This window comes from Cryptomeria japonica, chromosome 6 (assembly GCF_030272615.1).
Source record: "Cryptomeria japonica chromosome 6, Sugi_1.0, whole genome shotgun sequence".
NCBI classification, from domain to species: domain Eukaryota; kingdom Viridiplantae; phylum Streptophyta; class Pinopsida; order Cupressales; family Cupressaceae; genus Cryptomeria; species Cryptomeria japonica.
The window spans coordinates 10,663,861-10,808,039 of NC_081410.1; the positions used below are offsets into that span (position 1 = coordinate 10,663,861).

The following is a 144,179-nucleotide window of genomic DNA, read 5'->3' on the forward strand; positions in this document are numbered from 1 at the left end:
TGCACTATTTAAATGCCCTTCTATCACTATCTGGAGCTTGCTTCACACACCTCAACCTTAGAAAATCCAAAACATTACCCACCCTTGCAATTAAATGGCTCCTCCTTACCCCTTATCATCGACAGTAATGATCATCAATACATCCTCTTATTGATGGTGGACGATATGACCAACTCAACAATTTGTATTGAGAACACTTATGTCACCTCTATTTCAAATTTTATCAATCCACCACATAGTTTATTGGAGAGAAAACCGGTAGCGTACTAACTTAAAGCGCATTAATAACGTTACATGGATCGATACACAACAATATACCCAAATGATGAAGGAGATCGTGGGCGATTCATCCCCCTGCCAACTCCTCAATAATGTCATTCTCCATCATACTGTTAATAACTCGTGCTTGCTAGGGCCATCCCACCACCTCATATTTTGATCATTAAAATCACACCCTTGATTTGATAAGTGATATACTTTAGTATTTCCTTCCATTCTGACATGTGAGATTCTAAAATCTTAATTTTTTTTTTAACTTTTTGCCCAATAATAGAAATGAGTTTATTAATTTTCCAACATTGTGAGACTCTTTTAACAATTGCCTCCGTTACTATTTTTGAATCTGCTTCCAAATGTACCTTAGTAACTGAGAGTATGTCTACTAGAGAGATGACAAGCAAAACAACTTGCGCCTTTGCTTCATTATAGGTTCCATTCATCAGTCGTTATGCTCCCCTTTATCATTTCTCGCAATGCATCTCGCACCCGAGACACATGGATTCCCTTTTGATGCACCATCAAAATTAATCTTGGTCCATCCCATCTCTATTTTTTCCCATGTTGCATTACGTTTTGAACATTGAGTAGGATTAATTCTACCAGGCCCACTAACGAGCCAATAATCCACCATTTGATAATTACAACATTCTTTTGATAATTACAACATTCTTTTAAAAAACTATATTTTATAAATTTTTATTTAAAATGAGTTTTGGGAACAATGATAAGAAGTTTAAAATTTAAATATAAAAAAACTAAATAATATAGATACAATATAATTTAATCTTTTATTTATTTAGTAAATATAATTTAAAATAAAATAAAATAATTTTAAGGCAAAGAGAATAGTTCCAATTAATATCTCTCAACATTTCTTTAAATAGATGTATTCAATATATCTATACTAGTTTTAAATGAAATATATAATAACTTTCTATTAAATGAAAAATGTTAAATTATATAATATAAAATATAAAATATAATTGAGAAGAACCATTATTATACTATATTACTATTATCATATAAAAATAAAAAAGATTAGTGAAATAGAATTCTAAAACATAAAACTAAAGATTTTAAAAAAACTAACTAAATTAACACCTTCGTGAAGATCACAAAATAGAAAATGATTTATGTTAAATTTCATATCTTGACTATAATGATAAAAAAGTGGCACACAATTAAAAAAAAAAATTTAGATAGTAGTATCATTTAAAAATAATAATATCAACTACAAACATTTATTAAAGAAGAAAAAGGATTTGGAGAACAATATTTTTTAATCAAATTTTTAGAGATTCAAATTTATATTTCAATAATTACAATAGACTACAAATAATTAGTATTAATTATTTTTTAAACATCATTATAGAAAATAGAAAAAAACAATATAGTTAATATTTATAAAATCATAATTTTCAAATGGTTTACTACAATTAAAAAAATCATGATATGATTAATATATATTATTTTTTATTTATAAATAAATAAATATTTTTAACAATATGAATTAAGTCAAACAATTTACGAAATTAGAAAATTTGTGATAAATGTATATAAATTCATCTCAATAATGAAATATAAGTCAATTTTTTTTTAAAAATAATATATAAATATCAACAAATATTTTTTTTAGCCATTTTTAAAAGAAAATAATATTTATTCTCAATAATGAAATATAAGTCATTTTTAAAAAAATAATATATAAATATCAACAAATATTTTTTTTAATCATTTTTTAAAGAAAAAAATATTTATCAAATAATTAAAATATTTTTTTTATTTTAATTATTTTACAACTATATTTTTTTAATATAAATAAAATACACAAAAACTAATTACATATATAATTATAATTTTTACATTAAAACTATTTTTTTTTAATATAAATAAAATACACAAAAACTGATTAAAGAACTCCAAGATACGAGAGCTCCGCCCTTCAACAGGGTTGACATGTGCATACAAATCATGGAAAGGAAGAAGGTGGTCTGGATGGAAGGACCACAGGGGTGGACCACATGGCAACAAGTAGTCTAGTTCTTTTTGGTCCTGAATTCATCTGTATAAACATCTTTTTGGGTCTCTCGATTTATAATATAAAAAAAATATATATATATAATAATAAATTTCATAATAACATTTTTTCACACGAACTTCATTTTCTCTTATCCATTTTAATGTTTTTTAAAATATAACTTTTATTTACTATTTAGAAACTATTTAAAAACTTATAAATTTTAATTAATAAAAATTAAACTTGCCATAATTGTGGTCAGCAATGCTATATAGATAAATTTTAATATTTAAATTGAATTAAATATGATTCAAAGAAGTCAATGTTAGGTGTGAATTTTACTCTTAAAAATCTTCACATTAAAAAAGAAGGTGAGGGTAATTTCATGGAGTGATGAATGCGTTAGATCTGTAATTCTTGGCGAACAGATTAATTTTGGCATTGATTGCCTTTATGGTTGTCATTATTGTACATTAATGAGGAGACTTAATACTATCTGATTTAGTTGCAATCATTTCATTAATGTGCTTTCCAACACACATTCTAATATCTTTGAAAAATAATAATTAGATTATTTTCAATATGAATCAATAAAAATAAGAAAAATAAATTTTTATAATTTATAAAATATAAATTAAATATGAATTATAATTTTATTTCAAATTTTTTTTTGAAATATTGATTGATTCAATTAATTAATAAAAATAAAATTAGATTAGATAAATGCAATAATATCTTACAAGAAAGACTAATAATAACCATATCCAACAAAGTTTTGTTAAAACAGAGAAGACAAAAATTACACCTTCAAGTCAAACACCGACAGGTGCAATTCAGTTCTTAAATTAACAGATGCTTTTAGCTTTTATACTATAACAAATATATTTGCTGCTATTCATCTAGCGTATAAATTGCTTCTGTTTCGCGTCCTAAATTTGGCTGGAAACACATTTCCTCTGTTTCTTTTCCAATTGCGATGAGATTTCCTCCAAACATGCTAACTAAAGTTGAAAATTCCATAAAATTCTCTTAAGCACCAAAATATTTTGTGCAGAATAATCATGAAAGGGCTTTCAGAAAATCATCTGGTAGAAGACGGACTTGAAAATTTGGTGGCAGACGGTCCTCCTCCTCAGTCGAGCTTGCGCTCACGCTTCATATTGGAGGGCGAAGGCGAAGTCGAAGCGCTTCTTACCGACAGATGTTTGTCATGTCATCATTGCGCCGAAGACACGGTACAATTCTAAGTTCCGGCCTTGTAATTCCGAGAGGAAATAATATTATATACTTATTTTCTTGAAACCCTATATGCTCTTTAATTCTGCGAATAATTAATTTTTTTTTTAATTGATACATTGAATTAATGTCTGTTTTGAGTTTGCAATGGAGCAAATGTTTTAGTCAAGTATGCAGTTCATATCTACGGGTTAGGTTTGGTTTTGCTCCCAAGCCTCGTCACGAGGTATTGGTTTAGGAGTGCCAAATTTGAATGACAAATATGGTCACGACGTTGAAACACAGGAGTAACAAATTTGAACGATACATATGCTCACTAGGTAAATCACTGATACATGCTCGAGGAGCTCGTATCAAATCTAGGCATCATTGGCTGCAGGTTGGCGGCGAGTCTCTAAAGAATATTTTCAAGCCTTGAGGGCATAGGATGCAGTTCAAAAGATCAAGGCCATTTGTAAATTGGATAATCATGTCTCAGAGCTTCCTAATGTCTTCAAAGCCCAAGAGGCTTTTCAAGCTTGGAAGAAGCTCATAAGCAGTGCTTGGATGCTAGTTAAATGGTGACTTGTGACATGCTTCTTTCCTTGGGAGATCTGCATGAAGTTATAGCGAGCATGGCCAAATATGGCTTGCCATTTAATTCAAAACTCAATGAGCCTTCCAAACCGACAACCTTGAAAAAATAATCAACAAAGGCAATGTCAAATTCATACTTATGGTTGGTGATCTAGAGTTGATTTGCCAAAGCCTTGGGTTTGTGCATTTCTACTTTGCCCTTTGAGGTGGTTTACCTCGAATAGATTGGCTTCATCAAAAGAAGATGTGTTTGAAACAACATTAGGGGAGAGGAGCTAATACATGCTCACCCTAACTTCACACTTCTCAAAATCATATGTGGACATTTCAAAATTTTCTTAATTTTACACAGCAGCTTACTTGTCAAGTCCCCTACTTAAAAACAAAATTTCAAGTCCATATGGTCAAATATGATGCCACATTAGCACGCATCTTTGTGAAGGTGTTCCAAATGGTTATAAGACGCATAGATGTGCACTAAGTCATGTTTACTTGTGCGCTGATGTGGCATCCATCATTGGTTATTTTTTGAATTTTAGAGGTACTTTCTTTGGGGATAAGCATTGACATGACATTTTTAGGGCACCACCACTATTGGTCTCATTTTGTCCATGTACTATAACATATATTTGTACCCCTATCACCTATTGGTCCCTCTCCCCTATTGGTGTATGGGAAGGTATGGAGTGGGCTATAAGAAGTTCAAACCAGTCGACCATCTTTTTCAAAATTGACTTTAAAAATCTTATGACAAGAGTGAATGGCCTTTTATTCTTTCCATACTTTGGGCTCTTGGCTCTAGAAATAACTTTCTTCAACTCGTAAGAATTTAGTTTGCATACGCCTCTACTTGTCTTAATATTAACGACATCCAATTTGAGCAATTTGGAATTTGTAGGTCAATTAGACAAGGATGTCTTTTAGCACCATATTACTTTGTGTTCCATGTCCCCTTTTTGAGCTAAGTAAATAATTAATAATTTAACTTGAATTGTCCAAATAACTTTATTTTATAACATTGCTAAATGGGCAACTCATGTTTTATTATTAAAAGAGGGTTATTAAAGTGCTGCTAAGGCTAAAGTAATGTTTTATTAAAAGGACATTTTAGACTTTAAAAAAATAATGTTTTAGAGGGAAAAGGGGAAAATAATATAATATTTAATTACAATTCTTTGAAGTGTCTATATAAGGAGTTGAGTATAGGGGGAGTGTACCAGCAGCCGTTATAGCTAACTTTGTGCACTAACATATTCTAAACGGTACATCGGATTTTGACAATTTTTTTTTTGGTTGTCTTTACATGCTACTTAGGTGCTTATAGCTATTGTTTTGGCTTCCGGGTAGTAACGATGCATGCTGTGGGATTCGTTATGCGCGCAAGGGTCAAAAAGTAAACTTTTCAAAGTGTTGCTCGATACTTGTTTAAAGATGCCCCAATAACTGTGCACTTAAAATTGCCAATACTTATGCACAAATGCCCTAGTAGTTGTGTGCTATGGGTGCCAATAAAAAGTGCACAAATGGGCCAAATATAGTCCAAAAAGCTAAAAAATGAGCAGTTATTGGTACATGTGTAATTTATTAATGAGCTTTTAGTTATTTGCTTTTTGATTTTTTTAAAGTTAGTAATTGGGGGGTTGGATGTGCAAGGAGCGAATGGTTATTGGAACATGAACGGTAACTGGTGCTCTTCCCCTAGAAGAAGATTATTGATTTACAAAATGAAACCCCTTTCTTTCGAGATTTAATGTATGTTCATCTTTTTGCCCAAGGACGAATACTCTTTTGATAAATGGATTCAAGGATGAAAACCTTTCTATTCATTTGAGCAATTCCATCGAGGGGTTACCAATGTTTAGAAAGTTGCAGTTTTTTCACTAGTTTTAGTTATGGTTTTAGCTTTATGCTTTTATAGGCATTCATTGTGATCATTGTAATTGTCTAGTTGTATCCAAGTTTAACTAGGTAATTCAATTCATTATAGGTTAATCTCAATATCAGGTTCCTCTTTGGATCAATTCATCTGTCAAGGTTGAATAGCATAATCATGACTTTTTCTCTTCAGACGTGATAGGCGTTTTGGATGTAGGCGATTTCTAGGAGTTGGGGGGGGGGTGTTCACTATCAATTCCAACATGGTATTATAACATCAAATTTGTGACTTCCTGTCTGTTTTTTGAGAGATTTGGCTTTAAGGGAAAAATTGGCTCATCTTGAAACAAAACAAACATCACTATTGGATCCAGTGCCAAAAATGTAAGGATCAACTGTTCAAATGCTCAAATCCAAGAAGTTGAAAAAAAAGCAAATATTTTTTAGTAGTAGGACTCTCGCTGTCATAAATTCTCCTTGATTTGTGTTATAAGGTACATTCCTGTTTCTTAATTATTTTTGGTTTTTCCAAAATTTTTAGGAAAATCTCAAAAAAATTTCTCTAGTTTTTTCTTAATTTTCTCCAAAAATTTAAAATATAAAAAAACAAAAGAAAAATTCAATTTCAAAATAAAATAAAAAAGTGTTGGCATTTATTGGACGTAGGGTATAGTACCTTGCTGTACCCCTACGCCAATAGGTTACGCCAGGTCAATGCCAGCCCATCACCGCAGGTGGACTTCACCAGTCGGCGGTGTTCAATTTGTTGGTGGCCAATGGAATATTTTGTTGGCATATTTTGGCCAACACTACACCTCGTCGGCCCTTCACTTACCTACCCAAGCAATGACTGTAGTTACCTCAGTAGTGGAATCCTAGAGATTTCAATAGTATATTCTAGCAAACAATCTCCTGATAATCGATGTCAACGAATCCAGAATATTTTGCCTTGGCGAAGAATATTTTGATGCAAGTACAAAATCTTTGGCGATCATAGCGAATAATTTAGATGACTTGGAATTTTTTTGGCACATGCCTTTTTTTCCATCAGTAGAGAATGTTTTTGGAATATTCATTGATGCCAACGCGTTAACACTATTGAGACATGGACCAGCTAGGACTCAAACCTAGGACCTTCCATATGCTGCTGGAGTGCTCTACCATCGAGCTACTAGCCCCTCTTGGACCAGTCCATCGTCGGTCCGGGTGTGGCTTATTTCCAACACCAACACCCCCCCTTAAGCCACACCTCTCGTGTGCTTGGGGCTTCTAGTTTGGACCTGGCTCTGATACCATGTTGAGACATGGACCAGCTAGGACTCGAACCTAGGACCTTCCATATGCTGCTGGAGTGCTCTACCACTGAGCTACTGGCCCCTCTTGGACCAGTCCATCGTCGGTCCGGGTGTGGCTTATTTCCAACACCAACACTCATGTTGATTTTCCCAGGTTTTATTGGATGTATTTTAATGTATATATCTAATTCAATCTGATACTTGCATTCTTGGAATTCTATGTGTTCTCAAATTGAATAACATTATACTATATATATTCCTTTGGAGAGGCATGTCCTTAAACGGACATGTCTCTCCTTTAATTATAATAATTTAATCAATATTATAATATTTCATCAATCAATTATTAATTTAGAATAATATAATAGATTAATATTGAATATTAAATTTTATATGATTAATAACATAATAATATATTATTATTAATCAACATATATTATATGTATTCTAAATGATCATTCGACTCAAGCTACAAACATTAACACTCCCTCTTAGCTAGGGAGGATGATCAGACAAAATGTGTAGTGATCTCCCATGTCAACACTTATGGCCCTCACCATAGATACACAAAACATAATTAACACTCCTTCTTAGCTAGGTAAGATGAATGTAGACAATATATTCAAACATCATAATTTAATAGATAGTGATCATTTTAGTCATTCATGAGAATCATACCATCTAATCATTTGGTATGTAGTATCACCTAAACACGTGATCTTGAAGTTCATCACATCAATCTTGCGATTGATAGGATATCACCTAAGCATGTGATATCAATATTGCCTACACGCAATACTTAAGGATAATCATATGAGAAAGCTTAATTTCTCACCTTATCCTAGTTGTGATAAGTGCACTAACATTTTATACAAATGTTATATCACCTAAATACATGATATGAAGTATCACCTAGACACATGATACACATGTCCATTACGTCAATCTTGTGATGACAGGATATCACCTAAGCACGTGATATCAGTATTGCCTAAACACGCAATACTTAAGGATAATCATATGAGAAAGATTTAAATTCTCATCTTATCCAAGTTGTGGTATGTGCATTAACATTTCATATGAATGTTTTACCACAACACAATCATGGCTTCATCCATGATTCACCAGAGATCCACCATGATAACTGGTTTGGACATTATAAGATCGTCACCTTATAATGTCTCCATACAAGTGTTCATTATCTTGAGAGATCGTCACCTCTTAGATATGAACCCAGGGGATAAAATCCAAAAATGTCCTGTCATGACAAAGAAGTTTACACATTAAACATGCAAATACAAATTGCAAAGCAAATTACTTTTCTATCATACCTAAACCTTTTCTGAAGTGATCAACCTTCACTCTGAAAGAGGTTTTTGGTCAGAATATCTGCAGTTTGATCTCCAAGGGAAAACCCCCCTACTCGAGGGAGAAGCACCCAGCATAAAATGTCTTTATATATCAAATATGTCTAGCAATAATGCAAGATACGGGCCCAATATATGTTGCTTCACTCCTTGAAGCAAATTTCACAAGAGCAAATCTAATTGGTTTTCTTCAGAGGATCGATCTGCTCTAACTAATATATAAACTGCTCTTCACATAAATTGAATGGATCAGAGAATGAGTTTGCATCTTCTATATATATGAGGGAGGCACCCTTTCACAAGGGGTCGGTCCTCAATGACACCATTTGTCTCTTCACAAGGGTGACCACTACAACATCAACACTCCCTCTTAGCTAGGGAGGAATCCTTGTTAATAATATAGTCATGAAATAACATCCACCATGGCTACTCCTAGAGAGTGGAACACGATTCATCATGGTACTCAACATGATGATATCCATCATGGCTACTCCCATGTATGAGAATGCATTTGAAGTATGAACACAAGTGCCCATCACAGAGTTGCTCAACGAGATGTTTTCATCTCATCATGACGTTCACCATGACTACTCCCAAAGGGTGGAACAGGGGCCTTCACCTCAAACTTCTCCCTCACAGAGAAGAGTGTATTAACAAGGGCTTGCTCCTCAAACTTATCTCTCACAGAGAAGAATGCATTAAGCATATTTTCATGATGGTGTGGCTCCCTCTGATATCAACCTTCTGACCTCCTTGTCTAAGGTTGCTTGTGATGAAATGTTAGACTCCCTTTGAATCTGATATCAACCATCTGACCTCCTTGTCTAAGGTTACTTCTGATGAAATATTAGACTCCCTCTGAATCTGATATCAACCATCTGACCTCCTTGTCTTGTCTAAGGTTACTTCTGATGAAATATTAGACTCCCTCTGAATCTGATATCAACCATTTGACCTCCTTGTCTAAGGTTGCTTTTGATGAAATGTTGGACTCCCTCTGAATCTGATATCAGCCATCTGACCTCCTTGTCTAAGGTTACTTCTGATGAAATATTAGACTCCCTCTGAATCTGATATCAGCCATCTGACCTCCTTGTCTAAGGTTACTTCTGATGAAATATTAGACTCCCTCTGAATCTGATATCAACCATCTGACCTCCTTGTCTAAGGTTACTTCTGATGAAATATTAGACTCCCTCTGAATCTGATATCAACCATAATTTCGTTTATAAGCATCAATTTATTTCTCCCTTTAATTCAATTTTATTGTGCTTTCGTCCTGAAGGTATGTTAGAGAGAGATTACAAATAGCTCATAAACCAAATTATCTCGAACAAAAATACCAATGATAGAAGCATTCAAGATTTTACTAGCCAATATTTCTAGCATAAATTACAAACTCAATAATTCATGTGCCTTAATAAAACATGGAATACTTATCTTAAGTTTAAAACATTTCCTTTCATAAGGTGAGCCCATATAAGAAATATCACGCATGAATCATCTCTCATCATAATTCCCTTTGAATGATGTAGAACATTTTCATAATTTTGATCAACACTTTCATTATAATCTGCCACACACAGTCGTTAATAACTTTTGCAATTTACCAAATTTTTTCAATCTCTTCGGTGAGATGTTACAAAATCTAATTACAAACATTTCCTCCAAGTTATAGCCAGATCCAACGGTTAAAACAGAAGTTATGACATTTTTCCCAAAACTGCTAACCCTAGGTAGGGTTTCAAGTGACCTGCACCAAAGTTGTCATATCTTGCACAAAACTGAATCAAATTTAATGAGATAAACATATTTGAAAACTAGAAACACAGATCTTTCCATCCATAATTCTAAAAAAAACTGAATTCTCCAACCCTCTCCAACCTCCAAATTAAACTTCACAGGCCTGAGCTCTGATACCATGTTGATTTTCCCAGGTTTTATTGGATGTATTTTAATGTATATATCTGATTCAATTTGATACTTGCATTCTTGGAATTCTATGTGTTCTCAAATTGAATAACATTATATTATATATATTCCTTTGGAGAGGCATGTCCTTGAACGGACATGTCTCTCCTTTAATTATAATAATTTAATCAATATTATAATGTTTCATCAATCAATTATTAAATTAGAATAATATAATAGATTAATATTGAATATATTTTATATGATTAATAATAATATAATAATATAACATAATAATATATTATTATTAATCAACATATGTTATATGTATTCTAAATGATCATTCGACTCAAGCTACAAACATTAACAAACACTGTAAGGTTGGCTTTATGTCTGCCTCCTAGTCTCCTTTGGCCTTAAAGCAACTATTTTTTTCTTTTGGCCATAACTTAGGCATACATAGTCAAAATTGGGCAAATGTGATATCATTGGAAAGTCGATTCCAAGCACTTTTCAATGGTGTAGGTCTCATAATCAGATTTTGCTATTGGTTCATGTTATCCTCAATCAAAGTTAGATCATCATTTTCTACTTCTGAGCGCACTTTTTTGCTAGCATCTTTGATTTTTGCCATTCTTGTGGAATTGGCAAGGTATTTCAGAGATCTTTAGATCCATTCATGCCCTTTTTTTAGAATCTAGCCTAGGTACATTTTATTTATATTTCTATGTTTTTACATATTGGTCAATTACTTGGATGTTTTGGCACTTGGAAACGTTATGTTTGCATTAGATGATTTTAGTTGATTTGCTTTATATTCACTTAGGTTATTGGTGTCTCTGATTTTTTCATTTGAGGAGGTGTCATGGGTTTTTCAGCTCATCCTTTTGTTGTCATGTCAGCAAATTGGTAGCATGACATATATCAGGTGGCTTGATCTTTTGCCTTATTTGTATGGACTCATACTTGAATCAGCCACACCAGGGGGTAAATCAACTTGGGGTAACATCATGGACTATGTTGTAGGGTTGATTTGTACTAGTGTTGATCCAAATTACGTGTGCTATATCAGACATTGAATGTCCCCACACATTTTGGAATTGAATTTGGGAGATCTATGGAGATCTTCATGTCTCTCCATTTCCAAAGGATCTTGTTGCAGATTGTCACATTCCCCTTGTAGTTGTAGATTGTCACATTCCCCTTGTAGATGTAGATTGTATACCTTTGATGATGGTACTTTAGAGGAGCTTGAGTATATCATAGGTCTTGCATGTTCTGATGGATCAAAGGCTTGTCTCCTAGTTCCTAATCTTTACATTGAGACCAGATCTCCATCTTCAGTTGTTCTTGATCAGCTTGGTACCACATCTTTGCCCCCCATTGTTTCAATACAGCAGGACATTCATCATCTTTTAGACATAGCTACATAGGATTTGTATATTGTAGACATATCATCCTTGTTTGTGGAGTCTCAGATTGTAGATTTGGAGGATTATTTTAAGAACATTCATCTCTTCTTTGTTGACAGCCACATCATTGTTGTTAGCACACCATTTTCATCATCTTTGCAGCTTGTTCTACATCAATATTCGCAGGTTTTTGGATTGATATCATCTCCTTATGACATGAGGTCTGAATTCGGATTTGGATTTTTGATTCATCCATCTTATGGGAATGTCTTCTCCAATCACTAGGGGATTTGTTTCTTCCTAAGAGGAGAACTATTGTTTGCAGGCAGTGGATTATGTTCTGTCATTAGGTGTTTATCATTGACAAAGAGCTACTTGTTTATGGAGGGGATTCATATCCTCATTTTCTTTCTCCTATGGGGGAACATCTATTGTACTTGTGTGATAGCAGCAAACCTTGGGGGTTCACATCGAGTCCTTGTTGATATTTTAGTTTGCATTGGAAAAAGGACATTTCTGTTGAGTATGTTGTCATTGATGTCAAAGGGTGCTGATCAAGGTTGTTTAAATTTCAGACACTTGGATTTAGCTACTTAAGTTGCTAGCTTGTTTACTTACTTGCCATGCCACTTGCTTGCTGGTTTGTTTGGCCAAAACAGTTTGACACATCTTTCTTTGTCTTTAGCTCGAGTGTATGGCGTACTTAATAAGTTTAGATGCTATGTTGGAAGGACATTTCATGGACGTGTCTTTTGGTGACGATTGTATTGTTTTGAAAATGTGACCTATTGTTTGATAGAAGTTCGAAGGAACATAAACTGTTTTGTAGTCTTTTCAGATATGTTTTCTTTTCGGATTCTTTTCTAAAGATTGACAAGTGTTGTAAGTTAAAACATGTAAGAACCCTGCTGGTTCTAACTTCTCTGACAAACTATTGCTGGTTCGTTTTGGTGTTTTTCAAGGGTTTTAGAAAATTAAAACAAAAAAAAAACACTTTTGCCAAGCAAGAAATGCACATAAAACTGAACTGGAAAAGAATTGAGAGCAACTGCAACTATATTATGAATAAGATAATTGCTACAATAATTCCTACTGCTAATAGCATACCCGTAGGTCCTTAGCTTATTTTAAATGAAGAAATTTGGTGTTTGCCAGCCAAAACTGAGAAATTGACCAAAATGGACATACAAGACTTGAATGCAATTTCTCTGATTAGAAAGTAGTCACATCAACCTGTCAGGGCTAGGCGTTGGGAAATGTATCTTCAAATTGCAGGAAAGGGAGGCGTTTCAGCCTCCAGCCAAAAATGCCTTGTCTGGAACCCCACGTGCCAGGCTGAAATAGTACGACCAGCAAAGAACTTGTACGGCTGGTTATTGGAATTGTAAAATAAAGCTGATGAGGCTTCTAACCTGTAATGCCTCCTTCATTATTCAAAATCTGCAAATAACTTAATCAATTATCCTCTGATAAAGCACATGAAGACTCCTGAATGAAGCCCTTCCAATTTGCAATAATTCAGTTGATCTTTCACAGCCTCAGAATCAAAGATCCATGAAGAATGAACGTTCTTCAATAGCAAACCCTTTGAAACCCTTGTCTCAGAAAATGCAATAATGAGTTTGAATTGCTAATTCTCCTTATAACTCCAAAAAGCACGACTTCCCAAAAGCCACACCCAAATCATAATTAAATACATTTAAATGTATTTAATTCATCTCCATAGTTATATTCACCTTGGGCGCACAATTCATTTAAGTGGCTTTTTTTAAAAGTTACTTTATAAAATTTAAGTGACTTGTAATTTAATAAAGTCACTTTATAATATTTAAGTGGCCTTAATTTTAATAAAGTCACTTTATGACTTTATAATATCCATATAAGTTAATTAAATAACTTAACCACTAAAATATTAATATCTCCCTCAATATTCAGTCTTTTGACGTGCCGTCAAAAGCTGGGGTCAACATTGAATAACCCCCATGTGTCCAGGTGCCCTGACTAAACATATCACAATTGCCAGATTGACTTACTATAAATAGTGAGCCCCTCAACTAAGCCCACACATTGATTGCAAAGGCCCTGGAACTGAAACCAAGATTGAACTGAAGAAGTGGAACTACCACCGAGACTCTCTATCCCAAATGTTAGCCTACGAGAGTCCAAATAATAGGCTAATCCCTCGAACTCTGATGCTCACGAAAACATGGACATTACAGTCCGCCCTCCCTGAAATTGCTTGTCCTCAAGCAATCTCTACTGCGAAGCAACTTCACTCCACCAGAGGTCTGAAAGATGAACTATAAAATGTCCCACACATCTCCAACCGAACTCCTGTAGCACCAACATAAACACAACTGCGCAGGGACAAACATCATTCCAACTATCCAACCCCTGTGCACAAGCATAGTGCATAAAAAAAAAACATGTTCAAGAAGGCCAAGGATGAACCGGTATACTCTTAGCACACTGAACATGCTGCAATGCTCAACTGTAAACCTTGTCCGGAATCTCGATGTACCCAAAGAATCCCAAACTCTATACTCAATGCTCGGCTGAATGCCAGGATCCCAAATCACTCTGTAGAGTATTCCCTCCAAACCATGTGGCATCAACATGATACCATTGTATAGTGCAACTAAGTCAACCTCAACAAAAGGAAGAAGCAATCCACCATCTAGAACAATCCCTGGATCCCATAGCAAGTATTGAAGTCTGCCATGAGAAACACTTCCAGACCTCTGCTGCTCAAATCTGATCTCAACTTCACCATGCCAGAAGTGGTGAAGCCAACCAATGGGACCCATCCAAACCGTAGTGCCAACCTTGTCAACACCCAAGTCCCAATGCAAACAATACACACATCCATCTGCTTTGTGGAGATAGGAATAACTGAGAGTACCCACAACACAACAACAATCTCCACCCTTTGCTGAATTGTCCTGGATGTGCTGAATCCCCCCCATTGGTGCTGAATAACAAGTAATCTCCCCTCTTATGTTGCTGATATGAAACCAAACAACACCCTCAAAACTGCAAGACTGACTTGAGGGGATGCTAAGGATACCAACAGGTACATAGGATGATAGAGTATCATCCCCATGCTGCTCTCGCATGACGAGGAAATGATCTAACTCTTTCCCAACCTCATGTGTAGCAATGACATTAGTGGCTGATCCACTAAGTGTGTATTCAACGTGGTCACACATCTCTAAGGCTTGAGCATTTAATGGCCTTTCAACCAAAGATAACTCATGGGTCTCAGGATGCAAGTTATGTGTACCAATAATTTTTTTTTCTGAATCATACCTCTTCTCTTGTTCACACATAATTGCATATTCTTCATGCTTGCTTATCTCAAGAAGCTCCTCCTTTGTATGCCCAACTTTAATATGTTCTTCCCTTGGAAGAATTAGAGATCTAAGGTGTGACTCCCCTTGCTTCTTTGCTTGATCTAGCTGGTTGCAACGTTCTTCGATTTCTTGCAAATGCTGTTTCGCTTGGGTAGCCAATAACCTTGCCTTTTTAGCTCTTTGCAACCATCCATCACACATGACCTGTGTCTTGTTCACCTCTTCCAAGGTCTGATATACAAAATCAGACTTGCTGTGACTTGAATTTTTAACGCATAAATCATTTTTAACACCGAACTCTTGAGTGTCATTGCTAGGAATCTTCATACAACCCTCTTCCACACGTGGAATGGCTGTTACCTCATGATAGTGCAAAGAATTGTGACTGCTGCTACAAAACTCAGAACTGTTAGAGCTTGTATCCTTTGTACATTCCTCATCTTTGACACTTCCAACTTGCGTGCCAACTTTGGTAGATCCTTTCGCAACATTTTCGTCATTTACTAACACATCTACATCATGATTATGCTCAATAGTTTGGCTACAGTTGCAAAAATCAGAATTATTGTCATACCTTTGTGTCATGCTTTCAACATCTCCAAGGACTTCCTCCTTCCCTAAAGCATCTTTTAATATACATTTGTTAGCTCAAGGGAACAATTAGCATACATCGCACAAGGGAAAAATTAGCATGTTTTAATATGCATTTGTTAGCTCTAGGGAACAATTAGCATACATTGCACAAGGGATAATCACAATAGCCAGGTCTAATCCCTAATCAATCCTAATGATCAATCTTAGATTGGGAAGTATTTTTGTTAGGGTGCCAAAAAACCATCCTCCACAAGTAGTGCCTTTGTATGATGTAACCTATGCCCATTCCACCGTAGGCCTTATCCATTGCCTTTGTATGATGTAACACATGCCCATTCCACCGCAGGCCTTATCCATTGCCTTTGTATGATGTAGCACATGTCCATTCCACTGCAGGTCTTATCTACCTTGCGAGGTATTAATACTGCCTTCCCTAACAACTCCACATCCAATCCTCCATGTGGGGCAATAGGTAAGATTAAAGATTAGGCTATGAGTATACTAACTTTTTGTGATTTATGAATATATATGAAATTAAGTACGACTGTCATACATATTGCAGTCTATATTAATATTACTACTAAATTCTGCATAAGAACATTATCAGGCTTCATATACAAAGCACATCCCTATGCATACCACCAAGAACAAAGATGTTACTGCCTATTTCTTAATAATAATTCAGCTATGATCTGATCGATGGTGATCCCACTAGATGCTTTTGATTCCTTTCCTTTATATCTCTCAATATGAGGGAGAGGTTACACCTCTTCATCCTTTATGCCCTTTGGCAAGAGACACACCCTTTCACCATTAGTACCCTTTGAAAATGTGCAACTCTTTATTATTTCTGCTCTTTGAAAAGGACACAACCTTTTACAATTAGATTTGCACTTCTGATTCCCAAATTATCCCCCTCTCAAATGAGGTTCTCTTCTCCCTTTTATATCTCATGTTTGAGGGAGTCGCAACTTTTCATGTCATATCTTTTGACCATTCATTAACTTAATTAAATTCTAATTATATTTAATTATATTATTTTATATTCTAATTTAAATTTAATTTTTATTCTTTTGTATTGTAATTTTATTATTATTATTTATTATTATACTCTATTTCAAAGTGGCTACATTACAATTGTTTGGGGTTTCCCTTGGATGCACCATCGAAATTGAGTTTGTGTTAGTTGTTAGTTGGGGGGAATCCATCTAGTGTTCGCTCTTAGATTTGAAGCCGAATAATCTCATGCAGCCCCATGAATGGGGGATTATATGATATCTTATTATAAATAGTATTATAATTATAACATATGATAAATAATTTATAAATATAATATATTAGAAATTATATATATGCCAGTATGGGCAAAGTTCAATGGTTGTGGCATTGTGTTGTTTCAACATCCACCTAGGTTCAAATCTGGTTGGGCTGTTGTGCTCGTTGGCTATGTGCTCATAGGTTTGAATCTTGTCTCTATTGGGGATGGGCTCCTCCATTTGCAATCCCATCATTAGTGGGCTCAATTATTGCTTAGATTGAGGCCAAGGGTTCTTTGACACCCTCAACTACTATATAAAAAAAATAAAAAATAAAATATATAGTTAATATCAATAATATAACATATAATTATTATATATTATAACTATGTAGTTTTTCAAATTATTTAATTAATTATAGTATTTAATTTATTATATTAATGTCTATAACTTAAATTAACATATATAAGATATTTTATTAATCATATAATATTATATATAATGTTGTTATTATTAATATAATTATTACTATAATAGATAATATAGCTATGCATTCATATAAATTTTGATAGTTTTGAATCTTGTTAGTCATCCACTATATATTGTGCGGAAATATAACATGCTTTGAATTACATAAAAGATAGATCGTATGACAAATTAAAACCCTATGCAAGTTAATTTCTTATATTCCTAAATTGCATGGGAGTGCAAGGATAGATGATACTCTTAACTTGCCTTAAGACTCTAGACTCTAGAGTATTTACTATGCTTGATTCACTCAAGTCTTGATGCCTCAAATGAGCTCACAAGACCTCTATTTATAGCATTTGGAGGTTAAGGGGTAGATGGATTACTGGTAGATGTGAGTGGTAAATGGTAGTACCTGTAGATGTAAATGGTAGATGGAATTTTTGGAAGATAGTGAAAGTGGATTGGTAGATGATGGTATGTACTTTTGGAATATTGTCATAGTGGAGTACATACTTTAGGATGAAGTAAGCTCATCATGGCAAATTACAATCTAATTAGATATTAATACCATCTCATAATATTAATACTAGAGAACGAATATTTGTCCAATAAATATTAATATTTATAAGTGTGAATATTAATATTTATTTAAACCTAATGACCCATTATTTATTTTATTATCACTTTTAATATACCTAAAAAGTGAGAATGGTCCACTTAACACTCGTAAGTGGCTACAGGGATCTTGCTTTTTACATAGGTGTGCATCCTATTGTCAGTGTTTAACATGGCTGACATCATGGCTTTTTGGACAGGTTTGCATCTTGTTGTCAAATCATAATGTGGTTGACAACACTGACAAACCCATGTGCTCGTTAGTGAGATCTAGGTGGCAAAAAATCATCTAGAAAAGGTTCAAAAATATCATCTTAATCGTTTGGTCTTATATTGAAAGCATGGACAATTTTGATTTGTTCTTCACCCCTTACAAAGTCCCATTCTGTGTGGATAGCTAATTTGGTAGGAAATAGACTTGGAATAGTATCTTTAATCATTACCTTTGGAAACCATGGGTATGCTAGAGGATAAAATTCAACCCTTGGGAGACAATAATCTCTTGGTCCAACTAGATAATCAACCATCTCGTTGAAAATGACATGAAACGAATTTCCATTTATGAGATTATAGAACTGTCTCATATTAGGTGGAAAGTTTGGAGTAAATATATCTGCATTGTCTTCAAACTCACTTTGCAAGAAAGTAACATTATTAATTAATCCAAACTTACAATATTTAAGGAAATTCATTTTGGTTGGATTGGTACTACATAAAGATTAAAATCTTGTAATCTGTATATCCATAGAGCAATGGTTCTTGCAAGTGAAAGCAATTGGAGCATAGGATAACCCAAAAGTTTCTAAAAACTTTTTTCTTCAGTTGGAGAATGAATTCTTTGATCATGGTATTCCAGGATGAGTCTTTTGAGATCTCGCAATCATTTGTCCAAAATCCATACTTAAACAAAAATTGTAATGACTTGTATTGGAAGCTGCGAAAGCTCTATGATACTTCCATCTAGTAGTTCCCATTGAGGCACTAAATCACCAACTTGGATTTGAATGGCTGCAGCTAGTTCCTTGGTTAATGAATCAACAAGTGGGTTGGTTTCCCCTTTAATCCATTCTATGTAAAAATCATAACCAAAAGAGTCAAAATACCATCGAGCAATTCTCTCCTATGCGATATCTTTATTAGGTTTTTTCTTCATAAGCCTCCTCATAGTTTGACTGTTTGTTCTGCAAACAAAATGCTTTGGTTTTAGAAATATTTTGAATTTCTCAATTCCCTTTTTTACTGCAAGAGTCTCTTTCTCATAAATGTGATACCGAGATTTTGTATCTATGAATGTTCCTGATCTCTAACCACAAATTTTTGTCTTTTTGTTTGGGAATTCCTGAATCAAAACAACAGATCATGTTGTGTCAGATGTATTAGTATAGAAAACTAATGGATTACCTAATGTTGGTATTTGGAGACTAGGTAATTTTTTTTTACACTAGAGGTATCCCTGCGACCTAGCCCAGCGTCCAACTTGCCTTACCTTGGGCTTACAAACTGCCAAGTTGGGGCCAAGAAAGGGCGAGATGAGGCAAGATGAGTCCTCTAGGGATGTACGTAGCTGCTCGCAAGCCACGTGCATCGGGTGAATTCGAGCCTTGGAGTCGAACTCGAGACCAATGGGGAGCAAATTCATGACCCAAGCTAACTTCGCTACTTGTGCTGGCTAATAGATTGGGTAATTTTTGACATTGGTTTTGATTTGTTGTACAACTTTTGTGGTTTTGAAAATTCCATCTGGAGGATGACTCCTTAAGTTGATCTTGAATCTTGTTTTTTGTCTTTGGCCAGCTCTTTATAAAATGGTGCCACATAATTCAAACATCCAAGAAACCTTTGAATTTGTTTCTTATTTGTCAACATATCTGGGAATTCTTGGATCCTTTTCACAACATGCGATCGTAATTTGATCTTTCCTTTATGACGATGTAATCCAAGAAAATTAATTTTTGTTTGTCCAATCACCATCTTCTTAGCTGATAGACAGATCCCTTTTTTTCTTTATAGCTGTATACAATTTCTTCAGATGCTTAATATGATTTGTAACATTATCAGAGAAAACAATTATATCATCAATGTAGACAGCACAAAAGTCTTTCAAGTGTTTGATAGCTTTATCCATTCTTCTCTAAAAGTATGCAGGCGTAGTGCACAAACCAAATGGCGTGACATTCCATTCAAATAAACCTTACTAAATTGAAAATGTTGTTTTATACCTGTCTTCTTCTTTGACGTTGATCTGCCAAAATCTTAATTTACAGTCAAACTTTGAATTTTTTTGTTTATTAGCTGCTCTTTTGATTAAGTCTGAGGTGGATAGTATGGGATAATGGAATGGCAAAACAATATTATGAAGAGGTGAAGAGTTTTATAATTTATGGAAAATCTCTTTTTACCTCTTTCTCTTTCGACACTTTTATTTACCAAAATTGCAAGGCATGCAAATGGAATTTTACTTTCCCTTATAAAATTGCCTTCTAGCAGCGCATTCAAATGTTCATCCATTTCCTAAACTTCACTAGGGCTTTGCAAATATGTAGGCTCATGGGGTATAACAAACATGCATTGTGGTCTTATCTTAATTTCACATTCGTCTTGTTTTGCAGACCAAAATTCTAGAGGATTCATACTTGAACAATCTTTTTCGAATCTTTCTTTAATTAGAGTTAATACATTTTTTGCATTTTTATCTTTTGAAACCTCTTTTGCCCATTCTTTTGTAGAATTCTTATCTAATCCATCCAATCTATAAGTAACTAATTTTAAGATTGGAATCTTGATTTCTTCATCTTTATGGTGTAAAGACATTTGTCTTCTTTTAAGAATGAAGAGTTCGTATTTGACCAAAAATAAGTAGCCCAACAGAATGTCATTATCCATATCATTAAATTCTACAAAATCTTCTACCTGATCTATTTCAATATACCAAAATTGATTGATATTCTTCAATTAGTTATTAACAAGTTCTTATTTATTTTCCTCATTAGATGATTAATTTCATTATTCATAGTTCTTCATATAGTTATCAGACCCTGCTACTACTTCAGTTTTAAGGGAGAAGGGTCTATGTATGTTACCAAAGCGCTTAGAGACCAAATACAATAGGTTCCCTCAAAGTTTACAGATCCAAGCCCGTACCTATCTTGGGTCTATACCCTCAAGGCTTATGGGTCGCTGATCCCCACCCTATCTTGGGACTTAACCTATTGCTTGGATTTAGACTGCCCCTCTTTGGAACATCTCATCCCCATCTTCTTAAATACTGACATTAATAACATGATTTAGACTATAAGTATGCTAACTTCTCATGTTTTATGAATATATATAAAATTAAGTATGATTGTCATACATAGTGCAGTCCATATTAATATTACTATTAATTCTTCATAAGAACATTACCGGGCTTCATATATTAAGCATACTTATTACACATATTCCCATGCATACCACCAAGAACAAAGATGTTACTGCGTGTAACTTAATAACAGTTCTGATCTGATCTGATCCATGGTGATGTCACTAGATGCTTTTGATTCCTTCCCTTTATATCTCTCAATGTGAGGGAGAGGTCACACCTCTTCATCATGTATGTCCTTTGGCAAGAGACACACCCTTTCACCATTAGCACCCTTTGAAAGAGTGCAACTCTTCTTTCTTTCTACCCTTTGAAAGGGACACAACCTTCCACAATCAGATCTTCATTTCTTATTTAAATCAGATCTGCACTTCTCATTTTCCAAATTCTCCCCCCCTCAAATGAGTTTCTCTTCTCCCTTTTATATCTCACGTTTGAGGGAGTCACAACTTATCGTTTCATGCCTTTTGACCATTCATTAACTTTAATCAAATTTTAATTATGTTTAATTATATTCTTTTATATTTTAATTTAATTTTTTATATTTATTCTTTTGTATTTTAATTTTATTATTATTATTATTATTTATTAAATTATATTTCAAAGTAGTGACATTACAGATTGCCTTTGTTTTGGCAAAAGATCTTGTCGATCCTGAATCAATGAATGCATCAAATTCAATGGGTTTGTAACTATCAAAACATAAAAAAATTCTAATATATACACTTATTTGCTAGTAGCATGACAACGGAAGATTTTTGTTTTTCTTGTTCGTTAGGTTTTGTGTAGTTTGTATCATTGTTTTTGTCAGCCTTAAATACAACATTTCTTATTTCTCCCATAGATTGATTGAGAGTTCTTATTTGTTTTTTTGGCTCTTTAACCAACCTAGTTAATTCTTCCACATCATTTCTTAGTACATCCAACATTTTGAGGAAAGCAATTTGATCATTATTGTCACTTCTTTTTACTATTCTTTCTATCTGTTTAGGCCCTGCATCATAATCTTGGGTGTCATATCTATCATAATCATATCCTCTGAATCAATTGGATGATGGCTGACTTTGTTGTTTTTGCTGCCATGGAGGAATTTTATAACTAGCCGTTTTTTTACCATTTGTTGTGAATTCATCATTTATTTGTTTCATTTCTTCTTTAAGTTCCTTTAACCTTTTTAAATGTCTCTCTCTTTTCTAGATTTATTGTCCCTGTAAGGATCTCTACTTTTTTCTTCTTCATATTTCTTTTGAGTTTCACTCAGTTTTTCTATTAGAAGATTGACTACATAATCTTGCCCTTCATCTTCAAAAGAGTTTTCTTCAAAAGATTATTGCTTTCTCCTTTGAATTTCTAATCCTTATGGCAAAGTTTCATAATAATAAGTAGATTTTTTCCTTTACCATATTATATGTTTCTAATCTTGTAGGAAGAAGTTCATGATAGTCATCTTCCTCAAGAAATCCTTGAAATCCAGGAATAACATCCCATTCTTCATTTTATGTTGGAATACTACATATTACTTTTGTTTGCTACACTCATTTTCTTTTTGCAATTAGTTGCATAATGAGGTCCATTACAAATAAAATATCTGACTTGCCTAGGAGCTTTTCTAGATGTAGTTTTTCTTTTAAGCATATATTGTAGAGGTCTGAAACCTTTCCTTTTAATTTGATTTCTTTTAATGGGAGAAACTTTATACTTTCTGAGTTTTCTTTGGCGACATGAAAAAGATTTTATTTCACTAGTATAATAAGAATCAGGGGCACAATAAGATCTCTTTCTGGGCTTCTTGCAGGAACAATTTTTTTAATTTCTTTAACTAAAGCAAATTCCTTGAAATCCTTGTTGGGAGACTTAATATAGAATTTCTTGATATTACATGTAGAATTGAACTCATTATCATTTTTGCTAATTGCCTTGAGCAGGCAATGTTTCTGTGGTTTGGTTGCTACACCATTTTTGAGTTCAGCAAATGTGCAATTCTTTACTTGGGTACCTTTCTTCTGCAGAACATAGTATTCTGCCCAACTTTTTAATTGACAAGGCAAAGAGTTTAAATAATGTCTTTTGGCTGATTCGTTATTCTGCAGGCAGCCTTGGAACAAATATTTCTCAAAGACTAAATTATATCTATCTAATAATTTAAAATTACTCAGTTTCAGACTGTACAAAATTGTTCTAGCTATCCTAGCCTTATTTTTGGCGGCTATATAAAATTCATCAATCATCTTAAATTTTAAAGATGCAAAACCAGTAGTCATTATATCTTGTTTTCCAAGATTCAAATCTTTAACAAGGGCCTCTTCAAATTCTTCTGTTTGATCAACCATAGCATCTGCAGGACCTTGATTTGGTAGAACTTCCTACCAATCTCTCAATATTCCTGAAAATAGTCTAACATCATAGGCCACCTTTTGTGAGTCTTTTCAAGAAGTCCTGGTGTCAAAGAAAATAGTCCTAGTGTCAAAGAATGTTTCTAAAGAATCACACCATACATCAATTGCATCATATGGATCAATTAATTCATTAATATTCGAGATATAACCATATGTAGCTTGGGGCCTTAGTTGTTCGGGATGAGTATTTTGGGTGAGAGGACTAAGCAGACTATTTTCTCCCATACTTATCAAAACCATAATCAGTTTAGCCGAATTGTTCCCACTCCTCTTTTTCTTCTGATGGGGGTTTTATGATTGGATCTTTCTCTAATTCTGGACCTGAATTTTCTTCTTCAGAGATTTCTATTTCTATTGTCATTTTTGGACTAGATGCTGTTTCAGAATCTTTGTCTTGTTCATCATACACAGGTTCACTAATTTGTTTAGTAATGCCATTTTCTTGTAACCAATCGATTTCAACTACAGCACTGGTGTGTTCTTTTGTGCTGGTTTGATGAGGACTATGAATCTTTTCAGGCTCATCATCATCATCATTGTAATGTCCCCATTTTGTCATCCAAGAATCCAATATTGTGATGTTTTTAAAAAAAGACAAGATTGTAAAAGAATGCCAGACTATGACCAAATACAAACTACAGAGGATAGAAACGATAACAATAATCAATGATCATATGAAACCTGATGGTCAACATCATATAAAGCAGTAAAGATGAGAAGGAAAGATACTAGCAATCACCAATGGTAATGATTAAAGGCAAACTAGTTGATAATACCATTATTGATTATGAAGGGTGTGGTTAAGCATAAGTAAAGATGTGATATAACCGATAATCTTTGTGTTAATGAAAGGGAGCATTGCTGAAACAGTAATTGTGAGCCTTGTATTATCGAGGATAATGGAAGATACCGCAAAGAAAAAATAAACTAGTTGAAGAATGTTTTGACACTCTCATCACCATACATAATCAAGCAACCTGTTCGATAGAAAGAGCAACGTTAAGACGTTAAACAACAAACATAAACTAATGAGAAGATAGGATGCTAATAATGAATGGGTGCGATCGGAAGACTAAGTGATTGATTATTATTGGACAAGATCAGTTAACAAAGGCCAAGTCCGATTAGAGGGATGATTAGTTGTGTGAAGAGTCATGACTAAGGAGATACAACTCCTCACATCACGCCCCTTCAATGGCTATTAGAGGAGGTTCGTGTAGCACCAAAGGGGCATGGAAGATTGGTTTTTCATATAGGGAATTCAGATCTGGAGAACTAAAAGAGATATTAAGCGACAGAGTAAGGTAGTATTGATTCAACCATTTATAAGGCTAAGGAGGCATAAGTAAAGAGTCAATTGAAGCCGAGACAACACCCAAACATTGCAAGCATATAAAGGCAAATCGTAGATCATATCCAAGAGTGTAGAGATTGAAAGTTATATATCAGACCAGCATCCGTTATTGAAGTGCAAGTATCATGTTGACAATCTAAGGCAACATAGATCACTTCGGACAATAATTTAGAGTGGCATATTAACATGATAATATCAGAAATCAGAAAGCAATATTACCGTTTGCATATTCTAGTAGTTCATAACGGACAAAGCACTGTTATAGAAAACATCATATACAAAACTTGTCCCTTAATGGTATAATTATATCAGACATCGCTGTGGGAGTATCAATATCCATAACATTTGCATATACTGTTTATCTAAATCAGGAATAACAGTTGATAATTTGAATTATATCCATTACTAAATTAAGTGCGAGTATTTAATAGAGTAAGCTCTAGGATAGATCTGAAAAAGGGGACATCATAGTGGTATCAGAGCATAATCCTGCCAACTTGTGGAAAATAGTTCATGCAAACCTTTTGATGCAAAAGAGGTACGTTAGCTATGGCAGAACGGCTAGCAACTGAACTTAGAAGATTTATGGAGCAAACTAATGATAAGTTTGAGAAGACCAATCAAGTGATCCAACAAGCTATTCAAAGCATGAACAACAATAATCATGGGGGACCTATCCCAAACTCAAGAAGAGACACTCATTCAACCCATTCGGAGAATGAACATTCAACCCAAAGCTCAACCCTTAGGCCAACCATGCCTCCATTCTTACCAAGAGAAGAACCTAGTATGGAAGAAGAGGAGCCAACAACAAACAACGTAGAGGAACTTGCACAAATGTATGCTGGATTAGATCCCGAGGTACAAAGACTTATTCCCTTTAAGGAATACTATGAGGTGAAGACCCAAGTTAATCCCAATAGAAGAAAAAGACACAGCGACAAAGATCTCAATGCAAGGATAAGCAAAATGTCCTTGCCCTACTTTGATGGGTCGGGGAAATCTATCGCCTAATCATGGGTCAAAAAATTGGACACATATCTATCGCAAAGTCCTATGACAGAGGAAAATGCCATCAAGTTTGCTACTCTTCACTTAACTGAGATAGCACACGATTGGTGGCATCACGACCTCATCACCCAAGGGCATCAAATCATTACAACTTATGGCGAATTCACTCAAAAGCTCATCAAAAGATTTGATCAAAGGCACCCAGAGTGGCACTTCAAAGATTTAACACTACTCACTCAACAAGGGTCTGTAGAGGACTATGCCAATGAATTCCAAAACTTAGCAGTCATGATACCAGATCTCTCTCAAGGAAGGCTTACATATTTATTTGTGGAAGGACTCAAAGAGTCAATTAAGAAGATAGTAAACCCATTGGAATCCCAAAGTTTGGGTGAAGCTATACAAAGGGCCATCAAAGTTGAAGTCAACTACTCCAAAGAGAAACCAAAATATATGTCCAAAGTATATGCAAAGAACCCTCGTAGAGATGAAGATTATAAGGAGGAAGGAAGACCATGCCACTTCTTCAAGGAAATATGGAGACTTGGACGTAGGTGCCAAACCAAAGATGGTCTAGAACAAAGAGAAGACCTAAGGAGGAAGAATCTATGTTTCAAATGCAAAGAACCTTGGAGGCATGACCATCAATGCAAAAGGGGTCAAATACATCGAATAGAAGAAAAAGAAGAAGATATTAAAACATTCAAGGAAAAACAAAATTAGCTTGAACATGAATGAATACTATTCTACACAGGTTAACATTATTGTAATTAAAGTACCATCTATGTAAGAAGGTAGATATCATTAATGAAATTGCCTAAAGAGATTTAATAATGCATATAGATATAGAACAATCAGGATGAATGACTTGTGAAAGGGTCCGTCCTAGAACATATAGATCCTTAAGGACATTACCTTAAGGAGTTAAGCAATTTGGTTCCAATCAACCAAAAAAGGGAAGTGAGAATGGTGGTCAAGATAGTGAGGGCCGCCAAGTAGATACTTGGTGTAGGAATGACTCAATAAAGACCCCATTCCTTCCCAAAGAGTAGATAGGGAAGTAAGAATGTGGATAGCAAACTTGAGCTGCCAAGTAGAGTAAGAGGTTTGTAGATAACAACCACTCTTAGGCTTGGTGTAGAAATGGCTCAAATAGGCTTCGCATTTCTTCCCAAGAAGAAGATGAGAATGGCATAAAGGCTGACCTGAGCCGCCAAGTAGAGAAAGTAAGCCTCTTAGGTTTGGTGTAGAAATGGTCCAAGGGAAGTCCCCATTCCTTCGAAGCATAAAGAAACGTAGAGGAATTAGGAAGCATAAAGAAACGTAGAGGAATTATGGCACAAAGAACGTAGATTCTTCTCAAGGTTGGGTAAATTGGCTCAAGGAAGCTAGCCCCCCTAGTGGACAGAATAGCTCAAGGAAGTCAGGCCCTCTCAAGTTGGGCAATGGCTCAAAGAAAGCTAGTCCCTCCCAAGTTAGGTAGGATGGCTCAAGGAAGCTCGTCCCTCCCAAGCTAGACAGAGATGGCTCAAGGAAGCCAACCTCTCTCAAGTTGGACAGAAATGGCTCAAGGAAGCTAGTCCATCTCAAGTTTGGGCAAAGGGCTCAAGGAAGCCAGTCTCTCCAAGTTGCAATGTATATAGAAATTGAGTAGTAATTTTTCTAACATCTATCACTATCTTAATTTATATGATTATATGTTTGGTACTACTAATCTATGTGCAGGTTCTTCCAAGAAAGAAGGGAAGGAGGAAGGAACCATACGAGTAGACTGAAGAAGAACGTTACAAAAAGATCAATCTAGATAAAGGGCCTATTGTACTCATTAGGGAGGAAACATCTATTTTACAAGGTTATGATCTTCATCACAAGATTGTAAAATTGCTCGAGGACAAGCAAATTCAAGAGGGGGAGACTGTAATGTCTCCATTTTGTCATCCAAGAATCCAATATTGTGATGTTTTTAAAAAAAGACAAGATTATAAAAGAATGCCAGACTATGACCAAATACAAACTGCAGAGGATAGAAACAATAACAATAATCAATGATCATATGAAACCCGATGGTCAACATCGTTTGAAGCGGTAAAGATGAGAAGGAATGATACTAGCAATCACCAATGGTAATGACTAAAAGGAAACTAGTCGATAATACCATTATCGATTATGAAGGGTGCGGTTAAGCATAATTAAAGATGTGATATAACAGATAATTATTGTGTTAATGAAAAGGAGCATTGCTGAAACAATAATCGTGAGCCTTGTATTATTGAGGATAGTAGAAGATACCCGCAAAGAACAAATAAACTAGTTGAAGAACATTTTGACATTCTCATCACTATACATAATCAAGCAACCTGTTTGATAGAAAGATCAACATTAAGACGTTAAACAACAAACATACACTAATGAGAAGATACGATGCTAATAGTGAATGGGTGCGATCGGAAGACTAAGTGATTGATTATTATTGGACAAGATCAGTTAACAAAGGCCAAGTCCGATTAGAGGGATGATTAGTTGTGTGCAGAGTCATGACTGAGGAATACAACTCCTCACATCATGCCCCTTCAATGGCTATTAGAGGAGGCTCGTATAGCACCAAAGGGGCATGGAAGATTGGTTTTTCATATACGAAATTCAGATCTGAAGTACTGAAAGAGACATTAAGCGACAGAGTAAGGTAGTATTGATTATCAACCATTTATAAGGCTAAGGAGGCATAAGTAAAGAGTCAATTGAAGCCGAGACGACACCCAAACATTGCAAGCATATAAAGGCAAATCGTAGATCATATCCAAGGGAGTGTAGAGATTGAAAGTTATATATCAGATTGAAGTGCAAGTATCACGTTGATAATCTGAGGCAGCATAGACCATTTTGGACAATAATTTAGAGTGGCATATTAACGTGATAATATCAGAAATCGTAGCTACTGCTGAAAGCAATATTACCGTTTGTATATTCTTGTAGTTCATAACGGACAAAGCATAGTTATAGAAAACATCATATACAAAACTTGTCCCTTAATGGTTTAATTATATCAGACATCGCTGTGGGAGTATCAATATCCATAACATTTGCATATACTATTTTATCTACATAAGGAATAACAGTTGATAATTTGAATTATATCCATTACTAAATTAAGTGCGAGTATTTGATAGAGTAAGCTCTAGGATAGATCTGAAAAAGGGGACATCACAATCATAAAGACCTTTTCTTCTTTGTATTATAGTTCTTCTGGGAGTTTTAGTTGAAGTTTTAATCCTCTTTTAATCCTTTTTTAATTGTCTTCTTCAGAACTATCATGTTTAGCTTGGGTTACCTTGATCTTTTTGGCATAAGATTTAATCTTGTCAAGTTTTTTAGAAATGATATCAATCAATGCTTTATTTTTTGATACGTCTTGTTCCATTTTTAGCAATGATTGAGAATAATCATTATAATTTTCCTGTATATCAGATTCAGTTTGTTGGCTATGAGTTAATGAAGAAATTTCTCCATGCACATCTATCTTAATATTACTGATTTCACCAATTTGCAAATTTCTTGAAACATCAATAGCTAAATCATCAATATTTTCTTGAGCTGATATATTCCATTGAGCAAGCCAATTTCGTTGAGCCTCATAATTTTTCTGTTTTTGACCAATTTTTGTGTGTAATCTAGACTCATATCAACCCCAAAGTTTAGAGTCTTCATTAAGTATGGTAAAAGACTCGTGGGTTGGCCATCTCCCCAGTTCATAACTAGTGAGTTCTCTTCTTCCCTCAATATTTATTTGAAATCTTGTCTTTTTTTCTTCTTGTGCTCTTGGAATAGATTCTCTGATCATGGCTACCGTTTTGGCATCTTACTTATCTTAATCCCTTTTCCTTTTTTATCTTGCTCAGGTTCTTATTTCTCTTTTGGAGTCAAAGCAAGCTTTAGATTGACTTATTTTGCCAAAGCATCCATGAGTTTTGGATTATTGTTGATATCAGAGTGTTGCCATTTAAGACCTAGAAGGATAAGGATTTAGAGACCTACCCGAAGATATTTGTCTCTTGAGAGGGAGTTATGTATAGGAAGTGGAGGCTTCTTTTGGATTGTAGTCAATAGATGGCTTGTTTATGGAGCTTGGAATATTATCTAAATTTCTAGCCATTGAATAACTTCTTTTAAAAGAACTTTTGTAAGAATCATTATTCACAAGTTGCTCAAGAACAAACACACCAAGATCTATAATAAGGTTGACTACAAACAACTTCCTTCCTTGGACCCTTGGAGTTAAAGACAACACATGATGATGAGGTGTATCTAAATTTTGAAATCTCGGACATCTATTATCTTGGATGAGTTTTTCTATGATTAAAAATCCAATATGGAAACCTTTGGAATCAATATGTCTGCCATAGTCCAACAACTTGTTATTACCCCTTGGGTAAGAAACTCTTGAAGAAAAATTTGATGGAGGAAAAACAGTATACAATAGACAATATATGAACTTTCCTCCAATAGTGGTATAAATAGATTGAAGTTGTAGATCTATAACTTTAACTTCAAACAACAAACAAAACCAGAGAAAATGAATTTATCATCAAGGAAACTTGAGAAATTTGGCCTAACAACCAATTTCCCATCACCCCTTTCAGCATCTAGGATTCCTCTAAATTGTTCAACTATAGCTTGTTCTCAACTAATGTCATAATTGAACTGTGGGTGAACAATAATATCTATATAAGAGAAGTGTACATGGAAGTAACCCTTCTCTTTCCATCTTTTAATTATGCCTTTCTCAAGATAAAGATTAGAGATGTTAACATCAGGAAATTTTAATCTTTCCCTTTTTGTCTATTGCAACATTTTCATTTTCAATAATATCATGTAGAGGCACTATTCCAGATATGCTAGCTAGCATTCATGCTCTTACGATTTGCCATTTAAAAAAATACAAGAAATGTTTAGATCTTACTTGTAATTTCAATCTTTGTTCGCTGCAACAATTTTCCGTCTTATAGTTGCCCTTAACAATGCCTCCCTGGCTTCAACAACGGGTCTTACTTTTGTAGGGTCCACAGTTACTTGCAAGACTTACACTCAAACTTTCAAACTTTAGGCTTTTTTAATATTTCTCAAAGTGTTAGCCATCCACTATATATTTAAGTTTTTGATATGTAGGCAGCAAAGGGGTTTTTGTGAACAGATGCACAACCTTACAACCCCATTTCTGCTACTATAGTATGCTTTTTAGTGTCATCATCTTGGTGATACTGAGACCCAACAATTTACTACACAAGATTAGATTATAGACATTCTCACTAATTCTTTTCCAGCAGATGGATTGGCACATAGCTTGGTGTAGCTTCTAGCATGACCATCAAGGGATGGTGATAGAATTTAATGGCATACTTTGGATATCTTAGATACAAAATTCTGCATCATGATTTACGATCATAACTTTAGTAATTACTAAGTTAGGCATGGGCAGGATTTTAGGAGCTTCAGCCACTTCACCATCATGTTGCAATTCACACTATGCAGTGGATGATTTTTTTTTTCATCCCCCCTACCCCTCTCTCTTTATCTCTCTCTCACACACACATAACAAATCGTAACTATAGGAATACCTAAGTTAAGCATGGGCAGGATTTTAGTAACTTCAGGTACTTCACCATCATGTTGTAATTACACACGCAATGAATGGTTTTCTATTATCCCTCTATCTTTCTCTTATATGAAAACACATGTGCATACATGCACACACACATGCATGCATGCTCACGTACACCTCACACTTGTATGAGCATAACATGGAATGGTGGAAATTAGTAAATTATTAATAATATTAAAAAAATCATAATGAACAGACAAGATCTTTATTAAAACAAAATAAATATAATGCATAATCCTTGAGCATACCATTGCAACCATCATGGTGTTATAGTGAATCAATATATAGTTGGAATTGTTCTAGTATTTTTTTCTTTGTAAATGACATTTGTTAAGCCTATCACCATTTTTTTTTTACTTATAGAGAATTGTAGATCTTTGATGTAACGATAAGCACTAGAAGTACCTTGCTTCCTACCACGGATGTTCTGAGAGGTGGGCACTCTTGTCCAAGCTGTTTTCTCCAAGGAACTTCATCAGAATTTGCATTTTGTTATTTTAGGTGATTGACAAGGATGCTAGCTCGTTTGCTTCTAATTTGGATGTAGACCAAAAGGTTCCTCTCTTAGCTTTGTCAATGTTTCTTTTGAAATTTTATCTTTGGTCCATCCTATAGGATTGTTTTGTATCATATGGCTTTGTATTTAGTTACTTGTCTAGGACTTACCCACTCTTTATTTGGTATTTTAGCCTTGTTTAATTTATTTTAGTTGCTTTAGATTTGTTTTCTTCTCGGAATCCCTTCAACTCTCTTGATTTGCTATTGAATTTTTATGTACTTTCAAATTCCATTGACCTACTTTAATCATTCATCTCGATTTTAATACCTTTCTTTTATTTTCCATTTAATCCTCTCAAAGAAGTGATAGGTTGATTTGATTTGATGGGTCGTCAGATATAATATTGTTCTAAATATTTAGCTTCTTATAGCTGCTATTTAGACATGAATGCAAACTACTTTCTTCAAATTTATTAAAAATGAAGATTATAATTCCATTTAGACTAAAATGCCAATGCAGGATGACAACCCTAGCAATAATAGTTATTTGTTCCATTTTCTTTGTGGTGTGGGACTTATGTATATGATATGTGGTCACCTTGTAAGTCGTTCTGTAGGCCCATAGTACAGAGGGTAACTTCTCTTCCCAATCTTCCTTTTCTACTCTGCAGGACTTGTAAATTACCGATACCAATATTTTGTTCGTGGCTTCGGCCTGCCCATTGGCACGTGGGTAGTACGGGCTCGATAATGAGTGAAAAATCTTAAACTCTGAGGTCAACAGCCGTATGACATGGTTCACGAAGTGGCCCCCTCGGTCACTAGTCAACTGAATAGGTATACCATATCGCGTAATGATTTGTTCATAGATAAATTTAGCTGTGCTTACTGTGGAGTTATCCGGGAGAGCCCTCGCCTCCACCCACTTAGTCAAGTATTATGTCGCAACCACAATGTAACGACACCGTTGTGTGCGGCTAGCCTTAAGAGGCCCTACAAAGTCGAGTCCCCATCGTTCGAAGAGTTCCTGTGCGTGCGACGGGTTGAGGGGCATGTTGCCTGCCTGTTGGCAAGTGTCGCACCCCACGACCCACTCCCTGGTGTCGTGATGTACGGTTGGCCACCACAGTCCTGCCAGAAGCACCTTGCGGGCTGTAGTGTCTGGGCCCATATGTCCACCTGCGGGTCCTTCGTGTGCCTCACTTAATACACTCGGGACTTCTTCCTCCATGACACAATGCCTTAATACCTGGTCTGGCCCCATTTTGTAGAGTGAACCGTTGATGAGCGAAAAAGTCTTGCTCCTTAATACGAGCTTTCTCTGTTCCCCTGGGGGCATACCCTCCGGAAATCGGGACGTCGACAGGTACTTTCCAATCTTCTTGTACCACAAAGGAAGTACGGCTATTTAGAACAAGTGCGCATCCGGAAAATCATCATTTACTCCCTCTGGAGGTTCCCCTGACTTAATCCGAGACAGCTGATCGGCTATGACATGGCTTCGCCCCGGTCTTACCACAATTGTAAATGTGAACTCCTGTAGTAGCAATAGCCAACGGCTTATCCTCCCATGGATAATCGGCTTGTTTACCAAGTACATGAGTGCCTGGTGGTCTACGTAAAATGTGAATGGTGTAGCCAGTAGGTAATGATGGAATTTCTATACGGCATAGACCATGCCGAGGGCTTCGCGTTTTGTTGTACTGTAGTTCTTTTCAGCCTTTGAGAGCAACTTGCTTGCAAAATAAACGAGGTGGTCCAACCCGTGTCCTCCTACCTGGGCTAATGTAGCCCCGATGGCATAATTTGAGGCATCCATGTGAACGTGGAATTCCTTATCCCAATTCGGGTATGCCAGTATGGGTGCTCCCATCAACCTCGTCTTCAGCTCTTCAAAGGCCTTGCTCTATGGCTCTGCCCAGATGTATGGTTCCCCTTTCCCTGTCAACCTATCCAACGGGTGGGACACCTCAGGGAAGTTCTTGATGAACCTCCTGTAGTACCCCACGACCAAGGAAGGACTTTATCCCAGTGACGTCTGTAGGAGGTTCCATTTCTACTATTACCCGAATCTTGTCCGGGTCCGTTTTCAATCCTTCTTTACACACAATGTGTCCAAGCAATCTTCCCTGTGGTACCATGAATCTACATTTCTTTGGATTGAGGGCCAACCGTGCCCTTCAACATCTCTCTAGGCACTCCCCGAGGGTTTTTAGGTGGATGTCCTATTTGCTGTAAATAGACCAATCGTCCAGGAAGGCTTTGAAGTTCCCCACCGACATCTTGTCGAAGATGTGCAAGATGATGCGCTGAAAGGTGGCGGGTGCATTGCATAGACTGAAGGGCATTCGGTTGTATGCATACACACTGTCCTCCACCACGAAGGTTGTTTTCAACTTATCTTCCTCCGCGATGGATATCTGGTTGTACCCAGAGAACCCATCCATGAAGGAATAGATTTCATGTCCAGCTACTTCCTCCAAGATGCTGTCGGTGAAGGGTATGGGAAACGGGTCTTTAATAGTGACAGTGTTCAGACACTGGAAGTCTACACAGATCCGGATCTGATTGGCCTCTTTCTTGAGGGAAATCACAATGGGAGACACCCATTCGCTTGTCTGTACTTTCAAGATTATGCCCGCTTCCAACATCCTCTCAATTTCGTCGTTCACCCGTGTAGCATAATTCTTGTTCATACGGTAAGGCCGCTTCCTTACCGGTTGGGCTCCCAGTACCAATGTTATTCGGTGTACACATAACTCTGGGGGCATGCCCTTCAGGTCCTTGTACGTCCATGCAAAGACATCCTTGTATTCAAGGAAAATTTTGAAGGCTGCAGCCTTCAGCACTGGATTCCAGTCATCTCCGACAAGGATGATCTTGGGGTCACTTGTCCCCCCAAGATTTGTCTCCTTTAAATTGGCTTCCTGATATTTAATGGGCTCCCCCTTCGGGAATTGGTGTGCCGGCGTCTCATTCATCGAGGCCTCCCCTTCCTTGTACTTTCCATATTCTGGGGGAAATATATCTGGTTCTTCCTCGATGGTCAATACATTGCACGAGGGTGTAAATAATTCATAATCTCCCATTTGCCAATGGAAGAGGCCATTCAAGGAGTCCTCGTCGTCCCCTGAGCATGCCTCTAGTTCTAACACCCCTTCGTCACTAGGCTCCATGCGGTGTCCGTCTCCACCCTCCCCCAACTGGTCTCCCTTAGATTCCGAGTCGGAGGAGGATGCTAACTCCTCACTCACCATCTGCGTACGGAGATCGATCACGTACTTCCTCCCCACATTTTCCAAGGAAAGAGTATTTCGCTTCCAGTTATGGTTCGCTTTTGTTGCAATGAGCCGCCCACGCCTGAGAATGGCGTCATACCCTTTCTGCTTCAGGGGAATTACTACAAAATCCAGCACGAATGGCTGCGTGCCAATCATCACCTGCTGGCCCATGAGGATACCAAGGGGTTTAATCCCGTGTTGATCTGCCCCTAGTAGGTTGAACGTGGGGGGCCACAACGTAGGCTTTCCTTGTTTTTTCCATGTCGCTTCTGGGAGCACATTTACTGCTGACCCTCCGTCCCCAATAGTGTCTGTCAAGGTAGTCCCGAGTATACCCATTTCTACCACCACCGGTTGGCGTCCGCTGTTGACTACCAACAAAATGGGGTCGACCGTGGGGCTTACGACCTCCCTTAACACGGGGTCGGCCATGGGGCTCATGACCTCCCTCATTTTCACTTGTGGGGGTACGGAGTTTAAGATAGCTGTTTTTAACTGCGGCATGGTCTCAAGGAGGTCTTGAATCCTCATTGGTACCTCCATCTGCAATATTTGCCGTAAGATTTTCTCTTCTCCCCTTGTTCGTGGCGGACTTGCGGCCTCGTGGTTGTTCTGTCCTTGTGTGGCCATTTCCTTTGTGATCTCGTCTCTTGCTTCCCGCACTCTCTCGGTCTTCGTGTGGGGATTTGGGTATGCAGCCTTTTTGGCCTGTGCCCTTGTGATTGCCAACACTTCTGCCTTCGTGGGTTCTATGTTTAGAAGGTTTACACCAGGCTTCGGGCAATTTGCCTCCTCATGGTCGCCTGGCCCACACCATCGGCAGAGGTGCTGAGGGGTGGCTTCCTTTGTGCAATCGCGGGTGAAGTGTCTCCACTGATTGCAGTCCCTACATTGGATCATTGGCTGGCCCTTGGCGTCATACTGGATCCGGTTTCTATTATTGTTATTGTTGTTATTTCTTCTGCTGCTGTGTCTGTTATCTCGGTATCCTTTAGATGATGCCGTTTTGTTAGTTTGTTGGCCCATACCCGTTGGTGCGGATGTTGTGACCTGCTCCGTGAACAACACCTGGTTCATTTGCGTACTTCGGGTCTTCATGTTATATGGGCACTCCTTGGTGGAGTGTCCCATCACTTGGCAAATCTCGCAGAATGCCTTCTTCGGGCAAGTACCCTTTGTATGTCCCTCTTCTTTGCACTTAGTGCACCATATGTCCCCTTCGGTCCAACCAGTGCTTCTCATTGTTTTGAATTCCCTCCTCATTCGCTCCATGTCTTTCTGGAGCGTTTGCACCTTTTTGCCAACCTCGCCATCGCTGTTGCTTTCCTCGGAAGAGTCATCATCCTCGGACGAGCTATCCTTCTTCTTTTTCTTCGATGTCTTGGTCTCGCTCTCGAGATCCATCGCTCTATTGTATGCGTCTTTGTATGATGTCGGTGGAACAATTTTCATCTTCTTCCGGAGGGAGTGTTTCAGTCCCTCCACAAACCATCTCTTTTTCAACCCATCTGCTGGTTGACTCTCCATTTTCCCCAATAGTTCCTTCAGCCGTCGACTATAGGCTCGGACAGTCTCGTTCTTGTTTTGCTTTGTGCCATAGATTTCGGCGACTATTTCATTGTCGTCTCTTAGGAGGCAGAACTCTATCCCAAACTCCTTCTTCAGGTCGGGCCATGTGCCGACTTTGGCCTTATCCATATCTGAGTACCAGTCTATGGCCACTCCCCTTAAGGTTGCTGGGAATTGTGTTACCCATTCGTCTTGGTCGGTAACACCGTTCGCTGACCATATGGTTTTGGACGTGCGACAATGGCGGATGGGATCTTCCTTCTCGTTGCCGTTGAACTTCGACAGTTTCTATTTACTCGCCATTGATGGGGGTCGTCTCCCCGGAGGTGGCTGTGGGTGTGTCTGAGCCCCTGCGCCACTCCCTCCGACGCCGGTGGTGTGTCCTGCGTGGGTGACTGGGGGTACGGTGTTTTGCCTGCCGTGTGTCGCACCTACAGCTGTACGGTTGTCCTCCCCTTCGTTCTCACCCGCGCCCACTCCTGGCTCCCTTTGGTGATCCTCACTTCGTGGCGTAAGGGATAAGTTTCTAAACTGATCCCGAGTCTCTTCGACTAGATTCCTCCGTAACCTTGTTTCCTCCAGAAACTCTTCGTGGCTTCTCACCCTACGGTGTTCTGGCGATGCGTAGAAATTTCCCTCGGCTTCTGCACCCTCCGTGACACCTCCTTGGTTCCCTTCGGGCCACCCTTCGGCAGGTCGTCCTTCGGCAAGTTGCCTCAGCCTCCGTCTACGTTCTACTTGTTTCCCACTCGTTCGTTTCTGCTTTCTTATTTCTATCTTTGTTTAATAGGTTGGGCATTAATTGCTGTACATTTCCATAAATAACAACACATAAAACCAGAACACTCCTTTATTAATTCATTTCATCAGATACAACTTGTGTCAATATTATGACACCTTTATTTGAATATAGAATGTTCCTTTATCCCTGTGGGATTCAGGGTTCAATTCCTTCCTGGCCTCGTGCCATCCCGCTCCGCTTCCCAACGGCTGCTTTCTTCGTACTGTTGGAGGATTTGTTGGCATCACTCTTCCTGGGCAATCTCCTCTAGGCGAGCTTGTTGTGCTAGCGATGCCTGTGCAAGCAACCGGGGGAGGTGGTTCATCAACAGATTTACTGTCGGGCTAACTTCCAGTGCTGTCCACACGGCACTTGGTGGGATTTCAGCCTCCATGGCCTCTCGTCAGACGTAGGTCTCGATGGCTACCTGGAGTAGGATTGAAAATTCCCTCGTCGCAGTGTCTTCTCCACCGTAGAGCTCTGTTTGCGCGTCGTCGGCCTCTGGGTTTATCTCACCAACGGGTAGGCCCATCGTGGCCGTGCGCCATCCGCTTCTTCCGTTCCTGAGTATGTCTAGGCAACGGTGCCAAATGTTTGCCCTCACGGGTGAATAACTTAAAACATACAGATAAAACACGCAATGCAGAATAATAATGCCATAGATCTCAGATAAAATATAAGAGATGTTATTCCATTCATAATCGTAATTCCTAGGTTACATTCAAAAGTATATAAAGATACCGAGGGGGTGCGAGCACCAACCGTCGCACCGCAACTGCCACCCCTCGGTTGCCAACTAACCAAGACAATTACAACTTAATTAACTAGTTTTATTTTCATGTACAATATTGCCGTCAACAGTTGCCACTTGAGCAAAGGCTGCTTATGCTGAACATGCGTGTAACTTTAAATCAATTTTGATTGATTGTTCTAAATATTTAGCTTCTTATAGCTGCTATTTAGACATGAATGCAAACTACTTTCTTCAAATTTATTAAAAATGAAGATTATAATTCCGTTTAGACTAAAATGCCAATGCAGGATGACAACGCTAGCAATAATAGTTATTTGTGCCATTTTCTTTGTGGTGTGGGACTTATGTATATGATATGTGAGTTCTTCATTAGAAAGAATTTAGGATGGGTTGCCACTTGAGCAAAGGCTGCTTATGCTGAACATGCGTTTAACTTTAAATCAATTAGATGTCCTGTATATTTGTTTTTCACTTTGTTTATTGTGACTTGGATTAATTTTAACTTCAGGTATATTCATCAGTGTCTGAATAAAATATAATCACTCAACTATACCCTCAAACTATGGTGAAATCTGTAACATTGAATCTTTGCTTATGATGTTATAATCCTTTATTTTTTACATAGATATATGAAATTTTAAAACAATTTTATGTGTCACTTAATGATAATTTGTGTTTGTTTTAATTCCATTTCCACCACTTAGGCAATCTCTACATCTTTAGGCAAATAGGTTTGAGATTTATGGCATTTCTTTTAGCATGACAGGAGAGAAGTAGCACAACTTGCTGGGGGTTAACTACTGTTTCTGAAATGCCAACTGAGCTGTTACTATCCAATATTTATGCTGTGGAGCTTGCTGGTAGGGGCTCAGTTCATGAAACAAAAGCTGCAGCAGCAACATACTGTTTATTGGGTATCGATTCAAAGGTTTTGGAATATGTAAGTTATTTAATTATTCTTGTTTAGTTTCCACACTTAGATTTTTGTCTTTAGAAATAATGAAATCTGTCTTATATGTTGCGATGTAATACTTTTGATCTTCGGAATCCTGCAGTTTTATCGATTTGTTGTCCACTTTGTTCAAAAGTCAAGTAAACAACATTCTGTTTGGATACCAAAGACACTTGTCTTTGGCCATCCAGATCCAGAGACGTGTACACTATGGTTTGAGCGAATCCATAACATCATAACATCGGATGTCAAGAGGCCAAAAAATCTTTTGGTACTGCATTCAGACAAACCTTAAGAAGTTCTAGTCAATATCAGGAATATAGAATTTTTTTTATTTTGGCAACAACTTCGAATTCGGTTAATGATAATAATTTTGATACCAGATATTTGTAAATCCCCTTAGTGGAAAGAGGCATGCTTCCAAAACATGGGAAGGAGTTCAATCTTTTTTTGATCGTGCAAAAATAATTACCAAGGTGAGGTAAATGCTTTCAAACATGCTTGTAAATTGGAAGAACTAGAACAAATATAGGCTATTACAGATACTATTTCTTGTAATGAAAAGTCCATATAAAAAATTTAAAAGCTAATTATCTGTCTGATGAGACAGGTGGTGACAACACAAAGGTCTGGACATGCATTTGATATTATGAAGGAGATTACAAATGACGAGCTTAACTCTTATGATGGAGTTGTTACTGTGGTATGCATCTTTTGAAGATATGTATGTCCAGGAGCTTGAATTTGTAGTTGTACCATAAGGCTTGGATGGTTGTGTCAAAGGCTTTGATATTCAATATTCAGTACAGACAACAAAAAATTGATTTGGCAGCAATATTAATGCTATTCATTTAGTCAAACACTAATTATGATATTATTGCAATGAATGGCAATCAAACAAACAAAAAAACAGGTCTTGATATACCTTGGTGATTTCGCACAGTCAATAAATGATGTCCAACATTTAAAGCACAAAATACAATAAACAGGTCGCTGATGTCATGCAGCTTTTATTACATACCCACCACAGAATAACATAAATGTAAAAAATATTTAAATATTGAATTTAAATATATAATGTAGATCAAAATAAATACTAGATAGATTGGTGAGTAGGAAAGATAGGGTTACTATATATATATATATAGTACATCATTATTGATCATAACGACCTTTAATAACTAATGATGGGTAATCTATAAGCCTATAAATACATGCATATGGACCAAGAAGGACATAAGATAGGTTGTCTTCCTTCAAGGTAATAGATTGTGATCAACCATAGCGACCTTTGATAACTAATGATGGTTAAGTCTATACATATATAGACCAGGGAGGATATAAGATAGGTTCTCTTTTTTCAAGGTAATAGATTGTGACCAATCATAAAGAACTTTGATAACTAATGATGGTTAAGTCTTTCTCTCCCTCACTCTCTCTCTCGATAACTAAAAATGGTTTAGTAGGTACACAACACATTCTCTGAAGTAAAATTTTTTGTTCTCAAACCACAATTAGAATATGAGACAATAAGATTTCAGTAAGGTTTCACCAAAGTTACAGACATGGGTTTGGCTATGGGGGTTTGCCTTTGTTTTTTTGGATGTTAGGTACGGTATGGATTTGGTATGCTTGTTAAAGAATAATAAAAAACTAAACTCAATAGACAAGATTTACCATAAATACAGTGAACCGCGAGTGATTTTGTAAATTTTTATAGCACTCTAAATTTTGGATTTCTTTCATGATGTCCTCCTCCGAAGAATCTATCCGTGATTTGTTGCTGTCCGCTTTGGTTCATGCTCCATCTACTCATGGTGAAGCGACTACCCAGGTTGATAGCAGTAAATGTCGTGATATAGTCACTTGAACTAGGGCCTCTAACGAGGGCTCTCGTCCTGAGAATCATTCTTTAAATGATCATCTATATATGGACTTGGCTAAATCCACTGTTGATACCTCTCGTCAACAAGATAAGTTTTTGCGGCAATTGAATCAATTTATGTCAAACTTCTGTGAGAATACCAATGATTTCCATAATAAGTTTTCAGATTTTTTGGCTGATGCTCATCGTGCACAAGAATCTATGTGTGCTAGTGTGAATAAAGTGACCGAAGATCAGAAAATATTGAAGCCGCTTCTAGATCTCAGTCCAATGCTACTGCTTCTTTGCTTCATGACTCTTTAATACGTTTCTCTTCTTTCGAGAAATCTATGAGGTCATTCTTAACCGCTTGGCTGCTCTTGAGGCTCATACAACGGATGCCCCTGTTGCTCCTAATGTTTGTGATGCTCCTCGAGCTGTTGATGCTTCTGTGATCCCTAACGTTTCAAAGGGTTCCACTCCTCCAAAGGTTCCTCTTGTGATGTGTAGTCGAAGGTATCTTGATTAGATCCACTCCTTCGTGAGTAAGGCTTTTTCGGGATACAAACGTCTTTGCATGACTGTCGAACATTCTAAAGACTACCTCAGCAAACTAGAAGGCTTCAGATCCTTCGGCACTCTTCCCAAGAACTTGCAAGTTTAGCCACCTAAGATCTCCATCAATGATTCAGAGGCTCATTCTTTGCTCTCTTCCAAGCTAGAGTCTATTCAAGCAGACGCTAATAAGCTTTTCTTGGGTGCTTATATAAAGGCCATCTCTAAAGCCTTCTCTAATCATGACGCCAAGATCACTCAAGCCATCGATGATTTTGATTATGCCCTTAAAGGCACCTGTGTCTCTCTACAAAACCTTCCTTTTTTGGGCATCTATACTATTTCTCCTAATGAATGGCATTCAAAAGCCCCTAAAGAGTTTCATTCCCTCCGTAATAAGTTCACTATTGATTGGGCCATCGAAAGAACAACCAAGGATCTTGCTGACTCCAATTGACAAGCTCGTGATGCTGCTATGGCTGAGGCTAACCAGCTCCCACCTGATCCCACTATTGGAGAGATGGTTAATGATTAAGTCAATCAGAGACTGGGTAATATCTCTAAGGAGCTTAGGGACATGAAAGCCCTTTTGGCTAAATTCGGCTCCTCTGAGAAGTCTAATCTGAATTAGAATCTGAGTTAGAATAAGAATAATAATAAGAAGAAAAAGAATAACAACAAGAAGAAGAATAACTTGTCAGCTGATCCCTTTGCTCCAAAAAATGGGGCATCGACAGTCGAGAAGAATACCACCTTGAGTGCCTCTGGTCAATTGCACTCAAGACCAAAGTTTGCCCCCAAAACAAGACAAATGCCCAATCTACAGGACATTTAAATCCATCCGGAGACAGAAAAATGGGTCAGAACCAAGGTCAAAACAAAGGACGAAACTAAGGTCAGAACCTAGATCAATGCAGAAATCAGAACAAAGGCAACAATGGCACTTCTCGAAGACGAAAGGGTCGCGGCAAGGGTTCGTTCTCGCATAAACTTTTGGGGTCTTGCTATTGATAATGCCTTCATGGTTTGTTGCTTCTTCTTTAAGAAGACTACTCTTGAGGTTGATAACCGCATCTCCAATGCTACCATTCACAACCACTCTTCTCGGCGTCTTTCATTTGAAGAATGTAAGCTTCTCAGGCTCGGTATCAAATTTATCCCAAGCCCACCTCCTATGTCTAATGAAGATATGCACAAGGAACTCAGGGCTTTTGGTAGACTCTTGCGACTTCATGCTTTCTTTGGGCCTGAAGACTCTTCAAATCTTCGTCCTACTCACATCTCTCCTCTTGCTATGGTGTTTCCTCATCGTTTCCATCATTTTTGGCACCTTGATGAACCTAATTTCTATCTCGAAGAGATTATTCAAAATGTTTAAGCTGTTTTTCAAGCCCGTATTGCGTCATGTTCCTTCTCTAGGCATTCCCCTCTTCCTACTAGACTCCTCAAGAGTCTTAAAGATCTCAGGGGTGATCATTCTATCATCATCAAACACGCTGATAAGAATCTTGGTCTTGTGGTTCTTGATTCCTCCTAGTACAGTTGTGAAGGTCGCCGACAACTTTCTGATTCCCTTGTGTATCTTCAGGTTGACAGTGTTCCTTGGAAACTCATTTGGAGCAAGCTCAATTTTATCATTGATAAGTTCCTGTTCTTTTTGAATCCTGTTTCCAAATTTCTTAAGAATCCTGTTTCTTTTGCCAGAGCTTGTGCATTCTACTTGCTTCCCAAGCTTCATAAGCCTGTTCTTGTGGGAAGACCTATTTGTAGTTTATTTGTAGTTACACTGGCTATATGTTGGAACCTGCCTCAAAGCTTCTTCATTTTCTTTTGTTTCTGATTCTGCTGCAACAATAGTCTCACCTTCCTGAATGTCTCTCAGTAGATCTTTTCCACCTGACTATTTACTCTTTACTTTCGACGTGGAATCTCTCTATCCGAGTATTCCTACTACCGAGGGCCTGTCCGCTCTCAAAGTGATGGTTGTTGAATACTTCTATATTCAGAATTTGAATGTGAGGCTTATTGACATGATCTTGGAGCTTGTTCTTCGTGTGCACTACCTGGGGTTTGACGACATTTTCTATAAGAAACTTAGAGGCACTGCCATGGGTAGTAATTTTGCTATGGTGTATGCTTGTCTTTTCCTTTGTCATTTGGAAATGTGTCTCTTCTCTCAATTCGATTGCTCCAATCTTGTCTTCTTTAAGAGGTACATTGATGATGCAATGGGTATTTGGACAGGAGATGAATCTTCTCTATCTACCTTTTTCTTGCAGTATCAGAGTTTCCATCCTGAGATCAAGAGTACTCCTTTAGTGTCCTCTTCAATGAATCTTCTTGACATTACTTTTTTCAAGGGAGATCATTTCAGTGCCTGCAATGTTCTGGACACTAAATGCTATCATAAACCTCTTAATGCCTATCCGTACATTTCGTATTATTCCTGGCATCCTTATCAGAAGAAATCTTTCATTGTGAGTGAGCTCAAGAGATATCTCCTTAGAAAATCAAAGCTTTTCAACTTCATGCAGCTTCAGAAACAATTCTATTCCAGATTGTGTGCTCGTGGCTATCCCAAGAAGTTTCTTCTTTTCCTGCTTCAGAAAAGCCTATCAGCTTGATAAGACAGTGCTTCTCTCTCATCTTCGTGATGGTTCCTCTCAAAGAAAAGGGCCCCCCCTCGTTCTTAAGCTTGATTATATCCATTTGATTGAAGCTTTAAACTTGAGGGCCACCCTAAACCCTATACTTCATCGGCTATGCCAAGAAGTCCCTGCAGTGTGTCGAGTCTATTGGTGAAATCCAAAAAAGTTGGGTTCCTTCCTTTCATGGAGTAGGTTCTACTACGAGTCTAAGTCCGTGCTGATCCATGAGGGCTTATTGTTCTTCTTCGAGATCAATATATCCCCCGCCTTTTTATATTAATTAAATTTTATTAATGTTTGGCGGGGATCACCTTTTCGGGTTGGCCCCACCCTTTTGCCACGCATCCTTTTGGATGCAACCCACTTAAGCGAGCGCTCCACATAGTGAAGCGTTCCCACTCAAGGGGGCCACATTCCAAAGGTCGCAACCCTTTCTTATTCCCTCCTGCCTACCCTCTTGGTGGCGGTTGAGTGTGTAGGGGTGGCTTTTCATGGGTCGAGGCGTGGGTATTTATAACCCTCCCCATTTCACTTTTCCACCTCAACATTGCTTGTTTTCTCCGGTCTCCTTTGATTTCATCAATACAACTGATGAGGGCCAAGTGCCCGAAACTAGCTTTTGGATATTTATCTTGGAGATATTGTAATTTTTGTGGAATAAAATTCTGGATTATTTCTATCTTTCTATCTTTTTGTCTACTATTCTTCTTTTGGAGCTGCGAGTGATTTTGTAAATTTTTATAACACTCGAAATTCATGTGAGTGTTGTAAAATTTTACAGAATCACTTGTAGCTCCAAAAGAAGAATAGTAGACAAAAAGATAGAAAGATTGAAATAATCTAGAATTTTATTCCACAAAAATTACAATATCTCCATTATAGAATCTCCAAGATAAATATCCAAAAACTAGTTTTGGGCACTCGACCCTCATCAGTTGTATTGATGATATCAAAGGAGACAGGAGAAAACGAGCAATGTTGATGTCGAAAAGTGAAATGGGGAGGGGGTATAAATACCCACTCCTCGACCCATAAAAAGCCACCCCTACACACTCAACCGACACCAAAAGGGTCAGCGGGAGGGAATAAGAAAGGGCCGTGACCTTTGGAATGTGGCCCCCTTGAGTGGGAACACTACACTATGTGTAACGCTTGCTTAAGTGGGTTGCATCCAAAAGGATGTGTGGCAAAAGGGTGTGGCCGGCCCGAAAAGGGAATCCCCATCAAACATTAATATAAAAAGGCAGGGGATATATTGATCTAGAAGAAGAGTAGTAAGCCTTAATGGATCGACGCATACTTACACTCGTAGTAGAAATTGCTCCATAGAAGGAAGGAACCCAACTTTCTTGGGTTTCACCAATAGATTCTCGCGAAGGGGATGTGTTGTAGTGCGTGGACTTCTTGGCATAGCCAATGGAGTATAGGGTTTAGGGTGGCCCCCAAGTTTAAAGCTTTAGCTAAATGGCTATAATCAAGCTTAAGAATGAGGGGGGTCCCTTTTCTCTGGCAGGAACCATCACAAAGAAGAGAGAGAAGCAGTTTCTTATCAAGCCGAGAGACTTTTTTGAAGCTGGAAAAAAGAAACTTCTTGGGATAGCCACGAGCATGCAATTTGGAATAGAGTTGTTCCCGAAGTTGCATGAAGCTGAAAGGATTTGATTCTAAGGGGAGATATCTCTTAAGCTCATTAACAATAAAGGATTTCTTTTGATGAGGAGGATGCCAGGAATAATACGGAATGTACTGATAGTCATTAAGAGGTAGTACCAAGAACACCACAGGCACTGAAACGATCTCCCTTGAAGAAAGTAAGGTCTAGAAGATCCATTGAAGAGGACACTGAAGAAGTAATCTTGATCTCAAGATAGAAACTCTGGTACTACAAGAATAAGGTAGATAGAGAAGTTTCATCTCCTGTACAAATACCCATCACATCATCAATGTACCTCTTGAAGAAGACAAGATTGGAGCAATCGAACTGAGAGAAGAGATGCTTTTCCAAATGACAAAGGAAAAGACAAGCATACACCACAACAAAATTACTACCCATGGCAGTGCCTCTGAGTTGCTTATAGAAAAGGCCGTCAAACTCCAGGTAGTGCTCACGAAGAACAAGCTCCAAGATCATGTCAATAAGCCTCACATCCAAATTTTGAATATAGAAGCATTCCACAACCATCTCTTTGAGAGCAGAAAGGCCCTCAGTAGTAGGAATACTTGGATATAGAGATTCCGCGTCAAAAGTAAAGAGTAAACAATCAGGTGGAAAAGATCTATCGTCGAGCTCCCGAAGCAAGGAGAGAGAGTCAGGAAGGTGAGACTGTTACTGCAGAAGAAAATGAAGAAGCTTTGAGGCAGGTTCCAACATATAGCCAGTGTAACTGCAAATAGGTCTTCCCACAAGAACAAGCTTATGAAGCTTGGGAAGCAAGTAGAATGCACAAGCTTTGGTGGAAGAAACAAGATTCTTCTTAAGAAATTTGGAAACGGGATTCAAAAAGAACAAGAACTTATCAATGATAAAATTGAGCTTGCTTCAAATGAGCTTCCAAGAAACATTGTCAACCCAAAGATACACAAGGGAATCGGAAAGCTACCAAAGACCTTCACATCTATACCAGGAGGAATCAAGAACCACAAGACCAAGATTCTTGTCAGTCGGTTTGATGATGCTAGAATGATCACCCCTGAGATCCTTAAGACTCTTGAGGAGTCTAACAGGAAGAGGGGGATGCCTAGAGAAGGAAGATGAGGCAATATGGGCTTGAAAAATGGCTTCTACCATTTGAATGATCTCTTCGAGTTGGAAGTTAGGTTCATCAGGGTGCCAAAAATGATTCTTTTGATGGAAACAATGAAGAAACACGTGACTAGCAAGAGGAGAGATGTGAGCAGGAGGGAGACTGGAAGAGTCTTCAGGCCAAAGAAAGCATGAAGCTACAAGAGTCTAACAAAAATTCTGAATTCCTTGTGCATATCTTCAACAGACATAGGAGGTGGGCGAGGGATAAATTTGATACCAAGCTCGAGAAGCTTACATTCTTCAAAAGGAAGACGCCGAGAAGAGCAATTGTGAATGGTAGCATTGGAGATGTGGTTATCAACCTCAAGAGCAGTCTTCCTAAAGAAGAAGCAGCAAGCCATGGAGGCCTTATCAATAGCAGAACCCCAGAAGTTTATGCGGGAGTGGACCCTTGACCACTACCCCTTCGTTTTCGAGAAGTGCCATTGTTGCCTCTGTTTAGATTTTTGCGCTGAGCTTTGTTCCGTCCTTTGTTTTGACCTTGGTTTTGACCCATGTTTTCTGTCTACAGACGGATTTGAACATCTTTCAGATTGGGCATTCGTCTTGTTCTTGGGGGCAGACTTTGGTCTTGGGTGCAATTGACTAGAGGCAGTCGAGGTGGTATTCTTTTCGACTGTCGGTGCCTCGTTTTTTGGAGCAGAGGGATCAACTGACAAGTTATTCTTGTTGTTGTTATTCTTATTCTTCTTCTTATTCTTATTCTGATGCAGATTAGACGTCTCAGAGGAGTTGGATTTAGCCAATAGAGCTTTCAAGTCCTTAAGCTCCTTAGAGATGTTGCCCAGTCTTTGATTGACTTTCTCATTAACAATCTCGACAATATTGGGATCAAGCGGGAGCTGGTCAACCTCAACCATAGTAGCATCATGAACTTCTTGTCGGTTGGAGTCGATAATATCCTTGGCTACTCTTTTGATGGCCCAATCAATAATGAACTTATTACAGAGGGAATGAAACTCTTTAAGGGCTTATGAATGCCATTCATTAGGAGAAATAGTATAGACGCCCAAAAGAGGAAGGTTTTGTACAGAGACACAGGTGCCTTTAAGGGCGGAATCAAAATCATTGATGGCTTGAGCGATCTTGGCGTCATGATTAGAGGAGGCTTTAGAGATAGCCTCGATATAAGCACCCAAGAAAAGCTTGTTAGTGTTCGCTTGAATGGACTTTAACTCGGAAAAGAGCAAAGTATTAGCCTCCAGATCATTGATGGAGATCTTAGGCAGCTTGACTTGCAGGTTCTTGGGAAGAGTGTCGGAGGATCTGAAGCCTTCGAGTTTGTTGAGGTACTCTTTAGAACGTCTGACAGTCATGTAGAGACGTTTGTATCCCGAAAAAGCCTTACTAACCAAGGAGTGGATCTGATCAGGATACCTTCAACTACACATCTTAGGAGGAACCTTTGGAGTGGAACCCTCGGGAATGTAAGGGGTTACAGAAGCATCAGCAACGTGTGGAGGATCACAAACATTGGGGACAACAAGGGCATCCATTGTACGAGCCTCAAGAGCATCTAGACAATTAAGAACGACCTCCATAGATTTCTCAAAAGAAGAAGAAAGACACATGAAAGAGTCATGAAGCAAAGAATCAGTAGCATTGGTCTGAGTTTTGGAAGTAGCTTTAGCATTTTCCGCATGAGCAATGACGTGTTCGGCCACTTTATTGGCATGAGCACAAAAAGATTCTTGTGCACGATGAGCATCAGCCAAAAAATCTGAAAACTTATTATGGAAGTCATTGGTATTGTCACAAAAGTTTGACATAAACTGATTCAATTGCCGCAAAAACTTATCTTGTTGACGAGAGGTATCAGCAGTGAATTTAGCCAAGTTCAGAAATAGACGATCATTCAAAGAATGATTCTTAGGATGGGAGCCCTCATCAGAGGCCCTAGTTCGAGTGACTATATGACGACACTGACTACTATCAACCCGTCGCCTCTTTTTTTCCAAGTTGGATTGTGAACTATCTTGGGTAGGCGCTTCATCATGAGCCAGATGAAGTGTGGTCAGGAGCGGATGGCAACGAATCACGGACAGATTCTTCTTCGGAGGACATCGTGAAAGAAATAGTGTGGCCAGGAGCAGATAGCAACGAATCACAGACAAATTCTTCTTCGGAGGACATCGTGAAAGAAATCCCAAATTTAGAGTGTTATAAAAATTTACAGAATCACTTGCGGTTCACTGTATTTATTGTAAATCTTGTCTATTAATTTTAGATTTTTATTACTTTTTAACAAGCATACCAAATGAAGTATTTCTGAATGTTGAAATGCTATATTTAAGAAGAATGAGACAATGCATGTTATGACTTATTTAACACTTGGAGATAATGAAGATCTCATAACCAAGCCTCCACTATTAGGAGACCGAGTGATTGATCCGATGTGATTGATGGTTAACTGTCAAAGAAACTAGTGGTGGTGCACATGGAGATCCTTGGAAGGAATCTCACTAATATAATTGTTGATGGCAAGTCTGCCATATATCCCCCAAATTTTGAATTGGGTGGTGCAGATCAACAGGGAATCAAGGTACTCGGATTTTTAACTCCCCAGAAAGTATTTTGGAACTAAAACATTTTTATCAAATTGTGTGGTCACCTCATTACAAAATAAAGCATACGATACATTGTTGGGTTGATGTTTTTTGCTAGCAACTAACACTGATCACAAATTGAAAAGGAACACTCTCTCCATTGTAAACTAGGGAAAGAAATGTATAATGGATTTGAAGATCCAAGTAGTAGTGATGAAGCAGCTTCCTCATATTTGTTAGAATTGGACTCTGAAGAAGAGTGAACAGAGAAGTATGATTAGGTTCCAATGGAGCTGAATGTTGAAGGAATTTTAGAATTGCAGTTACGTTTGGAAGATGAAACATTCTCTTTGTGTTCTATTTCATTGGCAAATGGACTATGAAATATTTTTGTTGAATTTTAATTTTATTGAAGCTATGGAGATTAATGAAGAGGAATAAGGATTGTGCAATGACAAGCACCCAATAAAAGATGACTTTGAAAAGATGGACAATTTATGTCTTGGATGCAATTCAAGGTTTGTAAAAGTTGACTGTTTTGGTTCTAGCACATGCACCTAACTTTATTGAAGATTCCAAAATTAATGAATTTATGCCTCAAAATAATAATATTAAAAGAAATTATTTGTACCCTAGGGATATGTGTTGTCCTCATGAATTTATGGAAAACGAAAATATTGCATAGTGGGTTGGATAGAAAAATAAGGAAGGAAAATAAAAGTGGATCCCACAGGGAAAAGACTGAAAAAATAATAGAGGAAAAAAACCTTTGACTTGTGAACAAAAGAAGAAAAATTAAATTCAAATGATAAAATGAAAGGTTTATTGGCTGTATGACACCCTGAGGAGAAATTAAATTACATTATATGGCTCTTATTTTTCATTTAACTTTTTCTGACCATATGACCCTTGCTATCTTTGTTTGCCATATGATCAATAGTCTCCATGCACGGCCTCTTGCTATACTACCCTTTTTTGTAGTATGGTTCTTTGTACAACCTTCTGTTTCTGCCATACCAATTTTTGTTGCTCTTGTTGTAAAGTCGATTGCTGTATGTTCTCTTGTTGATTTTTCTATTTTTGCCATCCTCATTGCTGCATTTCCCATTTTACGATTAGCAACCATTTGCCTCTCAATTGCAGTAGTTTGAACATCATTGCTGTTGTAGGTCGCCCTCATCATTCTGCATTTGTTGTATGGTTTGGTTAATTGCACTCTTCTTCTAATGTTGTACAACCCTTTGTATTCTGAAATGATGAAATATACTCTCACCTTTTGCTGCACAATTTGGTGCCATTATTGCTGCACCTATCTAGCCCTTTGCAATTGGCTTTTTCTCATCTTTTGATTTTTGTAGATATACCAATTCCCAGGGTTAATTAATCAGCTTGCTAAAATAAGTGTGGGAATAATGGTTGACGAAGAGAATCATTCTTACTAGCTGGCATGTTGGACGAATGTATATTCAGGTAATATGGGGATATTAAATAATATTTTCCTAACGAGGAATTTCATGACATGGATAATTTAGAAGGCCCTGCAGTATCATCCAGGTTCAGTGATTGATTGGGTGAAGTAATTAGTGTACAATGCCATTATTAAAGTAGTTATAAGAGCTAGCAGACAGTTGTCTTTTACTTGGCAACCATCAGGTTCTTAAATAGCCTTTGCACAGTCAGAGAAAACAGTATGATCCTTGTTTGATCATCCTTAGTCTACTTTTCTAATAACATAATGTGTTAATTAAGATATATTTTATTGCTCGATTTGTTCATTATTTCAAATATTAGTTCTATGAAAAATAAGGGTAGACAAACAATATCAAAATTATGCTATTATTATGTCTGAATAAGGTTATCATACTGGACTCATGGATTTTCAAAAGTTTAGTTTGTGCTATGTCTATAAACATGATCCGAATTAAATTGTAATTTAAAGGACAATGGACTAGTTAAGGAACGTAATGTGTTATGAGCAGCAATTGAACAAACTCAAACAAGTAAGATTGACAATTGCTAAGCAACCAAACAAAATGGATTCTTTTTTTTTTTTTTGGATTGGTAATAGGCCGAAGCTGATAGGATGTACATACCCTACCCCCTATGGGATTTGAACTTGTGACCTCTCTTTCAAGAGCACAAGTTCTCCACCACTAGGCCAACTCAGGCTATACAATCAAAATGGATTCTTGTTTCAATTGATAGATTATTAAATAACTGAACAAGATATTTTTGTTTCAACTGAGAGCTTATACAAAATAAGCAAACTCTGTTGGAGAGTTGTATGCCTTATATTCCAATTGCATGCCTCAAATCCAGCTGTTATATAGCTTTCCAATGCAAGAAATAGAAAATTTACTAAATAGTAATCTAGGATTCTTGGTGAGAATTGAAGAGTCACCATTCTAGGTAGTGACCTGTGTCCTCGTTAAAAGTTGAGGTGGACAGTCGGACAAACTTATTGGATAGATAAGTATGTGTTGGAAAGCTCACGTCATTAACTAATCCATTTGGGCTGATTTATAACATAAGCATGATCTAGTGGTCTTATTGCCAAATTCTGCTTTACAAGGCCTAAAAAATATAAAGTAATACAAAATTAAAAGGTTTTCAGAAATCTTCAGAATGCTGTCTGAAACTGTCATTTAGGCAATCTGAGACGTTTTTTGGATCAAAACAGCCTTCACAAATTTAAAGCAGAGTGTAATACTGATATAGCTGTAATAACATTTGCCTGCCGACTCTTGTTTTCCTTAATATGTTATGGTTACCATACAATGAAGAAAGCATTTAACAATGCATTGTATGGCATGGGAGCAGGTAGGTTAGTTTTCTCATGCATCAGTATAAATATGTACAAGAATGAAATATCATAACTGATTTCTTTGTAACGGTAGATTTATATATACATTACCAAAGAAGAAATAGTTGACTAATGTTTTTTCATTATACTTTTTGGTAATAGGAATTACTGATGATAGTATGGCTTCGAAGTTGCTTGAATTTTTTCAAATGCAATTCTACAATCAAATTGTAGTATACTGATTGTAAATGCATTTACTAGCAAAATGGATGAATTTGGAATTGATGCATGGTCACTTATTTCCAGGGTGGGGATGGTTTCTTTAATGAAGTTTTGAATGGTCTTCTTATGGGGAGACATAAAGCTCCTTATCCACCAACTCCCTCTGAAGTTCAATATTACATTCAAGAAGATGCCAGCACTATACATGGACACTCTAAAGATCTCAAACTTAAAGAACATGCGGTTCAACCAGTTCAATCAGTAGAAGAGCAGAGTGAACTTGATTCTCTTCCACCCTCACATCCTCTTCTTCAGGAATCTGTTGCCTCTAGAATGGAAACTTCTCATTCCAGCTGTAGCTTAGCATCTGAGTACAATGCCTTTCCTGATACAATTGCTGAGGGTGAGGACTTTGTAGATCAGGCTTCTGAAAGTTCTGCTACAAATCTCAGAACACAATATAGAATGATCCGTCTGGGCGCAGCACAGGATAGAGTGCAAGGTGATTTTCTCTTCCCTTTGAGGGATGTGTGGTTTCAGCTCAAATATTTTCTTAGGTGTAATCAATTTACTGTAGATTCCTGTTACAAGTATATTGTTGAGTTCAATACTTGATAGTACAGGGTCTTGTGTAAAAGAAGAGGCAACTACTTTGTTTCCTCTCCCAAATCCATCATTCAGAATTGGAATTATACCTGCAGGCTCAACTGATGCCATAGTGATTAGGTATAATCTAACTTCTCCACTCTCTTTAGATATGACATTCAAGTATTGCAACATATATTTGGCATCACATTATATATTTATAATAGACTATCTTTAATTGCTATAAATTAAGATGAAAGTATGTTATAAACATGTAGGGTTTTTGGTTGAATGTTAAAATGGGTTTTCAGTGTTTGACTTGCTATTATGCCAAATATTTGAGTCAAAATAGTCAGTGTTTGTGTTCCATTTATATATTTTGTTTCAGAAGTGGATGCCAATTTTTTTTGGGTTACAAACACTTGCAAGTCAATGCCAAGTATGTTCCCTGCCAAGTTGAGTCACAGATTCTCAGAAGTGGATGTTGAGGTGACTGACTTCATTAATTTGCACCATTTCTATTTTTGGCACCATTTCACTTATTTCAACTGCTGTTTCTTTCCTTAAGAATGAATTCATGCTTTCAATAACTGATGTTCAGCTACTATTTGAATTTTTGAATTTTTCGATCTGGGGAATCTTTTTCAGTTTGGGAAATGGAATTTTCATCTTTTTTTATGAATTTTTAGACTATGATGTTTGACAAATTTATCAGTGATTGATATATCATATGATCAGTAGTTCTATTTACCTATTTATAGATTAGCATGGTCTCTATAGGTTGATGTCTCAATGATGGGAATGAGTTGCATCAATTTATAAATTTTTGGATATGGTATATATTTTTGGGTTTTATATGTTTTATGAAGTTATTACCAATTTGTGATCCGAACTTTGACCCTTTTATTTGTCAAATTGAAATCATGTGACATTGATTGAATTAGCTTATTGAATTTGTAGAAACGATTTAAGAAATGTGTTCTGGTGTGCATTACCCATTTTTCTTTTACACATGGGTTGCATAAAATGTATTGACAATTGAACAGAAACCCTTTCTGGTCACCTTTCGCTCTTGCAGCCAGTTCAGTCCATTTATCAGGAGCCCTTGATAGAAAGGATGGAGTATGCATTTGTGAAGATGATCAATTCAGTGGGTCTTCCTAGTATTTGAAGCCATTCAGCCCTTTTTTCAGGAGCCTTTGATAGAAAGGATGTGGTATGCCTTAAGATAAAATATCAATATCAGTGTTTGTTTGGTTCCTTCATGGATTATGAACTTGTGTACACAACCCATTTTGGTTTACAAGCCAAGATTGTTATTTTGTAGGTTCTATGGATTTCATCAATACATAAATTGGCTCTTCTGTACTTGTTTTTTTGCTCTTCCTATAAGAGATTGCCTTGTATGTGGTAATTGAAATATGATAGGGAGGCACTTTTGTTACATACATAGCGATTCATCAAAATATAATCTCATTGACCATCTTTTATTTGTTAATTTTCCTAATTATTTTATTTTTTGGTGGTCATGATAGCACTACTGGTGCTCGGGATCCTGTTACTTCTGCAATGCAGATAATTCTTGGTAAAAGAATAGCACTTGATATTACTCAAGTAGTAAGCTGGAAAAGCAATTCCAAGTCACCTGAGGAGGCACCCCGTGTTCGCTATGTAGCCTCTTTCGCAGGGTAAGTATCTTGCCTGGATAAGTATTTTTCCTGGGCTCTTGCAATCTGTGAAAAGATAATAGAAATCCAAAATGATATGGTAAATAAAGTGAAGATTACTATTACTTAGGCATGTCATGTGGTGCCTTGATATGAATGCAGGAACAAGGACAGATGCAAAGAATATATATATATATTATATATTGCTAATTGTTTACAAATATTTTGCTCATATGAACATCAACATTAAACCAGTACAAGCCCTTGTGAGTACAATAATGAAACCAATATCGGTTCCTTCTGAGCAACCACACTAGAAACTACCTATTGAAGACCAAGAGTCAACTTAGAAATCCCCTTATTTAGAAACCACCTCCACACTCAACTGTGGAAGACCAAGAAACACAACTTGGAATTCCATATTAGATGTCCATTTGGGATTTGATCTTGGGCCTCCACAATAAAAGCTCAATGCTCTAGCCAAATAAGCGCAATTCCTTGGACTGATGCAAAGAATTATAAATTTTAAGGCGTAAAGATATTGCAAACTTAGAGTTTTGAATGATAATTAATGTATCATTCTAAAAACAGACAATAATACTCTGGTTAGTGTGTTTAGGCCATTTTTAGAGTTTCGTAGGTGCTTGGGGACCAAATATGGGGATCAATAAGGTCCTAGGTCCATGATTTTCTAGGTTGACTTTTATATGTATTTGGAGTTAGGCATATTCATATTGAATTGTGTGGCTGTGACGTTTCTGTGAATTCTGATATGGGTACAAAACAGTGCAGAGTGCCCTAGCCGGAGTCTTTTACCATCTTTATTTTAGAATGAATGACCTTAAGGAATCTCAACAAACTTCAAACGTTTTAAAGTCCTAAGATAGGATTATGAGAGGATAAAAAAGGGAAAATAACAACAGAGATAAACAAGATGGATAAAGCATAGGTAACTTTAAAGTATACTTCTGATGTGCTTACTTTTTTCCTTTTGCATTGTTCTTGGACAATGTTTTGCTTGCTTGGAACATGTTTTGTGTGTCCAAAAAAATGCTGATTCGCTTTTGAACTTGAGGACAGAGTTACAGGATACTCCCTAGAAGACCTCGCGTATTCAAGTATCTGATATGGAGAAAAAAATGAAATGATAATGATAATTGAATGAGTGTTTCTTTTCTGCAGCTGCATGGATGTGGTTTTTCTTTGGCTACTAGCTACACACCTTCCCTGTTGGCTATAGGTTTTGTATTTTAATGGTATAAAAAAACACCAAGTTAAAACTTGTGCTTTTTTGCAAATAAGTTCTCTTTCCTGTTGAAATTTTTAGAACTTTCACATTTGCATCATTTATCGCAATTCACATTTTCAGAGGTCTTCAGCGAAGACTCTCTGAGTTCTATAGATGCATGGCATCTACTCTGTTACAATGCAAAACCAAAAACTTACTAAAATGGTAAACCGGGGTTCCCACAAAGACCAAACAGTCACAGTGCTTTGTGATGACCTTTGTCCTCTTTGGAAATTGAAATGGACAGCTAGATGAGGTCAAATTTATTAAAATGTTTAAAAACAGAAAAATTGTGGGAGTTATTTAATTTTAGCAATCCAACTTGTTGGGGATAACTCCTAGCTTGTTGGGGAAAAACTAAACTAGTTTATCACATTGTAAAGGTCTCAAAGAGACTAGTTTGTGATGCTTGGCAGGTAGTAGCCTTTGGCTTCTTTGCCATTGTTTGGCTGATTATTCAAAATTCAAATTACTATGACCATTGACAACCGAATGGGGAGGAGAGCAATGAACAAGATCATGAGGATGCTTTGAGTTTGAACCATTCCCATGCTTCTCTTCTAAAATTGGATCTACCACCACAAGGTGCTTGACAAGATTAAAATCAGCATTGTCTTACCTAAATTTAGATGGCCTCCATAATTAATGGTTCTATATCCACAATGGATGCAGGTGGCATGGACAGAGGCTGCACCAAGAAGTGAGAGTTGCTGCAATTGTAGAGGAGAATTCAGGTCAGAAAGAGAAGCTGGAGAATGAGAGATTGTGGAACGAAGGTGAGAGGGGCAACAACAGACAAGAGGAGAGGTGAAGCAGGAGGCTGCTGAGGTGGACAGGAAGACAAAGGAGTTGGGGGGAGCCAATCTTCATTATTTGAAGAAATAAATACCAACATTTGTCCTCTGATGGCTCAGACATGATTTCAAAAGAAGAGTTAGGGATCACGACAACGAGGTGCAAAAGGGGCAGGCAATACTTAATGTTGGGGAAACAACACCACAATCTAGATGTTAAGAGAAAACATAGAGGTCAAAATGGAAAGGCCCAGGTCCATACACTCTGAGCAAGAACCTGTTTAAAACATTTGTTGTACCTCCTTTGGGTTGCCTTAGATTTTTATACTTTAACAGTATTACTGCTTTTTTTTTAAGAAATAGACAGTTAAGCTCCTAAATAATTTTAGCCAAACATTGAGCTAAGAAGTGCAAATCCATAGAGTCTTGATTTCGATAGTCAATCAGTCTTTTTAGAGCCTTCACAGCAAGAACCTGCAAAAAAACGTTTGTGGTACACCCTTTGTGTTGCCTTGGATTTTTTATATTTTAAAATTATTATTTCTTTATTTAAAAAGAAACTAGATGATTAAATTACTAAATAACTAAGTTGCCGGTTCGGGTTTGGGCACCGGTTTGGGTTCATTAGTATGTGTGTGTGTGGGCGCGCGCGTGCAGCCTAGAAGCATGAATTAAGATTAGAATGTCACATAGCATCATATTAACAACAAATCACCATAAACTTGTAATCATAGCATCATGATCATACCATCATAGCATCATATACATCAAGTTAATATCAAAATAATAATATTGAGTTCAAGTATCGTTGTTTCAACAATTAAATATCTTCTCTAAGCTGCAATTAATAATGTTTATATTAGAGGAAGACCTAGCAAACTGGAGCTCTTAGAGGAAACCACTGCTACTTACCAACTTTACTCTGGTTGATTGTGTTGACACCTCCTATGCCTTGTGTTATAGCCTTTTCTATGGTCATCTAGCTCTACCATTCTGATTTGAATGTTCTTCTCCCCAATTTTGTTCTCTGATCATTAAACCAGTAGATCTGATGCCCATTCGCATTGATTAATAATGCTCCAGTTTGGGATCTTGAGGATATTTTGAAGCCTTTGGTGGTACTCTTTTAACATTTTGGTGTCTCCTTTGTCACTTTTTGGTATATAGTAAGGAAAAACAAACTTTTGGAGGATTGAGGGTATACAAGATTAACTGTAAACCCTGTGGTAAGGAGCAATAAGGTTGTTTTTATATAAGAGTGCTTGTTGGTTGTATTTAACACCTTGATCAAACTGGGTGTGTTTTGTAACTTGAAAATGGGTCCTTTGCACTTGAACATGGTTATGCCTGCATCCTTCACAATCCAATCCGCACCACAAATTTAATGCTCACAGTCAAGTCAGAGACATATTTGTAAGATTTTGAGGTACCTGCAGATTTCAAGTGGCTGATTGCAAAAAAAAAAAATGTTTTTGGGCGCCCAAGCGTCTGGGTTCAACCTGGGTTCGCCCCAGACAAACCAGCTCGCCTGGGCACGAACCCTGGCTGAACCCACAAGCGAACCGGACTAGGACCAGTACCAGAACCGAACCGGACCAGTACCAGGCCCTCAGACCAGCAAACCCTGCAATTTTAGCCAAACTTTGTGCTAAATAATTTAATTTTTTTAATTTGTATATTAATTTAGTTTACTTTTAAGCTATTTTTCTTTAATTTATCATTTAGACAATTATAATAAATTTATTTATAATGTTTTTTGAGATTTTAGTATCTGTCTTTACATTTGTATATTCGGTTGTCTTGATTTTTTTCTTGGTTTGTATTTTATTTGTGAGACATGCACACGCTGTACTTGTATTGGATTCCTTGAAAATTTGCTGTTTCCAATACTTCATCCTTATCCATGCAACTCTTCTTTTGGAAACTGTTCTTCCGAACAGCTGACTACTTTGACTGTGGGGAAACATAACTCTTAATGGCAATATTAGATTTCCTCATTATGTATGCCGATCTTTACAGATAAACAGATGTTGACAATCTGAAGTAAAGTGTTTTTTTCTTACAGGGAAGTAATTTGTGGATTTAAGTAAATTTTTATTATTGTTTGAGACATCTTTCTTGTTTAGGAATTTTGTGAAGTAATTTGTTTCAGACAACTTTTATTTTGGCAGGTATGGGTTTTATGGCGATGTCATCAAGGAGAGTGAGTCATATAGGTGGATGGGACCTGCTCGATATGATTATTCTGGAACCAGTGTGTTTATGAGACATAGGTACTATCTGTTTCCAAAGCTATAAGGTTGATAGAAAAACAATTCATTCTTTAGGAAGCCTATTCAAGATGATTATGTTGTTTAATAATTTCTGATCTTTAAAGTTGCAATGGTCAGCAGATCATATGAAGCTGAAGTAGCTTTTGTTAAAGTACCAGACCATACTGCTCCTTATGCAACCAAAAGTGGGCTATCTGGTGGCCAAACAAATGTAGGTGGAAAGCGAAAAGAAGAGATATGTCGTGTAAACTGTACTGTTTGTGCTGATGGGATAAATTCTGAACCTTCAGTGTCTACTGGTGGGCTAGAAATGTTATCTCACACTAGATCGCAGATTCCAAGGTGGTTGAAAGCAAAAGGACTCTTTCTTAGTGTGGGTGCTGCTGTGATGTCTTGTCGGAATGAGAAAGCACCAGACGGGGTTGTGGCTAATGCTCATCTGGCTGATGGATTTTTGCACCTTGTACTTATAAGAGAATGCTCACGTGCTTCATATCTTTGGTAATGCAGATAATTTATCTGTTTTTGTCCTTCGTACTTTATTTTTCTTATGAGAAGGATTTTCTAATTGTACTGATTTGGTTAGCAGGATTCATGAATAACTCTAAGGGCCTCAAATATAAATCATTGAACAAATGCTTTTTTATGTGGTGTAAGCTTATTGTTTATAAATTACTTCTTTTTCCTGTTATGGCTGGCAAACATATTTCTTGAACATCCTGAAAAAGGGATTACCGTGTTAATCAACATGTATAGCATTTCTGAAGCATATTATATTCCTCAATACCACAGCTTAAATTTTCTATGGAGTTTTTATATTTGAAACAGAAAGTAATGATAATGAGACACCATTACTCCTTATATAGTGACATCCACCATGAGCAAAGGATGGTAGGTTTTGAACCTGTTGTTGATTTTTATCGATCATATCCAGAACATGTTCTGACCAACAACCAAATGTGAAATTAGACATATAGACAGCAACCATATGCTCATAAGTACAATATTAGTCTTTGAAACTATAGTTATTTCCAGATTAAATATGGTTCTTGTTTAGGATGTTGAAAAGTTTTGTGGTATTCTTTGAAGTTTTTCGGTTCTTATCTTCAATTTTTTTGTTGTACTGAGAGAAGTGTTGATGCGGGAAATGTCGCACGCTTATCTCTCTGTCAACACAGAATAGAGTACCGAGATAATCCCATTCTCTCTAGCGTAAGGAAGTTTCAACCTCAAGGTTTATACTGTCAGGTCTTGACTACGGGATAACTCAATAGTGATGTGTTTGCAAGTAACGTTAAAGGGACTTACAGATACAACAAGCTGGCCTGCATCTGACGATGCCTTGGTCTTCAAACTGGGGAAAATAAAAGCAAAAGGGATAGGGTTCAGAAGTGTTAAGGACAATGACAATAACAGTTGGTGTTGCAGATAGACAGATTTCACATAAACTAACCCCTACTTAACCAGAGTGCAGCCCGAGACAAACACCTACGGTTGGACTAAGTGTTGACTTGGTGGTTAGCACCTCCTTTGGGGTTTGCGACATGGCGTAACAACCTCCTATGGATCTGGGTAAGTATTTGGCATTTGTAGTGGGCGTTGATAGCTCGATGTTTTGGCACAACGACAAACATACCTACAATTTGTATCGAAGCCTTGGGTCATGGGTCGGGTTTGAATCTCGGGAAGTCTCCTTCATTCCGTCGGTGTGGAACCCTCAGTCGATTCTAAGGGGGAGATTGTTGACTTGGTGGTCAGCACCTCCTTCGGGCTTCGCGACATGGCTTAACCGCCTCCCATGAATCTGGGTAAGTCTGGCGTTTGTAGTGGGCGTTGATAGGTCGAGCTTTTGGTGCAACAACAAACATACCTACACTAAGAACATCATTGGGTTCAGACTAATCATACACGGAGACCTACAATCAGCAAGCCCCCAATGGAATGAACATGAAATCAAATTAGATACCGTCACACTTCACTTTTAAAATCATTGAACACTAACTAACTAATTTGATGAGAAGAAACCATGCAAACAGAAGAGAACAAAATGACAAACACCATACTTCAATGTTTATTGATTTGTTTCAACTGCAATTACAACAATTTTTGTCCAGCAGCTCTATTCCATTCTACTACTACTCTTAATCTACTAACTGTCTAACTGTTCTAACTCCTAAATTCTAACTTCTAAAAGAAATCTAACCCTTATAAATTTCTAACCCTTTACAAAAGAGAGGCACTGACCTTTTATAGGTTTTACAGTTTTGAGTCAAAGGCCAGGATTTAACCCATCCAATGGCTGAGATCTGTCTTCTAGAAGCTTGATAACTTTAGTCCATGCCTAGTAATTCTCATAACTTCCCAACTGCCCCTTTCAACCACTCCTTTAGCTACCGGCAACTGTTTGACATCAATTTTGCAAATCAAGTAGTTGGGAAACAATTGACTAGTGTCCCTTTTGTTTTAAATGCATTAATGGGGACCCACAGGTAGTTATTTTACAATAAGGCAATTCTATTTTACAAACTGTTTTTCCATTGTGCATTTATGAGTCTACATATTTGGGGTAGTATCCTATGTGTTTTGTCCATTATTTTTCAGCATCATCAGCCTGCAATCTTGTGCTCTGGACTTCAACTTGTTATCTTGTCGGTGGTTGTATCTCTCTTCTCATTCTCCACGATGGGCCTCCTTCGAGTATCTTCCATCCTGCGTGAACACATAGGTTGTGAATTAATTATTATCTTGCCTAACAAGTCAAAGGTTTTGAAAATGCCGAAGTTTTAGTAGACCAGAATACCGAACTTTAAAGATGAAAACACCAATCTTTGTTTTAGGCTGAATGAATTTTGAAATATTCCTTGGGGTTCATAAGGTGGGAATAACTTACGATTTCGCCATTTTTATCCAAACACACCCAAAACTCTTTATTTCTTTCTCTCTCTATTTGCCTTAAGTGCTCAATTTTCGGTATATTTTTTTTTTGTCGATATTGACAAGGCAAAGAGGACTCGTGATTTCATTATATCCTTTGCGTCTTGCTTTGAACTTTGGCCTATTTGGTGTTTTGCTTGGAACTGGAGGGCGATGTAAAAAAAAAGGCTTTTTAAAAAAAAACTTCAAATTTTCACTTTGGCATTTGGTCTTTACTTTACTTCGACGTTGCGAAGGGCAATATGCAAACGACTTTTCATTTTCAGATCTTTGACTTTTGCACTAAGCACTTGCCTACTTCAGTGTTTTGGTTGGCATATTTATTGGTTTGATGAAGATGATTATTTTTTATTTTGACCTGGTTTTAAGCACTTTGTCGCTTGCCAAACTTGGTTCGATATTTTCTTTGGTATATGTAGGGGCGATATGAAAAGCGCTTGGGTTTTAAAACATACAGACTCATTTAATTTGCCCCTACTTTCATTACCTCATTAGCATCTTAAAAAGTTTCGGGCCTCTTGAAGGTGAACGTGAAGGCACTTTAGTTATTTGGAACCTACGAACTTGTGTTTTTTTTTAATTCACCTTAGTTGGAAATTTCAGGCTTTCATTGACCTTTTTGAAGGGCGAAAATAAAAATAAAAATGAAAATGCTCTCCCCTTTTAAAACACATGAACTCTAGCTATTCGACCCCCTTTGACTTGGCCAAATAGCTTTTCGGTATTTTTATCGGCCCCTTTTTAGCACGATACTTGGATTGATTGGAAGGCGTTTTAACTTGAAATGGCTTGAACTTGTTCCTCCTTTTGCCCTAAGCATTTGATTTTCAGCATATTTTGCGGAGATAGAAGGCGCGAAGACAAAAGCGATGGCGATTTCTAAGACTATCCCGTTGAACTTCATTTTGTTCCATTTATTTTGGTCATTACTTTGCTTCGAATCCCGCAGGATTTTTATCGGCATTGACAGGCACAAGAATGAGTGTGGTGAATGGAAAATAGGTTCGTTCAAAGTTTGTTGGCCAAATTTGTTTGACTCGCTTTTCTTGGGATTTTTCTTAGGTTTTCTAATTAGCATGATTACAAGAAACGACTTCACCTTGAACTTTATTTTATAGATTTTGCTTGGCTCGTGGAAAAAAAAAAGGATTTCAATGCCCTTGTTAAGGCGTAAAATCCATTCTTAATAGAATATTAAAATAATGTTATTTTAGTATTAATGCTCAATAGTGTATATTCTATTATAGTTAGATCGTCTTCGATCTTCTCAGTAGTTTCTTATTAGAAACTTGCTATTCTTGTAAATATCCTTGTATTATTTATGAGCGTCTTGCTCATTCTGTTAATACATCAATTCTTTGAAATCCGTATGCTTTTGCATTTGTTTTATGGTATTAGAGCTATAGGAGAAATTTTTTCAAAGTTTTTTTAATCCTAACTTCCAATTAGTGGAAATTTTCAAAATTATTTCTGTTTTTTTTAAAAAAAATAAAATAAAAAATCCATCAAAGTTTTTTTTCTGTTGCCTAGCTCCTGTGACCTACCTCGGGGTTGTACAGTCGCGTTTTTCTTTCGCGACCTGTGTTCGCGCGACCTGCAGGGTCGTCGTGACCGGTGTTTCCTTTGTCTGCAACCTCCCGTGCGTCTGCAATCTCCGATGTCGCGACCTGCAATCTCCGATGCGTCTGCAACCTCCGGCGTCGCGACTTGCAACCTCCGGCGTCGTGCGTCTGCAACCTTCGGCGTCGTGTGTCTGCAACCTCCGGCGTCGCGCGTCTGCAAACTTCGGAGTCGCCACCTCCAAGCGTCGCGACCTACAACCCTCTGCAATGCGTGACCTGCACCTTCGGCGATGCCATTTTTTCTGAAGCAAATCATGGATTCCACGACCCTCTGCAATTTTCGATTAAGGTGTTAACCTTCCAGTTTTTTATCGAAAATCAATTTTTCTTGCAGATTCTTGGTGGGTTTTTCGAACACCAATCTGGGTAGTTGTCCGTTTTTTCTGGGTGCCTCGATTTTTGAGCCCACGGATCCAGATTTTGACAGCAGATTCCTTTTGGGTTTTTCGCACAAATTTGTGGGTTGTCTTTGGATTTTTTTGGGTCAGCCGGGAATTGTTTTTTGGGAAACGTGCAAATGGCTTCTCTAACCAACCTGATGTTAGAAGGCAGTCAACGCTTTAATGGCAACAATTACAACATCTGGAAACAGTGTATGTTGACCATTTTTGAATATAGGCGTCTTGACTAGCTTGTTTTGGGAAAAGAGCTCAGTCCTGGTACACCTGATGCAGATCAAGATAAGTTTGATGAACGCAATCGAGAGGCAGTTATGCTTCTCAAACTCTCAGTTACTGATGATCAGTTACCGCAGATTCCTTCCGGCAAGACAGCTTCTGACATTTGGAAGCATCTGAAGGAATTGCATGAGACATCCGACAAGAGCCGAGCAATCTTTCTAAAGAATCAACTGTTCTCCCTTATGATGGATGAACGTATGTCCTTACAGGAACACTTCACAAGGATTAAGGACATTCGAGATCAGCTCGAAGCTATTGGTCGGACTATGGAGGAAGAAGACATGGTAGTAATCACTCTGAAAAGTCTTCCGAAATCGTATGAACACTTCATTGAGACCCTCAATATTACTTCCACTAATGTTGATCTGAAGTTTTCAGAATTGTGCACCAAACTTCTACAGCAGGATCGTTGGAAACAACAGTTTGGTAGTGGTACTACATCAGCCTCCTCGGAAAATGCCTTCACAGCCCAATTTTTCACAAGGATAAAGGCAAATTTCAGTCCTCTCAGTCTTCTCAGTAGAAAGGCTCTTCTCAGACACAGGATGGAGCTAAGAAGAAGAATGTGCAGTGCAATTACTGTCACAAGTACGGCCATATGAAGAAAGATTGCCGTCAGAGGCTCGCTTCTGAACAAAAGAAGCAGGGAGGGTCACACCAGAAGGCGCATGTTGCTGAACATTCCGAGCAGAAGGAGTCTACCTTTTATGCCTTTATGGCTAAGAGGTCTTCAGATCATGCCAGGTCTTCTGCTTGGTACATCGACTCTGGTGCATCACGTCACTTTTCTCATCGACGTGACTGGTTTACAGACTTCTCACCTTTCAGTGATTCCGTTGTATTTGGTGGAGGTGAGGAGTATACAGTTGTTGCCAAAGGCACTGTTCAGATACAGTCTGGTGGCAGGACTCTCTTTTTTCTGAATGTGTACTATGTTCCTAGAATGGAACTTAATCTGCTCTCTGTCAGCCAGATTATGAGGAATTCTCCTCAACTAGATGTGGTGTTCAGTGCTCACAAGTGTTCCATCATTGATCGGGAGACTCGTCTTATTGTTGCTGTTGGTCTAGAGGATCATGGCCTATATAGGCTTCTTGACATTGGTGATTCTCCTGAAGTGGCTCTGGCAGCTCGTGTTTCTCCTCTCAGCACTTTGTGGCATCAGAGATATGGACATCTCAACATTCAGTATCTCTCTCAGCTATCTCGGGAGGGACTTGTTTCAGGGTTACCTGATATTCAGACTCAGCATCTTGGAGTATGTGGCGCCTGTCAAGCTGGCAAACAGCATCGGACTTCATTTACACATGGAAAGTCTTGGCGCGCATCTAAGGTACTTCAATTACTTCATGCTGATATTTGTGGTCCTATGAATACATCTTCTGTTACTGGTTGCAAATACTTTTTGCTTATTGTAGATGATTTTAGTAGAAAGATGTGGGTGTACTTTCTTAAACATAAATCAGATGTATTTAGTATCTTTCAGAAGTTTAAGTCCTTTGTTGAAAAAGAGTCTGGACATAGTATCATTACTCTTAGGACAGATAACAGGGGGGAATTTTGTTCTTCTTCATTCTCCAACTTCTGTGATACCCATGGCATCAAACGCCAATTGACTACACCCTACACTCCTCAGCAAAACAGTGTTGTCGAGCGTTGCAATCGTACGGTTGTTGAGATGGCTCGCTCTATGTTACAACACAGGAGTGTTCCGCATAAGTATTGGGCTGAAGCAGTGTTTATTGCTGTCTACCTACTTAACCGTTCTCCTACTCAGGCTGTTAAGGGGAAGACTCCAGAAGAGGTTTGGTTTGGTCGGAAGCCTAAGATCAGCCACCTGAAGATTTTTGGCTCTGTTGCCTATGTTTGGATTCCAGATGCTAAGCGCTCCAAGTTGGATTCCAAAAGTCAGAAACTCATGATGACAGGATACAGTGATCACCATAAGGCCTACAGACTGATAGATATAGACACTGAACGTCTTATCTTCAGTCGTGATGTTGTATTTGATGAAGATAGAGGATTCTTTCAGCCCCCGTCTTCTGAGCAGAGTTTTGAGGATCAGCCTCACAGTGTTCTTATTCCATTAGGTTCGCCTGATGGGAGGGATGATGCAGAATCTATTTTCGATGATGCACTACCTGAGTTCCCTCCGGAGAATAATCCTCCTCTTGCTACTCCTGTTCCTGATCCTAAGTCTCTTCCAGCTCCTCCAGATGTTCGCACTTCTACTCTCCGGCCTAAATGGTGGGCCAAGACCATTGGTGATCTCAGGGATACTGAGCTCATTGAGGGTAGAACTTCCCGTAATAAGAGCAAACAACAGCATACAGTCAATTTTGCTCTCATGGCTAACATACACAGTGTTTTTGAGCCTCAGACATACTCAGAGGCTAAAGGTATACCTAAGTGGGAACAGGCTATGGAAGCTGAGTTCCAGAGTCTTCAGAAGAATCACACTTGGGCCCTTTCTGATCTTCCTTCAGGGAAGAAGCCCATTAGTTGCAAATGGGTGTACAAAGTAAAATACAAAGTTGATGGAACCCTAGACAAGTATAAGGCTCGTCTTGTTGCTCGTGGGTTCTCACAGAAAGAAGGCATTGACTACAAGGAGACTTTTGCTCCTACAGCCAAAATGAGTACCATACAGCTCGTTCTTGCCTTGGCAGCCCAGTTCAGTTGGAAAGTCCATCAGATGGACATCAAGAGTGCCTTTTTGAATGGTGACTTACAGGGAGAAGTCTACATGACGCAACCCCCAAGATTCAAGGTTGCTGGTCAAGAACAGAAGGTCTGTAGACTAGTCAAAGCACTCTATGGTCTGAAACAAGCTCCTCGGGCTTGGTACATGAAAATTGATAAGTACCTGACAGATCATGGTTTTCAGCGGAGTCCATCTGATGCAAACCTGTATATCAAGCATACTAGTAATGATATTCTGTTTGTGGTTGTCTATGTGGATGACTTAATCATTACTGGCAGTTCAGCACATTTGATCATTGGGATCAAACAGGGTTTGTGCCGCACCTTTGATATGACAAATTTGGGACTTCTACATTACTGCTTAGGAATTGAAGTCTGGCAGACTGAGAACAGTATCTTTCTCTCTCAGTCCAAGTATGCCAGAAGTCTTGTGGACAGGTTCAGAATGCAGGATTGCAAACTTGCCTCTACTCCTATGGAACCCGGGCTCAAACTTTCAGCTCAGTCATCTTCACCAGCTGTGGATGAATCTCTGTTCAGGCAAACTAGTGGGCAGCCTCATCTATCTTACTGCCACTAGACCTAACATCAGTTTTGTAGTGAGCTACATTTCACGCTTCATGACAGCTCCCAAGGCTGATCATTGGATAGCAGCGAAGCGTGTGCTGCGTTATGTGAGTGGCACTCCTAATTATGGACTTCTGTACACTCGGAGTTCTGATCCTATACTCCGTGGCTACACAGATTCTGACTGGGCAGGTTCGGTTGATGACCGTAAGTCTACAGCAGGGTATGTGTTTAGTTTGGGATCTGGTGCTGTCACATGGACTAGTAAGAAGCAGCAGGCAGTGGCTCTCTCCTCGACAGAAGCAGAGTATCGGGGAGCAGTTAAGGCATCTTGTGAGGCGGTTTGGCTTCGAAGAATGCTTGCGGATATGCATGTCTCCCAGGCAAGTCCTACTCCCTTGTTCTGTGATAATCAGGGAGTGCTCAAACTCGCCAAGAATCCAGTCTTTCATGAAAGAACCAAGCATGTGGAAACTCATTGTCACTATATTCGACAGCTGGTTGAAGACGGATCCATCCAGTTGCTGTATGTTCCTACCTCGGAGCAGCCAACAGACATCTTCACCAAGCCCCTTGGTCCTGATAAATTTGTAAAATTCAGGGGGTCTATAGGTGTAGTTAATAGATTGAGCATTAAGGGAGGGTAATAGAATATTAAAATAATGTTATTTTAGTATTAATGCTCAATAGTGTATTTTCTATTATAGTTAGATCGTCTTCGATCTTCTCAGCAGTTTCTTATTAGAAACTTGCCATTCTTGTAAATATCCTTGTATTATTTATGAGCGTCTTGCTCATTCTGTTAATACATCAATTCTTTGAAATCCATATGCTTTTGCATTTGTTTTAATTCTTGGCACTTTTTACTAGTGGGGAACAAAAGTTCGGCAGTTTGATCGAGGCTTTCTTCAGTTGGAGGGAGGCCACAAAAACTCGACTATGCCCACAAACATCTCTCTCTCTTATACGTGGGCAGGCTGGAGGTGGGGGTCCCTTGTCCAAGACGGGGTGGGGATCTGCAAAGCACAACAAGGAGGAGGAAAGTTAACCCTTTCCTAGCATTGATCAAATCGTAAAATTGTTTTTGAGATCTTATTCTTAAAATGGTATCTTTCTAGGGACTTTGAGAAAGCATAAACTCATTCAAGAGAGTGAATGCTACTTTTATTTTCATCATCAAGATTTAAAAAAATGACTTTGCCAAATGGATATCCTTTAAGGTTGCTAAAGTAGTGAAAAATTGGGGTAATAGGTAATTCCAATTCTCTACTCTTACATTTATTAGGGTTGGAGGTTTTTTAGAATCACCATTCAATCTCTCTAAGTACGTGACTAATAAATCGTTGTTATTGGAGTTGTGTAGAAAGCTAGAAATTGTACAAAAGGTCTTTTCAAAAAGAAAATTGAAAGGGATTTCTATCTCTATTTCTATTGGCAGGTACACTTGCTGTACACTTCATTTTGCAAAAGCTAAAGAAACAGAAATGACTTAAGTGCCCCTATGTGCATTTGAAGCAAGGGACTCATTTAACCCCAAGTTGTGGATAAGGGTTGTTAGGGATTTCCTACAAGCACAAACTAAGGCTGGAAGATATATGAGCTAATTGGGCAAATGAATATGAAGTCTAATGAAGTTATTCAGGCCTTGATGCTCTCAAATGAAGATCTACCGGATTGCAAAAATGCCATATGAAGTGATAGATGATGGCAAAGTTCTTGAGCTTGCCTATGATCAAAACAAGATTTAAAAAAAAAATCAATCCCCAAAATGGATTGGAAAACTAAAGCATTCGAGACTACAAATAATAGAATGAAGAAAGTAATTGAGAGGAGTCAAAGATAGCTAGAGGAAATGAAGAAAAATAAGCTTAATCTAAAAATGGGGTGATCTTCAAAGGGCAAGGCAAAGGAAGAAGAGAAGCAGCAAGAACAAGCACAAGAAGCACCTCAAAAAGCAATAAACATAGTGTAATACGATGAACTTGAAGAAGAAACATCTAATAGAGAAAGGAAGAAGAAGCCAAAAATTGATTTTTTGCATTCAAGGTTGACTCACAAAGAAGGTCCCTCGCAAGGCCCAATAATCTCTCTTGTCCCAAGTCATCCTCATGCCACACAAACTGGACTCAAGTAGGTAAGCCCATTTCTTCCTCTTTTGAAGAATCTCTTCCATCACCTTAGGGCTCTTTTGTCCCTCTTGCTCTATCACCACCACATTCTCCTCTTCCAATTCCTTCTCCTGCACATTCACCTCCCAAGTCTCTTCCACCAAGTTCTCCAACTAGAAACATTCTTCTACCAGTGGATTCCCGAAGACAACTCTTGTCCCCTCTCCAACCAGCTCACCTGCTTGTCTCCCAAGAAAACCCTTGCTGATTCTCCTGTTACTTCTCCTAAAAGGACACCTACTTCTCCCTAAAGTCCTCCTAAGGATCATACGAGCAATAGTAGAAGGGTAAGGCACAGCAAGGTGGGCCAACCTCTCAAGACACCTTAATGTGGTTTGCTCAAATCATTATGAAAAGGAGAGAGTAATCAAACCTGTAGTGGATGATCCTTCATAGTTGGCCTCCATGTTTATTTAGCCTATTCCTCCCAAGAAGGCTAAGGTAAGATCTACAACTACAACAATTGCTTAGGGAATGAGACAAGCTTAGATTATCATTCCTCTATCAAATAATCCAAAAGAAGAAATGCAACCCACTAATTACATGGTGACCACATTCTCCTTTGGCAATCAATCACTGGAAGGGGTAAAATAGGCTGCAAAGCCTTCCATTGATTTGATAATCCAAAAGATGGATATGGACAAGGCTACAAAGGACGAATTGAAAGATAAGCATCCTATATTGAGTATCTGGTGGGTCCCATCGCCTCTTCAATCACAACCCCAACTCAATTCGTTCAAATAACAAAAAGGAATATCCCTGTTGCAAGAGAGTTGGGTAATTTTGTTAGGGCTCCCAAAGCACTTTAGATTGTGAAGAAAAATAATAAAAGATCATTCAAGGGCAAATTCGTGAAGGAGAATGTGTGTGTGAAGATTAGAAGACATATCTTATGTACACCAGCAACCTTGTGTAAAGAAAAGAATTAATATAGTCAAGGCATATTTGCGAGGAAGATTATATATATATATATATATATATATATATAAAATCAAGGAAGATTTGTGAGAAAGAAATACATAATTATCATATATTGAAGGAGCAACATCTAAGAAGATGGAACTTTGTTTTGGAAGTTGGTGCTTCCTAAAGAAGAGATTGGTGTCTCTCGCTAAGCTGGTGCCTATTTGTGGTGGTTGGTGCCTCCAGTAGGTTGGTGCCTAAGAATTGTGGAGATTGGTGTCTCCAGTCAGTTGGTGCCGATGAAATTTGTAAGAAAGTTCTATATAATGAATGTTCTATATTATTGTTAGATCTTATGTGGATGATATTGTGCAATTGATATTATTGTGGTTAGTTTGAAAATGTAGAAGATTGTCTTCTACTGATTCACCATGGTGGCCATGTGATATAACAAGCTATCCATGATCCTTTCCATGGGAGCTGAACTCTTTAAACCCTCTTTGATGCATTTCCAGTTGAAAGTTGCAAGGAGTTAATCAAGGAAGAGTGAAATGAAAGTTTAAGGTCTGGAAGCAGTTTCATTTCGGAAAAAATGTATATGTAGCCATTATTCAATTGAAGAAGCTCACTGTTCTTATCTCAAATTTTCTCTAGTTTTTGAATATGATTTTCTGTGTTCTTATATTTTTAAGGAAAAACTATGTACAGATCGTGAAGACCCAGGAATGCTGAAATCTGAATTGGGAGTCCTAGTCATTCAAAATTTCAAAGAACTGAAACATAATAAAAAAAACATAGCCTCAGTCAGGGTTTTCAGAGTCCAGCTGGGAAAATGGACAGGCTCCATTGAAAGTAGGGATTTGATGATCCTTTAGATATTGAACAGACAACCACCAGTTTGCTAAATTTCAACTTATGCCAATCCATATTCTTATGGAGGCAATCATATTCCTTTCACAAAGAAAACCTTTTTGCGTCTTTACAACTGGAGGAGTAAATGACAAGGGGCCTAAAACTTAAATGGTTCTTTGTTTTATCCCACATTGCTACTTGGTTGAAAAATATTCAATGTGCTTTTGAGATTGATGGCATTGTTTAAGGCTTGAATAACATACTCGCTTTGATGGATTGGGTAATAGCAGATGCCATGAAATATACCCATGACTCTACAATGTGGATGGCTTTGTGCAGGCATCTCTTGAAACTTACCAGAAAGGGTGCAAATCCTCTAGACTTCAAATTTGTTGAGCACTATAAGGTATGGTTTAATTACAACTATAAAATTGTTATTGATCCAAACATTATTCGTTATCTTTTGAACATTTTTCATGTTGTTTCAATATGTCCTTGTGAAGCCAACTTGAAACTCTTCCAAATTCTTGTGGCGACAGACATCAGCATTCACCTTTGTATCTCATGGTCAAGAAAGTATATGGAATGTGGATGGAGAGCTCTTTCCTGCACACCAGCTTTCTGCACAAGTATTTCGAGGGCTGATTACCTTATTTGCTTCTGGTCCTGAAGTTTAATTTGCATTCACCAAATGAATATAAGTCTTGTTTATTTATGGTTTCACCTGCTGCTAGAATTTGAACCATATGCAGTCATTCTTTCAACTATACAATAAAATATCTATTGCAGAAGCAATACATAATCAGGAATATATTTTAAATGTGTAATTATAGTGATTAGTTTTTGCAGAAGCATCGGAAGTTTATGAAGAAAATTATTCTGACCCCAATTACTAGTCCCCACATTAATACTTCGTCATTTACTTTATCTGAAATAAAAGAAGCACACAAGAATCTGTGGTTCTTTTTGAGTTGTCGATAAATAAATTTCTGCCCACTAGCGAATAGTTTTGTTTTGTCTTCTACAGATATGTAGTGGGAAGAATGCCTACCCTATGTCAAAACAGTTGTCGTAAGGTAGATTCCATTTAAAAGTCAATTTAATATTTAACAGATGTAAGTCACTGTTTCTGCATATACGGGTGCAGTACTCCTGGAAACGGCATGGATATCGTATCCAGATGTATCCATCTATAACCGCATATGGGCTGCATCCAATATGTCTTGATTCGGCACCATACTCTATTGTGAGGTATCCAGTTTAGGGTTTATGAAAAAACATTTAAATTTGCAAAAAAATAGATCAAAAAAAAATTGTACACACACACTGAATTTGAATCACTTCAAATAAACATAATATAGTATAATTAATGTTGTCTACTAGCAATTGCACCTTGGTGTGCAATGGGTACGCTGAATAGGTGTGGAAGGTCTATAGGAAGAGATAGGGATAGAAAGGGGGAGAGTTAGAGTGGGGTAGAGCATGAGAGGGGGGAGGTAAGGAAATAGAGATAGAGAGGATGATAAAGATAGTGATAGAGATGGAGATGGAGATGGAGATGGAGGAGATAAATATATTGAGACGAAGAGAATGTTAGAGGGAGAGAATACTATAGATAAAGATAGATATAAGAATTGACATACAAAGAGGGAGAGAGGGAGAGATATAGGGGTATAATAGTTAAACAGATGGAGATGGAAGAGATAAATATATTTAGAGGAAGAGAATGTAAGAGGGAGAGAATAATCTAGATAAAGATAGATATAGGAAGTGATATATAGTAAGGACATTGAATAGATGGAATAGAGGTGAAGATAAAGATAGAGATGGAGATGGAAATGAAAAAAGAGAGGAGAGGGAGACAATGAAATAGGGAGATATAAAAAGATAAAAATAGATATGGGAGGTGATTTATACAAAAGAGGTAGAGAGGGGAAGATATAGAGGTAGAGAGGGAGTGATAGATATTTAGGAAGAGGAAGAGAAGTAGATAGAGATATATGGGAATATAACCTAGGAGAGATGTAGAGATAGAGAGATGGGGAAAGATGGAGAGGGAGGAGATAAAGGTGGTGAGAAAAAGTGAGAGAGAAGAGGGGGGGAAGGGGAAGAGAGGGGGAAAGAGGGTGAGAGCTATAGATGGTGATATAAAGTGATAGATATGAATAGAGATATATATAGAGAAATATAATGATGGGGATAGAGGTAGAGGAAGACTTGGATAAAAAGAAAGAAGATTGAGGGAGATCAAGGAAGAGAGAAATAAAAATATGATATAATGTAAGATAGATAGAGGGTGAGATGGAATGAATCATAGATGTAGAGATAATGAGATATAGATTGAAAGATGTGAGGAGAGGGGGCAAGCGTAAGAGAGAGAGAGAGGAGGTGATAGTAACAAGTAATAGAGACACAAGGAGAGAGAGATGGAGATGGAGATGGAGATGGAGATGGAGATAAGAAATAGATATAAAGATAGGGTGTGAGAAGCATGGAGTATGTGTGTGAGAGAATGAGATAGATGGAGATAAGTAGAGAGTGGATAGAGGAGAATTAGAGAGATGCAGAAAGAGGGAGTGATAGGGAGATAGGAAGAGATGGAAGGATATAAGGAGAGGGAGAGGGAGAGGGAGAGGGAGAGGGGGAGAAGGATATTTATAAAGAGGGAGACAATGAGAGAGGGGGAGATGGATAGATAGGATAAACATAGAAGAAGTGATATATAGAGAGAGGTATGGAGGGATATATAGAGAGAGTGTGGGTGGGGGTAGAGAAATAGAGAGGAAATAGAGAGGGGATAGTCGTGGAGTAGAGAAATATAAACTAAAATAATAAAATAAAATTAATCCAAAGTCTAAATATATCAAAATTTAAATATCAATAATAAATAATAAACAGATTAACTAAATAAAAAGTAAAACTATTTTTTTATTTATCAAATTGAAATGTTAATAAAATTATAACTAAATTTTTTAATTAATGTACTAGAAAACAATATTAGTTAAATAAAAGTTAAACTCAATATTAACAATTAGTTTTTGTGTTTATAAAATCTAGTGTACAAAAGTTAAAATATTAAACAAATTAAAATACAATTTTTAAAATAAAAATAAACTATATTAAAATTGTGCAGGCTTATAAAATTTACAAGTAAAATCAAATTTAAAAGAGTTAAAAGTAAAATAAAACCTATTAAAAAAAATAAAATTAGATTTATTATTTTATTCAAATAGTAACATTAATACTAAGAAACTTCTGGAACAGAGACATTCTTGCTCACGAATCTTGATCAATACAACTCGCTTACAAAAGTAACAATTCAACTCGCTTACGAAGGTCTGGATCTAGTTATCTAAAGACAGAATCTTGCTTACGAAGGTTAGAATCTTGATCTCGAAGCTGCAGAATCTGCTACATACTTATGCTGTTGGGTCAACTTAATCTACCGGATCTCCATAACATAGTAGGGGATGCTTCACCGACATCTGAAACTACTGCTACGATAAAGTCTGGATCTTATGGATGTGTTCCTGCCTTCGCTACTAGATCAATAAGGTAAACTGATCCTGCTGCTTATGGTGCTGATATGAACCGTAAAAAAGATTGCTTTGTAAAGATATACATAAGAAAAAGTCAACAATAACAGCATAAATATTGCAAACACTTAGAAAAGGAAAAGGCAGCATACGAGTAGAAGGCAGGATACAGACGACATTGAGCCGGTTGCGTGGTGTCCACGATTCCATGCAGATTTTGGTGAGAAGAGCAGCAATACGGCAATGGATGAAACAGAAAAAAGTTAGAAGATAGCGTGAAACTTTTTTTCGAATATCCGCCATATAGAATGAATGGGTGTATTGATTTGATTATACAAGTACTCCAACAGACTTCGAATTATTCGGCAATATTACGCAGCAGCAATATAAACTAATAACAAAATGAAAGACGTGGCGGTAAAAGTCCAGTCACAAATAAAGTACAACCAAAATAAAACCTTACTGCAGAACCGACGCAGAAACATGTAAACCAGCGCGTAGTTTCGAGGAAGACGCGATTCGAACTCGGAACGTGCTGGGATGACCATTTCCTTCATTAACTGTGATGACGCGATTCGAACTCGGAACGTGCTGGGATGACCATTTCCTTCATTAACTGTGATGACGCGATTCGAACTCGGAACGTGCTGGGATGACCATTTCCTTCATTAACTGTGATGTTGCGTGCTACTCGTACCTTTTCAGTCCCGCCAACTTGTCTCTCGAGTCCTGCACCATTCTGTCCTGAGCGGCCAAAATCCAACGGTGAAAATTCAGGCAATCGTCTTGCAGTGCCTCACTACGATTTTCAATCGTTGATGGGAAAAAACAGGTAGTCCATTTCATATTAGGAGACCCAATATAAATAAAATTATATAAATAAATATAAAAAGTTAAAAGTATACTTGATAGTAATTAGTTAAAGAGAAGCAAATATCGATTGTTGCAAATATTTATGGTTTAGCTTTGTAAAAAAATTTGGAATAATATACTTTAATATATGGCTAAAGATTGTGTGCTATGCAACATTTGCTATTGCCAACATATTCCTTATGTAGACTATACAAGTAGTAAATATATATTGTATGTGTTTGGATGTATTTGCATGAATTGTAAGTTTGGAGGTTGTTTGCATTTATTGTTGTATTTGTTATCAATTTGATTTAGTATAATTTTGAATTTGTTAAAAAATGTAAATGTAAATGTTCCAAGCTAGCTCTACTAAGCATGCTCCTAACCTTTTTTCATTATTGTCATGTTCATGTTTTTTGTAACTCAAATTTTTCTATGGAGAATACAAAATTGTCTTCTATCTCTTAAATACCACAATCCTTACAAAATTGGTCAATACAATTAGATTTAATTTTTAGAAAATAAATAAATGTCCTTATGTGATAACCATCTTTAAATAAAACATAATATACATTTTTTATTTTATAACCTAAGGAGCATCAATAAAACCAAACATGTGTAAATGAATATGATTCAAAATAATGCAAGATTTATGAGACTCAAGTAAAATTAAATGTGATTTTTATTTTTATAAACATAATACTAACAAAAATCAAACTCAATAGTATCAAACCTTCAACACATTTTTTTTATTATTTAAGTTTTGTAGACTCTTTTCTCCTATGTGGCTTAATATGTGGTACCATAACATAGTCTTTTCTATATTTGACACCATATCTTTAATCAAGGAGTAGCCACATATTTACTTTTTATAGAAGTAATATTGCAGTTAATAGTGCATGCATCGAGCTGAAATATTTTTTTGTCTATTGCCTCTAGCAATTAAATTTTAACACCTCTTACCATTTTACCACCTACTTTTGAAAACTTCACTTGCACACTTGCAATTAATAGTTTTCTCATACAATAGATTATGTGTTAATCTTAGGATATGCAAGACAATATCAAATCTCTTAACTCTATCATCAATATATTACCAACAATAGCTAAATAAAAATTATCACCCAAGTGCACCATACTTGTATTGTGCTTTTACTTATAGAACTAGTGTTTATTTGAATCATATGAAGGATATAGTTGCAATATACATTTGTTTGTATCTTTTCTCTCTTTTGGAGATGAGTTTTATCCCATTGGGTTTTCTCCTTTACTCCATTTGTGAGAGATTGCATTTGTACATGGGTACCTAGCATGATATTGTAGCCAAGAGTCATAATCAATAGTCATCTTCCTCATTGCATAATTTGCATATGTTTACATTCTCCCTAAGTTGTACTTAAGGGGTGTGTTTGTGTGAAGATGGGTTTTTTTCTAACCAATTTCGTCTTTTCTAGTATGAACAAGGTACATTATCTAACTAGACATTACTTGGGACCTTTTCACACATTTTCACATGTTAAGTTTACTTAAGGAGTCAGGAACCTTTCTAGAAGGTCTTAGGCGTCATGTTATCTTATCCTCTCTTATCACTAGTTTTTTTGTTGCATAGGATTAAGACACTTGTCATGACCATTGCTAGTCTTATCTTTTAACCTTCCCTATATAAGAAAGAAATCATGTGTACATCTTATAAGTCCAAGTCAATGCAATCCATTGTTCTCATAATTAGACAATACTTTGCTCTTGATGCTCTCTTATGAAAGGAATGTTTTGGTTTTACAAGTGATCGTGGAAGTTGTTTCCATTGGTGATGCAATGATGATGTGAGAAAGGTATGAAATTCAAGGTTTTTTAAGTGAACCAACTTATGAGCAACTTATAATAATCTTGTTTGGATGGATGCTAAAGTTCCACAAAATGATGTAACAATGATATCAACTATGTACAAAGTATGGGATTTTTAAGTGAACCAACTAGTGAACAAGTTATAACAATCATATTCATATGTATGTACTTTTGCAAGATAATGTAATAATGATGTACAAAGTGCATTATTTTTTTAAGTGAACCAGCTATTGAACAAGTTATAAAATTCTTGTTTAGATGGATGTTAAACTTTTGAAGGATGATGCCAACAATGTACAAAGTGTAGGATTTTTCAAGTGAACTTAACTAAAAAAAAAGTTATAAAAACTTCGTTCGAATGGACACTAAACCTTTGAAAAATGGATATTTGTGGAATCTTTCCAATGAACTAGACATATAGAGTTTCTTGCTTGAAGTGAATTCTCTTCTTTGTACAACAATTTACTTGTAATTCTCAATCTTATAATGAATTAACTTCATCTTAGCTCAAAGTATAAGGGGAAGTTGTAAGCATGCACATAATATATTCTCTTCAAAAGAGGACTCATCTAAGGAGAAGCCTACTTGTGCATATTGCAATATAACAAAACGTGAAGAAAATTCTTATTATATTTAACATATTGATGAGTTAAAATAGTTTTTAAGAAGATTAAAATCATTCTAATTTCTAGAATGTTTGAGTCAACTTCTTCTTCTTCCCATTCAAAACAATCAAATATCTAGTAAGGAAAAATTCCATGCAATTTTTTTCTTTTGAGACTTCTAAAAATAAAGTTAAAGATCTTTGTGCTTCTACAAGTCTTGATTCAAGGATATGGCTTCTAGATTCTTGAGATTCTCACCATATGATTTCTTTATGGTTCATGTTCTCTTCTTTTGAGCCTAATGTTATGAAACCTATTTTGAATGGAAATTATACTTCAATGAATGTATTTTGGAGCAGATTTTTTGCTATTGGGGATGACATAATATTTGTGTTCCTCATTTGTCAAATAATATTATTTCCATTTATTAGGTTACCCATGGTGGAGCAATGAAGATTATGTAATTCACACCTAATTTAGTTATCATTCAAGACTTGGAGAGGAGATAGGTATTTTTATTGGGATAGTTGATTGTGCATCTTAGTTATACACCTTTTTAGACTTCTCTCCTCATGATGGATTTGATCATTTAGTTTTATAGACATCTCATCATTATTGACAGAGTCTGGCATTCTAGATTTGGGAGATAGTGTCAATTGTATTCATCTTTTCTTTAATGGAGTTGATTCTTCTTCAAATATTTTTAGGAAAAATTTAGACTCCCATGTTGTTTATTTCCTACACTACTTCTACAATGACAATCTATAGATGTTCGTGAGTCATATCTGACTTAGTCATCATTCATGTTGACACTTTTAGTAGCAGTACAAGATTCTCATTTCTCCATTTTTCTTTCCTATGATGAGCACTATACATCCATGCTTAATGTACTTGAATTTTGAATGGTACTTGATTCATCTTATGGCATATGCTCAAATATTCTTAAGAAACATTTGGAGAAGGAATCTTTAGATTCAAATGATATATTTATCTTTGGATCTCATTCTACTTGTCTCTACTAGATTGTCACTTTCATTAGTGGAGTATTGAATTCCTGATTTATTTTTGGCACCCTTCAACATCAACATGGCGGCACGTGAACAATTTTCATAGACTTCATATATTTTGAGCTTTCTTTCTTCACATTCCTTCTAAGAATTCTTTCTTCATATTCCTTTTAAGAATGAGAAGATATTTTTCATATACTTTTGATTTTGTTTCTTCCTATGTGGAGAAATATTTTTTGATGATCATGGACCATCTTCTACATCCAATTTCAAGAAAAAGCCATTGCTACAATTGACTACTTGGGGGTAGGTTGCATGGTATCTCTCCTCCTCTAGTTTGAAGAGGAATTTTTCCTTGCATGGGACTATTTCTTATGGGGAAATTTATTTGCTTTTCTCTTTTTTTTCAGGAGGAGTTTTGTCTTGTTGAGATTTCTTCTTTTCTACATTTGTCAAATTTTGTTTTGTACATGGGTACCTAGCATAGCCTTGTAGTTGGGACCCATCTTTACATCTTTATGACTTTTCATCCACCTAAGCTATGCTTAAGTGGGGGTGTTAGTGTATTTTTTTTCTCCCTTATATTAGGGATATATTTATTTTTCTTGCACATATTATTAAGTTTATTTATGTTATATTAGATTTGGTTAATATAAGGAGACATGCTTAATCCACCAATTACATGTGTTTTTCTCATGCATCTTTGGGTAGTTGAGTCTCATATATTCTTTAGGATTTATTTGCTACCTCTCATAGCCAGTTGTTTATCTTTACCTAAGTAGTTGCAACCATGTAATATGAAATTTACTAAGTTGGTAAAACTCTCACCCAATTCAGTTAGTTGAGAGTTATTACTCATTTTGGAAGCATTTTCTCTTATTTTACTATATATGTTGAGAAAATTGTTGTCATTGATGTCAAAGGTACAACCAACATTATCATTGATGTCAAGGTTTCTAGAAGTTTTTTGAAGCATTGAATTATTGTTGTATCATGTTAGAGAATTTATGGTCTAGAAGGATAGTACCAAGCTATGCTAGATATCTCTCATGTATAATGTCATTTGTATCAGCATGTAGTAGTTTCAATTGATTGTAGAAGTCTAAAAGTGTTTGCAGTATGTTTTTGAGGTTTGTTCCTTAGAAACAATATGTGCATCCAATTGCACTATCTTGGTGTTTTGCTCCACATTTTGTTGCATTTGACACTTATGTCTTGTGGTTTGGAATTAAAGTAAATATGTGTATGAAGATTGATATTCCAGAATTTTAGAGGATTTGGTCAAGTAGATAGAAAGTTAGAAGTGACAAAGTTTTCACTATTCTAGTTGGATGACTATGCTAATGTTTCGGTTTGATGCACCAAAGAAAGATAATGTGCCTAGTTGGAGGGTGTGTGAAGGTTGTTTAGGACCAATTGAGTATTTGTTACGATAATGCATAGCATGTTATTACTAATCATGTAATGTGTGGGCTTAGGACCAAGTCGACTACATGTTTGGCTAAGGAATTTGTTTGTGATCAACTTGCAGATATTATAATTATGTGCTAGCCCAACTTGTGAATGTAATTATCATTGGAATGCATATATATTGTTGATCCAGGTTCATTTCTAGTCTGTGTGTTAAGTGGGTGTGGTGAAAGAATTGTGCAAGTTGTTTATTTAATTAGTAGATATGAATTAAGTTGTAGATCCTATACACATTGAGAGCGTGTTTAGTAACAAATCAGATCTGGCTGATAGTGCAATCTAAATTTGGAATGTCCACATAATTCATATTGTGTTGTATTTGAGGTTGGTGCCTCATAATTTGAGTTGGTTCTCAGATCTTGTATTAGGGGATTGGTGTCTCCTATAGGATGGTGCCTACGAATTTAGTGTAAGGGTATTGTTGTCTCTAATGGGTTGGTTCCCACAAACATTTGTAAGTTTTATACTTCTTTGTGAGGCTAGATCTGGATAATAGATCCAAGCAACTATTCTCACCATAGTTTGTCCCTTTCGGTTTTTCATGTATATTTGGTATTCTCTTGTGTGGACGTGTGTTTATATTTATCATTTGCATAGTTGCTTCATTGATAAAATAAGATCCAAAAATACTTCTAATGATAAATTGGATTTGAAATCAATGTATGCAACACTCACCTCCCCCCCTTGCCACTTTAGTGAAAATGATTTCTAATTCATATAATCTCTAGATTTCTTTTCTTTCTTTCTTTCAATCATTTTGATTTCATGATGTAGAGGCTTGGGTTCAACTCACAACAACATTTAACATCTCAATGTCAATTCAGACATATTTTACAACAATGGGCTCAACTCCCTTTATATCAGGGCTAAGACACATACTCCAACTTTGTTTGGTATCAACACTCACCTAAGGATAACTCAAACACATAGGTTCTCACAAGCCACCTCCAAAGTAAACAATAACTTCACAGTTTCCATCCAAATACTCAGGCACCATCAATAACCCTTAGTCTATCACTTACTTGACACCAACCCTCAATTAGGACTTTGATCTTCTTTTCACCTTGACACCTTACAAAATCCCACAAGACTCACACACAAATACATCCTTGTCATTCCTCAAAGGGCTTCCAAACACATACCCTCATGACTCTTTACCCTCCCAACCAACCCAACAAGGTTTCTACTAACTAACTGCTAACTTATTGTTCGTTTGGAGAGTCAATCAAACTAGGACAATCATCAATTTCAGATTCATACTTACCCCAAGGAACCCAAACATTATCAAGGAAGATGAACAACTTTCCCACTCTTCCCTCTTACTCCAAACTCATTGACAAACCCTATTCAACTTGCAAAATGAAGATGAACAATACCCTGTCAAAATTCTGATAGTCACAAACAATATTAGGACAGTCTTGAACATTTATGAATCTGAAGTGGTTTCTTGGTCTCTAACCCATTGGGACCCTTGTGGATCATGTTCACTCTCTCCTCAACACTTCCGGCCACCTCTCTTTGATCAAACTTGCATTCAAAACTCTTATACACCATCCTCTCATTGTTGTTCTCAGACTATGACACTGGGACAGTCACATTATCATCCTTAGCACGTGCCAAATCAAAGCATGGAACCTTGCAACCAAGTAGGAATAAAATACATGATTATATCCCCCCATTCCACCAATATTTGGCAATTGATCATCGTGGAATGGAGGTGTAACGCATTTTATTTTCTCACTACTTACCTTAGGAAGGGTTTCAACAGTTTGTAGAAAAATCATTATATCCCACTCAAAATGTAATGAAATCAAATGAGACAAAGAACAAATTAGAGAATATTCACCCCTCAACAATATCCAATGAAATTCAAGAGAGATTGAATGAGTTTCAACAAACAAAAATAAGTAATTTCAAACTATCGCGTTGGAAACTTCATGAAAATGTAGGGAACTTACAACTTTTATTGATATTCTTCTCAATATATCACATCCTCTCACATTTCCATGATGGAATCATGATTATATACCCTCATACACTTTATGGAGCAGTTACAACCAATCTAAACTACCCCAAAAACCATAAACCCACTTTTGACAACTTTATGCAATTTTGCAATAATGCAACTTGACAACTTTTGGTGCAACTTTTGCACTTTTGATCTAACCTTCACAAAAATTTGCAAGGACCCTTAAAATATATCAAAAATGACTTTAAAACATCATCTACACCATTTTACCATATTTTAGACATTTTCCAAACCCTTTGACCATGGTTGACCAACTCAAGACCTAATTGGCCTAGAGGTTACAAAATGCCACAATGGCCTTACATATTTGATCCAAATGAACATTATAATTTTAGACACACTAAAATAGGCTAAATAAGCCTAATTACATCATTTTCAACCATCCTTGAGCATTTTCTATTCTTTGACCACATTTGACCTTCTTAGGACCTTATAGGTCTACATTGAACAAAAATGGCTTAAATGCCTTACAATATGATTTATAATGATTGAAAATGGTCTCTTGGACCTTATACATCATTAAAACAACCTTGGAAACAAAAATAAACATAAAAACTTTCATGAGGCTTTTAAGGGCCTAGGTGCTCCTGCACCATACAACTCCCCTAAAAGAATTTCAAGCCTCTTGGAAAGGGAGGTGTAATAGATCTGCATGTTGCACATAATCTCTCACATCCTCAAATGTTTCTCCATCTGGTTTCCCCTTCCATTTAGTTAGGTACTTGAAGAATACACCCGGTCTTGATCCTTCACCACCTCTAGCCTTCATCTTTACTCTTGGCCTTCCTACCCTCTTGCTCAAGCATATGAACTTGTGAAGAAATTTTTTGTACCTTTTCCAACTTATTCCCCTTGATTCCTGCATTACAATGAACATGACAACAACTTCATGAACAAAAATCAATGGATTGGTATCAAAATCATGCATGGAAACAATGTTCTCTTTCTTAAGCCTTCTTGGTAACTCTTTCCATCTACCATCAACCTCTTCAAACACTTGATTACTCTCTGCCTTTTGTTCATCTGCAACTTTGATGTCACCAACACAATCACCATACACATATACTTCTTCTTCTACTATCATCATCACCTCTACTTGTTCAACTCCACCTTTACTTTTCCATTCTTCCTCAATGGTTGCATACATTTACCACAAATTGTGTTCCTCATCTTTGTTTGCTACTTCTGCATCCTCTTATTTACCTTCTTTGGCTTGCTCACTAACCTCTTCTACCAAGGGTTCTTGTGCATCTAGTTCCACTACCTTCATCATTCTTCTCCATTTGATTAGCATTTGAATAGGCCATACCACTTTCCTTTTAACTGCCAAGTGCCAACTTGGTTGTTGTTGCATTCTTGTCTCTAACTCTTCTATCTCTTTCTTGATTTGTTCCAACTCTTGCCTGAACTCTCTATCCTCTTTTTGTCTCACCTCTTCTTCTCTCCTCTTTCTCTCTTCCTCTTTCTTCTTCCATGAACCCTCACCTCTCAAGTATTCCCTTAATGCACTCACCAACTCTCTATCTTCTAGACTCATCTTGTCCTTGCCTCACCTAGGTGCCTCCTTTGTGCCCTCCTAGTCTTTTGGCAACCACTCACCAGGTTATCCTCTCAACCTAAACCAACACACAACTACCAACCACACAACAACACACAACCACCACAAACTTTATCTACCCAGATCTTATGGGCTCGGATACCAATTTGATGCAGAGGCTTGGGTTCAACTCACAACAACATGTAACATCTCAATGCCAATTCAAGCATATTTCACAACAATGGGCTCAACTCCCTTCATATTAGGGTTAAGACACATACTCCAACTTTTTTTGGTAACAACACTCACCTAAGGATAACTCAAACACATAGGTTCTCACAAGCCACCCCCAAAGTAAACAATAACTTCACAACTTCCATCCAGCCTTCCAATGTTTAGGCACCATCAATAACCCTTAGTCTAACACTTACTTGACACCAACCATCAATTAGGACTTTAATCTTCTTTTCACCTTAACACCTTAAAAACTCCCACAAGACACACACAAATGCATCCTTTTCATTCCTTAAAGGGCTTCCAAACACATACCCTCATGACTCTTTACCCTCCCAACCAACCCAACAAGGTTTCTACTAACTCACTGCTGACTTATTGTTCTTTTGGACAGTCAATAAAACTAGGACAGTCATCAATTTCATATTCATACTTACCACAAGGAACCCAAACATTATCAAGGAAGATGAACAACACTCCCACTCTTCCCTCTTACTCCAAACTCATTGACAAACCCTATTCAACTTGCAAAATGAAGATGAACAATACCCTATCAAAACTGTGACAGTCACAAACAATATTAGGACAGTCATGAACATTTATGAATCTGAAGTGGTTTCTTGGTCTCTAACCTATTGGGACCCTTGTGGATCATGTTCACTCTCTCCTCAACACTTCCAGCCACCTCTCTTTGATCAAACTTGCATTCAAAACTCTTATACACCATCCTCTCACTGTTGTTCTCGGACTGTGACACTGGGACAGTCACATTATCATCCTTAGCATGTGCCAAATCAAAGAATGGAACCCTACAACCAAGTATGAATGAAATACATGATTATATCCCCCCATTCCACCAAGATTTGGCAATTTATCATCGTGGAATGGAGGTGTAACACATTTTATTTTCTCATTGCTTACCCTAGGAAGGGTTTCAACAGTTTGTACACAAATCCTTATATCTCACTCAAAATGTAATGAAATCAAATGAGACAAAGAAAAAATTAGAGCATATTCACCCCTCAACAATATCCAATGAACTTCAAGAGAGTTTGAATGAGTTTCAACAAAGAAAAATAAGTAATTTCAAACTATTACGTTGGAAACTTCATGAAAATGCAGGGAACTTACAACTTTTATTGATATTCTTTGCAGTACATCATATCCTCTCCCATTTCCATGATGGAATCATGATTATATACCCTCACACACTTTATGGAGCAGTTACAACCGATCTAAACTACCCCTAAAACCATAAACCCACTTTTGACAACTTAGAGGAAATGATGGTGATGCTAGAAAAAATTGATAGTTTGAAAAATGTTGTAAATGTGCTGGCAAAATCTAGTGAGCATAAAAAAATAGGTGATGCTATGAGTCTATAGGTCTCTCAACCCCTTGAAATTAGATAGTGTCAATATAATGTGAGAATGTTGGTAAATGTGTCCCAGCCTTCCTCTTAAAGATAATATTACAAAAGGTGCAATTTTGGGGTATAAAATGAAAACTAATAATTTTTTAGGCTACGGAATTTGTTTCTGGCTAAAACATAAACTCTTGATTAATCAAACACCACTTATGGTGGTGTTGATTACATAAATTTATTGGATTACTTAAAAAAATTAAATTAAATTTTATGATATTTTTTGGAAATAAATATAAATATCTATAAAACAGTAGAGCAATTGGAGGGGGTGACCTCCAATAATCAGATAATAATATATAAATTAAATATTTAATGACATAATATAAGAGAGAGTTATTTTCCTTATTTATAGGGATAACTATATAGGGACACATCCATTCATTATATTTAAGAGGGAGTAAGGTATTAACTAAGACTAATGTTAAGGTTACACATATGCCACAAGTGCTTATCCTTATTATAATTGGAAATATTTAATATATATTTAAAAATATATGATATTAGAGTTATAACAAAATGAACCAATTGGTCCATTCAAGGAAGCTCAACACAATATTAAAGCAAAGAAAGCATTGCTTAGTTCCTTGACTAATTCCGAGATGACAAATGTGATGGGACTTCAGACCACACATGAGATCTAGGAGAAGCTTGAGATCTTGTATGAAGGAGACAAATAGGTGAAAGTTGCTAAGTTGCAGAGTTTAAAAGGAAAGTATGAGACATTGAAGATCTCGACTTAAGGAGTGAACTCTTTAGGCCACTATTGTTATTGTTGTATCAATTATTGTTTATTCACCTATTGCTGTATCCGCCATGCAATGTGTTAGAATTATTTATGGTTTTAGAGGTGTGGTCGGTGGGATTGTTTGTTCTCCTTTAGTGAAGAGCACTAAATAACCCCTGACCTTATGCTGACCTCCTACATAATGGGGGAACATGGTAAGGACCTGTGTGGAAGATACATCCCTATTGAGGGTTTTCCATCCCATTGTGCCTATCACACTATGAGAAAGGGAGGCATAGAAAGAATCAATAGACATATCATCATATGGATTATACGATCGTATAGTGTCAATCATATACATGTTGACCAACTTATGATGCCTATTATGACACATCATAAGGCATCTTTGGTTGGGAAGATAATTATGGCCTTCAAAAGTTTGCATTGAAAATGTAAAAATTTGTCAAATGCACAAAATATTTGTAAAAGGTAATTATACATGTTGACCAACTTATGATGCATATTATGACACATTATAAGGCATCTTTGGTTGGGAAGATAATTTAGGGGTAATTCTTGTTCATCAAACTTTCTTGTCAAGGCTTGGAGAATCAAGGGAACCTCTGAGGTGGTCCAAGTGTGTAGTCAATGAGTTGTAATGTCAATTGCATCATTTTGTGTGAGTATATTAATAGGAAGGCGATTGTCGTACCTAGGATCGAGGATAAAGCCTAGTTTGCCAAGTGAGGTCTTGTAACTTTTTGCCAAGTCTTGTAAGGGTCAAAAACCCTTATTGAACATCCTTAAAGTTTCCTAAGCCTTCCCCTGTGATTGGTTGGCATTAGTTAGTCTTTTGCTTGTGTGTAATTAAGTTGCAACAAGATGTTGTATTCTTGCAGTAGAGCTAGTGAAATCTAGCACATGTTGAGAGTGTTTGGGCTTGAGTTATTCAACCTATTCACATGTGGATTAGAGGTTGATGATTCCCTCATCCCATCCTAGTATCTTTTTGTGACTGTGATTTTTGTATGCCCAATTGGCATCAAGGAGTCATCTTTCCTCTCTCTTTCTCCTGCCATTTTTATTGTGGTGAGTGGTTCTATCGCTAGTCTTCCACTATTGTCAGCTTGCTTGTGTGATGGTGTGATCTTGTGTAGATGTTCATGTGTGTTATGGTTCCTTGCAACACTTGTGTGCACATTGTCATGCAAGTGCAACATGTGTCATATCTTTGGCATTGAAATTATTTTTATTTGGAATTTTTCAAAAAAAGTTATTGCAAGTTTCATGGATTGTTTCCTCGCGGTTCCTTGAAATGGAATTACAACCACTCAACTCATTTCTCACCACCTTCTTTGACCCAAGGTCCTCTCAGTTGCTTTCACAATCACACGAGCTCTTAATGGCCTAGCAGACAATAGTCTTCTTCTCCTCTCCCTTGCGATGCCCCTTTTTGGTGGCTTGATAGGAGAGTAGGCATGTTCTTGGATGGGTTGCTCTTGATTCTTCCAAGTGGTTTCCTCAACTAGGCTTGGTGATTTCTTCAAATCATTGAAGACAAAGACAAGGATATAGGTTGGGATACCCCCGATGTCACTCCATACTCCACTAATGTATGCGGAAAGTCGAGCGATTAGGACCCTCCTCCTCCTCCAACTATTGTTGCTCTTTTTGTTTAGTGTCTTTAGTTTTTGTTGCTTTTCTTTATTTTGGGTTGTTCCATGTATGAGTCTCGAGGTGCAATACTGTATCCACCCACCCTTTTTTGTGAGTATTTGTATTATGTTTTTCTAATTAATAGACACTTATTTATAAAAGAAATAGAAACCATATAACAAGTAATAAAGTTTGTCTTAATATGTCATGATTCCACTAACTCCCCCCATTTTAAACTCTTATACATCATAAGATCTCATAGAATACCATAAAAGAGGGTCACTCCAAATCTAATATATTTTCAACCTTATGATGACTTACAACTTATCAACATTGACACTTGGCATTAGATACCGTATACAAATTTTAATGCCCCAATACAAATATTAAATAAAATACACTTAAAATATAATGTGTTATCATGAGAAAAAACAATTAAAATTGGGTACTTGCAAAGGTTAATACATATTAATTCAGGGCGATATTTACATGTTAGATTGCAAACTTGTGAACACTTGTTCATATTAAAAATCACTCATCAAATAAAAGACATAAATTTTAACATAGTGATAAATCAATTATACGCATGAACATTATTTTCTACCATCAATATTAAAATTATCTATTAAATCAACTTTAAATTTAAGTTAAATAAATTGTGATTAATTATTTAAATAGGTGTTTTATTCTCTTACATTTATAATTTATCATTTTTTTAAAAAAAAAATTAATTTTTTTAAAAGGTAATGCAAGGGATTTGATAATGTGTTTGGTTAGTATTGGCATGATTCTTTCTCATTAGGACTACATATACCAAACATAATTCTCTATTTGCTTTCCTTTTCATTATTTATCTTATAACCAAAATGTCTAATCTTTTACCAAGAAGTAAACATAATTTCCATTTACCAACCATAAAATATTGAATGTTATGGAAAAGTGTTTAATTTTGCTCGACTTTAAGGTTGCAATGTTTGATAATACTTTATTGTCTCTTCTTTCTACATATAATTATTATTATCCATGTTTCCTTGTCAAAAGAGACATTTCCAAATAGCTTTACAACGTAATAAGCATTATAAGAAAACTTTACATCTATAAAAGGCACTTTCTTGTTGGGGGGGCACACATATGTCTTAACTTTAACCATGTTTAATTATGATAATCTCATATTTTATAATATATTCTCTTTTTTGGGATGTTTTATCATTTCAAGTGAGCTTATCTCTTTGGTCCCACAAAAAGATTTTATTTAGAATATAGTATCTTTTTCTATTATTTATATGCATTAATTTAACAATATTTGTTGTATTAAACATTTAATAATTATAATTATTGATTGTCTATGATATAATAATTTTTTTAATAAAAAATTAAATGATATCAATTTTATTTTATTATAAAAAATATGGACATGTTTATTTTTGTTGTGCATGCTTCATTAAAAGTAAAAGATTTATATATTTTTGTTATTCTTCTCCAACCTATATCATACATATCACATGTTTGTAATGATTGTTTCTTATTTACAATCAATATGTTAGTTTTATCTTTATTGACTTATATTTCAACCTTCTATATTATATACATACATAAATATATTTGCTCCGTTGAAAGGCAAACTATAGTTCTGGGTCGTGATTGTATCCCATTCCCAGGTCGGTTATAGTGATTTTTTTCTACCATTACAAGAGTGATGCGCTTTATATCTTTATATTTTGGAGATTATTTTACAAGACTTTTAAAAATTGTTACAAAGTGATTATTGTTAGTACATTTACGTACAAAGAAGACCTTGTGTTTTTATAATTTTTATAAAAAAAAAATGATAGTCATCCTACAATTATGCTCATGCTACAATGGTGACAAAGGTCAAACCCATCATTTTTATATCCTTGGCTATCAATTACTTGCCTCATACAAGTGGTATTGCATTTTGTAACAATTCACTTAGAACATACATGTTTCCAACGAGGGAAAACACTTTTCCTACAAATTGTTCATGTGCTTATTTTGCTTACATTGTGAGAATGCATATTCTCATGCAATAAGCCTTTACACTTATCCTAATATTTTTATCTAATAAGTGAAATTTGAAAGCTTATCAGTAATGTAATGAATCTAAAGGTTTTGATCAACCTATTACTTCATACATTTTCTTTCTTGTTTGGCATATTGACTCTTAATGAATGCAACATTCTATTTACTTGTTCTATAGTTGAGTTAGATACATGAACACTATTCAATCCAGCGGGAAAACTTGGAGTGCTAAATAAGTGATCTATATCTAAGTATGAAATCTCTTTTTTCAAAAGTATGAAATAAAAAAGATTTAAATTATTACAGATAGATTTAATTATCTAGTAAATTGTATAATTATTACTAGAGCTCAAAAGATTGACAATGCATTATTTCCAAAACTTGAGAAAGATGTAATAGTAAGGAAAACTATGTAATTAATATCTTGTGAACATATGTATTAGGGCTTGTAGTAGATTTATTTCAGAATGAGAATTATTGTATAAGATCGTTGTAATGGATATTCAATGTGTATGTAATTCTAGATTAGAAAGGAATTAATTGACTTAGTGATATGATTGGATTATCTTGTGTATATCTTGTGGATGGTAGTGGATGTGTTAATGATCATGTATGTCTTGATTCAAAAGATATTAATCCTTAATGTTAGTTGTAGACACATAAATTTTTCTATTAATTAAATGAATATTAAATATTTATTTAATGACTAAATATTCCTCTATTAATTAAATTGACATTTAATTAATTTACCCTAGCCTGTTTTGCTATTCTAGTTAAATAAATTTAATCAATTTATTTAATTACTAACTATAGTCCAAGTTATTAAATAAATCAAATTTATTTAATTCACTCCCCTTCTTCCTATTTAAATAAATTTAACATTTATTTTTAAAAAATCAAATCCCCAAATCAAATTCCCTTTTTAAATAAATCAATATCTATTTAAAAATAACTCATCCACTTGCATTCTCCTACAAATGCAAGTTGCACACTTAAATAAATTTTTATTTAAATAAAAACCTATTTACCCACACCCACCTCTTTCTAGATTCTTCTAGATTTCTCTAAACCCCTTCTAGAATCTTCTAACCCCTTCTAATTTAGCCTAATCCTTCTTCTAAACATTTGCACAACCGTAATCCAAGATTAACCCTCAACCCATCATCTCACCCATTTAAGACTCTTACAGAGTGATAATTGTTTCCCTTCTCCAACACTCCAACCCACATGGGTCTTGACCCTTTGGTCAAGGCTTAACCATGGGTAAAATTTGCACAAAATTTTACCCATTGAATGATAACCTTACCCTTGGATAAAAGCTTTATCCAATAACCCAACCCACATGAGGTTACCCTCATGTCTTCTCAGGCATTAAATGTTATTTACCTCTCCTCTCAAGCCATCTCATGTTGACACTTGTCATCATGGGATTGGGTTGAAAACCATCACATGGATCAAGAATCAGGGATTCCTAGCCCTCCACAAACTCACTCAATCTTGGTCATTCAATCAACATTTTTGCTTGTAAAAGGAGCCCTTGCCCTCAATCAAAAGGGAGGGGAAGCATCTTAAGCATTGTTACTATACCTGCATAGATACATACACTTAAGGTTTTTCATAGTAATCTTGTTTTAGGCATTTGCATAGTAATAGGAAGTTTAGTTCATTCAACCATTTTGAATCTCCATTGGCATCCCTGCTTTAGTGCTAAAGCTGAGAGCTACATACGCTCTGTAGTCACATAAATCTGTCAATTTTAATTAAATGAATATTTCGTATTTATTTGATTAAAAATCCACTAGCCATTAGTTAATTAAATTAATATTTAATTAATTCATCTTCAAACATTCTCCTATTAATTAAATTAATTATTCAATTTATTTTAATTAATTAATTCAACCAAATTCACAAATCAATTAAATGAATAAATCATATTTATTTCATTTAATCCCCTTTTCCTCTTTTAAATAAATTAAATAAAACATTTATTTAAATCATTTATCCCCCCACTTGCATTTTCCTACAAATGCAAGTTGCACACATTTATTGAAATAAATTAATTTTATTTTAAATAAAAATCCTATTTTCCCTCACCCACTAAATCCACTTGCACTCCTAAACCCCCTTCTAGATTCTTCTAAACCCTTCATAATTAACCTAATCCATCCCCTAATTATTGTCACATTCCTAAGCAACTTGGAGTCACTTCTCAAAGACTTCAAAGTCTTTGAAAAGTATTTAATGCTTTGTGTGTTCAACAATCTAATCTCTAAAGTCTTCCAAAACCACTAATGGCTCTTACATGACCATTAATGGCTCTTACATAACCATTTATGGTTAATTCAACTTGCACTCATGTGTCTCCTCAAGCATTTATTGCTTTGACCATGGTTATCCCTTTTGGCCTTTGCACAAGAGTTTATCCATTGGATAAAAGCTTTATTCTTTGAATAAAGAATTTATTCATTCAACCTAACCTTGACCTTAACTCCCAAGTTAACTCTCAGGTCATGTCAAACATTTAATGCTTATTCCCTCTCCTCTCAACCTATCTCATATGGACACTTGTCATCCTGGGATTGGGTTGAAAGTTCTCACATGGATTGAGTATCATTCAATCTTGACCCTTGTTGAGATTACTCAATCTCAACCATCCATTGCTCCATTTTTCCTATAAATAGAGCCCATTTCTTCATAATCCAGATCTAGAAAACTTGTATGCATCTAAGTTATAGAGAATTTTAGAGAGCATTTAGCATAAATCACTAATATCTTGTTATTTTGGCCTAAAATAAATCATTTTAGCATCATAGCATCTAATATTAGCTTTTGTTCACATTTGCATATCATTTTGAGTAATCATCTACAATCTTGAACCTCCATAAGCATCCATAGTGCAAAAAGCTTCTGAGAGCTACACTAGTTTGGAAGTTGGAGAGAAGAGGAACAAAAGAGAAGGAGTTAAGAACATGTTAGAAGGCATTTGGAGATGCCTTGTGATATTTGTTTCTATGGTTAAATATTTTAGCATGTTTTCTTTTGATATGCCTACTTAGATTAGTTTTTGGTTGATTAACACTAACAGTTTGTTGTGTTTTTGTGTGTTATACTACCACATGCTTTTACTCTAACACCATGTCCTTTTTGCAGAGCATCACACTCATTTGGATCTTGTGGAGGAGAGAGGCAAGGGAGAAGAAACAAAGGCATCATGGGAGCATCTTAGGGAGACTACTCTTCCTTCTCTTCTTTTATCTTGCTTTCTTTGCAAAATTTTTAATGTTTCTTGATATGTATGTGAAGGGTTTTGTTTCATTTGTCTTAGTTTTGGTTGGAAACTAACATGCTAACATTTGAACCTTGTTTGAGGCTTGTGTCCCCTTTCATGTGCATCATTTTGGCACCCACTGTGGGGATCTTGTCCCATTTTCATTCTAACAAGTTAAGATTTTTTTTAAAAAATTAGAAACTTGCCGGTTTTCTTCACGCACAGGTAGCGCTTTAGCACCTTCGTCACGCGGATTGGTGCTTTTGTTTTGGGTTTTTTTGCCTGGTTTTTATCTACAGAATAGTTCTTGGTGCCTTCGTTGTCCATTATAGCACTTTTGCAGTAAATTAGCGCTATTGTTGTCTGTTGTAGCGCTTTTGTCCTAATATTGTGATTTTGTTGTAAGTCTAGCGCCTTTGGTATTCTATTAGTGCTTTTGGTTTTCACCAGAGTAGCGCTATTGTATTTGGAAAAGAGCTCAAAATTGTAATAAAAATGAAGTTTTAGGCTTGTAAAGCCCACCATATGAACTAACTTTTTGAGAGTTTTTTTTTGCAGGTCTAACATTTTGTTACGGGTTCCAAGGAGTTAAAGTAGATTTTGATTTCTTTTCTCAAAATTTTCTTTTACAAAAGGATTTAAAAAAAGAACTCACTTTTATTTTGCAAGGACCTAAAAAGAACCTCATCATTTCTTTGGTGTTTAAAAGAAGACCTCACTTTCTATTTTGCAAAAGGATTTAAAACAACACCTGTCTTTCTATTTTGCAAAAGGTTTTTAAAACAAGACCTCACTTTCATTTTGGTGCAAGATACAAAGAATCTCATTGACAATTGGCTACTTGATTTTGATTTTGTTGACCAATATACGATTTTATTTTTGGTTGACCAAGTTTTATTTCCAAAGTTTTGAAACCCACATTTTGCTATAAAGGGATAAAAAGAACACATTGATTATTGGAGCAACATCTCCAAATAGAAAATAAATCACATTTCAATGAAAGGATAAAAGGAACCACTTGTATATTGTGTTTGGAGTGATTGGTATATGCTCTCCCCTTAATTGTGTGATCAAAAAGGAAAAATCACTTTTTACTTGCTTTATTTTCTTTTTTGCAATTAAGATACAACCTATAGTAGGCCTACCCTCCTGAGAAGCTCATAGGGTCGGTGAGAGGGGAACGACCTAATTGGGGAATGGCTAACGCCAAGTATTCCAACCCACTGTAATCAAATATGGATGTGATGAAAATCATGTTCAATGGTTTTTCTCAGCAATTAGCCTTTCCCTAATGTCCTTGAGATACATAAAGCCTTTGTTCTAAAGATTGGGAACCCCCCTGAGGAAGGTTATCACTGAAGACCGAACGAGAGCCTAATTAAAAAATTTAGAAATAGAAACCTCTCCGAGTCAATTAGCCAAACATTTTTAATATCATAGTGCAAGGGTGGGGAATAATCTGCCCCCAAAACACTCACCATATATCTCCCAAGAAAACAATCCAATGGAGGAGCAATTCTCTTTGGTTCAAATTTTGCACAAAGGCAAAAAAAACGGGCGCACCTTAGGATGTGACGGGACTGTTTGAGCTAACAGAGTATCAAGTGTGGGCTATTGATATTAGGAATGACCTTTTTGACCATAGTAGAGTCTATCTAATTTGCCTTTTGTTTATTCAAAACCTGTGAAAACAAAACAAGATTTGAAAATATCCTTGATCGGATTTGAAAAGATCCTAAACATACATCAAACAATTTTCAAGAGAAAAGAAGTGTTTCTATGTGCTTGTCGTGTCTTCTAGTCAAAGAAATCATCGACCATTTGAAACAAGTTACATCCCAAAAACAAAATTCTTGAAAAATCCATCAATGCTTCCTGTTTTGAAATCTCTCAAATACACCAAGAAGTCAATTTATTAACAAACCAAGAAGAAACAAAGTGAAAAGAAAATCCAAAAGAAAAGAAGTTTCTTGTACAAAAACTGTAAGCTGTTGTTGAAGAATCACACCTTCATCCATGACTATCATGATTTTAGTTACGGTTTCATCGACGATTTTGAATTAGAACCCCTCATATCACAAGCTTTCTTTCAAAGAAGAGCTTTATCATATAGACACAATCATGTTCAACACATTCCTCCATCATACATTCCACAACCCGCAATCACCTATTAGAAATCCTTAAATCATATATCTTCATTCTTCATTTTCAAATCATATCTCCTTTTCACACATCATTTGCAAAAACATACTTCTCATTCACATATCTTTCATCTTTCATAAATCATTCATTTTTTCATAAATCAAAATTCCAAATCATTTTCAAAATCTTCTATATTCGACATCTTCACTCATCCATTTAAAAACTTTTTTTCAAAAATCATCCATCCTTCATAAATCAAAAATCATTTTCTAAATCTTTCATTTCAAATCTTTTTCCCATCATTTTAAAAATCAAACATTTTTCAAATCGTATTCTCAAATCATTTTCTAAATCTTCCATATTTCATCTTAAATCATTTTTTAAAAAAACCAACATCTGCACATCAAACTCAAATCATTTTCAAATATCCTCCATATCTCATACACATTTAAATAACATGGGACGGAGAAGACTTTCGTCGAACTCCCGGGAGGCAGGGAAAGCTACCCAGGGAAAGCAACTGGATCAAGCGAGAACCCGCGATGAGAATAAAGCATGCTCATCCATCCAAATGAGTTAGTAACGAGTTGACAACCGGAGGACCATCGCTCCTCGTTAATTCAGTAATCGATGGGAGGGAGGGAAGGTAGCTCGAGTAACGTTTCCAGCCTGAACCGGTGGTGTAGGGGCAAGAGGCAAGACATCCAGTTTCTCCGGAAGGCCTTCATTCACCGATAGGATAGTTGGATGGATGGATAGAGAGCTGACGTTGGCTGGCTGGTTGGTGCTAACAGAGTAGAGCTTCCCGGTTGGATTGTTCAGTTAAGAGACTAGAATATTGTATGGTTGCCGGTTCAGGATGGACTATAGTAGGGTTACTTTCTCGCCACCAAGCTCCTGTCCAGAGAAGTTCCCTTCATTGCTACACCCCCCGGTCAAGGGAAGGGTTAAATTCCCATATCTTCCATACTTCATCAAATTCATAAAGTCATATTCTAAATTCACCCATCATTCTCCCATTTCTCACAAATTATTTCCACATTTTTCATTTTCAAATTATATTTCCTTTTTCACACATCATTTCCAAAAACATACTTCTCATTCACATATCTTTCATCTTTTCATAAATCATTCATTTTCCTTCATCAAATTCAAAATATTTCAAAAACATATTTCATTTCCACATCACTCATCAAAGTCCTCCAAATTAAATTCATCCCAAATTACTCATCATTTTCATAAACATTTCCAAAACATACTCCATTTGTCAAAACCATATTTCATTTCCAAATCACTTATCCCATTTACAAATTACCTTTTCTAAAGGTTTTACATCTTCCATAATTCATCTTATGAATTCACACATCTTCCACATTTTCCACTAAATCATTCATCAAACTCATAGTCACCTAGTAGAAATTCCAAGATTTCCACATTAATTTCAAAGCTCACTCTAGAAACATAAAAAATCCATTCTACTCTCAACAAACAAAAGTTTTGTCCTTCGTTCTTTTTGATATTGCTAAAATCACAAAACAAAAATACTCTAGTGTGTATCTACATCTAGGATCAATCATCATCTAGATAGGTTAAAACTAGCTTTTGAATGCATCCCCTCAAAACTAGGTAGCTTATGCTTTTGAAGCCTTGCTACACCTCATCTCACAATTATTGGAAAACATGCACACAATTTCAAAAAGAACTTTGTTGATATCCACCCTGTTGAAAACAAGATTACTTATCCATAAAAATTTCATCATCCACTCTTAGAATCATAAGAAAGGAATCAAACACCCACTTTTTTACTTTCACGAATGCGCGCTTCAAACATGGAAAGAACTAGGTCTCAGAGTTAGAGGAAAAACAAAATATGGGAAGACGAATAAGAGACCGTTAACCCCTTTTCAAGAAGAGGAGACTCAACTACCTCTACACAAGCACAAATAGAAGACAGAATTAGCAACCCCAGATTTAACAGACTTTTTGAGGAAAATCTCAAGGGAAATGTTGACGCCCATTTTCTAAAACTTTCTCAAGAAGGAGCCATGCTTCCCACAAAATTTGATGTATCACAACTTAGGGATATACTAGAACAAGCCCAACATAGCCATCAACAAGAAAAAAATCAATATGACAGAAGGGCAAGGAATACCCAAAACTATGACAATAACTATCAACATAGCTACATCCCACCCCCTCTTACAGAAATGGATATGTTGAGACAATAGATGCAAGAGCTCATCCAACAAGTACACTCAGGAAGGTCACAAAAGCAATATTCTCTCAAAGATATTTCTCTATATCCTTTTGATAGAAATATATTCATGCCTCCTTTCCCATGCAACTTCGAAACCTCAAAGTTTGATAAATACAAAGGAAAAGGAGATCCTTGAGATCATGTGCGAGAATTTTACTCCACCTACTTAGAGGTTGCATATGAGGACACATTTAATGCACCTTTTTCCCCAAAGTTTGGGAGGCTCGGCCATGCAATGGTTCTCATGCCTACCTGGTGGGATCATGACCTTTGAGGACCTGATACAAAAATTTATTACTCATCATGCGTATAACATAGAACGAGATGTCTCCATGGATGATCTATGCAATACAAAAATAAAAGAATAGTGAGATATTATCAACATTCTTACAAATATGGAAACACCTTTCTAGTAGATGTTCCTTCCCCATTCCTGAAGAACAATTAGTTGAAATTTTTATTTCAAACTTAAATGAGGTAATAGAATTATGCTTAGACATAAAATGTTTAGACACTTTCAAAGACATGATAGCCCAAGGGCTTAAAATCAAGAAAGCCCTTATAAAAAAGGGACTTGTCAAATTATACAATGACAACAAGGAAGGCCCACAACCCGCTTACAATAGTGGCAAACCAAAGTTTTGGGTCCAAAACAAAAACATTGTTAATAATGGTGTCGTGGATGCATGAACTGTCAAAATTACAAGGTAAACAGATAATCACAACAACCCCACTACCAATCAAGGTAATCCCCCAAAAAATCAAGGAAATCAAACTCCAAATACACAGCAAGAGGAACCTAAAAACAAGTACCCTACCTACAAACCCAATCACACATATACACCCTTGGGAGAACCTCTTGAAAAGATCTTAGAACAACTCATCTCTTTTGATCTTATCACATTGCCTAAAATGTCAAACTATGAACCATAGATTAAACCTTCATGGTGGAGAGATAACGAGTATTATGAATTTCACAAGGGAAAGGGACACAAAATAAACAACTACCATCGGTTAAAAGATATCATTCAAGACCTCATTGATTGAGGTGACATAGAAGTGGATGGTCACAATGCAAAAACTTCCAATACTGATCATACCATGTTCAAGAATCCACTACCATCATATGAGAAAGGAGGTCCCTCCCATCAAGGTAAGAACCAACATAATACGGTGAATTATAACTGCGCACCATATACTTATACTGTCAACTGCCTTTATGATTCCAATGGACAAGTTGGAACCATTACAATCAAAGGTAAACATGTCGCGTGCAAGATTGTTACTTGCCATAGCAAGATTACTGTACAAGGAGCACCATCAAGAGAGACATACGTGCCCAAACATTATAACCTGTGGACCAATTAGATAAGATGCCATCACTCATTTCCATACTATAGCTTTTGTACTTATCACCCACATATAAAACTATCTTAGGTCAAGATCTCTAAGAAGCTTTAGTTCCACCTGACCTCAATACAGATCAATTTCAAGCCATGGTTAGTAGTCTCAAATCATCACCATGTCTCACTTTTGTAGAGAACGATGACACATCGTTTTAACAATCCCATAACTCCCCTCTTCACATTGAGGGGTTCATACATAAACACAAAATCAAGCGAGCCTTGGTTGACAATGGAGTTAGCCTTCACATTTGCACATTACAGTTAATCACAACAATGGGATATGCAGAAGATGTAGTAGATGCTAGAAAGAGGATCACAATCAAGGCCTATGATGATGCAGAACGCTCCTCTAAAGGGTGTGTTAGCCTCCCGTCAGGGTAGGACCTATGGTAAAGAATATGGTTTGCCAATTCCTAGACCTCCCTCTTCCATACAATCCCCAATTAGGTAGACCATGGATTCATGTCATGCAAGCAATACCATCAACTTACCATTAATGCATCAAGTTTACACATAATAGGGTAGAGATTACTATCCATGGTGATGCTAACCCATTCACTTTTTGCAATAATATAAGGCATCAACCTGATATCATAGTCCCTAGCATTAGAGAAGCCATCGTCTCATAATCTTACATCCACCTAGCAAACCTCACCAGTCCACTGATCCCTACACCCAAACAAGAAAAGCTGAAAATGAAAGTAAAGGATGAAGGCCCATGAGAGTATATTATTAGTCATCTTTTTTGTGTTGGCCAACTACCCCTTTCACCTAGGACTCATAGAATACCACACAGTCACTCAAGCCACTTGTTGCACCTAGAACTACTACACTTGATGGATTCATCCCAGGTAGATCACAAGAACAAGAAACTATTGATGAAGATTTGATAGGATGGATCAATAATGACTCTTTTGATACAGCTAGACATCAGGTCAAGATCCCTACAAAGAGGTATGGTAAAGGTTTTACCCTAATGCAAAAGATGGGCTATGATGGCCATAGTGCATTGGGATTGCACAAACAAGGTGTACAAGAACTATTGCAACCATTGTTACAACCACAGGATACAACTGGACTCAGGTTCAACCCTAGTTCAGGAGGCTCTTCTAAGCTTAGGATTCCATGCAAACAAAAGCAGATCACTTCCAATTTCCTCCCTTCCAGAAGAAAAACAGTGTCCATTGCAAATCAACCTACAAGATCCAAAGATTCCAATCACGAAAGAACTTCTTATTGAACACAAAGTACCACTGAGAGGGGGGTGAATTAGTGGTTCCTAACTCTAAATCTTTACCAATCTAATTTTAGACAATCAACTATTTACTTAACCACTAAACAGTCATACCGGTAATGCAAGAGAGAAGAACAAAGAGATCATACACACTCAAGAGATTCACAACACCATATTTACGAGGAAAACCCAATATGGGAAAAACCACAGTGAGAAAAGTTGTTGGAGACTATTGCTCCAATCCAGCCTCACAGGTAAACTACCCACTTACAAAGATTTAGGGCACCAACCCCTGCACCTAGCTTCAACTAGGCGATGTATATTGAAATAATATTTGAATACAATTAAGGCTTCTTGTTGCAAATGAATTCTGCAACTCTTGAATCAAATAACTCTCTGCTATCTTTCTCTCCCTTTCACACATAGTCTCTCCACCCATTGTATCACACTTGGATGCTGCCTGCTCTACCTCACCTTGCCAGTTAGATTCAGCTGTCTGACTATGATACTAACGGTAGAATCCTCTCAGCGGTTTTCTTGCTTTCTCTCACTGCAACTTGCTCATATTGCCTTCATAATTTTTTCTTCTCGCTCACTCTCCCCTCTCTTATCCTTTGAATCTTCACAACATCAACAACATTTTTGTCCAGAGATCACATCTCTTATCAGGTGATTTCCCGCCAAAATGCAATTCAAAATTTTGATGGTTAGGGTTTCCTCACCATCTACGAGGCAAAACCAAATCCAATCAGATCTTGCACGATCTGATCTTTCTTGATGTCCATCTATTCATCTCTACCATTTTCGCACCTTCTAAAACACGTTTTCCAGATAAGGAAAACACGATCCATTATATCAACCTACATCTATCAAACCGCTATTAATACCTTTGTTGTTTCCTTCTTGAGGTATTCTTTCAATCCGATCTTCTTGCTTCGATCCTGGCGCCAACTTCTCCCTGATCTTCCTCTGTCATTCCTTCTTCCTTGAGCCGCAATCAGTTTGATGCAATCCTATGATTTGTGGCTCCTTCATTAATGGCGATTATATGTTTCATCAACCCTGTTGATGAGGCTTCATCAACCACAACACACTTGCCACCTCAACTCCATATGGCATCACACCAATCAAGACACGGCCTACCAACACGCAGTTTTTCTGACAAACACATACCGGTAAAACCCTTTGCTAGTAGACTGTTCTTCTTTTGTTAACCGGTATAGCATCCTGTACTGGTTGCACATCTTCACCTCTGGTGGTGTGAGAAAACTTTTAACATTCTTCCTCTTCATCATAAACAAGAAACCATCTTTTAGACTGATTTGTCCGATAGACCTTCATTCTTTATGCTCACCCTTATGTGGATCTCCATCATGACGGTTGACATTAATGACAACTTAGTGCCAAAATGCCAACAATCTCCCCCTTTGGTATTGATGTCAACTTTTCACAATTTACTTCATACTCCCCCTTTGACACAATGACAAAGGGTACTTGTGCACTCCCCCTTTGATCCATACCATGCTCCCCCTAAGCCACATAAAACCTTCCTAAGCAGATGATACAATGCCCAACTTGTGTCGGAGGTACTCAAAAGTGCTGACCAGTAATGGTTTGGTGAAAATCTCTGCTACTTGTTCACCAGTAGGAACATAATCCATTCTTACCTCCTATCCTTCAACCTTCTTTCTGAGGAAGTGATATTTGATTGCAATGTGTTTTGTTCTGGAATGCATGACCAGATTCTTTGCTATGTTGATTGCACTCGAATTGCACATCGGATGAGAATAGGTTTAGTGATGTTTAGGTTTAGAATATTTACCATTTCCTTTCAAATGGACAATTGGCCTCATCATTACCATTCGTGGGATCTTTAATATCCATTCCACATCTTGGTCGACTTTTATTTTTGAAAGCACTATTGAAGTTGATGCCATGGGAGCCGATAGAGTCAGTGTTGAGCCTCCTCTTATGAAGACATTAAATCACAGATGATGGATCATCCTTGAGCTTTCTATCATCTTGATGATGTATCATAGAGTGTGATATGAAACGTTGATGCAAATAAACACACACAATCAAAACCAGAAGCATACTAAATTACTAACATGGATTATGGAGAACTAATATCTTTACATTAAATCAAATCAAGAATAATGGGGTGTTTTCTATAATTGTAGTGTGGCTTCATATTTTGAGTCCATGTGGGGTTTTGAACCTTTTCTTTTAATCAAATTTTCATAGACTCAAGGACCACAAGGAAAGTGAAAATTGGCTTTAAAAGGGAGGATCTCCCCCTAATAGAGTGATGGTAGTTTATATTTAATCAAATATTCCACACTTCAAGGGAGTTTCTAGTTTGTTTACACCTTCCACATCCCTCTGCTATGCCTCCTTCAACATAGTTTGCAGTTAAGTATTGCTTATTATCGTTTATCCTTTATAGAAGTTTTTGTTAAGGATGTGAAGTGTAACAAAGCAATCCTATCTCTACACCAAAATCTAATATATAACCTCTATCATTATTGTCTTCTCAATTATCCTACTATAGTGGTGGTCTTCATGCTTTTGAGAAGAGAGCCAACTTTATGAGAAAGGGGAATGAAAAGGATAATCCAAAAATTATTCCCAAGTATGCCATTAAAAACTCCTCTTCTATTAAAAACCATCAGCTATAGTAGGGTCTCAAAAGGAACCTCAAGTGTTTCTTGTCCCCTAACCTCGATCTTAGTCTTGTTGGAAAGAGTGGAGTTGATAGTAAAAGAGAAAAGAAGAATAATGTGGCTATTGGTAGGTCCAGAACATAGGATCCTAGGAAGAAATTTGGTGAGAGCTCTATTGCTGCTAGGAAGTCTTCCCACTTTACTACCCATTAGCCACTTATTGCCCCTATTGAAGAAGTTAGTGTTGTCAAATCAAATGAAAATGAGGATGAGTTGTATGTGCCTTTTGAAATTGTGAACATCATGTTAGATGATTATTTTAGTTTGTGTAGTAGCAAACCTTCCCTAGACCTAGTATGAAGGAGAAGAAAAATTCTCCACCAATGTTCAAGTAAAAAATAAAAGAGGGTCATCCTAAAAAAGATAAGAATAATATTGGCAGTCCCCTCAAAACAACAATAATGAAGAGAGAAATGAAATAGAGATGAATAAGAATGATCGAGCAACCATTGCTATTAAAGAAAAGGTTAGCAATATTTATAGATCCAAACAATAATGGGAAGTTTTCCATAATTGTAGTGTGGCTTCATATATTGAGTCCATCTGGGGTTTTCAACCTTCTCTTTTGCCCAAATTTGCATAGACTTAAGGACCATAAGGAAAGTGAAAATTGTCTTTGAAATGGAGGGCCTCCCCCCATTAGAATGATGGTAGTTTATATTTAATCAAATATTCCACACTTCAAGTGAGATTCTAGTTTATCTACACCTACCACTTCCCTCTATTATGCCTCATTCAACATAGTTTGCAAGTAAGTAATCCTCATTATCTTTTATCCTCAATAGAAGTTTTTGTTAAGGATGTGAAGTGTAACAAAGAAAACATATCTCTACACCAAGATCTAAAATATGGCCTCTATCATTATTGTCTTCTCAATTATCCTATTATAGTGGTGGTCTTCATTCTTTTGAGAAGAGAGGTAGTTTTATGAGAAAGGGGAGTGAAATGGATAGTCCAACAATTATCATGAAGTCTTCCATTGAAAACCCGTCTTCTATTTAAAATCCTTAACTATGGTAGGGTCTCAAAAAGAACCCCAAGTGTGTCTTGTCCCCTAACCTTGATCTTGGTCTTGTTAGAAAGAGTGAAGTTGATAGTAACAGATAAAAGAAGAAGAATGTAACTATTGTTTGGCCTAAAACTTAGGATCCCATGAAGAAAGTTGGTGAAATCTCTATTGTTGCTAGGAAGTCCTCCCATATTGCTACCCAGTAGCCACTTACTACCCCTGTTGAAGAATTTAGTGTTGTTGAATCAAGTGAAAATGAGGATGAGTTGTATGTGCCTTCTAAAACTAATAACATTGTGTTAGAGTGATTGTTTTAGTGTGTAGTAGAAAACCTTCCCTAGACCCAATGGGAAGGAGAAAAAAAATTGCCACCACTGCTAAAGTAAAAAATAAAAGAGGGTCATCCTAAAAAAGATAAGAATAATATTGACAACCCCCTCAAAACAGCAATAATGAGGAGAGAAATGAGATAGAGATGAAGAAGTATGATCAAGCAACTAGTGCTATTGAAGAAAAGGTTAGTAATGTTTATAGAAAAATAACAATAGACACCATGCTTGTTCTACTTGTTACTTCAACCATAAAATGATCAATGTTATACAAAACAAGATGGTCTTACTCAAAAGAAAGACCAAGGATTTAGTTATATCAATAGCCAATGCTCTTAATCTAAGAAAATAATTCATGTTGAACACTACATCAAGCATGAGATTTCTTGAGGAATAGTTCTCCAAAACCAAAGGGGACTATGTAAAGAAATCAGTTGTTCATGATTCCAATAGTGAGATAGTTCTCTTAAAGATTTTGTGTACTAGCTCTCTAAGTAAAGGAGGTGGTTCCCAATCTTCAAGGGCCGATTTGTTCTTCCTATGAGTAGTTTTTGTTGGGTATGCTAATGTTTAGTTTTGGTGATGGATTATTTGTTGTGTTGTGTATTGTTTGTCTTGTCTCCTTTTTGCTATTTGTGTTAGTTATGATCTTTTCGATGGTCTTTGTCTTATAGACCTTTTCTAACTTTTTCATTAGGATTCTCTAAAGGGTGCAAATCCATTCTCCCCCTTTTTTTAATAAAAATAATTTAAAATGTTTAAGAATGTTAAAATTAAATATTATGATTCATTTGCACTAGAACATGTAATTATAGTATAAATTCTAAAGTAAATATTTAATAAAGTATAATAAAAAGGATATATGTACACAATTTTCATTCGATTAATGCTAGAATGATATATTAAATTTCTACTTTTGTCCAATAATAATAGATCAAATATTTATTTATATTAAGCACTAGAATGATTACTCTTACCCCAAGAATATGTTAGTGATTATTTTCCTCTTAGCCATAACACACTCTAAAATGAATAATTTTAAACCAAGCACAATACACAAAACATGTTAAATGAGAAAATTATCAAAATTCATGCCTTGGATAGGACAATCCCAAGGTGTTCCCTATATCCTAAGTTGGACACACCCTATACGTCCATTTTTCAATGCTCACAATCCAACAAACCACTTTTAGTCTTTGACTGAATCTCAAATCTATATTTCCAGACCTCACAAAATTTATATATTTTTTCCAAGAGTGGTTTCAACTAATACACCCATTCAAAATGGTTGATTTGATAATGATTTATTTAATAATTACAATTATTTCTTACCTTTTCAAAAGTGCTTTATTTTTAAGTCCCTCAAAAATGTCTTTACAGATAAATTTTATTGTATCTCCTCTTTAACTAGAGGGTCAAATAGTATTAAAACATTTTATCCTCCTTTTAATTTCAAAGGGATATTTACATGGAAAATAAACTTTCTTTTTCACTTTGAAGAAAAATTTCAATAACTTTTGTCCTTTGTAATTAGTCACCACGGTCAATAGTATGAGGCATATTTGCGTCATCTCACAAAACATAGTCAATAAATGAAAATATTGACTATAAATATAGTTGTGTGTTTCTCTTTAAGACTATTAACATTATTTTGAATCCATATAAGATTTATTTTACCTATAGTTTTATTTCTCAAATTTTTAGACATCTTCTTAACAATATTTTTTTGTTCAATTTTAAGGTCATAATCATATCCAACAATAATATTTTACCAATCAATAACATGATAAAAAATGCATATAAATTTTTAAGGAACTCACATAAAAAATATTATGTCTTCTATTAAATTTGTGAAGATAATGTAAATTTGTAAACTATAATGTGGCTATAGTAAATATTTTTCAAAAAATTCTCAAAAACAAGAATTTTTCTTTACATATCTATCAAGCTTTTAATGAACCCCTCTTAGGTTTGACCAAAGAAATACTTAGCCATATCTTTTACACAATGTCAAATTTTATGTCTACTTTCTTTTGATATGTTTTATTTTATGAATCATTTATTCCATTTTATTGTAGAATGATACTCTTGACTATTTATGAAAAAGATCTACTAATTGTAAATAATCATCTTATGATTTTGATTTGACTAAAATATGCATCCACAACATGTACTCTAGGATTCAATCAATTCCCTTGGTTTTTAATCCAACTTGATACGATACATGGTAGTAAAACTCAATATTTTGTTTGTGATAATCTAATGCTTTATATTGTTCAACCTTAACTTTAGATCTCAATGTTATATTATGTATGTGTCAAGATAACTAGATGATATTCAGTCCCTAGTACTAAAATGTTCTAAAGTCACTTCATCATATTTTTTAGATAAGTCACATCTAAAATTTACATATGATCATCATATATAAACACACACATACATAAACTTAAAAATACATGAACATTTATGTACACAAGCACACACATAAACACATATGAAATGACACATGTGGATACAAATATGATCATAAAAAAATTAACACACATGTAAGTACATATACAAATAGACACCACTTTACCAAATGTAGTTCATTTAATTTAAACCATGCACTAATTGTTTCAATTGTAAGTGTTTTCTTTCCCTTTATGAAAAATCAAATTTCTCCATTTGGTTACCAAAATCAAATTCATTTATTTTGTACGCCCTATTTAGACATCCAAAAATATCATATCATATAGTTATATTTATCAACACATATCTCTTGTAAGGTTTGGTCAAATATAATTTTGCAATTGTTCTTAAAACTTAGTATAAATGGTTTTGTTCATATAATATGTTGTAATTGTGATTATCATCTCTCCATATGTGGTGATACTCGTAGATTATTAATCTTTTGTTGACTGCACCTTCCTTTGGTGCCTTGATACTCGCCATATCCAGATAGTTCTGGTTTTTCTGTATTAAGTCTTTGATATATAATCCAAAAAAAAACTTAGTAGAAATTGTCAAGTCAAGGATTATTGTAGCTTTATTTACTCTTCATATTATTCAATCTCCATAAATATTACTTAGGATAAACAATTTTAAAATTAAAATTTTAGTTTCTATGTTAGGACTTAATTTTTCTCATAAATTGTATAAGCAGTTGTAGCATTTCTTAAAATTATTGTCATGCTTCTTGATTATAAATTCTTATAATTTTATCATGATTTTATTAAAAAGGAAAGACAAACCTAGAAATCTAAGAACTAGTATGCACCTTCAGTATCCTACATTTTTCTTTTAATCAAGGACATAATACTGAGCTATTTAAGTGGAAACATGCATAGTATATTTTCCATTCATTAACCCTTAGAGGAAAGACAATGTAGTTAGTAGATCTAATTAAATTTTGGCGGCATAACAACGTGCAAATCAACACTTCAAGAACATGAAAGAAGAATCTGTCATACAATGATGAATTACATAGGTTTGTAAGATGTTGACAAATGGAAAAATATATCTACCAAAGTGGGATGCCTGCTTTCTCATAGAAGGACAAAATGCATTCTTGTCATCTTCCATGTCACCTCCCAGTATAACACAACTCATCATGCCTTGTCACACTAGATGACAAAATGTGATGAGAAAGAAATTATAATTTAGGCATTAAATAAATGAATGAATATAATGCTATGAATGCCTAAGGTCGAAACACCTTAATTTCCAACACTCTCCCACTTATTGAACATCTCATCATGACCAATCTGAACAAGATTTAACTACAAAGGACCAAATAAAGAGATGTTGATAAACCTAGAGGATATGGTTAATACTAAGAGGGGGTGAATCAGTATTGACAAAAACTAAAACTTTCAACACCAAAATAGACTTATCTCAGATCTGAAAACATTCAACACTTAATCCAAATCTTCATGGCCAATTTCTTTATCAGATCTAGATAATCATTTCTTCTTATGCAATCTTATTGATCAGATCAGTCATCAAAACAATATCAGATCAACAAACACAGTTACCAGCTTATTAGCTGATCAAAATGCTTCATCAATCATATAATCATCAATATCAGTAATCACTTTAAGATCTCTAATAAACAAACATAAATTGTCTTTACCAGTTAACATAAATAAAACATGAACATCACAAGAAAAGCATACCACACATGAACCCCATGTTTTTCACATGGAAACCCAAATAGGGAAAAACCACAATGGGAATTGGTACCCACAAATATTTTGCACTCTTTTGAAATGCACCTTGTTAGGAACCAAGCCCGGTTAGAAGCTTACAATGATGCCCTGTTAGGAGTCACTCGGTTAAGGGATTTACCTCATCCCTGTTAGAAGCTTTGATCTATTAGGATCAACCTCGCAAGAGGATTTAGAACTCAGATATTGAGTCACCCTATTAGGGGATTTTACAATGTGGCCTATTAGGACCTACTCGGTTAGGGGATTTTAGCTATTGTAATTGTTAGAGACCAACAGTGAATAATTTGTGTATAGCACTCTACTACTTGGTTGATTAGGTCCAATTAAGTTCTAAGTCTGCATCTCTCTGGCAAATCTTCTCACACAAAATAGTTTGGCTTCTCAAACTTCTCAAAATCACTGACACTCCAAAACATCAACCTTGCCGACATAAATAACTTTTACAACTAGGTCAACATCAAAACCCTAAGACTTACTACATAGATCATTGCAGATCTTTACAACTCATTACAGATCATCATAGGGATCATTATAATCAATAAAAAATAAATATCGATCGTTGAATGATCATAAATCATCACAGCAAGTTGATCTGGTACAATTTCAAACCCTTAGCATATTTCACTAAGCAGTTTGCACATTCCCAAGAAATTTGTTCTCCAAACGCGCCAAAACATCTTTCAAACTCATCACGCGGTTTGTGTCGCGTTATCATCAACACCTTAACTTGATGTAGATCACCGCCAAACCAAAAATCATTACTGGTTAAGAGAATTATTTGCTGGTCCTTAAACCTTTCTTAAACCCTGGCAAAACTTCATCAGAAATTCAAAACATGCCTTCTGGTAATCAACATAGGATGTGGTTCCGGTTACATACTCAAATCCATCATAAAAGCTTATGTATCAAACCACAAGTCACCAAACATTGCCAATCACCTGATTCCATCAAAACTTATATGCTTTATCGATTAAGGTCCTAATTCATAGTCTTGTCGGTAAACTCTGTCAAACTATCAAACTCTTACTCCGATAGACCAAATCACTTAGCCAGAAAGTCAATCACCAAAAACCAACTGTAAACATCATCAAACATCAGTTGAACCTGGTTGAAATCAATGACAATATAAATAATTGATCATGTCATCTTCCTCTACTAGTAGAGTCATCCACCATCATATCATCTCATCAGTTATGCTAAACATACCAGCAGATGCATCATCATGGCTATCCATTAAGGCACATGAATACCAATATACTCTCGTGCTCCAACAAGATATCTACAATAACATCTAAGATGTCCACCATATTAAGCATGAACTCCTCGCATCCTCCAACATACCACCTATGGAAGAAAAGAAACAAGCCAAGGGTTAAATGCACCAATCCAAAGAAAACAAGCATCAAATCCAAGTGATAACAAAGGGCTACAAACTATTGTCACAACTCCACTCTACTTATGAGATTTACAGGAGCATCAATATATCCAAATTCAAACCCCTTACTAGAACACAACTTTGAAGTTCAAACTTCCTCCAAGAACAAGATCAAACACTAATGTTCCAAAATATTTAGAACAACAACCACAACTAATTTTTAACATCCAACTAAAAAATACACATGACTGGGAATAGTAAGCACATAAACCGCTAATCCATCTAGTCATCCATGCCTTAAAGATATCTTAAACATTAATATAGCTCATGCCAATGATATTTTAGCCCATAAATTGCAATTACAAGCTCCTTGCAAAAAAATTATCAATGAAGAACACACATCTAATAATTCCTACATAGGTGGTGTAAAATATTAAAATAAATCATGGCATGCCAAGTCTACCACTAAAAAATTATACGAAAGATGTGACAAAGCCATGTAGTAACAAAGAACAACCACAATGATCCATACATTCAACACAAATTATTGCATAGTCTTTGATAACATGTCACCATAATTCTCCCAAGTCCACCACACTAAACCATGTGATCAAAAATCTCCAAGAATAAGTCATAAAACAAATAGATAAGTTGTAAATCATATCACAATCATGTCCTTCTGCCAACACCTCAAAGTGCTAAGTTGTCTCAAGTAGGATCACCTTCACAACCCAAGTGAAAAGCCTCAACAACACCCAAACATTCAATCTCATTAGATCAAACAATATATATATCATCATCATCATGGATGTAATCTTCTCCAAATAAGGAAGAACAAACTCAAAATAAATATTTTTAAAGAAGGAAATTAGCCTAATAAACCATCCCCTAAAATCCTCATTATGATATCATAATATCAAATTATATGCACAAGGAGATAACCATGATATTCAACCCTCAAAACTAATCCTCTAGAACTAACCATCTATCCATAACTCAAGATTCATATATATGCAAGATAAAGCATAAAACATAATGTACCTAAAAGAAGCAATAAAAATTACCTCTCAAGTGATAAACCACCAAGTAGACTATGAGTGGGGAATGAGAATTATCCTCCAAAGTATCAAATTCATCATGAATCATCAAATAAAAATATTCTTAGGTCCATGTTGATCTCACATCCAACCAAGGTGTAGGCTCCTCAGGCATCCTTCTAAAATCTCATCAAGAGTATCCATCTCTAATAACAAGAGAACTACAAGCCTCACCTAATATCTCCTAGTATCCATGAGCATCATTAATCTATCAGTCCATGCTAAACATCAAATAAAATGACTAATGTACCCAATACCAAGAGAACCAATTAGATCAGTGTCAAAGCTCCAACAATAGAATCAGAAACATAAATATGACATCATGATCTAACATCTCCTAAAAGAAGATCATATGCTCCAATGAACATATCATGCTCCCAAGAGCACACATATCATGCCAATGCTCTAATCGGTAATTAAAATTACATCATGAAATAATAGCAAACCATCATATAAGTAAGGATCGCCTATCAAAACCAACAAGTCATTAAATGACACATCAACCAAATACTTCAAAAGTCCTCCATGGCTAACCAAGATGTCAACATCTTAAATCACATGAATATGACCACCTCCTAACAATGTAATTGTAAATGTGAAAGAACTCTTCTTCAACAATAGGATCCAAGAGCTCCTCCAAGACATCCACAAACATTAAGGAAGATCATCCATCACCAATGATGAATCCACGTTACTATTGATAACTCCTAGTGAATCAAGATACTAAGATACACACAGAATCATAACAATCATATCCTAAATGAAAATCAAACATGGCTCTAACATAATCAAATACTTCACCTACAATATTAGTAACAATAAGTATAACCAAAATCTCTAACTCTAGAAGATAAACAACATGCTACAAGTACTAGTAATTGACTATCTAGGTACTCAATATCATCCATCCTCTCCTATCAAAATGTCATACAATGTACAAATGACCATAAATAAGGGCAACTAAGAAATTCTTGTGTTAACACTAAATCAACTTGGTGGATATAGATAGTCCATGTCTTATTCATCTCACTACAATAAAATGTGTGGCCTACCCATGTAAGTGCATAACTCGTAGATCCAAACATTGAAACATGCAAACTCATCATTAGATTAGTAACATGTAAAATTATAATAACAAAGGGGATAACATGTATATTTTAAGACAATAGTATTAAATCACCAATAGATCCAATTTTACCAACAAATCCATATTTGAGCCCCATGGTCAAGGAACTAAGCTAGCATTCATGCTAGGTTATCTTATACATGGTCCAACAAGTTTAGTCATAACCCAGAGTATGTAGATATGATTATGATGATTACTCTTTGCATATACCCACCAAGTCTTTACCAAAGGCTTGTGTGCACAAGGATATCCACATATTTTCATACCTCATATGTCCCACTAGGTTATGTTTGAACTTGTGTGTGTCAATATAACCTTTTGTTTGAGAGTCTAGAGTCCATGCAAAGGAAACCATGTCATCTTGGTTTTTATAACTCGGGGTGCATAATCTCCCTTTCTATATTAAAATTAAGATTTCTCTCTAGATAAAAGCATAACAATACCCCATCCCCTATACACACCTAAGCCTTTCACCCCCACTTAATCCAACCTATCCTACCATCTCCCTACGTACATACCTACACCATTTATTTTAACCAAGACTCCAATTTATTCACCTTCTTTTTCTCCTTCCTCTCACTTTGTACTGTGACTTGCACCAAAAATAATTTCCTTACCTACATATCCATGTATTTATGCATACACCAGTCTATTCCATTAGGTCCATTAGTTCATCACATTTGCATTTCATTGGGGCATAATATAGAATTTTTAGTCTTAAGAAAACCCCTTTCACTCGTTAGTCTTTCATTTCATTTGTTTTCGTCCATTTAGACTAGTTATCATTTGCATTCATTTTTTTAGAATCATTCCCATCTAGATTCACAACAACTAGTTGCATATTAAATTAAACCCCTTTCAAGAATTAGTATCTCCTCACCACCACCACCCCCTCTTTAGTTACACTCACCTATGGTTGTCCATTGTTCAAATTGAATCTCTTTCCAAAATTAGTATTCCCCATTCCCCTTAGGTACATTGATATAATTGAATTCCTTTCAAATATTAGTATCCCCATCCCAGCTACACACATTACTTTCACATCATTTATTCACTTAGAATTAAATCTTTTTAGATTCATAAGGAGCATTTTATCCTTTAGGTACATAACCATTGATTTCATTAAACACACAAGCATATCATGAATATCTCATACATTAGTCATATACATCCTGCATCATACATCTAAGCATATCCACCCTACATCATATAATGTTAGCACCATATAGATAACATCCATATGCATATAGCACATGCATACATATCATAACATATAGAAATATCCATTGGCATCATGTCACCTGCATCAAATCATGTCAGTCACATCATAAGCATAATACATCATAATCATTCATAGTCATATAATTTATAATGCATAATCATCAATCATCATAATGTGTGTGTGTGTGTGTGTGTGTATACACACACACACATATATAACTAAAGGAAAAAATGTTCCTAATGAATCTAAAAATATTTAAATCTAAGTGAATAAATGATGTGATTCATAGTACATATGTCATCAAAAATACCCCATAGGTTCCAAAATGGTTGTGTCCATAGAAAATCTATGGGTATATCACTTAGCCTGTTCTCCTACCCTCTAACTGAGAGGTTCATGCTTCTGTTGATCCTGATGCTATTGATGGTGGTTGAGGTTCCCTCATCCCCACTAATGCACCTAACACCCCTAATTTGCTTCATCTTAATTTGCCACAAGAGAATACAAGATATCCTCTATGAGCTCTCTTATCAGGGAGTATAGCATATTGATATAATAATATATACTATTGGAACTCTCGACCTACCTAATCTGCCTCCCTACGTGCCACCAATGCCTTTGTGAAAACCTGTGCCAATCCTTGACTTGATAATATCTCCCTAGCTATATCTCACTCTACTCCCAACTAAGTTGCCTCTACCTCTGCCCAAGCCTGTAAAACCTAAGCTGTCTCTACCTCCCTTCTTGCACCCTTTATCTCCTCATTTATCTCCCCTCCCCCCATATCCTTTAGCTACTCCTGCACTAGGTCCTGCTCAAATCTGTGAGCATCTCTATTTGCAATAGTTGTATCTAGGGTTGTCTATAGACTATTATCTTAGACTCTTTATGCATCTCTCTCCAAAACCAACAAGTCATGGGTTTTCTAAAGACTACTCGCTCGATCCCTCTCCATACCCTCTTCTCTTCCAACCCTACCACTTTGGCTCTCTCCTCATCTCTTGATCTAGCTAATAAGTCCATCTCCCATTGTAGGGCATCATACATCTCCTACGTGATTTTTCCTCTTGCTAACCTCTATCTAGGCCCCTATGACCACCCCTCTATCCTACTAACGATGCTTGTTGTTTCCTAGGTCTCTGTGGTTGTTGCACTTGTGGTGGTGGCTACACCTATCCTTGTACCTAGCATCTTTGTGGTGGTGGTTGTACCTAGGCTACCTATGCTTACTCTTGTACAACTCCCTCCTCCTACCTAACTACCTCCTTCGCCCTATCCCCCTCTACCATCTCAACATCATGTGTTGATCCTCCATCTACTATGTCTCCCTCAACTATATGATCCTCTTTTCCCTCATCATCTCCTATAAACTTGGGTATCCTCAAATGCACTAGTCGGTGTTGTACCCAATCCTCTACATCTGGCCTATGGTCCCATGGTACTACCACTATACTTAGCCAACTAGATATCACCCACAAGGGATCTATAGATGCATCTCATGACTCCACCTCTTGTGTCACTCTTGAATGTATCATATCTATCCCAACCACATCATGTTGTACCCAAATTATCTCTACACTCGATGTGGCAGATATCGCTCAATGGCATGCATAGTATACCCTATCAACCAACAAGACCTCTAGGTAAATTATGCTAAATAATACCTCTCCTCCTCCCACTCCTTGCACGCCATCAATGGTCTCCATGGGAAGTCAACCATCTCATCTAGTACCCGCCACCAATAACCAAGGCTCTTACCATAGTATAATTTAGGAATCCCCAATATCAACACACATAAGGATGTTTGATTGCCTGCTCACTTACTCCCACTAGTTGGCATACAACTATGTGCTTAGATTCCCATATATGCAACAACGTCACCTTGCACCCAAGGTTCTAATAACTTCAGTACACGCACATGTGGAGATCCTTATACAACTATCCCAAAATAAAATAACCCCAAGCAAAAATTGTGTAGTCTTCCAACATACTATATAGTACCCTCGCCCATCCAATAAACAAAACATGTCCCCCCCCAGGTCAGGACATAGGTGTTCGTTGATCAGCCCTACTAGGTATAGAGGCACCCTAAGAAGGCCCCCTCGCATCACAATATCTAGTATCACCCGAGTCTGATCCATAGGTAGCCTCACCCCATGGGAGATCCTCTATTTATAGTATTCTACCCTATCCAGGTTGTACTCTAGGATCAACCCCTTGAATTAGAATTTGCAAGATCATCCATTAGTCCTCTAGTTTAATCATTGCCTCCCATGTAGGTAGACATAAGCTACTAGGCTCGATCTACCACTGCTTCATGAGTTTTGTTATCATAACATTATGTACACACATGTGTGGCCATTTGTCTACCCACTCTAGCCCAACTTCTATGATAAACTCTTGGTCCATGTCATCCAATGGTACCTTCAAGTGCATGGTTGTCAAATAATGCTCTTGCAACTCTATTGGCAGCAACTATATATGTATGATAGGTGTTAGCAATTAGATTTGTTTCTCTAAATACCCCTTCCATTCCCTTATCTCCAGTCCATGCATTGATTTTAACCCTCCCATGTGTCAAACAACACATGGGCCCTTCCATAAGTGCATGTGTCATTCCCTAGTCTCATCTGTTGAATAGTGCATGCACTACTTTACCCTCACCCACCACGCTACCCTAACCTAACCACAGACAATCTTTTAAGCCCATGTGCCAATGGACTCTTTAGCATGAGTGCATGCACCCCTTCCAAGTTGCATGTGTCAAATATTAAGTGCATGTTTTAGCCCCCAAGTTTAGCCACTGAAATGGTGATTGATATTTGTGTCTCAATTCATTCCCCCCCCTCGCTAACCTAGTAATAAATGCACTAAAATGGAAAATGTAAAGTTGGGATAGGTCACTTACTGGTGCCCCTCAGTCTAGTAGCGATGGTACAACAAAATGCACTCTCCACGATGCTCATGACGCAAAATGTTCACCATCTTCACTCCTCTTTCTTCTCCTAGGACTCCTAATTCTTCAAAATATGAGAGTGCAAATAACCCCTAATAGGTCCCTCATAGCCTATTTATAGTTCTTGACACCCTTCATAATGTCCATTATCCCCTTTATGTTCATCTACCATTCGCAATTTTTTCCACCTTTTCACGTTGTTCCTTTTCCTAATTACTTCATTTGTGTTCCTTCTTCCTTCCTTAATTTTCCCCTATTTTTTTAAGAACTTGGCCCAAAAATTCCTTTTCTGGCCACTTTCTTGAGGGGGCTTAACCCTTTCTTATTTATTACCACAATATCTGAGAAAGATATACTTGTATACCAATTAATGCTTGGAACAAGTGTCAGAGATTAATATGGTATTTTCCCATCAGGGCATACTTGGTCTTTGACTCTGATGTTATTTAACACCATGTCAAAGAGTGACAAAATGTAGACACCTAAATTCAACTACTTGAATTTATCATTAATTCAAGTTCATTTTAACCTTTATTCTTCTTGTTGCAATAATCAATTATATTTAATTAATTATCTAATTAATTATTACCTCCTTTCATAGATAATTTTACAATTAATTATGTGTCTAGTCATTCTTCTAAGGTTTGATTATTTTTTATTAATCAAACCCAACCTTAGCCTAAATTCCTAAATTCTTCTAATCTCAATTAGTTAATTAATTTTTTGATTAATTAACTAATTCTTTAATTTCAACGCTCGTTAACATTTCTTCTAATTTTTAATTCACCGCAACCCCCTAAATCCACATGTGACCAACCCTCATAAATGACTTGCATTCACAAGTCACTTTCCCACTTTCAATTAATCTTTTGACCAAATATTTTATTTGGTGCTCTCACATGTGTGAGATTGTTCTTCCCAAAACACTTTCCCTATTTCCTCCACTTGTCATCTCTCCCCTCTTACACCTCTTCCACTTTGCCACTTTTGCTTGCACTTGTCATACCCATGTTCTTCTCAAGATGCACTCACACATGTGTGAGCACACCATGCCCTCTTCCCAATGACAAGTGTTCTTCCCAATGCCTCCACCTTATGATAGTTGTCACAATACTAAGCCTTCAATCCAACTCAACCCCTTCCATGCAATCTCAACCCTTCATGCCACTTTGCATCCTAACCCTTCATTCTTCCACCCAAAAATCTATAAATTGGGGCCTTCTTCCCTCACAAATCATCATTTGCAATCATACCATCCTTATGCCAAAATTATCATCTCAATCCTCGTACTGCTATGATGTTCAGAGAAATCCACATATCCCCAAATCAAAAGATTAAATCAAATGGAATAGGGTGCATCCATTTTGGCTCATCAAGAAGATGTGAAGGTATAAACAAGCTCCTTCTGTGTTTAAATTTGTGTTTAATGTATTAGTGTTCTTATCATTTTCACTCCTTCCATTGTTGTACACCTTGCATAATGTTTATAATGTATTATTTATTATTATAGGTGTTGCACCTAGGGGAACCTAGATGGATGTGCATCACTGGGAGTTAACATTCTTGGGGTCACTTTATGTGTTGTATTGTAACATTGGAAACTATATTAATGTGGGTTTCACATTGAGATATTCTATTTTGTTTATTTAATATTGGGGAAAGATATTAATAAATTGAAAACTTAGTACCCAATATTAAATAATGGATCAATGGTATTTTGTTCACATGGTTTTGTGGCACGTGCTTTTACTTTACCAGATTTTTGTATGTGTGAGCTTGATTCTATATAAAAAAAAAACACATGCTAGTGGTTTAGGTTGGTTGGTGGTTTGGGTTGTCATTATTGAGTCTTTTTAAGGAGTGTGCATTTAAAGCATGCCATGAGATGTGTGGATTCATGCTTGGACACATGGAGAACACATTGGAGGGATAGATTTTTCAGGAGTATTCATTATCTCTATGAGTTCTTTGTATTGCTTTGTGGTTGAATAATACATGGAAAATGGATGCTTTTGGATGTTGGGTTTTTCCCTCATGAGGGTTTTTGTAGGGATATCTTGTGTTATCTCATGGCTTATCTATTTGATCTTTGCATAATGGTTATTTTGCAAGCTTGTATGCATCCTTTTCTCTCATGGATTATGTAGGAAATGGATTAAGCGTAATTGGGCATGAAGCATTAATTCCTAACAAGTTTTGCAATTCTTAGGAAAGAGTATATGATATTATTACTATCAAATGAATCTTTGTATATGGAAATAATTTTTGAAATAAATGAATGTGGGAGAAGATTTAAAGTTTTTTGTGCAACTATTATAAGTGTGTCCTTAGTGGATCTAGCTTTTATTTGTAGTATTTTCTTCTCTAATAGCTTTGAGGTACTTTGTTTGATGGAAATGAGGGATTATGATTAGTGAGGAAGATAACATTAGCTTATTGTCTTATGTGGGTGAGGGAAGAACCTACATATGAGGATTTGGAATTTGAATTTGTGGTAAGGTGTGCATTATTCTAAAAATGATTTTATTCTAAATAGTGGCTTAGAGTTTCTCACAAAGAGTTGCAAAGGTAGCCTAACAATCCTTCTATCCTATGGGAGAAAAGATCATCTGAAATGGCTCAAAGATTGTGTATGAAAAAAAATTTCTCCCTTATGAATAAGATAAGGGAGGGGGATTCATATAGGGAAAGCAAAGAGGAAAAAAGGAAAAATCAAGTAAAAAAAAGAATAAAACCTTATTTTTAAAGTAGGAAAGAAAACATACTATCTCATACCAAAAAGTTATGTTTTGGGAAGGAAAATGGAGAAAACAAGTAAATTTGAATGACTCGTGACCATATCAAAAGATAGGAACATCACTTTTCCCATTGTATTAGTCATCCTTCTTACTAGTGTCAGTTGCCAAGTGACCCTATTTTGCAAAATGGGTCACTTGAGCAACCCATGGGTCTCCCAACCACCCCTACAACAAAAGGCAAACGTCGAGAATCCTGAATGATAAAAAGGCCTAGTACACTAGAAGAATGAGAAACAAGGGGAAGGACATTAGAGAAAGCATGTATTAAGAGAGATTCCAACAAGGCAAAAAAAAATTGAGGATAAATGAGCACACCATGTGGGTTGTGAGCTAGACCATCAAATCATTATTAGACATGTGTGTTGACCATACAATTTTGGGTGCTTACAAGATCTTCTAGTGTATAAGAAATGATCCCAATAAATATGTAAGGGCATGGAGAAGTTGGATTGCTTTAGTAGAGGATTATGTGTGTGTTGTAATGATTGAATTGAGGGGAACTCAATTATAGGACTAAAGAGAGGAGATATTGGAGACTGTGAGATTTTGCCAAGATCAAGAGCTCAATGAAAAGTACAAAATAGAGAGACAAAATATAGGACAAGAATAAACTGTATTCTCATCAATAGATAAATGATCAATTGTTACATACAAAGAATATGAGCCTGCTTATATAGAGAAGGCTATATGGATATGTGAGCACACAAACATGACATGTGGCTCAATAAGAAACAAGGGTAGGTAGGGATAAGTAGGGGTAGGTAGGAGAAACAATATAATATTCCACATGAGGTGGATCACCCACCGAATGTGGAATGTAACAAAAAGATAAGACCACAAAAGGTGTAAATTCTCCTACACACACTATCCCAATGTGGCACAAACACCCAAGTGTCTCATACCCAAACTACTATGAAATGCATTATCCTAAGTAAACTTAAGTAAAGTGTAATTATATCCAAGACGAATAAATAATTACACCAACAGAGACTTGGCATTAGAGTAGCTAGAAGTTATGTTTACTCTATATACTTAATTATTTTCTAATTAATAATATTTTGATAACATGCAACTGTTACAAATAATTAATTTCTCCCCTTTTTTAATTTTCTAAGATAAAATTATAAATTTGTTTGTTGAAATCTTTTTGTTTCTACACTTAATTTTTAAAATTACACAACATTATATCTTTTAAGATTATCTATTAACTTGAATAAATAAGAAAATAATTTAGATTACTAATTTTTAAAACTATAAATTATTTATATTCATTAAAATAAATTATATGTCAATAAAAATTGATTCAAATTTATACAAATAAATTATAGCATATTATCATATTACATAATGAATACACTTTGAAAATGCCAATTATATAAGAATTCATTGTCATAATATCTTGAAAATGAAAAGATGTTAACAATGATGGTTGAATTCTTGCCAAACTCACCTCAAAGTTATTTCAGTCCACTAATTACTTACACAATAAAAATCCACTAATTACATATTGAAAACGTATGTCTATAGAAAGATGGCCTTTTGATCATTAGACCTTTCTAATTATTGTATCATGTTGTTCTAAATGTATGATGAAAAACCATGAAAACTTTTCTATGGAAATTTCTAACCAATAGGGGTTTTTATTTATCTATTTCTTAAAAAAGCTTAGAGAGATATGACACATAGGAGTAAGGTATCTGTCTCTAAGAAATCTAGTTGTGCATCTAAGAAAGCAAACACTATAATTGTAGTTTATCAAAGATATTTGACCAACCCATCAATTATTCACAAAAGAATAAACCATGGGGGGGCCCAATTGGAAAGTTTAGTTAACTGGGATCCACAATAAACTAACCATTCAAAGTTGGTACTTGTTCAACTTAATTTTTTTGGTTGGATTTTTTATTGGGTTAAAAAATGGCGGACTCCAAAACACATTCAGATCCAATTAAGTAGTGGGCCATGGGCCTCAAAGGTGGCAAAGGAGAAGAGAGACTTAAATAGGCAACAAACTTCCTTCCGCTCAATGAGAGAAGAAAAATAGCGATCAGCAGTAGGAACAGTCACAGCAACAACCCTGTGCAATTGTTTGTGTTTGTGTAAGATTAGCATCATGTCTTGGCAGACATATGTTGATGATCACTTGATGTGCGAAATCTCTAATGGTAATCGGCTATCTGCAGCTGCCATCTATGGCCATGATGGAAGCCCCTGGGCTGCTAGTGCTTCTTTCCCTCAGGTAGGATTGAAAACTCCGGATTTTGGATTTGTCTCTTTCTGATTCGTTATGAGGATCAAAGTTCTGATTTTGAATTTACAGTTTGTGTTATTCATCATTAGATCATGAATCTGGATTTTGGAATTACCCTTGTCTTATCCATCATCAAAGATCAAAAGTGTAGGTTTTGGTATTGCCCATATGATTCATCATCGGGATAAGAAGTCTAGATTTTAGGTTGCAATTTCTAAAACTGACTAGCTTTAGGTTCAATTAAATTTTATGTGTTTTATTCTGATTGAGGTTTGTGGAGGTTTTGCAGCTTAAGGTCGATGAGGCGACCGCCATAATGAATGATTTTGCTGAACCCGGATCCCTTGCACCTACTGGCCTGCACATCGGGGGAATTAAGTACATGGTCATTCAAGGGGAGTCTGGTGCTGTCATTAGAGGAAAGAAGGTGGGTACCCTATAATGCGGTAGTCTTGAATCCTTTTGAAATTTCTTTTTATTGGTAAACTTTCCTTTAGGAACAACATCAGTATAGGGGAAAAGAAGGTGATTAGTCATTAATGCAGCAAGTCTGAGATCTTTCGAGTTTCTTTTTCAGTAGTGGATTTTCCTTTTGGAACAGCCTTGGTATAGGGGGCATTGGATGCGGTGTCTTGCACAATTTAATTGCAAACTCTTCTAGCTAATGGAAACCATTCAAATTGTACTTGTTCATTTTTTATTTCTGATCGATGATGAATCAATAAAATTCTTTTGGTTTTTAAAATTCAAAATCCGAGCTATAGACAACTATATTTTATTTATGGCAAAGGAGTAAATCAATGAATTTGTTGGGCTTTTAATAGTTTATTTCTAGTTGTATTCATAGCTATGATCGTTTAGCTTGTTCCGTGGAAATTCGGTGGTGATACGCTGTGAAATTCTGACCCCTGTGAAAGAAAGAAAGAAGAATTCAATTACCACTATTAGTGGTTAGGATCTTTAAGATGATGAACAATTTTTGCTGAGTGTTGCTATTATGCTTTTATGGTGCATCAGATCAATAAGGATCATTTAGTTTCATGGCTGTGTTGTGTGACTGTGAATCACAGGGTACCGTTGTTAGGATGTAAAGTTGTATTTAGTCATGATTAAGATTATGTTTCTCAGAGAATTGATAGGAAGAGAAGAAGGGAATTGATCTGTCTTTGGATATGGAATTATCTATTTGCAGCCAAAAGCTTCGGTAGATCCATGGTCCATCAATGTTGTTAGATATTAGGATATATGCTAGCAATAGGATCATCATAGAACATTGCATTATTAGAAACTCAAGGCTCTAATTTTAACTTACCCTTTATGGTGCTCTAGTTTAAGGCTCAACTACATGAACATTATTTAGCAGGGTGCATGCACCAATTGTCAGAGGCCAGGTGATTCTGATCACTGGATATAGACCTAATGATAGGAACAATCAATCTATCCCCATGAACAGAGCCCAAGGGTCTCACCTCTGATACCACCTTGATTGAGTGATAGCTCAAAAGGAAAAAACTCTGGTGTAGATCGACTAAGCGGACAGAATGCAAAATCCAATGGACATTCAAGTGGTAACATTAGCAATTCCCTGACCATGATCTGGGTTCAAATGTCCAAAGTGGTAAGTTGGGAGCACTTCACTCTGTTACGGCTGTTTTAAGGGTATACAAGATGTGTACCCCTGAGTGAGAACTAAATTGTCATACAAACCCTCTCGTTACTGAAAAAACATGTAACTAGCATGTGTTCTCTATTCTTAAGCGGAGGGGGAAGAGAGCTCACTATCTAATGTATGCTCCTGAGGAAATACTGTATATAATATGCATTAATAATGCAGTTTTGCAACTCATAGAAATTCACTTCCAGCATCGAATTAGTGGAGTTTGCTTCCCAGGTATTATATTCTAACCACTTTGGGGTATAAGCAAGTTTTCTTGGGAAGAACTATTAGCTTTTGATATTGATGAAGATAGTAAGATGCTATGGTAACATTAAGAAATGTGGAAAAAAATACTCCTGCAGGTGAATCTAGAAGTCTTCACAAATATATGTCACTGTGAACTCAACCTCAGAAGAAAAATTTACATGCAGATGAATCTGGAAGTCTCCACAAATATGTTTCAATGTCAAATCACCATCAGAACTCACAAATGTGGACCAAAACTCCTCTATATAGCTGCCACGAACGAGTTTTAATGACAAGGATATTTAACTTTTAATGCTAACAAGTAGTTTAAATGGTTCTGTGAGATTGTGACTATTTTGCTTCCATAATGGTCTTTGTCCTGCATGTCTCTCAAGAGATCAAATTTGGCTGAACATAAATGGGTTTTGAATCTTTTGATGGGATAAGATAATAATGAGTAGGAAAATTAACATGCTACTGTTAATTCAATCCTGGAAGGTATTTGTGACTTAAAAAATATGTTTATCTTGACATTTTGGTATCCATGGACTGAAAATTTCTGTCTCCTTTCATGTCCTTCCCATATGCTCTCTCATTGAATTGAAAGCTATGACCTGATCTATTTTCATAACTGGCAGGGAGCTGGAGGAGTGACCATAAAGAAAACCAACTGTGCCCTGGTCTTTGGCATTTATGATGACCCTGTAACTCCGGGCGAATGCAATATGATTGTGGAGAGGCTTGGCGACTACCTTATCGATCAGAACTTCTGAGAGCCTTCTGCTCTTGATCTATGATCTATGATACTGGATATTGCAGTGATATTTATCTCCAGTCGTCTGTAAAAATCAGTGGAATTTTTGCTGTCAATAACTAAGAAATACTGAGGAGAAACTACTTAGCAATGTGAGGTTAATTGTGCTTTTCTAGAATTTTCCCTTTGGGTTATGGTTTTCAAGTCACGGGTATATGGTAATGAAAGATTCTTCTGGCCGTTATTTTTATAATGAATTATTCTTTGTAGCGTGATTCTTATATCAGTTCTGAACATGTATGATCTTTTCTATTGAATCTTTGATATTAGCAGGATCCAGTTATATTAAATGGTCCTTTTTTCCTTTTTCGTTCTCTTAATTGATATTACTTTTTTAGCAGAACTCACACTATTCTACATAAGCACTAATCCCATTGCTAAAATGCGCCTTGAATCAAGAAAGATGGACCTCTAGATGCTAATTATGTTTACGAATATTTCCTTCATTTGCTATTTTGATTAGTTGAGGAACACTACTTCTAGTTTGTGGAAATTAAACTTTGATTGGAACTTTATCCTTTTGTTATACTAGCATTCTGACAGTCTATGTGATAAGAAAGAAAGCTTCTGGACAAAGCTCTCTCAAAAGTTTTTTGATCAACATTTTGGATTGCACTCTATGATATGTCATCAAGATGAAATGATTTTCTGAGGAATCAGCTGTAATAAAATATGTTCCTCGTTGCAATAAATAGACTCAGGGGTTCCTAGAACTTTGTAATCAGGGATCTCTCAAGTAATTTTCCTCCTTGGTTTTCAAGTTCCAAATTTCTGCTTTGCAGTCATTTGGCATCATCCTGTAATATAATCACCGAAACATTATTGTCAGCCTACTCAGGACAAGAAGTCTTAATCCAGATCTATTATGAAAACCTTTTTGGAGATAAAAGTGCTAGAGCAAATGGGCTTGATGCATTGAATTATGCCAAGGCAGGCTTTACCACTGAGCAGTATATCTATCAGTTTACTGCAGCCTTGGAATAAACAATTGCAGGTAGCTGCTTAGCTGCTCCAGCCTGTTCACCTCCAGAGTGCATTTTTAAAAATATATGGCAATGTGTCAACCATAAACTAACAGTAAGACAATGGTAAATGTCAGCAACTAAGAGAAACAACACAACACTTTGTTTCCTAGAAACGGTAAAACAATGCAGTATGTAGTTTCCCTTGTGTCAAAACAATAAATGCAAGAATGTGGAAACCTAAGTTGACTTGACAAGGAAGAATTCAATGAATATAAATGGTTGCACATGAAGGTTTTGAGTGTCGTTTGGGGTGGTATGTGCCCGATTATGTCTGAAACAGTAAAGTGCTAGGAAATCTCATGATCAATGTCAAAAAGCAGGTACAAATTGGAAATGAGAAAAAGGTTTGGAAGCCTGAAAGTCAAAATGGTACCAAATGTCAATACCAAGTTCAGCAAAGAATAGTGGACATTCTGAAGTTGTGGTTGGGGTTTGGTGGGTGGTTCTTTTGGGTTCATTGTGCTGTTTTCAATCGTGGGTACCATAGAGTGTTAGGTCGTGATTTCATTTCGAATATATAAAGTGTGAAAAATCCATTGACACCTCTATTGTCATTTTTTTCTTATGAATAATGTTATATTATATTAGTTTATAAAAAACTGATGGAGATTCAAATTGTATAAGAAGATTAAATGATATAGACAAAATGGCAAAAGCATACAAAGTGATAACAACATGCATAGGTTCACAACTATCCCTCGTTTAAAATAAAAAACAATTGTATTCTGATTTTCAATTTAATTTATAAATATAAAAAAGTACAATCTGACCCCTGAATAGATAGTGTGACATCACACTTTCAGTATACTTTGACAAAAGCATATCAAAGTGCCAAATGCATGCATATCATACCAAAACAAGAACACAAAACACAAAATAAAAAAGAAAATACATGAGACAAGGACAAGTTGACATGTTTGGCAAAGGAAGGTTATTTAAAGCTTTTCTCTTCCATTTGTCTCTCCATCCAATGATTAATTAAATCTAACAATCTCTGGTAGAAGTTTTCATTTCATTTACATCCATAAAGGTCAAGTTTTCTTGGAGGAATTCAGCCAAGGTGCATAGAGAGGGGCACACAAGAATCATTTTGAGTGTAATTGCACCTTAGGTATGTTTCTCCTTAGACATGCCATCCTCATCTCCTCATTGTGCTGAATCACCCTTTCTTTAGTTTCCATTTTTTTCAATATTAAAACCTTGGTGCATGGAGAGGGGCACACAAGAATCATTTTGAGTGTAATTGCACCTTAGGTATGTTTCTCCTTAGACATGCCATCCTCATCTCCTCATTGTGCTAAATCACCCTTTCTTTAGTTTCCATTTTTTTCAATATTAAAACCTTGGTGATAAAGGGATGGTTTGTGTATTCTTTTTATAAAAAAATAAGGAGCTCTAGCATTTTCTAATGCTATTGAAATGAAATATCAATATCTTAATGTCCATCTTTCAATTATCTACAAATTTACTAGCTAGCAATATGGGAATAAAGATATGTCATGTTTATATATAAGGAAATGACCTGATAGAAAAGGCCTAAAGGAAGTTATTTGGCTAAAAACTTGGCTTCGTTCAATATGTTAGTTGTTTCATTCCCTAACTCCTTTTAATATCATGAGCTTACACTCATAGCTAGAAAAATTTATAACCATGACATCAAGGAAATCATGAGATATGAAGGATAAGTATTTGCTCGACTCTCCTTGGAAATCTTTAACAACTTGTTGGCCACTCTCACTTTTGAAATATTTGTCATCTTTTCTCACTTTTGAGAGTACACTGATATTAAAATAAAGAAGTACACCTTAAACAAGTTTCAATTTATTGGTCGATGTATAAGAAGATTATTCCAAGTTATACATAGGTCTATTAGAAAGTATGAATTTTCATGTTGTCCTAAGGGACATGATCACATTGTTGAATATAATAATAGGCAAGACATTCATAGTTACATATAATGAGTTTTCATCCATGGATGTTCTATGTAATGAACATGGTTAGTTCTACCACTTCCAATGTTGATTGGAATTGCATCTTCAATGAGAGCATTCATCAATAGTCATTCATAGGGACACAGCTATTTTGGCTCAAAAAAAAAACATAAAAAACACATTTTGTCAATAACACTAAGGTTATACACATGTTATTGACCGTTGATTTCATGATTTATGATTGTGATTTTTTTAGTTGTCAATATCACGGTGTACGTTTTGATCATTTTGGAGATAGAATAGCTGCAGGCCATTCATAGTTGCATAGGCATGTGAGAGATCTACGTGGCGTTATGCTTAGTATATAATTTAGCATGTGCTATAACATTCTTAGGAATGAACAAGGTGGACCCACAAATCTTATTTATAAGTACCTAACCAAGATCAAATTTGGTATTTCTTTATTTCATTATAGGAGAGTAATTTAAGAATTATAGAGAATTTGACCATGTCTATGGGCAATCAATATGAAAAATGTCTTTCACATAAGGTTAAGATATTTATCTTCAAGTATGGGGATAAGTAGGAATTTTCAGCATTCACTTATATCAAGGTCAAAGGCTACAATGAAAGGCCTCTAATGTTTCTCAATTAATTAAACTAGCATTTGCACCAAAAGGAAGTGCAAGGCCTATGCCGATAGATAAATACATTTATGTTAATATATTAAGGAGACAACATTTATTTTTTATTTGATTAGGAAATCTTGTCACAACATTTTAACTAACAAATAGGCCTTGGTAATGGCATGCAAGTAGGAGAAATTAAAGTTAATCCACAATTTCTCTGAAAAGACGATGAGATTTATTGGAGAGCTAAAGGGGGAGGGCATGATTGTCATGGTGAGTGATGGAGTTAATGATGTCCTGAAATTAACAACAATAGATGTGGGAATAGCTATGGGTATGGAGAGCTTTGTAGTAGCCATGGAATTTGAGACATAGCTCTCATGTATTACATAATAAAGATAGTTGGTACAGTAAAAACTAGGGTGAAGATCAATGAGGAGAATTTACATAAATGTTGTATTCTTCTTATTGAGGATAATATTTCAACTCCGAGATGTTTGTGTGTCTCAGAGTGAGAAGGTGCATGCCTTCACTTAATAGAAGACAACATAATTATTTTAGAATGAAATAAAACATAACAAAAAAATGAACTTATTGCATACAAATTTGCAAGAAAACTCATTGAGACCATGGCAAGTGATTTACTTTAAGATTTTGCGCAAATTGTGCCTTGCTATAAAAAATATTGATAAGAAAATGATTGAGTTTGCAAATATTTAAGAAACCCTACCACAATAGAATTTTAAAAAAATGAGACAAACCAAAACCAATCTTTGTACAGTCGTTTCTTCAATCTATTCACAATAAACTAAAAGTGGATTTGATTTAAATATCAATACCATTCCCAATGGTGATCCAGGGTCATTTAGGGATTTTGTTTTCTATTTTATTTGGTTGAGAATGAAGCACCATGGAATAGTGTTTTTTGTGTAATATAGCTAAAAATCAAATCAGATTTAGCATTTAAAGGGTGGCTAGCAAATCAAATTAGATTTAGCTTTTATATTTGTAGACTTTGAAGTAATGCTACTGATATTAAGTGTATCCTAAAAGTACATAAATTAATACCTTATTCATATTTGTAGTGTCATAAAATTGCGACCCTTGCAATTTTAACCACATTTGGGGTCCTCACCTTGGCAACGACATATCCTTCCTTAATTAGGACCTATTTCTGCATTTCTAACCCTTCCCTTTTCCTCCTTCATGTCTTGTGTCTGCTTTAGACTCTATCCAGGCCCCAAAATAGGGCAGGACAGGGGCGCGGCGCCCCTGTTACCACCTCCTAGGGTGGCCCTATGTTAGGTTTGCTTGGTCTCCTATGCATTTCTTGTCTTCGGGGTTTGCAATTCCTCTTTGTCAGCCTTCGATGGTTGAAAATTAATCCTTGAGGCATGTATAAAAGGGAATTCAATACCCTCATTCATGGACAACAAAAGGGACAAATAGAGGGCATAAGGAGAAGATACAAGATTTCAAGGTCATCATCAAGCATTCAAGAATTCAAGTCTTCTTCATTCATCCATTGGAGCAACATTACAGCATTCATTTGCAAGCATGTGTGTGTTAGGGTTTTGTCATGTTACATGCCATTTCATACAACATTTGTGATTACATTCAAGAAGCAAAGCAATCATCATCAACAAGTTGCAGATCTACAAGGTATACATCTCCATTGTTTACATTCAAGCATTTGTAATTAGTTTCTTTCAAGGTTGATTCCTCAACCGGGGTTTGATTGAGGCAAACCCCTATCCACACCCCCTCTTTCTTCTCTTTTTTGTGTGTAGGTTGCAGGTGTGCAACTGTAATTGCAGGTTTGGGCTTCATTTGCAGAGATGGAAGAACCCTTTTCGTTTCGTGGATTTTGTGGGGACATTCCCACCACGGTCCTGATGACTTTTCTCCAAATTTGCAAGGCAGATCCACGTTGGTCTAATTAGCTCAAATCTGAAGTTACAACGTGATCCCGAATCGGTAGCTCTTCATTTCACTCATTTTCTCTCTCTTTTCCACATAGTCAACAAGTCAACTTTCTCATTTACAAAAGAGGGTAAATCACACTTCAACCACTTGCAGTCCACTCAAAATTCACATCCTTGTTTCCCTCAGATTTTGATCTAGCAGATTCAACCCCTCTTTTGAATGTAAAGTTCTTCCCAAGTGAAAATCATTCTAGTGGCTTCCTTTCTCTCTCCTAGGTGGGGAGTCACTAGGATTCAATTTTACACTTAAAAATATCTTGACAAGTGCTAAACCTAAAGAAGATTAATTCTTTTACTCATAACATTATTTATATAAAATCATGTATTAACTTCTTTATATACTATTATTTTTCTTTTACAGGAGAGTAATTTAAGAATTATAGAGAATATGAACATGTGCATGGGCAATCTATATGAAAAATGACTTTCACGTAAGGTTAAGATATTTATCTTCAAGTATGGGGTAGGTAGGAATTTTCAACATTCACTTATATTAAGGTCAAGGCTACAATGAAAGGCCTCTAATGTTTCTCTAGTAATTAAATTTTAAGATCATTTTGTTGGATTTGAATCAATAGTTATTTTTTATATACCCTATTTTTAAACATGACCATAAAGTAGTATTACAATAACATCTCACATTTGATCATTACTCGTGTTAATCAAAGGAAGATGTAAGCAATGATGACAAATATTTTCATTTATGATTTCAAGGCATTTGAGGCTAAACCACCATTTGACACAAGATTTTATGGAGGAAAAACTTGTGAAAAAGTATGCATGTGTACCTTAGTTATAAGATTTTGTGCAAACTATAAATCAAATAAAAACATATTTGTTTTTTAGTGCTTAAGGAGCTTGAAGAAGATGATGAAAATGTGAGATTGCCATCATATGACCAGAAAGAGCTAGCAACAACCCCATTCCCAATTATAAGTAAGGTTGACTTATCAATTGTTTCATTAAATAAAATGGGCAAAACATGATTTCGAGATCATTTATCTAGATCAAGATGAGAATGAGAGAATATAAAGAGAGAAAAAAAAGACTCAATGTCTTTTTCTTCAAAGGCCCCAAGACAAACCAAATATCAAGCACCTAAGTGATAACCAATGGTTCATGCACAACAATAAGCAAGTTGCAAAAAAAAAGTTGTAACTCAACCACCAATATAGGCTAAACTCTTAAGTGTGCTAGAGGAGAGACATAGCAAGGTTGTTAGTGAGGCACAAACTAAGACATGACCTAAAAGTAAGATAGATATTACTATGAAGAAGAGAATGCAACCCCCTCTATAGATGAAGCTTAATGTGTCTTTCACAAATAGCCTACTATCAATCACTTCCAAATCACCAAGTAAAGGGAGACAATCATAATTAAGTACTACAATTTCAACTAATATGAAAAAATTGCCTTCTTCAATTTCTATCCCAATTCAACAAATGTTGAACTTGAAAATATTGAAGGTGACCAAGAAAGTGAAATAGAATATTCGACTTGATTTATGGTAAGCCAACCAAATAAATGTTGTGAGTTACAAATCATAAGAGAATCTTTATAGATAGAAAATAGGAACAATACCACTATTGATTGGCCAAACATTAGTTCAACCCCCATAAATGAGTACACTACTAAGGGTCTATTTGACATGGCATTTCCCACTCTTTTCCCAAATAGAAATGCACTACCCATGCAGTCTCGAGCTAGGGAATTCCAGCTCAATGACTATGCATTTTATGCAATTCCAAGACAATAGATTTGGACATCATCCATTCTTTAGATACTTTCTTCTAAATCTTATGGTGCACCATCGTAGCCAATCTCTGGCAGTGGTATTCGTCAAAATAAAAGTAGAAGACAATATACCAACCTCTATTGAAGACCTTTGGTCCCACTTAAGTAAACTACCAGACGATCAATTAGCAGAAGAACTAATACAATTTGACTTTACATTATGAGGGACATGATCATATTGGAACAAATGGCATACTAATCTAACAACTATGATGAACCAAATAGGTTCCTTAACAGTGTTCTTCACATTAAGTGTAATAGACACATAGTGCCTTGATTTACACAATATTTTTTCTATAATCAATACACCTGCATTAGCCTCTAACAATCAGCACACATATAATGTGATTTTTATCCCACACACCACATCCCTTGTCTACATCAACAATTCACTATCTTTTGTGAAGGGGTTATTAAGAAGTTCATGCATGCAAAAAATCATCGGTACCAATATGAATGGAAACATCGAGGTTCAATTCCTATGGCTAGATGATGCACCAAACATGGATGCACTAGATTGGAAAAATCCTATAGAAGTGACCAAATAAAAATAGTTCTTTGATAACTAAATCGCTGCATGAAACCCTCGTTCTAAATTTGAAGGAGAAAACATGATACATAGAGCTCCAATAGATGGCCCATGCATACTATTTACAGATGAGATATTCTCTACCAACCCCTACACTAATTATGAAGATTTAGTTAATCATGTACAAAGACACTCTGTGGTTATTGAGAAGTTCATGCATGCAAAAAATTATCACTACCAATATGAATGGCAACATCGAGGTTCGATTCCTATGGCTAGATGATGAACCAAACATGGATGCACTAGATTGGAAAAATCCTATAGAAGTGACCAAATAAAAATAGTTCTTTGACAACTACATCACTGCATGGAACCCTCATTCTAAATTTGAAGGAAAATAGAGCTCCAACATATGGTCCATACATACTAAACACATATGAGATATTCTCTACCAACCCCTACACTAATTATGAAGATTTAGTTAATTGTGTACAAAGACACACTAAATGTACTCAAAGGAACTTCCCATGCAACAAAGGGAAACATTTAGAAAGTAGATATGAAGCTCCATCTAAAGAATTCTTGGAATCTACTTTATTGTGCGATTAATCGAGACACAAATCTTGTGAACCATCAAGATATGGTGAAAGGATGAACATCCATAACCCAAAGATGCTCTCAATATGGATAGCTATTATAGATTATCAACCTATCATCTTGTGACTTCATGTTCTTAAATACATTACCAAGTATGCATCAAAGCTGAACAAAAATCAAAGAGATGTGCTAATATGTTGGCAAGAATTTTTTCAACTGAAAGATTAGAAGTTGTCTTGATGGCTTCTGGATATAATTGCATAATCAATTGTTTTCATCAATGTTTCATGTCATGCTCCATGATCCATCATCAAGATGAGAACCATGATGATGGATCATGAAGCATGATCCAAAATGTTGACGAAAAAAATTATGATGATGGATCATGGAGGATGATCCGAAATGTTGACGAAAAAACTGATTACATGATTATATCTAGAATCCATCAAGACAATTTATCATGGACTATATAAATTTCATACATTTAATTGAATGCTTAGAAGATTGAGCCTTAAAAGCATACCAAAGTTCATGGTTGAGATTGTTGCAGAAAGAGATGTAGGAGCACAAGAAACATGTCATATGCTACAAAAATTACCTCTCGTGATATGTAATTGTCATTTATATCATTGAATGTAGGTAAAAAGTGTTTCATTTCCTTAAGACAACAATCAATGTTAGTGAGATAACAATCAAACTACATACAATCCTAAATGCATCGCCCATGTCACCTAGAAATGGTAACATTAATGGACTCAACAAGATCTTTCACATATGTTGCTTGTTACAAAGGATGCAAATGGTCAAATGGAAAAGAAAAAGCATGATTCCAAGTCTTCCCACAATTTTATACCATTCCAAAAGAAGACTCCAAATATTTTGAGACATTTTGTTGGATTGATTTACTTCTATCTAAACATTTTAGACAAATCGACAATGATATAGACCTGACCAGAGAACAATTCATTAGTAATTGGAAGCACATGAATGAACAAAAATACAATGCATGGCATGTTGATTGCACACCCCAAATTGAAGATGATCTTGAAGAGGAAAGTGAATTCGATGAAGAGATGGATAATTAAGATACTCTACAAATGAATGAATGGGAGTTACAATCTTAAATGAGCCTTGCTAATAGTCTCAACTTAAATGACCTTCAAATGTTAGGCCAGTGTGATTTTGGAAACAATAACAAATGGGAAAACCACAATATTTGTACAGATTTACATGAAGTTGCGATTCAATTTGTAAACACAAACAAGATGTCCCCACAAGATATTTGTTCCCCTTTAAATTTTAACAACCAAAAATACACATTATCACCTAAATAACAACTAGCACTTACTATCATTACAAATCACTCAATAGATAATTGTTCTAAACAACCATTATATATGGTCATGCAAGGAACAACAAGAACTAGAAAATCCTATCTAATTAGATGCATAATAGATACACTTCAAAATTATATACCAAAAAGAGTAAACCCACTCCTTGTTCTTGCGCCAACAGGAATCACAACACTTAGTATACAAGCCATGACTATGCATGCAACCCCCAAGATTCCAATTAGAGATAAGAAACCATTACAATGGCAAACATTGACAACATTCCAATTAGAAGACATGAAAAATATACAATACATTATCATCGATGAGATGAGTTTCATTGGGCCAAAAATACTATTGAAATTCGATAACAAACCATGTGAAACTATACCCCAAAAATAAAATATTTGCTTTGGTGGCATTTCTATGATTCTTGTAGGAGATTTCACCCAACTGCCACTGGTTATGGATAAACCTATCTATGCATCACACACAACTGCAAAATATCTATGGAACAAATTTAATATAGTTGTAACATTACAAACAATATTTAGACAAGATGGTGATGATTCACACCAAATACAATCCCATCATATACTATAAAACATGTACAACGCATAACCAATACAAAATGATTGGGAATTGCTAATGAATTGCACAAACAAGCAAGTAACAACTAGACAAAAGATTTTGACGAATCAATACATTTATTCGCTACTAATGCTTTAGTAATATTACATAATAAGAAATGTTACAACAACTAAATGTGCTTGTTGCACTTAGTATTGTAGTAAATACACAACATAAATTAGTTGTCATGGATGATGAAGACCAACTTTTCCAAGAGGTGTTACTAAGTAGATCTCAACATGTAATGCTTACAACAAACCTATGGATCGAAGCTAGTCTTGTAAATGGATCTCTTGGAGAGGTCAAAGATATTGTATATTCCTTGGGATCAAAACCACCACAATTGCTAGCATATATTAAAATGAACATTTGAAAACTCTAATGGTTCACCATGGAATGAAACAAACCCAAAAACTATATCAATATAATCAATATCTTGAGGAAAACATACACAAATATCACTACCCATAGCATGGGCGATCACTATACATAAATAACCACGAACTAACACTAAATAAATCCACAATTGATATTGGTAAAACTGGAAGACAAGGCCTCACATTTACAACAATCTGTAGAGTCAAAACGATAGAAGGCCTACACATAGAATTTGCATTCTCTTTTGAGTGCTACTCAAAAATAAAAAAGAATCCATATGTAACATTATTGGAAAGAAATAATATCACCTACAATTTCTCTTACAATAGAATGTTCAGGTATGTACAATTACTTATACACTCATAAAGTTATACACCTTTAATAGATAAAAATTACTTACAAATAGAAAGTTCAAGTATGTGCAATTACTTGTACACTCTCATAAAGTTATATACTTCTAATTATTTTCTTCTTTGATAGAGGTTATATTCTCTTTGGAGAACTATTCCAAAATTAAAAACAATCCATACAACATTACTACAAATAAAGAACAAGCTTACCCACAATTGCTCTTGCAATAGTAAGTTTATTCCAATCCTTCCAAAATAATCCCCTTCCATCTCAATGGCAAAGCATCCTTCCAAATCCCATTCATAATCCACTCTCTCAAAAAGGTAATGGTATACCTTCCACCTTATTCAATAATCCCATTCAAGAGAAAAGAACCCTTAAAATGGAATCCAATGATCCTCTCCCATGTCAAGATCAAACTATTACATCACCTCCATGTCCACCTCAATATCTCATCTCTCTAGATGTGTAGACACCTAAATTTGTCTCAGCCTAATCAAATAAATGTTTTATTTGTTTAATTATTTTATCCCAAGACTTATATTAATTAAAAATTTATTTATTTATTTAATTAATTCATCAAGCCTCTTCTAGCGTATTTGATACATTTTGACATGTTTGTGGTTTCTTACTACATCTGTGGTCACAAAGATTTTGAAGAGATTCTAAGGTTGATTCCTTAGGATTCCCTATCATTCCACCGAAAATTTCTCATTTCTTATCTTCCATTTTCAATCCTCCACTTACACATCATAAACATATTCCAAAAAGAGTGAAATAGTATTTTTGTTATCCTCACACATCTTGCAATACATCTTAAACATCACTAGTAGGTTCCTAAATCAAATTTATCATCTTGGGTGTCATCTTAGTCTCTTGAGTTAAGGTCAACTTCCTATTAGAATTTATAATCTCCTAGGAAGCCATACCTTGCTTAAGTTATCATACCACTTGAAACAACATTTTGGGATTTTGCATGACAACTTTAGATTCTTTCCTCTATCACCATCATTATCTTAGCTTCCATTATCAACCTTATCATTTCTTTCCATTCCATCCTATTCAAGTCCTTTCATGGTTGAATCTTGAGCCCAAAGATCTAGAAAACAAGTTGAAGAAGATCCAAGATCTAAACATGAACACATATGAGTATGAGAAGAAGAGTTTTACAACACATGATCTTTTGAGAATTGCAACAATACAAAAGAATTTGATAATGAGTCCTTAAAAACTATAAAATTTCAAGATCACATTTTTTATGCTAGATTCAATAGATTGCTTGATGCGGTCTTGAAAAAGGATTCCCGACAATATTTATACATGTTTCTTCTAGATGGTACAATACTACCTTATGATTTTGATGTTTCACAAATTTTGGAAGAAGACCCAAATCACCTTAATAGCAACAATGGTTGACAAGGAAGTTGAATATCCTTGTGCTTGAGTCACCTTCATCCCTTTTGTAGAAACTGCACATGCCTAACACATGTACTCATTCGACATACACTCGACAAAATCATGAACAACCTCATGCTAATACTCTTCATGGCCGAAGAAACACTTATGCATATACTTAATAACAAGATGCTAACCAAGGCTATAATCATGATAATGCATATGCCAAACAACCTTGTTTTATGTTTGATGAGCAGACTCAAGAACATGCCTACGATACCAACTATTCTTATAGTCTTGATGCCTACACTTGTCCAAGACCTAGTGCACCACATTGAAATCACATGCCAGGTGATTCATATAACAATTACATTTACCTCCTCCCCCACCACCTAAAGATACATATGATTAATATCACCCTTACATGCACTACATTCCTCCTCCTCCTAGTAGCTTAGGCATAGGGATAAATTCAAAGGAATATAGTACCACATAGTGGTGATTTGCAACAACAGATCAAAGAATTTCAAAAACAAATGGCTAGTATGCGAACTCCTACTAAGAATTACATGATTTAGGACATTAATCCTTATCCTTTTGATAGGAGCATACCTAGGCCACATTTTCCTCCACACTTTGTTGTGCCTAAATTTGACAAATATAAAGGAAAGAGAGATCCTAAGGAAAACATTAGAGAATTTTTCAGGGCTTGTATAGAGTTGGCTCAAGAAGTCTCCTAATGCGTCTATTTCCACAAAGTTTGGGTGGACAAGCCATGTAATGGTTTTCACAATTATTGTTTGGGATTAAGTCAAGGGGAAAGTTGGCTAAAGTATTTAGCTAACACTTTTCCTACAATATTGAATGTGAGGTTTCGGTGATAACTTTTTGTAATAGCAAATAGGGAAATGGGGAATCCTTTGTGTCATTTTTACCATGATGGAGAAGTTTGTCTAGTCGATGCCCTTGTCACATTCCATAAAAACAAATGGTTAAAATGTTCACACAAAATGTAAATTGGTAGATTGAAAATGACCTTTGTAAAGCATGTTTATCCACACTTCAAGAAGTCATTGAAAAAGTTCTATCTATTGAAAAGGTTCTCATTGAGAAAGGTATTATCAATATTTTTAAGGAAAACAAAGATGATGCTAGTACAAAAAAAAAACCCCGATTTTGGAACAAGAATAAGAACATAGTGAATCATGGGGTTGTTAATGCAAATGTAGTTAAACCTATGATAAGTTTCCTCAGGGCTAGCTGGTACAGGAGCACCCTTCAAAGGGCTCCCACCATTTTCTTTTGATTGTGTTAATGCTTCTTTATGAAGCCATTGTACATACAATAAGAGCCATGTGCTCATTGGTCCTAGTTAGGGTCCTAATTGAGGGCTTAGGGTCATGAGTCAAAAAGTTGAGGATTTCTTGGAAATAGAGGGTATGTGTGCATTTGAGGTGTTTAGGGGTCCTTCATAGCATGGTGGTGTTCTTAGGTTGGCCTAATGTGGGTCTAGGAGTCAAGAAAAGCAACATTGGGAAAATTGCTCAAAAGTTGCAAAGGTTGCATGACAACTTTTAAAAGTTGTCAAGCAACTTTTCCACCATGGAGTCAAAATATTTAGGTTAGCATGGACAACCCTAGTATGGGCACATAGACCAAGGAGAGGGTGGTATAAGTATTTGCAAAACCTAGTTGAATGGGTTGGATGTCAGACATTGTACGACCCAAGCAAAGTGACCTGACTATGACTGCAATTTTGTTGCCAGTCGACACAAATGGAGTAAAGAGAGATCATGAATGGATTGATTTGCATACAAAACTATGTGGAGTGTCTTCTATGGTGTAAATAATTTCATTGTGAGCAGTTAGATTAGGTTTTTATTTGCAGGTTGTGTGTGTTTGTAATTAGTTTGTAAATTACCTCCTCACTATCCAGTTTAGGACTGGTTTGGGTAAATGGATGCATAACTCCATTCCCCATTGTGGAACCACCATGAATCCATGTGGAATGAGAGTGAAGACCTTTTACTATAGTCCAATGCAAGTAGGGCCCTTGAAAATGCAAGGAATCCATTTGAAGACCCATTCCTAGGCAAGACTGGACAGTGCCCGGTTAGGAATGTTTGTTGGTGCAGAGGTCTTGGAGAGCAAGGTTGGTCAGAGGAGAGTGCACCCTTTGGAGGAGGTGTAGAGGAGTGTGTGAAGCACCATTGGTGTGAAGGAGGAGCCCCCAAAAATCCAAACAAAGTGGCTAAAACTCAAAACATTCACTGTGACCCAGGCAGACCATAAAACCCTCACAAAAACCCTTAAAAACCCCAAAATTCGCCAAAGGCAATGTACGGCCACTTGGAGGCCCAAAAATAGAGAAATCCTTGAGCCCTCGCCAAATGAATGGTAGTCCATTTTGGGAGTTTGGGTGGTTTGTCCATTGTTTGCAAGAGAGATCCCTAAAAGTCTGGGTTGGAGGCCTAATAGGGGCTTTTCCTTGTAGCCCTATTTTGTAGGAAATGAGCAAAATGGTGGAATCGGTAGGAGGGATGAAGGTTGCAACTTCTTGGGGGCACATGGTGGAAAGACCATGAATTAAACCTGATATAACCTTTCTAAGACCTAGGAATGTGTGGAGCAAGCCAAGCCCTTATTAGCCATAGTAAGGGGTTTTAGAGTCTCATGAGTAGGTGAGACCTTAGGAGCAGCATTGCAACTCATTGGTGGGTGGATTGGGCAAGGTCAGGGGATTCCTCAAGCAAGGGAAGTCCTAGAGACCCTAGGGTGTGAAGAGAACACCAGGTGATCCAAGGGAAGGATCCAAGAGCATAGACTAGGCTAGTCTATCCCAAACACCATCCCATCATATTGGTATCAGAGCAAGTCAAAGATTTGGTGGTCTGTGCATGTCTTTATATATTGGTGAATCAATAGGGGAGAGAAGGATGGTCACTAATGCAGAGCTGGCTAGGGAGGTAGAAGAGCAGAAGGAGAAGAATAGACTCCTTGAAGAAGCTATGAATGAGATAAGGGATAAACTGCAGGAAGTGGTGGACCAGAGGACAATAGGACCTTGGGGTGAAGACACCAAAGATAAAGGCAAGAAAACTATAGCCTTAGATGACATTATACCTGAACTAGATCCCTTGATCAATGAAGAACCTTTTGTGAAGGCTATAAAGGCCTTGAACACTAAAGCTTTTGAAGGATTGCCACTTTTCAGTGGAAGGATGGACATTGACACTGTCATGGAATGGATTGAGGGCATGGAAAACCACTTTGAGTGTGAGAGAGTGACAGAGGCTCAGAAGGTTAAAGATGCCAAATCAAGATTAAGGGGAGCAGCTTTGACATGGTGGAAGTACCTGCAAGAAGAAAGAGTTAGCGTGGGGAAGCTACCTATTGCCAATTGGAAGGCCATGGTGAGTAAGGTCAAGGAGAAATACTTGCCAGAGGATCATGAAGTTCAACTTCATAAGAAAAGACAGGGATTGAAGAAAAAAGACCTTGATGTGACCTCCTACACGGAAGAATTTCAAAAACTTTGTCTTAGATCCAAAGTCCAAGAAGATGAATCTATTAAGGTGGCAAGGTATATAAGCAGCCTAAAGTGGAACATTCAAGAGGAGATAAGCCTATGGACTCCTACTACTGTTCAAAAGTGTCATCAGCTTGCTGTCAAGGTGGAAGAGAGGAATAAGAGGAAAGGAGACTCTAATAACAAGAGTAGAGGCAGAGGTAGAGAATAAATGAATCACCAAGGTGGTTACCAAAGCAAGGCAAATGAGCCAAGGAACCAAGGAGAAGCCAAGTTGACTGAGCACAGCAGTGAAGCCAGTCTCAGAGGGGACCATTCTAGAGGAAGAGGTGCACAAGGTGGTCGAAGTAGGGGTAGAGGTACTAGCAAAGGTAACTCCTACTTTGTAACTATGAAGTGTTACAACTGTGGACAATTGGGACACCCGGCCTATAGGTGCCCTGACAAGCCTACCTCATCAACCAGTGGAAAGAGGGTTGCTTATGCTCATGAAGACTCATCAAGCAACAAAACACCAGATGTGGACCAGATTGAATCAGAGATTGGTGAGAATCTAATGTTCAATAGGATTTTGATCAGACAGTCGGTTAAGGAGGAACCCAAACATAGGAGAGCATTGTTTAGGGTGAGATGCAAAATTCTTGGTAAAGTGTGCAAGGTGATAGTTGATTCAGGCTCAACTGACAAAATCATATCGGAAGAGGCAGTTAGGAAGTTGAAACTCACAAGAATACCCCACACTAGCCCTTACAAGGTGACCTGGTTGAACAAAGGACAAAGTGTACTTGTCAATGAACAGACTTGGGTAGAGTTTTCTATTAGAGGATATAAGGATAAGATCCTTTGTGATGTGTTGCCCATGGATGCTTGTCACCTATTACTAGGTAGACCCTAGCAATTTGATAGGAAGGTGATCTATGATGGAGAGGAGAACTCCATTTCCTTCAAGAAGGACAGCAAAACTTTCAAGATTCAGTCTTTGACAGAGGATGAAGAAGGAACTTCAAAGACACCTAGTGTTTTATTGGCTACTGGTAAAGAATTCTTAAACCTGCTACATGAGGAGGAGATAGTGAAGTGTGCCATCTTTGTGAAACCAAAGGAGGAAGAAGATAAGTTGCAGACAGAGGTACCCAAGGAGGTCAAATAGATGTTGCAAAAGTATAAGGATATAGTGAGTGATGGAGCACCTGCAACACTCCCACCAAGAAGGTCTATAAGCCATCAAATAGACTTTGTTCCTGGTGCATCCCTACCTAAAAAAGTTGCATACAAGCTCACACCTGATCAAAACAAGGAGGTAGCAAGGCAAGTGCAGGGGTTAATGGAACAAGGACTGATTAAGCAGAGCATTAGCCCATGTGCAGTCCCAGTAGTGCTAGTATCAAAGAAAGGAGGTAAGTGGAGACTTTGCACTGACTCAAGGGAAATCAATAGGATCACCATAAGGTATAGGTTCCCTATTCCTAGGATAGAGGATTTGATGGACTGTCTATTAGGTGCTATCTATTTCACCAAATTGGACCTTAAAAGTGGTTATCACCATATTAGAATCAAGGAGGGAGATGAGTGGAAGACTGCTTTCAAGACCACAGAAGGAATGTATGAATGGCTTGTGATGCCATTTGCACTCACTAATGCTCCAAGCACCTTCATGAGGTTGATGAATGAGGTGTTGAAAGACTTCACAGGCAAGTTTGTGGTGGTGTACCTAGATGACATTCTCATCTATAGCATTACCAAAGAGGAGCACCTTGAGCATTTGAGGTTAATTTTAGAGAGGTTGCATGAGGAGAAGTTATCCATCAACCTAGAGAAGTGTGACTTCTTGAAGCAAGAGCTAGTCTACTTAGGATTTGTGGTGTCTAAGGGAACCTTGAAGATGGATCCAAGCAAAGTGGAGGTATTCTTGAATTGGCCTGCACCTAGAACAGGGACTGAAGTTAGGAGTTTCCATGGTTTAGCCCAATTCTATAGAAAGTTTGTGAGGAACTTTAGTGGTGTATGTGCACGAGTCCTTAACACCATTAAAGGAGGCCTTAAAACTAATTTTAAATGGACTGAGTAGGCTGACAAAGCATTTCAATTGTTGAAGCAAGAAGTAGCCACAAAACCTATCCTACTCCTTCCTACTTTTGACAAGCTATTCACATTAGAGTGTGATGCAAGTGGAACTGCAGTAGGGGGTGTATTGAGTCAAGAAGGAAGACCTGTGGCATTTTTCAGTGAGAATCTCAATGAAGCAAAGAAGAAGTACTCAGCCTATGACCTTGAGCTATATGCATTGGTTCAATCTCTAAAAAAATGGAGGCATTACCTACTCCCAAAGGAATTTGTGGTGTTCACAGACAACCAGGCATTGAGTTACATTAACACTCAAGAGAAGCTTAGCAATAGGCACTTGAAATGGATGGAATACCTCCAATCCTTCACCTTCACCATCAAGCATAAGAAGGGGCAACTCAACAAGGTGGTGGATGCCTTAAGCAGGAAGTTGTTGACAGTCCAAGAGTTACAGTTGCAGAGAATAGGCATAGAAGGTTTCAAGGACCTCTATGAAGGAGATGAAGACTTCTCATCAGCTTACAAGGTTTGCAAGGAGTTTGAGAACCATTTCCATGGTGAGTATGCAGATTACACTCTCCA

The 144,179-nt window shown here is 36.3% G+C and overlaps 2 protein-coding genes across 5 annotated transcripts; both read left to right on the forward strand.

Moving 5' to 3' along the window:
* Positions 1-3,135: 3,135 nt before the first annotated feature.
* Positions 3,136-73,317, forward strand: LOC131069604 (ceramide kinase). 4 transcript variants are annotated; one of them, XM_058005134.2, is made up of 12 exons: positions 3,138-3,531; positions 39,682-39,855; positions 39,971-40,138; positions 40,251-40,343; positions 40,478-40,570; positions 53,396-53,813; positions 53,935-54,037; positions 55,432-55,584; positions 59,817-59,918; positions 60,039-60,419; positions 72,687-72,753; positions 72,887-73,317. In XM_058005134.2, exons 1-12 carry the CDS (start codon positions 3,358-3,360, stop codon positions 73,022-73,024), a joined length of 2,064 nt encoding a protein of 687 aa, XP_057861117.1. In that variant the 5' UTR covers positions 3,138-3,357; the 3' UTR covers positions 73,025-73,317. The 4 variants fall into 4 exon arrangements, with proteins under 4 accessions (XP_057861122.1, XP_057861126.1, XP_057861117.1 ...); XM_058005142.2 differs by having other exon boundaries at positions 3,392-3,531; positions 39,674-39,855; XM_058005139.2 differs by lacking the exon at positions 55,432-55,584 and having other exon boundaries at positions 3,136-3,531.
* A 49,129-nt stretch (positions 73,318-122,446) lies between these two features.
* Positions 122,447-125,704, forward strand: LOC131069629 (profilin). The gene is made up of 3 exons (XM_058005148.2): positions 122,447-122,700; positions 123,002-123,139; positions 125,254-125,704. Exons 1-3 carry the CDS (start codon positions 122,575-122,577, stop codon positions 125,386-125,388), a joined length of 399 nt encoding a protein of 132 aa, XP_057861131.1. The 5' UTR covers positions 122,447-122,574; the 3' UTR covers positions 125,389-125,704.
* Positions 125,705-144,179: the final 18,475 nt, after the last annotated feature.

What these genes read in the sequence shown, in the direction of transcription:
- LOC131069604 (XM_058005134.2), top strand. Translation starts at nt 3,358, where the DNA reads ATGAAAGGGCTTTCAGAAAATCATCTGGTAGAAGACGGACTTGAAAAT. An exon ending in ATCATTGCGCCGAAGACACG is followed by an intron (nt 3,532 to 39,681) that starts GTACAATTCTAA and finishes TTAGCATGACAG; the next exon opens with GAGAGAAGTAGCACAACTTG. An exon ending in TATGTAGCCTCTTTCGCAGG is followed by an intron (nt 55,585 to 59,816) that starts GTAAGTATCTTG and finishes TTATTTTGGCAG; the next exon opens with GTATGGGTTTTATGGCGATG.
- LOC131069629 (XM_058005148.2), top strand. Translation starts at nt 122,575, where the DNA reads ATGTCTTGGCAGACATATGTTGATGATCACTTGATGTGCGAAATCTCT. An exon ending in CTAGTGCTTCTTTCCCTCAG is followed by an intron (nt 122,701 to 123,001) that starts GTAGGATTGAAA and finishes GAGGTTTTGCAG; the next exon opens with CTTAAGGTCGATGAGGCGAC. An exon ending in CTGTCATTAGAGGAAAGAAG is followed by an intron (nt 123,140 to 125,253) that starts GTGGGTACCCTA and finishes CATAACTGGCAG; the next exon opens with GGAGCTGGAGGAGTGACCAT.